Source organism: Amblyraja radiata, chromosome 4 (genome assembly GCF_010909765.2).
Source record: "Amblyraja radiata isolate CabotCenter1 chromosome 4, sAmbRad1.1.pri, whole genome shotgun sequence".
NCBI classification, from domain to species: Eukaryota; Metazoa; Chordata; class Chondrichthyes; order Rajiformes; family Rajidae; genus Amblyraja; species Amblyraja radiata.
Window position 1 is genome coordinate 58,331,796 of NC_045959.1, and position 144,179 is coordinate 58,475,974.

General features: G+C 45.1%; 4 protein-coding genes and 2 pseudogenes across 4 annotated transcripts; all 6 read left to right on the forward strand.

Annotated features, from left to right (window-relative positions):
* Nucleotides 1–2,044: 2,044 nt before the first annotated feature.
* Nucleotides 2,045–3,282, forward strand: LOC116972566 (annotated as a pseudogene).
* An 8,581-nt stretch (nucleotides 3,283–11,863) lies between these two features.
* Nucleotides 11,864–20,967, forward strand: LOC116972159 (actin, non-muscle 6.2-like). The gene is made up of 3 exons (XM_033019551.1): nucleotides 11,864–11,972; nucleotides 12,149–12,297; nucleotides 19,671–20,967. The coding sequence occupies exons 2-3, from the start codon at nucleotides 12,172–12,174 to the stop codon at nucleotides 20,673–20,675; spliced, it is 1,131 nt and encodes a 376-aa protein (XP_032875442.1). The 5' UTR covers nucleotides 11,864–11,972; nucleotides 12,149–12,171; the 3' UTR covers nucleotides 20,676–20,967.
* Nucleotides 20,968–27,559: 6,592 nt separating this feature from the next.
* LOC116972158 (actin, non-muscle 6.2-like) lies at nucleotides 27,560–58,853 on the forward strand. Its single transcript, XM_033019549.1, has 6 exons — nucleotides 27,560–27,743; nucleotides 37,896–38,901; nucleotides 40,526–40,534; nucleotides 41,274–41,279; nucleotides 50,596–50,604; nucleotides 58,842–58,853. The coding sequence occupies exons 1-2, from the start codon at nucleotides 27,618–27,620 to the stop codon at nucleotides 38,898–38,900; spliced, it is 1,131 nt and encodes a 376-aa protein (XP_032875440.1). The 5' UTR covers nucleotides 27,560–27,617; the 3' UTR covers nucleotide 38,901; nucleotides 40,526–40,534; nucleotides 41,274–41,279; nucleotides 50,596–50,604; nucleotides 58,842–58,853.
* LOC116972164 lies at nucleotides 57,397–67,967 on the forward strand (annotated as a pseudogene).
* Nucleotides 67,968–76,450: 8,483 nt separating this feature from the next.
* On the forward strand, nucleotides 76,451–82,776 carry LOC116972155 (actin, non-muscle 6.2-like). The gene is made up of 3 exons (XM_033019545.1): nucleotides 76,451–76,501; nucleotides 76,660–76,808; nucleotides 81,458–82,776. The coding sequence occupies exons 2-3, from the start codon at nucleotides 76,683–76,685 to the stop codon at nucleotides 82,460–82,462; spliced, it is 1,131 nt and encodes a 376-aa protein (XP_032875436.1). The 5' UTR covers nucleotides 76,451–76,501; nucleotides 76,660–76,682; the 3' UTR covers nucleotides 82,463–82,776.
* LOC116972154 (actin, non-muscle 6.2-like) lies at nucleotides 76,451–112,483 on the forward strand. The gene is made up of 3 exons (XM_033019544.1): nucleotides 76,451–76,501; nucleotides 108,634–108,782; nucleotides 111,159–112,483. The coding sequence occupies exons 2-3, from the start codon at nucleotides 108,657–108,659 to the stop codon at nucleotides 112,161–112,163; spliced, it is 1,131 nt and encodes a 376-aa protein (XP_032875435.1). The 5' UTR covers nucleotides 76,451–76,501; nucleotides 108,634–108,656; the 3' UTR covers nucleotides 112,164–112,483.
* The last annotated feature ends 31,696 nt before the right edge of the window (nucleotides 112,484–144,179 follow it).

The window sequence follows — 144,179 nt, forward strand, 5'->3', positions numbered from 1 at the left end:
CACTAGTAATGGGCCTGTCCCACTTAGGCGATTTTTCAGGTGACTGTTAAGTCGCCGCAGTCGCCTGAAAAAACAGCGGCTGGAACGGCGACTGTCAGAGTGGAACACACATACACGCACACACACATTGCTTCCTTCACCAGCCCATTATGCAGGCAGGAGACAGGGCAAGCGGGGGGAGTGCTGTCTGAGTGAAATTCATAGTGCAAAGCCAATGTGATACAGACACACACCGCGATGAACAGGAAGGTTGGCGCTGTAATTAAGAGTGAAAGCACAGTGTACGGGAAGGGTCACGTAAGTCCTTTAATGGAGGGGGGGAGAGGGGAGGGAGAAGGAGTGGAGACAACTTTTAAGAAGCCAGAGATACACGGCTGTGAAGCTCGGCAGACATTAACATTACTGGTCGGCCTTGGTTCTGAAAACTACTGCTTACGTTTTTTTTCCCCAATGTGCCAATAAAATTCACCGGTCAGCACCGGCTACAACCTACGAGAATCTACGACAACCTTCGACCTCCTGGCAACCCACTACCACTGCACCTACGGCACGGGAATTGTCGCTACTCTCCATGGCGGCTTCATTCTGGTTGCCGCTAATTTTTCAACATGTTGAAAAATTCGTGGCGACCATAAAGAGGCCACGACTAGTTCGCAGAATGCGGGAACTCCTCACGAGCATGAAGGCGACTACCTGGCAACCACCCGCGAACACGTGGCGACCATGTGGCGACCATGTGGCGACCGCATCATCTCCTGTAGTCGCCTAAAAAGTCGCCAAAGTGGGTCAGGCCAATTAGGCTGCACTTGGAACACTGTGCAGTTCTGCACACCACATTACAGGAAGGATGTGGTTGTGCTGGAGAGGGTGCAGAGGAGATGTTAAGAAAAATAAATTGCTGGTGCAACTCGATGGGTCGAGCAGTGCCTGTAGAGGCAGAGCGATGGTCAACACTTTTTCCGTTGATGCCCTTCATCGGGACTTTTCAGTTATTTCAGAACGTTGCCTGGGTTGGAGAACTTTAGTTATGGAGAGGCTGGGTTTGTTTCCTTTGGAGACTGAGGGTTGACGGGCCGGTGGGAATGTTACTGACAGGGGTTCTGAGGAACAGGATCAGCCAGCATTTGAAAAGTGAGGACTGATTAGCGGTAGTCAATGGCTTTGTGCGTGGATGATTGTTCTTACCAATTTAATTACATTTTTATTTCAAAAAGGGTGATGGAGGAAAATGTTGACATTGTCACATGATTGGTGAGTCTCAAAGGTCAGATCACGTTGGATCTAGGGTGAGATAGCCAATTGGATACAAAAATGACTTGCTTGAAGGAGAAGGAAGGTGGTAGTGGAGAATTGCTTCTCATATTGAAGGCCCTATGACCCAGGGAAGCAGCTGTTTCTGTCTGGTGGTGCGCACTTTCAAGCTTCTGTACCTTTTGCTGGACGGAAGCGGGGAGAAGAAGGAATGACCGGGTGAGACGTTTTTGACTGGGATGGGGTATTTCTGTCATGAGGGGCTGTGTTTGTTTTCCTTGGAGCACAGTAGGATGAGGAGGAACATGAGAAGTATTGAGAATTGGATGGCCAAAATGGGGTAGATGGTCGATGTTTTCCCCAGAGCCAAATGGCCAAAATTCTGTTCTGGGTCAGCAGTATGGTTTGGAGGGGAACTTTCAGCTAGAGAGCAATTGGAGTTGGGAATGCACTGAAGCTCCAAAGGAGGAAGAGACTCTGAACATGTTAGAATCCTGAGAAGTGCAGAATAATCAGTGCATAGAAGACTATAGATGGGATGAACTGGATTGTATAGATGTGGACTAGATGTTTGGCATGGACACGGTACCCTGTCAGGCCTGATTCTGTGTTGTACACCTCTAATTCTATGACCCGTAGACAGCAAGGTGTGGTTGTTGACTTGGCAAGGTTGGTGTGAAGATATCCCCAGATGCTGCATCAGTAATAAGTGAATTTCTATTGTTCCAAGCGTCCAGAGTTTTAAGTGATCATTTTAACCTAATCTAATTCATCTTTTGTCCAATTTCTCAATTCCAGGGTGTGATGGTGGGAATGGGTCAGAAAGACAGCTATGCTGGGGATGAAGCCCAGAGCAAGAGGGGCATCCTGACCCTGAAATACCCAATTGAACACGTGATTGTGACCAACTTGGATGACATGGAGAAGATCTGGCATCACACCTTCTACAACGAGCTGCGAGTGGCCCCAGAGGAGCACCCTGTCCTCCTCACAGAGGCTCCACTCAATCCCAAAGCCAACCGGGAGAAGATGACCCAGATCATGTTTGAGACCTTCAACACCCCAGCCATGTACGTTGCCATTCAAGCTGTGCTGTCCTTGTATGCCTCTGGCCGCACCACTGGCATTGTGATGGACTCTGGGGACGGTGTGAGTCACACTGTGCCCATCTACGAAGGCTACGCCTTGCCACACGCCATCCTGCGTCTGGACCTGGCTGGCCGGGATCTCACTGACTACTTGATGAAGATCCTGACCGAGCGTGGGTTCTCCTTCACAACCACGGCCGAGAGGGAGATTGTCCGTGACGTCAAGGAGAAGCTCTCCTATGTGGCCCTAGATTTTGAATCTGAGATGCAGACAGCCAGCTCCTCCTCATCCTTGGAGAAAAGCTACGAGCTCCATGGTGGCCAAGTCATCACCATCGGCATGAGCGTTTCAGGTGTCAAAGGTATCAAAGGTATTTTATTGGTCACATTTACATACACCGAGGTGTAATGAAGTGAAATGCTTTTTGCCATTTTGCAGCACACAAAAAAATAATACAGACATAACACCAATGAGAGTCTTAAACACAAAGAACATCACCCTACAATGGCTCCCACCATGAGGGAAGGCACAAAGTCCAGTCTTGGGGTATGTACCCCTTGGGGTATTTCTGTCCAGAAACCCTCTTCCAACCCTCCTTCATTGGGATGGAATCTGATGTTATAACAGCATCATGAAGTGTGATGTGGACATCAGGAAGGATCTGTACGCCAACATAGTCCTGTCTGGTGGAACCACCATATTCCCATGGATCGGTGAACGGATGCAGAAGGAAATCACAGCCTTGGCTCCAAGCACCATGAAGATTAAGGTCATTGCTCCACCAGAGAGGAAGTATTCAGTGTGGATCGGAGGTTCCATCCTGGCTTCTCTCTCCACCTTCCAGCAAATGTGGATCAGTAAGCAGGAGTATGATGAGTCTGGTCCCTCCATTGTCCATCGCAAGTGCTTCTAATGGCCCTAGGTCATGTGCAGTCTTCACTCACCTGTCACTTCTTCCAACCCTGCCTTTGATCTATTGCACATTCCATAACTTCCCCAACCTCTGATGCCACTGGAAATTGTGACACCATGTTGAAACAATTGTCTATGAGTGTGTTTAAAGTATTATTCCTGTAATGGGTAAATATGCCTTCTTGGTTGAATTATCAATGTCTTGGAGGGGAGGGGGGGGGGCAACAGATCCTAAAGCTTCAATTGAGCAGTATGTTTATACTTTGTTGTTTATCAGATTATATACATTTTGAATAAAAGTTCTCTGCTAATAATTCTCCCCTGTGCAGTATTTGAGTTTCTATATTGAAGCTGGAAGTCTGATCCATCTATATATAGGATCTTCACCATGGATGCAATTGCCAACTCCGGCTGTGAAACAATGGGAGTGGACAGTTCCCACGTGTCCAACATTCCAGTTGCTGTGTCCACGGTATAGCCATTGAGCCTGGCTTCTATCTACACTTTTAGCTGCACATGGGTGAGCCTTGGGGTATTTCTGCTGTTGCTCCATGGATAGGAAGGTTTAACTGCTGCTGCTGCGGCCACATGGGGACTTAGAGGGAAATACATCAAGGGATGTCAGCAGACGTGAGAGTAATTTTAGTTTAGAGATACAGCGCAGAAACAGGCCCTTCGGCCCATCGTGTCTGCCCCGACCAGCAATCCCCGCACATCCCCTGATCTTTATTTATCTAAGTCTAATCTCCTACTCCCACTAGTGACAATTTTTACATTTACCTAGCCAATTAATCTACAAACCTGTACATCTTTAGAGTGTGGGAGGAAACCAAAGATCTCGGAGAAAACCCACACGGGTCACGGGGAGAGCGTACAAACTCCGTACAGACAACAACCGTAGTCGGGATCGAACCCGGGTCTCCGTCGGTGCCTTCGCTGTAAGGCAGCAACTCTACCGCTGCGCCACCATGAGTGCCCTATTGGGCCAATTGGTCTCTGATTGTTACGGCATGCAGGTTACCTCTGTACAAGATTGATTTGGTTTATCCATCCAGTCCTGTGCATGCATCAGTATTAATATTAGAAAGGAAACATTGGTCACAATTCACTATTCACGAGGAACCCAGTGAATGGTTAGGAGATGCTAGTTCTGAATGCACTCAAAGGTCCTGAGTGATGGCTTGTTCAACTGGGGCATCTCACCAAAGCACTCCTCCAAACTTTTTAACATCCTCCACCACCACACCTGGCAACGTTTTCCAGGCACCCGTCGCTCTCACTGCATTAAAAAAAAACTTGCCACACACATCTCCTTTAAACTTTCCCTCTCTCACCTTAAAGCTCTCTAGTTTGACTTTTCTACCCTGCAGAAAAGGTTCTGAATGTCTACCAGATCTATGCCTTTCATTATTTATCTACTTCTAAACGGGTCTCCTCTCAACCCCTGAGCTGAGAGAGGAAACAATCCAAGTTTGTCCAACCTCCTTATAGCTAATATTCTCTAATCCAAATATCCTTTCAATATTCAGTATTTACTTTAATGTCATTTTAACTGAGTACTTACATACACAGATGAAATGAAAACATTGTTTCTCAATCAGTTCCCATCAGTGCGGTTATTAAAAACAGAATAAATACATATAGCTTTAAAAATTAAAATTACCATATCTAAAATAGGCCTAAAAATTGAAATAAAAACCGACATTCAGACCGAACAGTGGCTTTGCTTTGACAGGTGCCTAGCTGTCAAAGTATGGGCGAGGTTAGATGTGTTGGTGTATGATGTATGGGGAGGGGACACAGTCCATTACCCAGTCTTATTGCCTGTGGAAAAAATCCTGCTCTGCACCTTCCAGTCTCCACTTCCTTCCTCTAATGGGGTGACCAGAATTGCACATAACACTCCAAATAGGGCCTAACCAAAGCTCTGCAAAGCTGCAACATTATTTCCTGACCCTTATATTCAAGGCCCCGAACTATGAAAGCAAGCATACCACCTGCCTTCTTTATCACTCCATCCACTTGTTTTGCTGCAAGGAGCTGTGGACTTTAATCATGATCCCCCTCTGTACATCAATGCTGTAAAGGCTCCTGCCATTAATTGTATACTTTCCCCTTACTTTTGACCTCCCAAAGTGCAACACCACACAATTACCTGGATTAAATGTCACCTGCCATTTCCCACCCATTTCTGTAACTGATCTGTATCCTTTAACAGCCTCCTTCATTGTCCACAACTTTTTTGTCTTTTTTTGTGTCATCTGCAAGCTTACTAACCAACCCATCTACATTTGCATCCAAGTTATTTAAATATAACCCAAAACAAGAGATCCCAGCACTGATCCTATGAAACTCTGGCCCTCCAGCCAGAATAACATCCTTCCAACACAAGCTTGTGCCTCCTATGGGTAAGCCAGTTCTGATTCCAAATGACACGTGACCGTGGATCTCCTGTTTCCTGATCTGATGAATCAGCATTTCATCAGGGACCTTGTCGAACGCCTTAAATTCCCAGTAGGCTACATCCACTGTCCTAACCTTAATCAACCACTTTTGTCACCTCCTCAAAACAGCTCTCATAGAAACATAGAAACATAGAAAATAGGTGCAGGAGTAGGCCATTCGGCCCTTCGAGCCTGCACCGCCCTACAATATGATCATGGCTGATCATCCAACTCAGTATCCTGTACCTGCCTTCTCTCCATACCCCCTGATCCCTTTAGCCACAAGGGCCACATCTAACTCCCTCTTAAATATAGCCAATGAACTGGCCTCAACTACCTTCTGTGGCAGAGAATTCCAGAGAATTCCAGAGATTCACTCTCTGTGTGAAAAATGTTTTCCTCATCTCGGTCCTAAAAGATTTCCCCCTTATCCTTAAACTATGACCCCTTGTTCTGGACTTCCCCAACATCGGGAACAATCTTCCTGCATCTAGCCTGTCCAACCCCTTAAGAATTTTGTACGTTTCTATAAGATCCCCCCTCAATCTTCTAAATTCTAGCGAGTACTTTCTTCATATGAAAGTCCTGACATCCCAGGAATCAGTCTGGTGAACCTTCTCTGTACTCCCTCTATGGCAAGAATGTATTTCCTCAGATTAGGAGACCAAAACTGTACGCAATACTCCAGGTGTGGTCTCACCAAGACCCTGTACAACTGCAGTAGAACCTCCCTGCTCCTATACTCAAATCCTTTTGCTATGACATGGTCAGGTTTGCATGACATGATCTACCACAGAAAAAGCCATGCTGATTGTCCCTAATTGGCTCATTCATTTCTGAATGTAAGTAAATCCTATTCCCAAAAATCCTCTCCAATAGCTTCAACACTTCTTATCACTTGCCAGGCTTTATCCTGCCCTTCCTCTCCTCCAGCTTCTCCCCCCCCCCCCCCCCCCCCCACTACCTCAATCAGTCTGAAGAAGGGTGCCTATCAGAAATGTTGCCTATCCATGATCACCAGAGATGTTACCTGACCCACTGAGTTACTCTAGCACTTTATATGTTTTTGTAAACTAGCATCTGCAGTTCCTTGTTTCTACACTTCCCTACCATTGATGTGAGGCTTACCATCTTCATCCAGGCCCCTGCAATCTCCTCCCTTGCCCCTCTAAATGATCCGGGATGGATCCTATTGGGCTCTGTGGGTTTATCCACCTTAATGCTCTTCAGTGAATCCGACACCCAGATCCCAAACTGCCCTCGTAAATGAGTATACCCCACACTAATCTCATCATGCTCCATGTCCTTCTCCTTGATGAACATCAATGCAAAGTAATCATTAAGAACATTGCCTGCATCCTCTGAATCTAAGCATAAATTTCCTCTCTTATTCTTGAATGGTTCTATCTTTTCCCTAGTTACTGTATTCATTTCAATGGACATTTCAAAAGCCTTGGGATTCTCTATAATCCAACATTTCATGGCACCTTCTGGTCCTACTAACTCCCTGCTTGAGTTCTTTCCTGTTTTTTTCCATATGTATTCCTCAAAGGCCCTGTCTGATTTCACCTTCCCAAACCTTACATATGCTTCCTTGTCTTTTTTTTAACAAACCTCTCTCTGCATTCAAGTGTTAGGCATTACGCAATACAGAGAAAGATTTTCTACCAAATTTGTCCAGTTTCTCCTCCCTCTTCCCCAAAGTTCTGCAGATCACTCTTTTAACTAGGGGGAAATGGAATAAATGTTTAATGAACCCACTTCCGTTGTGCTTCAGTTTGCAGTGAGGTGCTGAAAAATGAAACCTACTGATTGGTTGTTTTTAGTCTCCTGTCAGTCTGCTGAAACCGTAGCCTGCAAAGCTTAACGTCACAGAGCCTAAACTTGCAGAAACCACAGTAACCAGAGGCAGCTCTGGCCTGCGGAAATAATAATTTACACTTCCTGAGGGGGAGGTGAGGGCAAGCACTCCCACATCAGTGGATGAGCATTTGAAACCCCTCAGTATAGGAAGAATATAGACTGAGTATTGGTAAATGGGATTAATGTGGATGGCTTCACGATGACCAGCATGGATGAGATGGGCTGAAAGACCTGCTTTTCAGCTGCACGATTCTAGTGTATAGTTATTTCTCAAAGAATCATTGATGATGAAGATTTTGAGTCTAGCGTCAGGACAGCATCTAGCAGAGAATCCAAGTGGTACCTCCATCCCACATCCCACAGTGCAGTTTTTGTGTAAAACATTACCATTAATCTTTGATCTAGATATTGTGGGCCGTAGCGCCTGTTCCTGTGCTGTACTGTTCTATATTAATTGTAGGATGTAGATTAAGATCAAGAGTGTCTATGCACCGGATATTAACCAGAACAATGAAATTCTTACTAGCTGCAGCTTTACAGGCACATGTAGGATGCTAAGTGGGGGGTTTAACACATTTTCTCATCCTTTAAACCAATATTATGGATCAAGGAACAACAGGGACAACTAAGAGCTGCAGCAAGTAGAACTGCTGTCTCATAGCTCTGGCAATCCTGGATCATCCTGATCCCTGATGCTGACTGTGAGGAGTTTGCAGGTTCCCAAAGGCAGGCCACAAAATCTTTCTAAACCTTCCCAATCCATCTATCTGTCTTGTTAATAAATAAAACACAAAAAGCACACCCTCCATCAGTTGTGTGGCCCTACAACTGTACTAAATGGGATAGTGTCAAGACAGATCAGGCAGTCAAACCTGGGCACCCAAGAGGAAGTGCGGGCCATCGGCAGTAGCAGATATGTTCACCCTTACAGTCTGTAACCTCATGGCTCAGTATATAATAATAATAATAAATACTTTATTGATCCCCTCAGGGAAATTCAGATTTTCAGAGATTGAGTATATCCTCACGCCACCATTACTGTTGGATCATAGACTGAGCCTGGTTCAATGAGGAGTGCAGACGGGCATGCTGGGAGTGCCAACCTGATGGAGCTGAAATGAAGGGCAGTGTGCATGAGAAACAACAAATGACAGAAGGTAACAAAGATAATCTGAGTCTATGGTATTATGTTTGACTTGAATGTATTTATGTGCAATATTATCTGACCTGATTGGATAGCATGCAAAACAAAGCTTTTCGCTGTACCTCGGTACATGTGACAATAATAATCTAAAACCAAGCGATTTAAGTGGTGGATGAGATCAGCCACTGTGAGTGGAGACAAACAATGAAAGAGCTAGAAGAGAGAGGTGGCTCCAGGAGCAATCCTGTCCTCAGTGGATTTGCGGTCTCGATATGAAACGTCATCCAATCCTTCTATCCAGAGATCCAGGGATGCTGCCTGTCTCACTGAGTTCCTCCAGTATTTTGTGTTTATCTATGAATTTGCAGCCAAGTTTGGCCAGTATTGTTGAGAACATCTCCACTTCCTCCCACCATTCCCAATCTCCAGCTGATTCACCATCATCATCATCGTTGAAAACATCAACGGGCCTTACAATGCTACGTACGACAGTGATCACAACTTCTACTGAAGTGTGGATGGCCGTTGGCTCGTTAGGAGCTCATCTGCCCTTTGACAGGTCTTGTTTTTGGTCCTGCTGGGAGTCCACAGCCCCCTCGTCACCTGGCAAACCAGATGGGGGAGACGGTTTAGTCACCGACTATCAGACCATGGAGCAGGTAGGACGGGATTACACGGTACCCGTGGCGGGGGGAACCATGTAGACCAATTCACGCTGCAGGCCAATACCTTCTTTTTTGTCATTCATATCTGATCTAAGACATCACACCTCCTATGCCTCAATTCTTCAACTTCCATAACCTTCTCCTCAGTAAAATAAAGGGTCTGTCCCACTGTACGAGCTAATTCAAGAGCTCTCCCGAGTTTATTAAAAAAATCAAACTTGTGGAAGCACGTAGAATGTACGTAGCGGGTACATCAGAGCTCGGGACGTCTCTTAGCGGCTCGTAAAGCTAACGGCAGGTACTCGGGAAACGCGGTAAGCTCGGGAAGACTCGTGGAGATTTTTCAACATGTTGAAAAATCTCCACGAGAGCCCCGAGGACCTATGAGCGGCTATTACCGTAATTCTCCGAGTTCGAATCAGGGGAAACTCGGGAGAACTCTTGAATTAGCTCGTACAGTGGGACAGCCCCATTAGATGAGAGGTATTTATTTAATATCTCCCCCGTCTCTTGTTTTAAATAAAGACAGCAATGCTGATCTTTAAAGGGACCTATTCTTTCCCAAGCCACCCAATTGCTCATAATGTACCTATCAAATCTCTCAGGATTTTCCTTTACATTGCCTGCCAGCTTCATTTCATTCATATTTTGACCCTCCTGATTGCTTTTTTAACCCATCGGCTGAAGATTGGTAAAAGTGAGAGGAAATGTAGAAGATGTGGATTGCATTATAGACCATGGTTTAATGAGGTTAGGCACAAAAATCTGGAGTAACTCAGCGGGACAGGCCAGCATCTCTGGAGAGAATGAATGGGCGACGTTTTGCTTCGAGACCCTTCTTCCTGAGTCTGAAGAAGGGTCTCGACCCGAAACGTCACCCATTCCTTCTCTTCAGAGATGCTGGCCTGTCCCGCTGAGTGACTCCAGCATTTTGTGTCTACCTTCGATTTAAACCAGCGTCTGCAGTTCTTTCCTACACATGGTTTGATGAGGAATGTGGACAGGCATGCCAACCTGCTGGAGCTGAAATGAAGGACAGTGTGCATGAGAAGCAGAAGGTAACAAAGATAATCAGAGGCGCAAGCAGTGAATGAGATGGGGTTGGGAGGGGGAATAGGGGGCATTACTATTTTGTGGTAGGAGAGGAGAAAGCAGGAAAAAAGGTGGAGGCAACCCCCCTCCCCCCCTTCCTCTTCCACCTATATTCCTCCCTCTGGCTTCACATTTCAAGGGTCTCGACCCAAAACGTCACCCATCCTTTCTATCCAGAGATGCTGCCTGTCCTGCTGAGTTACTCCATCATTTTGTGCCTATCTTTGGTGTAAACCAGCATCTGCAGTTCCCTCCTTTACATTTCACTACTACTTTTTCCTTCCTTGACACCCTGTGGTGTGAGTGGTGTCAGATAAAAACTAGGAGCATTTCATCTACAAACGTCTCTGAAAGCAGAGTGTGTGTGCTATCAGTGTGTACCGGCAGTGAGGAGGAAGCATTACGAATCTGCAATGAGCTGTGTGTGTGTGTGTGTGTGTGTGTGTGTGTGTGTGTGTGTGTGTGTGTGTGTGTGTGTGTGTGTGTGTGTGTGTGTGTGTGTGTGTGTGTGTGTGTGTGTGTGTGTGTGTGTGTGTGTGTGTGTGTGTGCGTGTGTCTGTGCCTGTGTCTGTGCCTGTGCCTGTGCCTGTGCCTGTGCCTGTGCCTGTGCCTGTGCCTGTAATGGAATGTAAATGCTGTGTTCAGACTGGTGGCTTTGTCAAATCCCACCTGGAGAGTGGGCAGAAGTTGAAGTCTGAGGAATGGCAGCAATGACTAGGACAGGGGCCTGAGGTGGAGAGAAACACAGTTGGAGGGAAGAAAACCTGAAAACTGCAATCTGCAGGTTTAACGGCTTCTTCCCAGCAACCAACAGGCTCTTGAACACCGCACAACACTAACCACAGCAACGTTCTATGAACTTATATGGGCAGGTCCTAGTTGCCTTACAGACTTCTGTTTTTTTTTTTTGCAACAGTATTATTTTTACTAATTTATTGAATTTTCTGCTGCAAGTTAAAAATTAATTGTTCCGTTGTCAGTACATATGACAATTAAATACTCTTGACTCTCGTCTCTTGGTGTGTGAAGGAGAAGGAGGTTAATAATGAGAGACATGCATTTTCATTGTGAAATTGGTCATTAAAAACTGAAAAGAAAGTGGAAAAAGCATTTGTCAGAAAGTCACTTCTTCCTGCGTATGGCGTGTACAGCCTCAAGTTGAAGGTCAACTTGTTCTATTTGATCTATATGTTTGTGCATGTCGGGGTGATTGCATTAGTCGAAACAGGGTTGACCATGTGAAGGTTGCAATCTCCCACCCCTGAAAGTCATCGGTGGTGAAATGAATCAATAAATGATCAACATTATCAGCTCTACCCCTGAAAGATAATTGGTTGTTCTTTCACCCCCCCCCCCTCCCTCTTCTTTTGATTCTCATTGGCTGTCAATCCTATGGTGGGTTAGAGAAGGGTTGGGCACTATATAAAGAAAGTCGGAATAGGCAGTTGTGCTGCAGAGTTCCTCTTTTGCAGAAGGAGTGAGATTAAGTCAGCTCTTTGTGACAGGCAGTGAGTGTGGGCTACTTAATGGTTCTGGGCTAACTCTGGGGCAGCATCTTTAGTGGGATTCTGTAACTGGCAGTTTACGCCAGGAAATTAGACTGGCTTTAGTTTTCTGTACGATGATGTGGTTTGGGTTTGTGCTCTGAGTTTGTGTCTTGGTGTTAACGGGTTTTCTTTCCGTTTCAGTCACTCCCCACTCGCTGTAAACCATGGCAGAAGATGATGTTGCCGCGCTGGTAGTGGACAATGGCTCCGGGATGTGCAAGGCTGGCTTTGCAGGGGATGATGCCCCAAGAGCAGTGTTCCCCTCCATCGTGGGACGACCTCGACACCAGGTGAGTCCTCCAGCTGTTGTCTGCTTGACATCCTTCACTGTACTTGTGTCCTGAGTATGAATTTAGCTCGTTCTCCTGACTGAACTGATCTTTTGATCAATTTGAGCTGCATCCTGTCTCTGTGGGGTTTGTGCGGCATGGGTGTTCAATAGTGTGTGCTATCATCTGATCAACCTCCTTGTTGGTTCCTCTCCCTGGTTTGTAAGCATGCCTTTGGATGTCTGGGACACTTGGGCTAATGGAGGGATCCAGTGAAACTTAGTATGTCCTTCTCTATTCTTGCCTTTCTTAAGTGGAGCTTTGGGCTTAGTGTTAAGGTCTTTGCTTCTGATGGGGTCTCTAACTTGTGTTCGAATGTATTCCCTTGTCCAGTCTGCTCTTGGCTGATTGATGTGTTGATCCTCTTGCTTTTAAGATGTCAATTGATGTTGAGCGCAAACAAATTTTTGAGCTGGGCTTGGTTCTTTCTGAAGACCAAGTTGCACTAAAGTCACTTAAAGTATTAAGGAGTGTGTAGGAAGGTACTGCAGTTGCTGGTTTAAACCAAAGATAGACACAAAGTGCTGGTCTCCAGTCTGAAGAAGGGTCTCGATCCGAAACATCACCCATTCATCCACAGACACCCATTCCTTCTTTCCAGAGATGCTATGCTGCCTGTCCCGCTGAGTTTCCAACACTTTGTGCTTATCTAAAGTATTAAGGAGATTAATTGATGACTTTTTAACTTGCTCTTCTTGCTTGATGCTCTTTGCAAGAAATCCTGCCACTTGTGGCCCAATTCTGGGTGCTGAGCGGGAGGTGTATTGACTGTGCCTGTAATCTGGTGCTGAACTAGGCACTCCTGCAATGGTGGGTCCTGCCTTGTGGTTGCCCATGTGCTCAGTTTCCTCTTTGGGCTTTCTCTTGCTCATTTCGAACGTACAGGCCCCTTGCATCTCGAGCAAGCCAATCAGAGGGCGAAGACACAGTTACTTCCATATATGGAATAGTTCTGCCGACTTGCCAGGCGGTTTTCTTGCATTTCCCTTATCTCGTGCTGACTTGCAATCACTATCTCGCTATGACTGCCTTCCTCTCTCTCAAGCTGTGGATACACAAAGTGGCCCTCATCAATGGCTGGAGGCACAATGTTTCGGGTTACACAACTCCCCACATCAGACCCAGTACATTCAGAATCTTTTGAGATTTATTTAAGAGTAATTTTCTGAACATTTCTCAAAGTAGGAATTTTCATTCTTCTGTTCCCTGTACATTTGACAATTAGACTTTCTTGACCAATGGAGACATACTCCATTGTCTCATTTGAGCTTAATTTAATCCCAATTTTTGTGACCACAACTTGCACGGCACTTAAACACTCAACGCAAACTAGAGGAACAGTACCTCGTATTTTGCTTGGGTAACTTACAACTCAACATTATCTACATTGAATTCTCCAATTTTAGTTAACTAACCTACAAACACACCCTTCCCCTTTATCCACTGCCACTTTTCCCTGTATCTTATCTGGATGCGCACCCATTTCTCCCCATCCCCTTCCTCCTATATTCCTTCCTTTACCTTCACATTTCACGTGTCTTCTCCCCGCATCTAACCACTCTTTTGTCTTTTGATCTCTAGCCTTTGTTCAACCATCAATACCCTGTTCATATGCACCCACATATATAACTTGCCAGACTTAGTCTCATCCCCACCTCTCTTCCCGCTTTCTCCCCCTACTATAATCAGTCTGAAGAAGGATCCCAACCGGAAACGTTACCTTTCCATGTTCTCCAGAGCAGAGATACTGCTTGACCCACTGAGTTAGTCTAGCAATTTGACTTCTTTGTGTCTACACAACACTGGCATTCTTCTGTTAAATCAGTCATCCAATTGCACTTAATTTTCACTGTAAAATATTCCCATTTTGCTTCGTGGACATTTAACGACAGCCACATGGCTCGCGTTTTTATCCCATTCACTTTCCTTGGTTGTGTAACCCATCAACAACACGTTACCTGATTAAAACTGATTGCAGCCTCTCAGCTTTTTACAGAACATCCGAATTTGTACCCAAGAGATTTTCTAATCTTTTCCCTACACAGCCTGGCCCCAGGTTTTGGGGCGGTGCCTCTTATTTTCCGGATTTCATCCCCTTCTCCATTTCTCATCACTTTTGAAAATCTGGTGGAGTCCAAAAGTTCACAAATTCCAAGAACCTGAAACGCTCTCTAAATTTCGAGAGTTTCAAGAATGAATCCTTTTGTTAAAAAAACAAAGTGGTGGAGGAACTAATCAAGTCAGGAAGTATCTATGGAGGAAATGGAGAGACAACGTTACATGCCAGGACCCTTGTTCAGACTGATGGAGTCAACAGCCTGTCCCACTTACGCGACTTTTTCGGCGACTACCGGCACCCCATCATAGGTCGCCGAAAATTTTCAACATGTTGAAAATTTAGCGACGACCAGAAAGTCACTACGACTCTTTGGGTGACTAGACTACTCAATACCATACAGGCGACACCTGGCGACATGTCGCGGGGTGAAGCCTGTATGGTCGTGAGTAGTCGCCCAAAGAGTCGTACCTTGTTCTGGTCTCCGCTGGTTTTTCAACATTTTTGGCGATCTGTAATGACCTATGATGGGTGCCGGCAGTCGCGTAAGAGGGACAGGCCCTTCAGGAAGAGACGTCTGCAAAAAAAGAGGGGGTGCAGCAAAGCCAGGCAAGTGATAGGTGGATACTTGTGAGGGAGGGAGGAGGGTGACTGGCAGATGGATGGAGTAAGTGACCAAGGCTATAGGGGAAAGGGTGAGTGATATGAAGAGGAGTGAAATGTAAAATCAGAAGAGATATGGGTGAAAGGGATCAGGGTGGAGGGGAAAGAAGGAGGATAAATGGGAAATGTGGGATGCAGGATGGGAGATGAGCGTACAGAGGAGGGAAAAGGAACAAGGTGAGCAGAGTGTTGGGAGAAATGCACCGGTGTGAGGGGGTCAGGGGAAAGGGAGGAGGATAGGGAATATTTCTTGAAATTGGTGAATTCAGTGTTCATACCATTAGGTTGTATGCAACAAAAGCAGAATCTGAGGTGCTCTTCCTGCAGTGTGCATGTGGTTGTACTTGTGTTATCATCTTCTGCTGTGCAGGTGGTGCTGCTGCCCTGATGCCTACAGGGAGCCAGGTGTAAGTCTAACTTGGGCTAGAACATTCTTCCCATGAATTACTGGGCTCCCTTGGCTCCTTTGCTTTCCTCCACCATACCAGTGGATCTGGATACCCCTTGGTGTGGAAACAATTAACTGCAAGGTACACAAAAATGCTGGAGAAACTCAGCGGGTGCAGCAGCATCTATGGAGCGAAGGAGATAGGCAACGTTTCGGGCCAAAATCCTTCTATAAAAGAAAGTGTTGGAGTAATTCAGTGGGTCAGGCAGCATTGTTGATTTCTCTAATGTCAAGTAACTCCTGCATTCCTTTCATCCCCTCTATACTCCCCACACCCCACCCTAGTTGTTCTATCAGTTCCACTGTTCGCATCCTTGTATCCCTGACGTCAGCACATCTTCCTCAGCCAACAATGGGCTCCACCCTTCCTGAGCGTATTTTGTTCTGACCTGCTCCATTGTTTAGTCTGAAGAAGGATTCCATCCCCAATTGTCACCTACTCCCTTTCTCCAGAGATGCTGCCTGAACCGCTGAGTTACTCCGGAATTTTGTGTCTATTTTTGGTACAAACCAGGGTCTGCAGTTCATTTCCCCTGAAATGTAGGGATGGGGGGTGTATAATGGAAATGTATAAAATCATGAGTGCCATGGATAAGGTGAGCAGTAATAGTCTTTTCCCTGGGACAGGAGTGTCTAAAATTAAAGGTAATAGGTTTAAGATGAGAGGCGTTTCATAGGGACATGAGGGGCAATTTTGTTTCACACTGAATAAGCTGCCTGAGGAAGTGGTTGTAGTAGTAATAACAAGTTCTACTTTTCAACTGGTTTCCCCCTCTGACTCACTTCTAACTCTCCTCCCACTCGGGCAAGAGCCAATCAGAGCCAATATTACCCACAATTAAACGTATGTTACATGGATAGGAAAGGTTTGGAGGGCTGTGGACCAGGGCAGTGTACTAGCTTAGCTGGGCACTCGGTCAGCAAGGATGAGTTGGGCAAAGGAGCCTGTTTCCATGCAGTATAATCTACAGCTACTGAGGAGCAATCCCAACGGTCTCATTTCTGTTTTTACTTCACTCTACCACTACAACCCGTTCTCTCTCGCATGTCTATCAACTCCCTTTTGATTCCTTCCCCATTAATCTACACTGAGGAAATTTAACAATTATTGGTATTGGTTTATTATTATTATGTGCTCCGAGATGCGGTGAAATGTTTTTATTCGCGTACTATCCAGTCAAATTATACTGCACATGAGTACAATCAAGCTGTACACAAATACAACAGGTAGTGCAGTTGGAACAATACCAGCGTGCAGAATTTAGTGTTATACAGTTAGAGTTCCGGAGAAAAGGACCAAGCTCCACATGAGGTATATTTGAAGATCGAGACTACACCCATTAACTGATGGGATGACTGTTATTATCTGCCTCACAGGAGAGGGGGGAAGAGGGAATGACCAGGGTGTGAGTGGTCCCTTATTATGTTGGCTGCTCTCCTGAGGCAGCGTAAAGTGTAGATGGAGTTGATGGTGGGGAGTTTGGCCTGTGTGATAGACTGGGGTACATCTGCAACTTCTTACAAATAACCCAGCAGCACAGCTCCAGGATGTAAGGGGTCAGAAATTCTACCTGGCACTCATTGAGGGGGAGGGGGGGGGGGGGGGGGGGGGGGGGGGTGGACAGTGGGGCAACATGCTAACACACTACAGACAGCACTGCAAGTCAGGATTGAACTGGTATCCTGGAGTTGTGAAACAGAAACATACAAACATAGAAAATAGGTGCAGGAGTAGGCCATTCGGCCCTTCGAGCCGGTGAAGCAACAGTACCATCTACTACACCAGGGAACCAACCGCCTGTGCCTCATATGGAATCAGAGGTAATGATGTGGGTTCAGTTGGAGAATGGGTACGAATAAACAAAATAGAACATGCCGGAAACTCAGCAGGTCTGATGACAAATGTAGCAAGAGAGGCAGAGTTAATGATTCAGAAGCTGACCATTTGTCAGAAGTGAGAGAGAAAACCTTTCCTTCTTCCATCCCCCCCCCCCCCCCCCCCCCCCACCCCACCATTCTGATGAAGGTTCATGAATCTGAAACATCAGCTCCAGTCTCTCCCCCACAGACGCTGAACACTTGCAGCATTCTTTCGACAAAACACAAAGTGGGCAGGCTGCATCCGTGGAAGGAATGAACAGGCTCGAGTCGGGACCCTGCTTCAGAGGAGGAGTAGGGGGGATCCCTCCCTTCATCTCCCTCTGACTTTAACTTTTCATTTCTCTTCTTTCCTTATCTGACATTGTGTTGTCTCTTTTTCACCTCGAGCCTTTATCATTCATCTGCCAATCAACATATTCCCACCCCTCCCTTTGCCTGTATCTACACCAACACTAGCCAGGCTTTGCCCCACCTCTATCTCTTTTCCAACATTCTCTCCCACTCTATCAGACTGAAGAAGGGTCTCAACCTGAAATATAATCTATCTATTCCCTCCACAGATTCTGCTTGATCCGCTGAGTTCCTCCAGCACTTTGTGTTTTCATCAAGATTCCAGTATCTGCAGTTCCTTGTGTCGCCTTTTTTTTAAATTTTGGATTTCCATTAGCTGCAGTTTTTAGCTTTCATTGTTGGGGAATAAACAGTTCTGCCTTTAGATAGAAAGCTGTGACTTCTGTAATGCTGCAGGGATTGGTGCTTATTTATGTTATTCACTAACAACTTGGTGGGAAAAACAAATGTACCACTTCTGGGCCGAAGGACCAGAGGTGCTGCCTGACCCGCTGAGTTCCTCCAGCACTTTGTGTTTTGCTCACGATTCCAGTATATGCAGTTACTTGTGCATTCCCTTCATTACTCGCCACAGATTGCCTCTGTTGCTGTGCCATTGTGACTGGTCTTCACAGAAAATCAACTCTGATAGCCATTGTGGTACAGCACAGATATGGGCAATTCAGCCCAACTCATCCATGCCAACCAAGAAGCTTCCTGAGCTTATCCCATTTGCCCCATATCACTGAACCTTTCCCAGCCATGAATTGGTCCAAATATCTTTTAAATATTGTAAGTGTACCTGCCTCCACAACACCCTTTGGCAGATTGAGGCATGTACCTTCTATCCTCCGTGGCAGAAAAAAAACTGCCCTTCACACACCTCAAAGATTCTTCCACTTGAATCTACGCCCTCTAGGTTTTAGACCCCCCCCCTTACTCTGGAAGAGAGACCATCAACATCCAACTTTATCTATGTCCCTCATTGTATTATAAACCTCTCAAAGCACTCCTGAGCTCTCTTTCCTTCAGCCTCTCCTCATGACTCAAGTTTTCCAGTCCAAGTAACATTCATGTTAATCTTTTCTGCATCCTCTAGCTTGATCACATCTTATAGTATGGTGACCGGAACTAAACACAATTCTCCGGGTGTGGTGTTGCCAATGTTTTATACACAGTAATGTGACATCCCAACTCCTACACTCAGTGCCCTGACCCCGAGTCTCGAAGACAAGCGTGCCAAATGCCACCTTTACTAACTTGTATACCTGTATCTTCACTTGATAGGATAGGGTTCTGTGCACTTGCACTCCAAGGTCTCTCTGTTCAATTGGTAATTACATTAGTTTAATATTATCCCATGTACCAGTGAAAAACGTTTTGAGTGCTATCCTATCAAATCCTACTATACACGAGTACTGCATAACCGTACACAAGTAAAAGTGCAAAGAGAAAAATACCAGAGTACAGAATAAAGCATTACAAAATTATAGCATTACAGTTGCAGTGAAAAAATCCAAGGTTTGCAATGAGGGAGGTTGGAAGATCGTTACTACGCCCTAACTTGTTGGAGGACTGTTCAGTAGCCTGGTAACAGCAGGGAAGAATCTGTTCATGTATCTGATGGTTCCACAACACTCCCCTGGGCATTTTCATTTACTAAGTCCTGTGCAGGTTTAACTTTCCACAATGCAACTCCTCACACTTGTCTGAATCTTTGATAATGAATATTTTTGATGTGTATTTTGGAATGATACAGGGGCTTGGTATACAATATCAAACACTCCAACACATCATTGATGCAAACTTAAGGGAAATGGACATCCTGTTTGTTCTCGGTTCTATGTTCAAAGGTCTGTTGGAGATGAGATACAAAGTTATCTCAAGATGAGATACAAACATCTTTACTATGTTTTTAATTTTTACTTTATCTACTGTCCAATTTCTCCACTCCAGGGTGTGATGGTGGGAATGGGTCAGAAAGACAGCTACGTTGGGGATGAAGCCCAGAGCAAGAGGGGCATCCTGACCCTGAAATACCCAATTGAACACGGGATTGTGACCAACTGGGATGACATGGAGAAGATCTGGCACCACACCTTCTACAACGAGCTGCGAGTGGCCCCAGAGGAGCACCCTGTCCTCCTCACAGAGGCTCCACTCAATCCCAAAGCCAACCGGGAGAAGATGACCCAGATCATGTTTGAGACCTTCAACACCCCAGCCATGTACGTTGCCATTCAAGCTGTGCTGTCCTTGTATGCCTCTGGCCGCACCACTGGCATTGTGATGGACTCTGGGGATGGTGTAAGTCACACTGTGCCCATCTACGAAGGCTACGCCTTGCCACACGCCATCCTGCGTCTGGACCTGGCTGGCCGGGATCTCACTGACTACCTGATGAAGATCCTGACCGAGCGTGGGTACTCCTTCACAACCACGGCCGAGAGGGAGATTGTCCGTGACATCAAGGAGAAGCTCTCCTATGTGGCCCTAGATTTTGAATCTGAGATGCAGACAGCCAACTCCTCCTCATCCTTGGAGAAAAGCTACGAGCTCCCTGACGGCCAAGTTATCACCATCGGCAATGAGCGTTTCAGGTGTCCAGAAACCCTCTTCCAACCCTCCTTCATTGGGATGGAATCTTCTGGGATCCATGAGACCTGTTATAACAGCATCATGAAGTGTGATGTGGACATCAGGAAGGATCTGTACGCCAACGTAGTCCTGTCTGGTGGAACCACCATGTTCCCAGGGATCGCTGACCGGATGCAGAAGGAAATCACAGCCTTGGCTCCAAGCACCATGAAGATTAAGATCATTGCTCCACCAGAGAGGAAGTATTCAGTGTGGATCGGAGGTTCCATCCTGGCTTCTCTCTCCACCTTCCAGCAAATGTGGATCAGTAAGCAGGAGTATGATGAGTCTGGTCCCTCCATTGTCCATCGCAAGTGCTTCTAATGGCCCTGGGTCATGTGCACTCGTTGTGACCATCAGTCTTCACCCATTTGCAGATCCTGCCAAACCTGCCTTTTGATTTATTGCACATTCCATAACTTCTCCAACCCCTGATGCCGCAGGACACTGAACCACATTTAAGAAAAAAATCCCTGGGAGTGTTTAGAGCATCACTCCTGAAATGAGTAAATGGGCATTGTTGTTTGAGCTGTCAATGTCTGTCAAAATCTAGCTGCATCTTACCTTGCAATTGTCAAATTGACTAACATTTTGAATAAAAGTGCTTTACAATGTTTATCTGGTGTACTATTTGAGTTTCTATGCGTGGAACAAAATGCTTTCTCTCCCCCCATCCCTCTCTCTCTCCCCCCCCCCCCCCCCCCCTCCTCCTCTCTCTCCCCCTCCTCCCCCCCCCCCTCTCCCTCTCTCCCTCTCTCTCCCCCCTCTCTCTCCCCCTCTCTCTCTCTCCCCCTCTCTCTCTCTGGCCCCCTCTCTCTCCTCCCCTCCTCTCTCTCCCCCCACCCCCTCAGTCCCTCTCTCTCCATTTCTTAGTTTAGTTTACAGATACAGTACGGAAACAGGTGCTTCAACCCACCGAGACCGCACTGACCAGCAATCCCCGCACTTCATAATAATACTTTATTAGCCAAGTATGTTTTGCAACATGCGAGGAATTTGATTTGCCATATAGTCATATCAATAAAAAGCAACAGAACACACAAAATGCATTTTAATATGAACATCCACCACAGTGACTCCAATGTATTCCTCACTGTGATGGAATGCGATGATGACATCGGTTGGAAGCTGCATACTAAATCTCGTTGCGCTTATGTGCAATGACAATAAAATATATTATTATTATTATTATTATTATTAAAAAAGTTCAATCTCTCCCTTCTTTGTCCAGTGGTCGGGGGCCTCCAACCCTCCGTTGACGGGACAATTATCACTATCCGACACACACTATCCGACACACACTAGGACAATTTTAAATTTACACAAGCCAATTAACCTACAAACATGTACGTCTTTGGAGTGTGGGTGGTAACTGAAGATCTCGGAGAAAATCCACACAGGTCACGGGGAGAACGTACAAACTCCATACAGACATCATCCGTAGTCAGGATCGAACCCATTTCCCCGGCGCTGTAAGGCAGTAACTACCGCTGTGCCACAGTGTCCCTCTTTCCCTCTGACATTTGACGTGTAGGGTCTTCACCACAGATCCGATTTGCCAAATCCGCCTGTGAAGCGATGGGAACAGCCACTTCGCATGTGTCCAAACTTCCAGTTGCTGCGTTGGAAGCCAGCTATAGACCATCCTGCCTACACGTACGGCCATTGAACCCGACTCCTGTCCGCACTTTCAGCTGGAGATGGATTTGCCGTGGGTATTTCTGGTATCGTAGCAGAATCTTTTTACTGAACACTAGACCTGGCAACTCAGGGAGGACAGCACCTTGCATTCCACTGGGTAGCTTGCAACCCAACTGCATGTACATTGAATTCTCTGATTTTAAGGAACACCCCCTCTCCATTTCCTTTGCCCCTCCCCCCCTACCCTGCTGCTCACTCATTTCTCCCTCTACCCTGCCACTCCTTACCCCCTGCCCTCAGTTTTCTAGCGTTCTCTCTCCTCTCCCTTACTATAATAAATCTGAAGAAGAGTCTCAACCCAAAACTTTGCCCATCCATTCCCTCTGCAAATGCTACCTGACCCCTTAGTTACTCAACATTTTGTGTTTTGCTCAAGATTCCAGCTTCTGAGTTCACTTGGGTCTCCAGTGTTTTAATCCATCTGACAATGACACAGCTCTGGTTTGGAATGAAGGATACAATATCCACCAGAGCACTGTGGCCTTGTGAGCAAAGGGGATATCTGACGCTAACCTTTCGGCACCGTTTTAACTTTCCTTTTCTTCTAAACCTCTCTTGGTGCTGAAGTAATGCCATTGCAGACTCTGACACCAAGTTAGAACAATTGCCTGAGAGTTTTCAAAGCATCACACTTGTGTGGAGTTATGGTCGCTCAGCTATAGGACTAATGTCTTTAAGCTGAAAATGGTCCAGAAAAGATTCATGAGGATGTTACTGTGACTGGAGGGCTCGAATTATAAAGAGTGGCTGGTACCTTTTTCTGGAGAGCCGAGATTGAAGGTGAGCAGGCAGGGCCGGATTTAGATGAAAAGAGGCCCTAAGCTGTTCCACTTGTGAGGCCCCCTCCGCGTTGGTTTTCAGCGCTGGCGGCGAGGCAGCGACCGGACAGCCATGGCGGCCAAATCTCCCACAATTCAAAGCGAGGGAGAAAGTGCCCAGCGCCGACCAGTTGCCGTTGCAGTGCGCGTGCGCAGGGCGAACCGACGATGTGCTGGCCGTGGTTGTGCGCATGTGCAGGGGGAGGACGTGCAGGCCGCAGCATTGCGCATGTGCAAGGCGGCCTACCGTGCCGGCGGATGAGGAGCGAGCGGAGCCCGGCGGCCTGGACACGGATAGTGGGGGGAGATGGAGAGAGAGAGAGATAGATAGAGAGGGGGGCCCGCCCAGAGTTGAACTGTACGTGTCCTGCCTTGGCCGGAGCCCCCCCCCCCCCCCCTAGACCTCGAGGCCCTAAGCTTAAGCTTGTCTAGTTTATAGGTAAATCCGGCCCTGTGAGCAGGGGGCTCCTTTCCCACACAAATGGGTGCGGCCATATGGGATAAGCTGCCAGAGGAGGTGGTTGAGGAAGGTTTAATAACAGTGCTTAAAAGACATTTAGATGGGTACATGGACAAGAAAGGTTTGGAGGGATTTGAGCCAAACACAGGCAAATGGGACTAGCTCAGGTAGATTCTTGGTCGGCATGGATGAGTTGGATGAAATGGCCTGTCTCCGTGCTGTACATCGCTGATGACCATCTTTTCTGAACCACATGACAATGGGTTCCAAAGGTGAGATTCTACCCAATGAGTAGAGTTTCCCTCTCTTTCTCCAGAGCTCTGCCGATCATTCTTTTAACTGGAGACGTAAGTGAAATACATAGTTAACAAGCATAAAACAAATGACTGGAGGAACTCGGTGAGACAGACGGCATCTGTGGAGGCAACTGGACAGTTTGGGGTCAAGCTCTTTCTTCCCCACTGCATTTCATGCACCTGCTTCTGCTGAGCTTTCTCACCAGGCGTTCCAGCTCACAGTATGGTGATGAGAACTGAACCTTGCTCACTTGCTCGTTGGGTCTTCTGTCAGTCGCTTCGAGAGCTGTCACCAGTAATGTTGCCTAAATTAGATTAGATTAGATTAGATAGCCTTTATTGTCATTCAGACCGAAGTCTGAACGAAATTGAAGCAGTCATACATACAATACAATACAATAAAAAACAACAATAAACACATATTAACATCCACCACAGTGAGTCCACCCAACATCTCCTCACTGTGATGGAGGCAAAAGTCTTAGGTCTCCAGTCTCTTCACTCCTCTTCTCCTTCTGCGCTGAGGCGATACCCCCCGGGCGATGTTACAACTGTCCCGCGGCTCAAACACCGCGGCCCGGGGTGGTCGAAGCTGCCGCTCACCAGTCCTGCTGACGCAGCCGCTGGCCCGCGGCCGAACCCCGGACTCAGGCCACCGCCGCCAGAACACCGTGCAAGCCACCGGAGCATCGTTCCAGCCCCGAGCCGGATCGCCCTCGTAACTTGGTACTCTGACATCTTCTTGTATTCTATTCTGACTAATGAAGGTAAGTAGAATATTCTTCATCACGATATCTACATGAACTGCCACCAGAATCTTAGATTTGTAATGAGGTCCCTCCATTGTTCCTACCGTTCATTATTTATGTCCTACCCTTGTTAGTCTTTCCAAACTGAAATACCTTGCACTTATCAGGATACATTTTTATCTGCCATTGCAGTGCTCATCTTAGCAACTGACTAATATCATCCATGGCTATTGTCCACACTGTAAAGTACCCCCACATGTTAACGATTTAGTCTGAAAATGGGTCTCGACGTAGCAAAGATGAGCGGGAAGCAAGAGGATTGGGTAATGTTTAAAGAACAACAGAAGATAACCAAAAAGACAATACGGGGAGAGAAGATGAGGTACGAAGGTAAGCTGGCCAAGAATATAAAGCAGGATAGTAAAAGCTTCTTTAGGTATGTGAAGAGGAAAAAATTAGTTGGACCCTTGAAGACCGAAAAAGGTGAATTTATTATGGGGAACAAGGAAATGGCAGATGAGCTGAATAGGTACTTTGGATCTGTCTTCACTAAGGAGGACACAAACAATCTTCCTGATATAGTAGTGGCCAGAGGATCTGGGGTGACAGAGGAACTGAAGGAAATCCACATTAGGCAGGAAATGGTGTTGGATAGACTGATGGGACTGAAGGCTGATAAATCCCCAGGGCCTGAAGGTCTGTATCCCAGGGTACTTAAGGAAGTGGCTCTAGAAATCGTGGATGCATTGGTGATCATTTTCCAATGTTCTATAGATTCAGGATCAGTTCCTGTGGATTGGAGGGTAGCTAATGTTATCCCACTGTTTAAGAAAGGCGGGAGAGAGAAAACAGGGAATTATAGACCAGTTAGCCTGACATCGGTGGTGTGGAAGATGCTGGAGTTAATTACAAAAGATGAGATAACCAAACATTTGGATAGCAGTAACAGGATCAGTCCGAGTCAGCATGGATTTACGAAGGGGAAATCATGCTTGACTAATCTGGAATATTTTGAAGATGTAACTAGGAAAATGGACAAGGGAGAGCCAGTGGATGTAGTGTACCTGGACTTTCAGAAAGCATTTGATAAGGTCCCACAGGAGATTAGTGAGCAAAGTTAGGGCCCATGGTATTGGGGGTAGAGTGCGGACATGGATAGAGACATGGTTGGCAGACAGGAAACAAAGAGTAGGGATTAACGGGTTCCTTTCAGAATGGCAAGCAGTGACTAGTGGGGTACCGCAAGGCTCGGTGCTGGGAACACAGCTATTTACAATATACATTAATGATTTAGATGAAGGGATTAAAAGTAACATTAGCAAATTTGCAGATAACACAAAGCTGGGTGGCAATGTGAACTGTGAGGAGGATGCTATGAGGATGCTGGGTGACTTGGACAGGTTGACTGAGTGGGCAGATGCATGGCAGACGCAGTTTAATGTGGATAAATCGGAAGGCAGAATGGTGAATGGTGTCAAGTTCGGAAAAGGGGAAGTACAACGAGATCTGAGTGTCCTTGTCCATCAGTCACTGAGAGTAAGCATGCAGTTACAGCAGGCAGTGAAGAAAGCTAATGGTATGTTGACCTTCATAACAAGAGGAGTTGTGTATAGGAGCAAAGAAGTCCTTCTGCAGTTGTTCAGGGCCCTAGTGCGACCACACCTGGAGTATTGTGTGCAGTTTTGGTCTCCAAAGTTGTGGAAGGAGAATCTTGTTATTGAGGAAGTGCAGCGTAGGTTCACAAAGTTAATTCTCGGGATGATCAAAGATGGACCAATGGGGCTTGTATACACTGGAATTTAAAAGGATGAGAGGGAATCGTATTGAAACATATAAGATTATTAAGGGATTGGACACACTAGAGGCAGGAAACATGTTCCTGATGTTGGGGAGTCCAGAACCAGGGGCCACAATTTAGGGAGCATTCCATTTAGAATGGAGATGAGGAAAAACGTTTTCACCCAGAGAGTTGTGAATCTGTGGAATTCTCTGCCTCAGCAGGCGGTGGAGGCCAATTCTCTGGATGCTTTCAAGAGAGAGTTAGATAGATCTCTTAAAGATAGCGGAGTCAAGGGATATGATGAGAAGGCAGGAACGGGGTACTGATTGTGGATGATCAGCCATGATCACAGTGAGCTGGCTCGAAGGGTTGAATGGCCTACTCCTGCACCTATTGTCTATTGATCGCAAGTAATTGTTATCACACATAGCAGCCTTACCCGTGAAGAGCATTTTCATGCTGTTTCTTATCCTCTTCTCCCCCTCTCCGGTTGAGCAGAAGATTCAAAAACTTGAAAGCACGTACCACCATATTCGAGTATAGCTTTTCCCTGTTGTTGTCAGACTACTGAATGGTCCTCCCATAAACTTGAGTGTAGTGCCGATCTCCCAATCTACCTCATTGTGGACATTAGACTTTTTCTCTGTAACTATAATGCTGTAACTCTGTAACTACATTGTGTACTCAGATATTTTTCTCAGTGTGTGTGTGCTGTCAGTGTGTGTAGCATGTGGGAAGTGAGGAGGCAGCAGTCAGTATCTGCAATAAGCAGTGTGTGTGTGTGTGTCTGTCTGTGCCTGCAGTGGAATGTGAACCGTACTTTGTCAAATTGCACCTGGGTAACAGGGAGAAATTGGAGTCTGAGGAATGGTGGCAACGCCTGGGACAGGGGTTTCAAGTGGAGGCAAATAGAGGGAGAGAGATAAAACGAGAGGGATAATGAGATGTACACACTTCCATTGTTAAATTGAATAATAATTTTGAATCATGCATTATCATTAAAATACACTATAGAGTGGAAAATTGTTAGAAAGTTATCTTTGGAAAAAGGAACTTATAAATGACCGACTTCTCAGATGCAGCCCCGGATGTTTGTAGTCCCGCCTGCTGATCCTCAATGGCTGGCAATCCTAAAATGGTACAGAGCAAAGATCATAGAGCGGAGCTGATCTTTGGTACAGGGAAGGGTTGGGCACCATATAAAGGAAGTCGGAGTTTGTGCTGCTGAGTTTCTCTTTTGAAGAAGGAGTGAGACAGACTTCATCGGCAGTGAGTGGGGCATAATGGGCAAGGAATGGTTCTGGACTAATTTGTGAGCAGCAGCTTTAGTGGGATTCTGTAACTAGGAAATGAGAATTTAGTTTTCTGTGCGCTGGTTTGGTTTGGGTTTGTGCTCTGAGTTTGTGTCTTGGTGTTGACGGATTTTCTTTCCATTTCAGTCACTCCCCACTCGCTGTAAACCATGGCTGATGATGAGATTGCCGCGCTGGTGGTGGACAATGGCTCCGGGATGTGCAAGGCTGGCTTTGCAGGGGATGATGCCCCGAGAGCTGTGTTCCCCTCCATCGTGGGACGGCCTCGACACCAGGTGAGTCCTCCAGCTGTTGTCTGTTGCAAACCCCCCTTTCCTCATGTCCTGGTTTATTCTGTTAAATTGCAGCCGATCGCTTGATGTTCGTGTCGTGTAGGTGTCAATCAGTGTATGCTGTCATCTGAGTCGGATTCCCCTTTCTCTCCCCCTTGTAGAAGTGGGAGATCAGCTCAGAGCCGCTGCAGAGCTGCGCTAGACATGTTCTGGGAGGCTGGAGGGAAGCCTGGCTTTCCTGCTTTCTCTTGCCGTGACCTCCGTGTTAACTCATCTCTGCTTCCATAGACTACCATCCTCACCCGCCCCTCCCTTAAAATCCGTTCTGAACTGATTGATGTCTTAATCCCATTCACCCTGCTGTATATAAATCTTGCTTGGCCTGGTTGCGTAATTTGCGGCAGGCAATTCTCCTTTCTAGCTAATTGGCAAAAACAATTAAATTGTACTTGATGTGCATGGAAGAGAATCAATTGCTGGGATTTGGGGAATAAAAGGGCGAATGGGACAAATAGGATTACTTCCTGGGAGCTAGCATCGCCTGGATGCAGGGTTGCCAGATTGAGATTTTAATTTAAAGGCAAGCAATACTAGAAAAACACCAGAAAAAAAGCCAAACACGTTTTAATATGATTTTCATACATCATCACATGAAAAGCTCCCGATCCAGGTCATTACTATCCTCCCCACTGGAATGAGTGGAACATACGGCATAAACCTTGTCTGATGTGAAGTTTTTCAGCATTACTGGAGATGCAGTGAATTCTTTGCAACATTTGTTTGAAAGCAATATTCCTGCCCTGGTTCTCAGAATAGCATCAAAAAGATGCAGCTGCATTCTGTTTCTTGACTTCGTTTTAACGGAGGATACAAGAGAAAATATCCTCTCAACTCCAGCATTGCTGACAGGGTTTATTAGGCAAGTAAGGGCAAAGGTGGACACACCCAAGGAATTACATACGCTTTTATACCCCTTAACGGAGGCGGGACACTTATGTCACGAGAGGCCACTCCCTGTATGCCAATCACTTACATAATTTACTTACAGATAAGATTCACATTAAGAGTCACAAGAAATTATATTAAGAGGCACTTACTTTGCTTACTTACAAACAATGTACACAAAACCCTTTTAACAGCCATATATTAAGTATAAACTCAAAATCCTCTATCCAATCACAGGCTTAGGCTCTGCAGCTGTTTCGACTTGATGTCTTCAGAGATGCTACAAACATAGAATCCTTGCAGAAACCAAGTCTCCATGCCACCAAGGTGTCACAAAAAGCAGAAGTTACTTCGAGCTTCTCTCGAAATCCAAACTCTAAGGCACCAGCTAGGAAACTTGGGTCTCTTCAACCTGGTGTGTTATCATATTGTCACCTCAGCAAAGCAGCTTGACCTCCACACAGACACTGTCATCTCTTTTTAAAGCTCTTAAAGGTTTAAGAAGGAACTGCAGATGCTGGAAAATCAAAGGTAGACGAAAATGCTGGAGAAACTCAGCGGGTGAGGCAGCATCTATGGAGCAAAGGAAATAGGTGACGTTTCGGGTCGAGACCCTTCATCAGACTGATTTGGGAGTGGGGGGGGGGGCGGGAAGAAGAAAGGAAGAGGCGGAGAGTGGGCTGTGGGAGAGCTGGGAAGGGGAGGAGAAAGCAGGGACTACCTAAAATTGGAGACGTCAATGTTCATACCGCTGGGGTGTAAACTACCTGTAGATTGGTTATTTCCTACTAACCAATTGTAGTGCTTGTTAGTAGTTGCTCCACCTATATGCAATTTATATTACCAAGAGCTTGCCTACGTATTTCCGTCTGTGAAGCCGCTAGTTACTGCAGTGTCCTGCAGACCAATGCTGTAAGTGGACTTTAATAAACATGTGTTGTATCTTGATGTGTGTCCGACATGGTCATTACATGGTGTCAGAAGTGGGATTTGAACCCACACCTCCAGTTGCAACTGGCCAGCGCACCTACCCTCGCCTATTTCGCTTTGGAGTTACCAGTAACACTCACATGGCATGCGTCCCAGTACGGACTTGGTGCTGCTTGCCTGCAGACCGCTGCCGATGGCGACTGCAAGCCTGTTTCTTATGCCTCTCGCACACTAACTGATACTGAACAACGTTACGCCCAGATTGAAAAATAATTACTTGCAGTGGTTTTCGCCTGCACAAAATTATTTTTGGAAAGTCTGTGATTATAGAAACCGACCACCATCTTGGTCACCATCTTGAATAAACCCATTCACACTGCTCCGGCTCGCCTACAATGGATGATGATGCAGCTGCAGCGATTTGATTTCAACTTTGTCTATAAAAAAGACAAGGACATACACATAGCTGACACGCTATCAAGGGCCCCATGCGAAACCAGCGAACAACAACTCCCTGAACAGGACCAGTTCTCAGTAATGAAGGTATCGTATGTCCCCACTGCCTAAGAAGCCTGGCAGAACACATGGCTGCTGACGAGACTTTACAATTGCTGTCCAACGTGCCTGGCAGGATAAACAACACAACACCCCGCTCGCAATCCGCCCATACTTCCTGGTTCACGACAAACTGGTGTTACAGGACGGGATTGTAGTCAAGGGCCACAAGGCAGTTGTCCCAGCTGTCCTCCGGGACAAGTACTTCGACGCTGTCCACAGGGGCCACCCCGGTGTGGAGGCAACCTTACAAGGGGTGCAGAGCATGTTTACTGGCCTGGTATGACCAAGTACATACGTAACAAAACTGAAGTCTGCGGCATCTGCAAAAGCCTGACACCACACCAGCAGAATCAGCCCTTATTGCCGCTTTCTGGTTCCTCCTCTACCATGGTCCACAGTAGCCACTGGCATATTCAAATGGCATGGGAAACACTATCTGGTTCTTGTCGACTCTTATTCGGGCTGGTTTGACATCGATCTACTCCAAACCATCACATCTGAAGCAGTTATCCAGAAGTTGCAACGCCATTTCTCCATGCACGGCTACCCTGCACGTCTTCTATCCGACAATGGCAGTCAGTTCACCAGCCTGCTTTTCAAAAAATTTGCACAACGATGGGACTTTCGACATATCACTACAGCCCTGAGTTCCCGCAGTCCAACTGCTCAATTTAAGGAACATTGCTAGGGATCCCATACTGAGTTCCCCAGCCCTGCAACTGATGCCTCACCAAACCCGTGCTCCCCTGCCTGTGTCCCAGCAGCTTTTGCAGCCACAGGTTCGTTCTCCGCCTGCGGTCCAGAAACAACAACAATTCAAGCGCGACGCACAAAAACATTTTTTTGACAAGTCCAGTAAGCCACTTAAACCTCTCTCCAGTGAGCAGGTTGTTCGCCTCCAGACCAACAAGGGCTATGGCTGTCTGGGTCACATCCAGAGCCCTGCCAAAGAACCGCGCTCCTACCTGGTCAGCGTAGACGGGGCCATTTACAGACGCAACCGTCAACATCTCCTTCTAGTGAAGGAACCGTGTCCTGCGACTCCGCATACATCCTCCAAAAGCCAAATGAATTTTCTGACACCAATCAAATTGGGAAAAAGCCAGATTTCTGGAATTTGGCGTTCAAAAAGTAAATCCAGCAACCCTTTCTGGATGAATGAAATGGCCTTCCCATTTATAGGAGGGTTACATTTTGTGGAGGAAATTAGTAGAACTCAGTAGATAAACCTGAAATATTAACAGGCGGCGCTGAACATTTTAAAAATCAGCATGAGGATTGCCACCAACGGAAACATAACATTCCAAGGCGACAACATTCGTATTTTCAGAGATTATCCTGCTGAGGTTGTTAAGAGAAGAGCACTTTTCAATGACACAAGAGCAATTCTCAGGAAGATACCAAACCTAAGATTTGGACTGCTGTACCCTGCCAAGTTGCGAGTCACCTACAAGAACACAGAAACCTTCTTTACTGATCACAAGAAAGCACTCGAATTCGCTCGGAAGACTCAAGAATCCTTGGGGGCGTGAATATCGTCCTATGGCTTTAATAGCCGGCGGAGAACAGATTGGACTTTAACCTGTTATAACTTAAGATTTAACTTGGCTGAACAAGTCAATTTGCTATTAATTATTGCTAATCATTACTAACTATTACTAGTAAAAAATTATCATAAATTACTATATAAGAAATTTAAGCAATATTAGATTTATGTTTATCTTTAACATTTAACTAACATTTTTTAGGGGAGAAAAAAATGTCCTACTGTTGGATTAATTTCCCTTGGTCCTGTTTGCCTCCCTTTTATTAATATCATTTTATATTGGGAATTTTTTTTTTTTTTTAATCCGGAGCTAGTGCTATTTTTTACAAAAGCTACGGAAGTCATTAGATTTTTTGTCACATTAGTGTGGCTCACACTAACTACACCAACTGTAGATGTAGTTTTACTTGTTTTTTTCTTTTCCTGCACCCTTTTAATTCTGTACTCACTTTTCTTATTTCTAAACTCTACAATACTATTTAGAATTTTTTTTTTTTTAAGGATACACTCTCGGGAGAAAGATCAAATAGATCCAAAACCCATCCATCCTACAGTCAGGTGGAACACTGTGTTTAATGTGTTAAACCATTCACTTTCCTACAGACTATTTAATCCATTAGATGCAAGAAACTACTATGAAAATTGGGGGTAAAGGAATTACATTCTGTAGTTAGAATGTTAACGAACCAATTAAAAGAGGTAAAGTACTTACACATTTAAAACTACTTAAGGCTGATATAATGTTTCTTCAGGAAACCCATCTTAAAAACGAGGCACATAATAGATTGAAAGCTAAATGGATTGACAAATCATACCATTCATTATTCCCTTATAAGTCAAGAGGGGTAGCTATTTTAATTCGTAATGGTTTACCATTCAAACATATCTCATCTATCATGGATACCGAAGGTAGATATATATTAGTGGGTGAATTGCACTCAACAAGATTGATATTGGTTAATATCTATGCACCAAACTTTGATAACCCCTAATTTTTTAAGAAAATATTTAATACTATCCCAGAATTCGGACAGTATAATTTGATAATTGGCGGAGATTTAAACTGCACATTAGATCCCTATTTGGATAGATCGTCAAATCAAAATAAAATAAAATCCAAGACGTGTGAATTATTAAATTCATACATAAACACTGTCAATATTAAAGATGTTTGGAGAATTGAAAATCCCTCAGGGCGAGGGTATTTATTTTATTCTCCAGTGCACAAAACTTACTCAAGAATTGATTATTTCTTAGTGGATTCCAAACTTATTCCCTATTCATATAATTCAAAATATCACAACATTATTATTTCAGATCACTCTCCCTTAACTGTTATGGTAAAAGTACAAGGAATATCAGAGAAGCAGACACACTGGAAATTCAATCCACAAATTTTAAATGACAGGGCATGTTATTACTATCTCAACACGCAGATTAAAATGTCTTTTCAGATGAACGACTTTCCAGAAACATCTGCTTCCCTTTTATGGGAAGCTTTTAAAGCATTTGTCAGAGGGTGTCTTATTTCATTTCAAGCTTCTCAAAACAAGAAGAATCGCACTAAACAACATGAACTAGAAAGAGAGATAAGGCAGTTAGATGAGAAAATGCGATCACTCCTTCTATGATAAAACATAACAAAATTGCTGCGCTCAAATATAGGTTAAATCATGTACTTTCAGCTCAAATTTTAAGGCTATTCCAGCATACGAAACAAATACACTTTGAATTTGGTGATAAACCACAGAAATTGTTAGCTCGTCAACTCCGTAAATTAGAGGACGAACGAACAATCTACAAAATCAGATCAATAAGGGAGATTTGCTCACACTACCTAAGGACATTAATGATAGATTCCTGCAATATTACCAGACACTATACTCAGCAAAAACAACAGATAGCTCAGTGAACATGCAAATTTTTTTGCAGAAATGCAACCTCTCAGGTTTAAATGAGAGAGAGACTTACTGGGCGCAGAAATAACACTAACAGATATTGAAGAAACTATCAGATCTCTGAAAAATGGGAAGACCCCTGGTTCCGATGGTTTGAACAATGAATTTTATTTAAAAAAATTAGTGACCTGGTCTCCCCACGTTTACAGACTATATAGTTACGCTTTTAAGCAACAGATATTGCCACAAACTTTGACTGAATCAACAATAACACTAATTCCCAAAAAAATAAGGATCGTGAAGTCTCAGGCTCATATAGAGCCATAGCCCTTATAGACACTGATCAGAAGATACTAGCCAAAATTTTAGCTCACAAATTAAGTTTGGTGATCCACAAGTTAATACATCCCGATCAATCAGGTTTTATCCCAAAACGATATTCATTCTATAATCTAAGACGTTTGTTTAATATAATATATTCAAATAGAATATTAAATGAAGATTTATCAATCATTTCGTTAGACGCTGAAAAAGCATTTGATCAGGTGGAATGGCCCTACCTCTTTTCTGTGATGGAAACATTTCATCTCGGTGAAAACTTCTGCTCATGCGTGAAACTCCTATATACAAACCCAACAGCTAGAATATTGACAAATCAAATGTTGTCACCTAAATTTAACTTATGCAGAGGGTGTAGACAAAGATGTCCACTTTCGCCGCTTTTATTTGTCCTTGTTATAGAACCACTCGCAGAGAATATTACATCCCACTCAGAAATACATGGGTATAATACTAAAGATACAGTTAATAAAATTTCTTTATATGCAGACGATGTATCACAAACCCAGAAATTAGCATTCCGAGTTTATTAAATCTCATAACTCAATTTGGTTCATTCTCGGGATATAGAATTGATTGGAATCAAAGCAAAATTCTGCCAATAATGGAACAAAACCCGCTTGTACTTCAACAGTATCCTTTTAAAATTGCCTATGAAAAGTTAAAATACCTTGGAATCTATGTGACCAAGAAATATACTTCTTTATTCAATTCAAATTTTCCTCCTTTACTTACTAAATTACACAGAAATATCCAATATTGGAAAACACTTCCCATCTATTTAGTTGGTAGAATTAATGCTATAAAGATGATTTTTCTCCCACAATTATTATACTTATTCCAATCAATTCCGATATCTCTTCAAAAAAATTGATTCAATTGTTACAAATTTTATCTGGGACTATAAGAACCACAGAATAAATAGAAAACATTTATGCAAGTCCAAAGTTAATGGAGGATTAGCTTTACCAAACTTTCTATTATATTACTGGGCAGTTAATATTAAAAATATTACCTTCTGGCTGGATGACATTGATCAACAGCCTGACTGGCTAAAAATGGAGAAGGAGGATTGTTTACCTTTTGAAACAGGCTCGATTCTATTAGCTCCGATTAATTTGAATAAAAAAACATAGAGGAAATCCGGTTATACACAGTGCTACTGGTATGTGGAAACAATTAAAACCCACTCTAAAATTGGGTAATTTATCGCTTTTTCTCCCGATTGCAAATAACCCTTGTTTTAAACCGTCTGTTTTAGATAGAGGATTTGTTGAATGGAAAACCCATGGAATTAAAACGGTGGGAGACCTTTACCAAAAGGGCATTTTGCTCTCATTTCAGGAACTACAGCAGAAATACGAATTACACGCTAATAATTTTTTTAGATATCTGCAACTCAGAGACTATGTAAAACTACATTCGCAAGACTATAGATTTAGGTGTCCAGAAACCCTTGATGAATGTTTGAATAGACATCCCAATACAAATAAATTAATATCTTATATTTATAATATCCTCTTAGATACCGAGGTCACGTCTTCAGAATCATACAGACGAGCATGGGAGGACGAGTTGTCTCAACCCATAATAAAATACACATGGGATGAAAGCTTACAATATATAAATCACTGATCGTTAAATGCTAGACACTCCTTGATACAATTCAAAATACTCTATAGACTACATTATTCGAAGGCAAAATTAAATAGGATTTTTCCAAATATTTCCCCTCTCTGTGATAGATGTCAATTTAAAGAAGCCAACTTAACGCATACCTTTGTAACTTGTATAAAAATTCAACATTTTTGGGTGGACATTTTTTAAATTATTTCTGAAGTTATCAATATCCAACTGGACCCAGAGCCAAAATTAATAATATTAGGATTTTCAGAGCATAGCACAAACTACGATGTCAGAGACAATTTCTTGATTACTGTCTAATAACTGCGAAACATTTAATACTAGTTTTGGAAAAAACCATCAGCCCCCACAATTAAAATGTGGATTACGGAAATGACTGAGACCTGGCATTTGGAAAAAATAAGATTTGTCTTAATTGACAAACCAGAATTTTTTGTTAGAATATGGTCTCAATTTATTGAATTTTTGAAAAAGTGAATTGGTTTAACACAAAATCAGGGTTGAAACCTGAGTTTGGGATTGGATGAATAGTTATACTCAACATTTCCTGGATCTATCTCCATAATCTTGTTATTGGTAGTTTCCTTTTGCGTCTCCTTTGTTTCTCTATTACTTTCTCTCATCTTTTTCTCCCTTTATCTTTATTCTTTAAAAAAAAACCTGAAGCTATGTAAGAAATCTGTAATTAAATTGTCGCTTACTATTATTTGTATACATGCTTCTAATAAAAATAATTATTTTTTAAAAAAACAGCGTGAGGATGAGCAATTTTGATGGACCTGAGAGTCCTTGTCTTATTCAGGGAAATCTCGTCTGCACGCGCAGCAGGTAAATGAGAAATGCCGCTGGCATGTTGCTGCTACTTCAAGAAGGTTTTTAGAGGTTTAATGCAAGGGGAATGTATATAGTTAATAACAAAACACTTAACAGCATTGATGTGCAAATGTATCTTGGGGTCCAATGGGTCCAATCCAGTTCCCTGAAAGTGGCAACACAAGTAGTTTGTATGTTCAAGTAGGCATATGGTATGCTTGCCTTCATCAGTTGGAGCACCGAGTATAAGAGTCAGGAAATCATGATACAGCTTTGTGGGACTGATTAGGCTGTATCTGGAATATTGTGTGCAATTCTGGTTGCTCCATTACAGGAAAGATGTGGGGACTCTGGAGAGAGTGCAGAAGAGGTTTAACATGTTACTGAACATGTCTGAAGAAGGGTTTCGGCCCGAAATGTTACCTATCTCCTTCGCTCCATAGATGCTGCTGCACCCGCTGAGTTTCTCCAGCATTTTTGTGTACCTTTAACATGTTACTGCCTGAATAAGGGTATTAGCTGTAAGGGGAGGTTGGAAAAACTTGGATAGTTTTCTTCGGAGCATTGGAGATTGAGGGGAGACCTGATAGAAGTATATAAAATTATGAGAGGCATTAATTGGGTAGATAGTCAGCACTTTTTTTCCCCAGGGTAGAAATGTCAAGAGGACCTAGCTTTAAAGTGAGAGGGGCCAAGTTTAAAGATCTGTGGGACAAACGATTTACACAGACTGGATACCGGTAATACACTGCCATGGGTGGTGCTGGAGGCATTGTATTCTTTGGATGAAATTAGTGCTGAACATTTTTTTAAATGGTGTGAGAGTGGGCAATGTTGATGTTCAAATGGACCTGGGAGTCCTGGTCTTGTTCACTCGAAGCTCGTCTGATCGTGACGTTTAAGAAGCTTTTGGATGGGCACATTTGACATGTAGGGAATGGAAGAATATTGATCATGTTCTATATACCTCTTCTCACAATCTCCAAAGCCTCCACATCATATTGAGTGATCCTGCAAGATGTGAGGAAAGTGTAACCCCTTCATCAAAGCCTTCATCATTGGTGGCTGGGTTATGCCAATCCACTTTGACAAAGAAGATCTTACACTATGATTCATATTACATTATTGATGTTAGTCACACTTGAAGGAGTTGAATATAACATCTAAGTTATTGCGACTGGTGTAAATTGGAGTGGTTTAGATGACAATTAGAATGTGATTCCTAAAAATGGCAATTGGCAGAAATTTAACTGCGATTCAGCAACTGCTGAGTCATCTGGCACTCTGACTTTATGGGAAGGGAGTGGGAATAAAAGGGGTCGGATAGTGGTATAGTGGATTGGCAATTATTGTATGTAATGTAGTAGGTTTAACCTCTTCACTGTTGTTGTCCAAGAGCATTAGTTGAACCATTGGTCATCTGGCTTTTAGTAAACATCTATGTCCTGTTTTAATAGTAACCATCCAATTTCTCCATTCCAGGGTGTGATGGTGGGAATGGGTCAGAAAGACAGCTACGTTGGGGATGAAGCCCAGAGCAAGAGGGGCATCCTGACCCTGAAATACCCAATTGAACATGGGATTGTGACCAACTGGGATGACATGGAGAAGATCTGGCACCACACCTTCTACAATGAGCTGCGAGTGGCCCCAGAGGAGCACCCTGTCCTCCTCACAGAGGCTCCACTCAATCCCAAAGCCAACCGGGAGAAGATGACCCAGATCATGTTTGAGACCTTCAACACCCCAGCCATGTACGTTGCCATTCAAGCTGTGCTGTCCTTGTATGCCTCTGGCCGCACCACTGGCATTGTGATGGACTCTGGGGATGGTGTGAGTCACACTGTGCCCATCTACGAAGGCTATGCCTTGCCACACGCCATCCTGCGTCTGGACCTGGCTGGCCGGGATCTCACTGACTACCTGATGAAGATCATGACCGAGCGTGGGTTCTCCTTCACAACCACGGCCGAGAGGGAGATTGTCCGTGACGTCAAGGAGAAGCTCTCCTATGTGGCCCTAGATTTTGAATCTGAGATGCAGACAGCCAGCTCCTCCTCATCCTTGGAGAAAAGCTACGAGCTCCCTGACGGTCAAGTTATCACCATCGGCAATGAGCGTTTCAGGTGTCCAGAAACCCTCTTCCAACCCTCCTTCATTGGGATGGAATCTGCTGGGATCCATGAGACCTGTTTCAACAGCATCATGAAGTGTGACGTGGACATCAGGAAGGATCTGTACGCCAACATAGTCATGTCTGGTGGATCCACCATGTTCCCAGGTATCGCTGACCGGATGCAGAAGGAAATCACAGCCTTGGCTCCAAGCACCATGAAGATTAAGATCATTGCTCCACCAGAGAGGAAGTATTCAGTGTGGATCGGAGGTTCAATCCTGGCTTCTCTCTCCACCTTCCAGCAAATGTGGATCAGTAAGCAGGAGTATGATGAGTCTGGTCCCTCCATTGTCCATCGCAAGTGCTTCTAATGGCCCTTCATCAGTGTGACCATCAGTCTTCACCCATTTGTCCTTCTTGCCAACTCTGCCTTTTTGATTTATTGCAAATCCATAACTTTCTTAGTCACTGATGCTCCCGAAGGCTGTGAACCATGTTATAACACATGCCTGAAGTTATTTCGAACATTACTCCTCAAATGTGTAAATGGGCATTGTTGATTGAGCTGTCAATGTCTCTGGCCAAATCTCAGCTGTAGTTGACCAGTTACCTTGAACCTTGTCATTGTCAAGTTGATTAACATTTTAAATAAAAGTGCTTTCCAATCTTTACCTCACTGTGCTATTTGTTTCTATGCTATGACAGAAGTTGGTTACCTCTCCTTTTCGCTCTCTCTCAAAAAAGGTTTATCTTGCAGGGTCAGGACCACAGGTCCCATTGCTAAACCTGGTTGTGAAGTAATGGGAGCAGACACTTCCTGTGTGTCAAACCTTCCAGTTGCTGCAATGGAACAGCTTGACCAAAGCTAACTTTAAGGTCCAAGAGAGAAAGTTTATAAAAGTTTAAGTGCAGGGCACGTTTTTACACAGAATGTGGTGGGTGCCTGGAACATATTCCTGGGGTGGTGGTGGAAGTAGATACGATAATGACATTTAAGAGCATTTTGGATAGGCATGTGGATATGCAGGGTATGGCTGAATATGATCACGTGCATGCAGATGAGATTAGTTTAACTTGGTATTAACTTGAATGAATTGAATGAATGAATTAAAATGTTTATTGGCCAAGTATTCACATACAAGGAATTTGCCCAGGTGCTCCGCCCGCAAGTGACAACATGACATGCAGTGACAGTTAGGAATGATACATAAAACATTAAACATTAATAATAAAACATTATTGGTTAAACATGTGCATTAAATAAAATACCAGAGCAAAAGGAGGCTATAGATTTTTGGTTATTGAGTAAAGCTACTACTCGTGGAAAAAAAAATGTTTTTATTTCTGGCTGTGGCAGCTTTGACAGTCCGGAGCCGCCTTCCAGAGAGAAGTGATTCAAAGAGTTTGTGGCCAGAGTGAGAGGGGTCAGAGATGATCTTACCCGCTCGCTTCCTGGCCCTTGCAGTGTACAGTTCATCAATGGAGGGAGAATTGCAGCCAATAACCTTCTCAGCTGATCGGCCAATTCGCTGCAGCCTCCGGATGTCGTGCTTGGTGGCTGAGCCAAACCAGACCATGATGGAGAAGGTGAGGACAGACTCTATGATGGCCGTATAGAATTGGACCATCATTGCCTGTGGTAGATTGTGCTTCCTGAGCTGCCGCAGGAAGTACATGCTCTAATGTGCCTTTTTGACTGTGGAGTCTATGGTAGCCCCCCACTTAAGGACCTTGGAGATGATGGTTCCCAGGAACTTAGAAGACTCCACAGGTGTGACTGTGGTATTGTTGATGGTGAGTGGGGTCAGGGGAGGGGGAGCTCTCCTAAAGTCTACTATCAATTCCACGGTCTTAAGAGCATTGAGCTTCAGATTGTTGCGATGGCAGCAGGACGCCAGCTGTAACACTTTCTATCCGTAGGCAGATTCCTCCCAATCCTGGATCAGTCCAATCAGGGTTGTGATAATCCGCAAACTTGACAAGCTTCACAGTGGAGTCACTGGAGGTGCAATCATTGGTGTAGAGAGAGTAGAGGAGAGGGGAGAGTACACAGCCTTGCGGTGCTCCTATGCTGAGGGTTTGCGGGTCCGAGATGTGCTTTCCCAGCCTCACATGCTGCTTCCTGTCTGTCAGGTAGCTGGTGATCCACCGACAGAGGGGTACAGGCACAGTCAACTCGGAAAGTTTGGAGTGTAGTAGCTCTGGCAAAATGGTATTGAATGCAGAGCTAAAATCAACAAACAAAATCCTCGCATAGGTCCCCTGGCGGACTAGGTGCTGGAGGTTGAAGTGAAGGCCCAGGTTGAATGCGTCATCTATTGGCCCACTATGCAAACTATAGAAGGTCCAGCAGGGGGTTTGTGATATTTTTCAGCTTGGCCAGCACAAGTCTTTCAAGGGTCTTCATGACTACAGAGGTCAGTGCGACAGGCTTGTAGTCATTAATCCTTGCCTTTTTGGGTAAAGGGACAATAGTGGAGACTTTGAAACAGGCAGAGACAGTACAGGTTTGCAGGGACTGGTTGAAAATGTGTGTGTAGTTATTCAGCAGAGTGTAGTGCCAGTTATTCGGCACAGAGCTTGAGTGTAGAGGGGGAAACAATGTCCAGTCCTGGAGATTTCTGGCTTTTCTGTCTTCTGAACAGCCTCTGATGGAGAAGTGATGTTGTGCAGCACGGTGGGGATGGGTAATTGGGTGTAAAGTGGTAATTGGCTGGGGGTGGGAAAGGGTCCAGGCTTTTCAGATTGGAGTTTTGCTTTAAATATGTGTGAAGTGGTTAATTGGGAGGAGTGGATGTAGAAGGGTCCAGTCTTTGCAGACTGAGGTCCAGCTGTGAGTGGGTGTGAAGTGTTGGTTGGGGTGTTAAAGTATCCAGTCTTTTCAGACTGGAGTCTTGCTTTTAGGTGTGAAGTGGTGATTGGGGAGGAGTGGGTGTAGAAGACTGGGATCAGGCTGTGTTTGTTGGGGAGGGGGGGAGGGGGTACCAGGGTTACGTTTCTGATTGTCAAACCTGCAGTAGAACTCATTCAGACAGCCAGTAGGATCATTGGTGCTCCACTCCCTTTCCTGTTGGAGATCTATCAGAAGCGGAGCATCCGCAGAGCCATCTCCATTATTAAGGACCCCATATGACCCATCACACCACATCTTCTCCATTCTGCCATCTGGGAAGAGGTACAGGAGCATCAGCTGCAGAACCAGCAGGATGGTACACAGCTTCTTTCCACAGGCAATAAGACTGGTTAACGGACAGTGTCCCCTCCCCATACATCATACACCAACACATCTAACCTCGCCCATACTTTGACAGCAGGTATTCGCCCATACCTGTCAAAGCAAAGCCACTGTTCGGTCTGAATGTCTGGTTTTAGTTCAATTTTTAGGCCTATTTTAGATATGTTAATTTAAATTTTAAAGCAGTATGTATTCTGTTTTTATTAACTGCACTGACGGGAACTGATTGAGAAACAATTTTTCTCCGACAGAGGGGTTCAGAACCCCTCTGTCGGTGGTGTAAGTACTCAGTTAAAATGACATTAAAGTAAATACTGAATACTGAATTCAGGTCGTTGGTCAGCTGACGATTGTCCAAAGAGCGGGGAGCTTTCCTCTTATAGCTTGTGATTTCTTGCAAGCCCTTCCAAACTGAAGAAGAGTCACTAGCTGAGAACCTGCTCCTCAATTGATTCCATCTACATTTCATACTGCCTCGGAAAAACAGCCAACATACTCAAAGACTTGTCCCACCCTGGTCATTCCATCTTCTCCCCGCTCCCATCCGGCATAAGTTTGAAAGCGTGCATCACCGGACGCAGGAACAGCTTATTCTGCGCCCCACCCCTCCTGTTATCAGGCTCTCACAGTTCTGCCATAAATGAGGGTACTGTCCGATTCACCTCTACCCCATTGAGGACATTGGACTTTAAGTCTGAAGAAGGGCCTCGACCCGAAACGTCACCCATTCCTTCTATCCAGAGATGCTGCCTGTCCTGCTGAGTTACTCCAGCATTTTGTGTCCATCTTCAGTGTAAATCAGGATAGACTCGGCTTGTACTCGCTAGAATTTGGAAGATTGAGGGGGGATCTTATAGAAACTTACAAAATTCTTAAGGGGTTGGGCAGGCTAGATGCAGAAAGATTGTTCCCGATGTTGGGGAAGCCCAGAACAAGGGGTCACAGTTTAAGGATAAGGGGGAAATCTTTTAGGACCGAGATGAGGAAAACATTTTTCACACAGAGAGTGGTGAATCTCTGGAATTTTACTTCGGAGTCACGTGAGTGACTACGTGAAGAACCCCGCCAGGACGCATGCGTGTCATATCGCTACACGCATTGCAACGAGTCACAGCAGGGGTTCCCCTTAGCGGCAGAATTTAAAAGCCGGGAACAGCAGGTAAGGAGACTCTGCGTTCTTTCCACTTACTATTATCACAGGTGGAGGCATGGAATGATCCAAGAAAAACAAGAAGGTTGCGAAAAAGCTGGCGGGGGAGAACCGCGGAGTTGCGGGCAGCCAGCAGCGGCCAACAGCACACCAATCTCCCGTAATGGGAACAGCTGTGCCCGACTTCGCCCCCGCACCGGCCAAATCAACACCGCGGCCGGACGGTAAAGCGAAGCAAAAAACTGACAGAGTCATTGACCCCGATGAGTCCGACTTTGAACAGCCGCGAGCGGCCAGTGCCTGTGAGCATTGGGGCCGGTTGGAGCGGCTTGAGGAGCAGCCGCGAGCGGCCAGTGCCCGAGAGCATTGGAGCCAGTTGGAGCGGCTTGAGGAACAGGAGCAGCCGCGAGCGGCCAGTGCCCGAGAGCATTGGAGCCGGTTGGAGCGGCTGATGGAGCAAATGCTCCAAAGTGACAGGCTCCGGGAGATGGAGACTAGTCACAGTGGGCAGCTAGTAAGTCCTACAGCAGTATCTCTTGTAGGGCTGCACAGTGCTTCTCCCTCATCAGAGGGGAGTACGAGGGGTCAATTCTGGGCTGACCCTGAAGAGGGGTGTGCAGAACATACTCCTAGTGTGCATGGGGTGCAAGAAAACAAAAACCTATTGGATATGGTGTCCCAGTTCATTCAAACTGACCAAACTGGCCAAAACCTGGAACCTAAAATAGCTGCAAGTATCGACTACATGTCATTCAATCAGCTACAAGGACAGGCATTATTGGACACCACAGCAAGACACTTACCACCAGGGAACTGCAAATCACTGAATGTTCCCAGTGTCAACCAGTGTATTTGGAAACATGTCGGAGCATCAATCAGAGCCAGGGACTTGAAACTACAAAAAGTTCTGAAAGTCCTAACAGCGGGAATTACGGCTTTCGCCCGCACAATAAACGAAAAAGACATGACACAAGATCAGCAGGATGCACTGGCTTTATTTTGGAAGAGTGCCATCCAACCGGCTTTAGACCCCAAATTTGCAGGCCTGTGCAAACCCGGAACCTCCAAACCACCAATATTACTATTTGGAGGTGACTTATCCAAACAGGTCAAAGAACTTGACGAAGAGGCTAAAACCCTGGGGCTCATTAAAGCAACGTCTAAAAACTACTTCGGCCAGAAACAGCACCCCTACGCACCCACCAGTCGGACAAGACAAACTGGTGAAAGCTCGAAGGCCAGGTACACTCAACATCGGTCTTTTTTAGGCCATGGCCCAGACCGGCCTTCCTGGAAAATGCGCAAACCCCCAACACCAACCCAACTACAGACTCAGACACCGGCACCTCAACGTCCACGGAGGATACCGAAAAAGTAATAAACCTACCACTGGTAACCATGGAGGTAGGTGGGTCTGGTTCCTTACGAATTGAAGGGAGCATGGAGGTTGGTGGGAGATTACACTTCTATCTGGATGCATGGAATGTTAACTACCGACACTTATATTTTAAGCAGTATCCAGGGATATACCATAGAATTTATACAAAAACATAACCCTCCAGTTCAGCATGTACCGAACCGAATGTTCGTGCTTACAGGCAAAGAAAAATCAAAAGCACACGCTAAACTACAGCGGCTTTATAAAAAAGGAGTAATTGAGAAAACCCAACACGAATCACAGGAATTCGTGTCCAATATCTTTATCAAAAACAAGAAAGATGGTGGTTGCCGCATCATCATAGATTTGACTAATTTGAATACTTTCGCACAATATATTCATTTCAAGATGGAAACCTTTGTTACTGCTAAGCAATTGATTTCCAAAGGTTACTACATGGCAAGCATCGATTTAAAAGATGCTTACTATACAGTACCCATAAGAGGTGACCACAGATGTTATTTAAAATTCAACTGGATGGGTCAGCACTGACAGTACAGGGCACTACCTAATGGGCTAACATCAGCCCCCAGGCTGTTCACTAAAATTTTGAAACCAGCCCTAGCGTTTCTGCGGAAACAAAAACACATGGTAATGGCATATCTAGATGACATACTTATTGTGGGCAAAACTTTGGAATTGGCTAAACAAACGGTAACAGCCACAAAACAATTATTTGAAAAACTGGGGTTTATCATCCATCCAGTTAAATCTAAATTAACGCCTTCAACCACAATGGATTATCTGGGGTTCACCATTAACTCAGTTCACATGTCAGTGACTTTGCCGAAAGAAAAGGTTACAGCCTTATTAGAGGCTTGCAGCAAAATCATTGACATCAGTAAACCATCCATCAGACTGGTAGCAAGAATAATTGGCAAAATAGTGGCTGCGTTTCCAGCCACACAATTCGGACCTTTACATTATCAAAATTTACAGAGGGCTAAAATACGAGCACTCAAAATTAATGGTGGTCATTTTGACAGACCAATGAAGCTACCAACAGAGGCCATAATGGAACTAAAATGGTGGAAAGATAACATCGGGCATTGTTCCAATCCAATCATTATCAGCAACCCGTCTATGGTACTACAAACTGATGCCAGTGCACTTGGTTGGGGTGCTACCAATTCCATCTCCAGCTGTGGAGGGAGATGGAATGCACAGGAGGCATCATTATTACAAACACTGGGCATAAACTACCTGGAAATGTTTGGTGCATTCCATGGCCTTAAGTCATATTGTTCTGGGTTATATCACCAGCATGTTAGACTACAAATTGACAACACCACCGTGGTAGCATATATCAACCATATGGGTGGAAACAAATCGACATCATGTGACAATCTGGCCAACACAATTTGGCAATGGTGTATCCAGAGAAATATTTGGATATCAGCTACCTACTTACCAGGTAAACTAAATTTAGTGGCAGACACCAGGTCACGCAAATTCAATGAAAACACCGAATGGATGTTGGATAAAAAAGTATTTGCTGAAATTACAGCATGGTATGGAACACCAGATATCGATCTATTCGCATCCAGGCTCAATCACCAGTTATCGAACTATGTTTCATGGGAACCAGACCCTGGGGCAGTGGCAACAGATGCATTTTCGCTGCATTGGAGGAAATTGTTTATTTATGCATTCCCTCCTTTCTGCTTCATCAGTCGGGTATTAAGGAAAATACAGCAAGACTCTGCGTCTGGTATTTTGATAGTACCCGATTGGCCTACTCAACCATGGTTCCCGGTGATACTCGACATGGTATTAGAACCATGCATCACCATCCATCATAGACCTAATTTACTGGTTCATCCCGTAACAAGGGAAAGTCACCCATGTCATAATTATATAAACCTATTACTTTGTAGAGTTTGAAAGCACCTCTACTACACCTGGGACTGACGGACCGAATAGTGGATATTATTTCAGCGGCCCACAGACATGCCACCAAAAAACAGTACTTGGTGTACATCAAAAAATGGGAAATGTACTGTCACAACAATAACATCACCCACAGATCTATGAACATGCCGTCTGTTCTGGAATTCCTGGCAAGCCTCCATTACGATGAGGCCCTCAGTTATAGTGCCATCAACTGCGCCAGAAGTGCTCTGTCAACATACCTTTGGCAAGGAACAGAGCGGCATTCTGTTGGGACACACCTCCTGGTAACTAAACTCATGAGGGGCATTTTTAATGTTAATCCCCCAAGAACCAGGTACTCCCAAATATGGGATGTGAGCATTGTACTGACCATGTTAAGAAATTGGTCTCCAGCTACAGCTCTGTCCCTACAGAAACTGACTATGAAAACAGTCATGCTGATGGCCTTGGTCACGGCACAAAGGGTCCAGTCACTACAGAAACTAAGGCTGGACAACATGACTACTTCATCTGGAAATTTAACTTTTCACATCAATGAATTAGTCAAACAGAACAGACAGGGGTCAGCAGGCCTAAAAATAGAATTCAGGGCCTACCCGACAGATGATCGTCTTTGTTTGTAACACACTTGCTATTATATATGGAGTATACTAAGATCATCAGAGGCAAAGAAATGGCACTTTTAATCAGCTACAAACAGCCACACAAAAAAGTGACAGTCCAGACCATCTCGAGATGGCAGACAGAACTATGTATGTAAGCCTTGCTGGTTTTGAATCCTCCTCCGCTCCTCTGTCATATGGGGTTCCACAGGGCTCAATTTTAGGGCCCCTGCTTTTCTCACTGTACTTACTTCCTCTGGGTTCCATTCTTAGAAAGCATGGCATCTCTTTTCATTGTTATGCTGATGATAGCCAACTATATATGCCGCTGAGGAAGGAAGATGCTTTCTCTGTCAAATCACTTCTGTTATGTCTTGATGACATTAAATCCTGGATGGCCCTAAACTTTTTAGGTTTTAATGAAAAGAAGACAGAGGTGATAGTGTTTGGTCCCAATGGCTGCCGTGAACCTCCCCCTGTTGACTTGGGTCCCCTGGCACTGTATGTGAAGCCAACAGTTTTGAACTTGGGTTTTAAGATGGACAGTGATTTTAAATTAGATCATCAAATAGGCGCGGTAGTTAAGTCCAGCTTCTTTCATTTAAGGCAGCTGGCAAAGGTGAAGCCCATTCTTGAGCGGCAGCATTTTGAAACAGTAATCCATGCCTTTATCACGTCTAGGCTGGATTACTGTAACGCACTCTATTTTGGAGTTACTCGATCTTCCCTGGCTCGTCTCCAGTTGGTTCAGAATGCTGCTGCTCGCCTTTTAACTGGAACTCGAAAGAGGGAGCACATAACGCCAATTCTGGCCTCCCTCCACTGGCTGCCGGTGTACTTTCGAGTTCATTTTAAGATTCTTTTATTTGTTTTTAAATCATTAAATGGTCTCGCCCCGCCTTACCTCTCTGAGCTGCTTCATCCCTACGCTCCTGCCCGGTGCCTCAGGTCAGCTGATCAGCTGCTCCTGGAGGTACCGAGGTCTAAGCGAAAGCTCAGAGGGGATAGAGCCTTCTCTGTTGCTGCTCCGACATTATGGAACACTCTGCCGTTGCACATCAGACAGGCCCCCTCACTGTCCATCTTCAAAACCAGTCTTAAAACCCTTTTCTATTCCTTGGCTTTTGACCCTGCATGAGACTTTGCTCCTGTTTTAGTGTTTTTAATGTTTTTTATTGTTTTTACTCTCTTTTTCAATGTTTTTATTGTCTTGTAATAATTTTTTGTTCATGATTAGTCATGTACAGCACTTTGTTGCAACAGTGGTTGTTTTTAAAGTGCTCTATAAATAAAGTTATTAAGTTATTATTATTAAAACAGGTCCTAATAAAGGCTGGAGTAGACACTAACATTTTTAAATCTCACTCCACCAGGGCTGCAGCTACATCGGCAGCTATGAAGTTGGATGTTCCTATGGACCAAATCCTCAAGACAGCAGGATGGTCAACGGAGAAAACTTTCCAACGATTTTATAACAAACCAGTAATTGAACCTGGAACATTTGCAGAAACAATTTTAAGTTCTGTAATATAATTTTACCCCATAAATAGGGGCTATAATTTGGTGTTAATAAATTTATCGTTGTTTTTCAATATCGTATTGATGTCTAATAATGTTAACACTATTCTCCCCATAATCAAGGCAGATGTGATGCATGGACTCGTTTACACGGCATGGAATCACAGAGCTTTAAAATCTTCACGTAGTCACTCACGTGACTCCGAAGTAAAATAGTAAGATTAAATGAGAACTTACCAGTTCGAAGTTTGATCATTATTTTATGAGGAGTACGTTGAGGGAATACGTGCCCTCCGCTCCCACCCTTGATCATATACTCAACTGGTATCTTCTTCTCTAATCTTACTATGTTTAGTCATTACAGTTATCTGTGATTTCACACCGCTGCTTTGAAGAATGACACGCATGCGTCCTGGTGGGGTTCTTCACGTATTCCCTCAACGTACTCCTCATAAACTAATGATCAAACTTCGAACTGGTAAGTTCTCGTTTAATCTTACTATTCTCTGCCACAGAAGGTAGTTGAGGCCAATTCATTGGCTATATTTAAGAGGGAGTTCGATGTGGCCCTTGTGGCTAAAGGGATCAGGGGGTATGGAGAGAAGGCAGGTACAGGATACTGAGTTTGATGATCAGCCATGATCATATTGAATGGTGGTCGAAGGGCCGAATAGCCTACTCCTGCACCTATTTTCTATGTTTCTATTTTCTATGTTTCTATGTTTCTATCTGCAGTTCTTTCCTGCACATTTCATCTGCCACAATGCACGACAATGCTGGGACTATAATTTTCACTCTGTACCTTTCCCTTTGTTTTATTGTACTTGAGTTTGAACGGATTGTATCTATGTGTGGTATATCTGATCTGTTTGGATAGCATGCAAAACACAGCTTTTCACAGTATATCAGTACACATGACAATAATAAACCTATAGCTATATGGTAGAGCTTCTGCCATACAGCGCCAGAGACCCGGGTTCGATCCTAACTATGGGTGCCTGTCTGTACAGAGTTTGTAGGTTCTCCCCGTGACCTGCTTGGGTTTTCTCCAAGATCTTCGGTTTCCTCCCACACTCCAAAGATGTACAGGTTTGTAGGTTAATTGGCTTGGTATACATGCAAATTGTCTCTAGTGTGTGTAGGATAGTGTTAGTATGTGGAGATCGCTGGTCGGTGCGGACTCAGTGGGCTGAAGGGTCTGTATTTCTAAACTAAACTAAACTAAATCTAGCATAGAACAGTACAGCACAGGGACAGGCCCTGCGGCCCACAATGTTTATGCCGAAAATGATGCAAAGTTACTATCTGCCTGTAAATGATGCATATCCCTCTATTCCCTGCACTTCCATGTGCCTATCTAAAAGCCTCTTAAACACAGCCGTCATATCTGCCTCCACCATCACCTCTGGCACTGCATTCCAGACTCCCACCACTTTCTGTGTAAAAAAACCTTACATCTCCACTAAACTTTATCCCTCTCAACTTATAGCTATGTCTTCTAATGTTGGGCATTTCCATCCTGGGGAAAAGGTTCTGACTGTCTACCCTATCTATGCCTCTCATAAATGTATATACTATTATCAAGTCTGCCCTCAACCTCCGATGTTCCAGAGAAAAAACTCAAGTTTATCCAACCTCTCCCTGCAGCTGAAATCCTCTAATCCAGGCAGCATTCTGGTAGCTTCTATTGCACCCTCTCCAAATCCTCCACATCTTTCCTGTAATGGGGCAACAAGGACTGCATACAATATTCTAAACGTGGTCTAACCTAAGTCCCCTGGAGCTGCTTCATGACTTCCTGATTCTTATATTCAATGGCCCTAGCAATGAAGGCAAGCACACCATATGTCTAAGATAGGCAAGGCAAGGCAACTTTATTTATATAGCACATTTCATACACGAGGCAGACTCAAAGTGCTTCACATAAAAACATGTCATACCATAAAATGAAATAATAAAATGAAATAAAATAGAAGAATTAAAAGAAAACAAAAGCAAAATTAAAAATGCATTATAAAAAGTGCAAAAGTTAAAAGTGCAATGTAGTTAAGATTTAGCTGAAAGCTAAAGTAAACAAAAGTTTTCAGTCTTGTTTTAAAAGTGGTCAAAGTTGAGGCAAGTCTTAAATCTTCAGGAAGTTTATTCCAGCTATTTGTTGCATAGTAACTAAATCCTGCTTTCCCATGTTTTGTATTTACTCTGGGAATCACTAACAGATTGGTTTCAGAAGGCTTATATAGTGGAAGCATGTCAGTAATATACTTTGGCCCTCAACCATGTAGTGGTTTAGAATAGAATAGAATAGAATGCTATTTATTGTCATTCAAACCTGGGTTTGAACGAAATTCAATTTTTACAGTTTTTTTACATTACAAACACAATCCAAGACCCAAACTTAACATAGTTTACATAAACATCCATCACAGTGAGTCTCCAACATCTCCTCACTGTGATGGAAGGCAAAGTCTTTATCTCTTCCCTTTGTTCCTTCTCCCGTGGTCCAGCAGTCCAACTGCAGTGTCGAGGCGAACTGGGGCTCCGATGTTAAAGCCCCCGGCGGGCGATGGTAAGTCCTGAGGCCGTTTAAGCCACGCCGGGCGATGTTAGGCCCCGGCTCCATGTCCTTCAAACTCGCTATTCCAGCGGGAGAAGTCGCCATTGCGGAGCTCGGAAAAGCGGTCTCCCACCAGGGACCTGCGAGCTCCCGATGTTCCCGTCCACCGGGTCTGCGGCCGGTGCCTCCGAACTCCAAAAGTCGGGTCGCAGCCGCACGCCACCACAGCTCTTCCCGCTCCGAAGTTGGCCAGCTCCGCGATGTCAGTTCCGCAGGCTCTGCAACTGGAGCCCTCAGGTTAGTCCCGGCCGGAGGTCGCCGCCGGCTCCACGATGTTAGGCCCAACGACATCCGAGACCCGACAGGGAATAGTCGGGTCCCCGCACAGGGAAGGGATTAACGGTTTCCCCCACAGCCCCCCCCCACCACCCCCCACATATACACATCTAAAATGTTTAAATAAAAACTGACTCAAAGACATACATTTAACAAGACAAAAATAAAAAAAGACAGACGACTGTAGTCGAGCCGCTGCCGTTAGGCGCCGCCACTCCCAATTTATAGGTGAGCAGCAGGATTTTGAAATCAATTCTCTGACATACAGGGAGCCAATGTAAGGATTTAAGAATTTGTGTAATGTGTTCAAATCTTTTGGTCTTTGTTAGAACTCTAGCAACAGCGTTCCGAACAAGCTGTAGCTGCCTGACAATTTTTTTCGGAAGACCTGCAAGGAGACCGTTACAATAATCTAGCCTACTAGTAATAAAGGCATGTACAAGTTTTTCTAAGTCTTGAGCTGACATGAGTCCTCTTAATCTTACTACGTTTTTGAGGTGATAGTAGGCCGATTTTGTTACTGATTTGATGTGACTGTTGAAATGTAAATGAATCCATAATAACCCCAAGATTTCTGGCTTTGTTTGAAGTTTTCAGGGACAGAGAGTGAAGGTGTTGGGTTACTTTAAGCCTTTCTTTTTTAGCACCAAAAACAATTATCTCCGTTTTGTCCTTATTTAGTTGGAGGAAATTTTGGCACATCCAGTCTTTGACTTGCTCAATGCACTGGCACAGCAGATCTATGGGGCGATAGCCATTTGGTGATAGCGCTACATAGATTTGAGTGTCATTGGCATAGCAGTGGTGGTCAATATTATTATTTGACCAATATTATTATTAAGATAGACACAAAAAGCTGGAGTAACTCAGCAGGGCAGGCAGCATCTCTGGAGAGAATGAATGGGTGATGTTTTGGGTCGAGACCCATCTTCAGACTGAAAGTTATGGGAAAAGGAAACGAGAGATGTAGAGAGATAAAGTACAATGAATGAAAGATATGCAATAAAGTAACAATGATAAACGAAAAAGGCCACTGTCAGCTGTTTGTTGGGTGAAAATGAGAAGCCGGTGCAACTTGGGTGAGGGAGGGATAGAGAGAGAGAGAATGCTGGGGCTACCAGAAGTGAGAGAAATCAATATTCATACCACTGGGCTGTAAGCTGCCCAAGTGAAATATGAGATGCTGTTTCTCCAATTTGCATTTAGCCTCAATCTGACAATGGAGGAGGCCTAATTCAGAAAGGTCAGTGTGGGAATGGGAAGAGGAATTAAAATGTTTAGCAACTGGGAGATCAGGTTGGTTCAAAGGTTCAAAGTTTCATTTATTGTCACATACACCAGTTGATGTAGTGAAATTCGAGTTGCCATTGCAGCACATTAATAAGAATACAACATAATATTATAAAGAAATTTAATATAAAACATAAAAGCATTCCCCCACAATGGTTCCCACTGAGGGAAGGCACAATGTCCAGTCCCCATCCCCTTGTCCACTCATAGTCGGGCCTATTGAGACCTCCGCAGTCGCCGCTACGGGGCCCGATGTTTCAGGCCCTTCTCGCCGGGTGATGGTGGTCTGGCGTCGGGAGAACCCTCTCAGCGACTTGGGATACATAGAACGGCCGCTTCCTTACTGGAGATCGTGGCTTCCGAAGCTGGACGGAGCTCCACCACTGGCGATCTCGGCGAAAGATCCCAGGCTACGCGATGTTTAAGGTCAGCGCCACCGCCCGCGGCTGGCCGCTCCACAGTCTCGCAGCTCTGTGATGTTCCATCAGCGGACCCATCACACGCTCCAGCGAGGCGACCCGGGCAAGGCATCGCCCACTCCGCTCCGCGATAGCGCTCCAGTGCTGTGCCACCGCCGACGCCGTGGTTCTGGCCGGTCCCCTCAGGAACCGCCGCTCCAGACCCGATGGTAGGCCGCGAGGACGGGTCGAAGATGCTGCTCGGAGGAAAGCCGCCTCTCCGCCCAGGTAGGGACTGGGAAAATCAGTTTCCCTCTTCCCCCCCACCCATCCCCCACCTAAAAAGTCTAGTCCTTCAAAACAAAACACTATTTAACATACTAAAAATAAAAAAAGAAGCAAAAAGATGGACAGCTGCAGGCAGGGCAGCCATACCCAACTGGACGGTGCCCCCTACAGCGCCTCTACTTCCTGAGAAGATTACGGAGAGTCAGTTTGTCAAGGAGGACTCTCTCTAACTTCTATGGGTGCACAGTAGAGAGCATGCTGACTGGTTGCATCGTGGCTTGGTTCGGCAACTTGAGCGCCTTGGAGCGAAAAAGACTACAAAAAGTAGTAAACACTGTCCAGTCCATCATCGGCTCTGACCTTCCTTCCATCGAGGGGATCTATCGCAGTCGCTACCTCAAAAAGGCTGGCAGTATCATCAAGGACCCACGCCATCCTGGCCACACACTCATCTCCCCGCTACCTTCAGGTAGAAGGTACAGAAGCCTGAAGACTGCAACGACCAGGTTCAGGAATAGCTACTTCCCCGCAGCCATCAGGCTATTAAACTTGGCTCGGACAAAACTCTGAACATTAATAGCCCATTATCTGTTAATTTGCACTTTTTCAGTTTATTTATTCATGTGTGTATATATTTCTATAATGGTATATGGACACACTGATCTGTTCTGTGGTCATGCCTACTATGTTCTGTTGTGCTGAAGCAAAGCAAGAATTTCATTGTCCTATCAGGGACACATGACAATAAACTCTCCTGAATCTTGAATCTTGAGGTTCAGATGGACTGAGCAAAGGTGTTCAGCGACACGATCGCCCAGTCTACATTTGGTCTCACCGATGTATTAGAGTCCACATCTTGAACAACGGATACAGTAGATGAGGTTGCAGGAGGTGCAAGTGAACCTCTGCCTAACCTCAACGGACTGTTGAGGTCCCTGGACAGAGTCGAGGGAGGAGGTATAGGGACAGGTGTTGCATTTTCTGTGGTTGCAGGGGAAGGTACTTGGAGAAGGGGTAATTTGGGTGGGAAGGGATGAGTTAACCAAGGAGTTGTGGAGAAATAGTCTCTGTGGAAGGCGGCAAGGGGTGGAGATGGGAAGATGTGATTAGTGTTGGGATTCTGTTCGAGGTGGCAAACATTATGGAGGATTATGGGTTGTATGCGACGGTTGATGGGGTGAAATATAAGGACTAGGCGGACTCTGTCTCTGTTGCGACTAGGGGAAGGGGAACAAGGGCGGAACTGCGGGTACCGAGGAGACATGAGTCAGGGCCTCATCTATGATGGGAGAGGGGAACCCCCATTCCCTAAAGAATGAGGACATCTCGGATGTCCTGGTATGGAACACCTCATCTCAGGTGCAGATGCGGTGTAGACAGAGGAACTGGGACTAGGGGATAGAGTCTTTGCAGAAAGCAAGGTGGGAAGAAGTGTAGTCAAGATAAAGGAAACAGATCTATCCCTGCCCCATCCACGTCACACTAACCTCGTTTGCACCCTACAGACAGATAACAATGGCGTGTTACCTTCATCATTGTTACTTTTTTGCATATCTTTTATTCGTTGTTCTTTATCTCTCCACATCATCGTCTAAATCTCTCATTTCCCTTATCCCTAACCAGTCTGAAGAAGGGTCTCGACCCGAACCGTCACCCATTCCTTCTCTCCAGAGATGCTGCCTGTCCCGCTGAGTTACTCCAGCTTTTTGTGTCTATCTTTGGTTTAAACCAGCATCTGCAGTTCCTTCCTACACATGTAGTCAAGATAGTTGTGGGAGTCAGTGGGTTTGTAATAGACGTCAGTCGATACCATATGCCTTCTTAACCACTCTATCTACTTGTGCTGCCACCTTCATATGCACTATAACCAACCTCTCAAAGCACTTCATTTTAATCGAATGCCTCTACTTCTTTATGTAACTGAGGAAATTCAGTAGGTCTCCAATGACTCTTACACATTTCTACAAATGCACCACAGAAAGCAAACTGTTTGGTTGCATCACAGCTCGGTTTGGGAACAGTTCAGCCCAAGACCTTAAGAAATTGCAGAGTTGTAGATGTAACCCAGTCCATCACATAGAGCAAGCTTCCCACCATTGACTACATCGACATTTCTCCCAGTCTTGGAAAAACAGCCAACATAATCAAAGACTTTGTCCCACCCTGGTTATTTCTCCCTCTCCCTGCTGCCGTCCAGCAGAAGGTTCTGAAGCTTGAAAGTACGCGCCACCAAACTCAGGAACAGCCTCTTCCCCTCTGTATTTAGGCTTCTGAAAGACCCTTCCATAAGCTAGGATACAGTCCAATACTCCTCTACACCACTGCGGACATTGGACTTTATCTCTGGAACTGATGTACTACATTGCTGAGAACTATATTCTGCACTCTGTTTCTTCCCCTTTGCTCTACCTGATGTACTTGAGTTTGAATTGATTGTATTTATGTACGGTATTATCTGATCTGTTTGGTTAGCATGCAAAACAATGCTTCAACTGTACCTCTGTATACGTGACAATAATAAACCTAAATCTAGACCCTGGTTCAATGTGTAGTGTGGACAGACATGCTGGGAGTGCCAATCTGATGGAGCTGACAGTGTGCATCAAAGGTCCTACAGCGGAGCAAGATAGATCACTCCTGCTAAATGCAATGGGCTGACGTGTAGTATGCAACGGAACGGAACGTGGGCCTTTTTTTCATTCATTTCAGTAACCAGACCCGACCCGACCCAACTCGCAGTGTAATCAACATTGCGGGTAACACTTTGTGTTAATATATTACATTTCTGAAAATGAGGAGAAGATTTTTACCAATTAACTTTTATTTTCATGAGGATGTTTCCGTAACTGGCTTCTGTCTCCGCACTAGTTATCTTTGCTCCGTTATGGGATCTTTGGTGCGGAGACGGAGCCGGTTACGGATATGGGGCCTAAAATTACCCATGAATCTGCCCACAACCGTACTACGTCTTTTTCGTTGTGATCTATCTTGCTTTGCTATAGGATCTTTAGTGTGCATGAGAAACAACAAAGGACAGAAGGCAACAGACAAGATAATCGGAGATGAAAGCGGTGAATGAGATCAATCTCTGTCACCCGGTCACTGTTTGCGAGTGGAGGCGAACAATGAAATAGATAACAGGAAGAGAAAGAGTCAGGAGCAATCCTGTCCTCAGTGGATTTGCAGCCATGTTTGGCCGGGAGTATTGAGGATCAACTCCTCCAGACATTCTCAATCTCCAGCCAAATTATTATTCACACCACAAAATAAATTTGATACACATCGAGGAAGAGCTGAGCGCATTTAATCTACAAAAGGCTCTGTGAGCAGAGGCTGTGTGTGCCGTTAGGGTGTTCAGTGTGCAGTGAGCATGTGCAGGCAGTGAGGAGGAACCAGTGCGTGCGTATCTGCAATGAGCAGTGTGTACTGCAGTGGAATGTGAATGCAATGTTCAGACTGGTGGCTTTGTCAAATTCCAGCCGCAGAACGGGACGAAGCTGGAATCTGACCAATGGCGGCATAGCCTGGGATAGGGCCTCAGGTGGAGAGAAACAGTTGGAGGAAAGTGGAGGGAGAGAGATAGAGAGAAAGAAAGAATGAACGAGAGAAAGATAGGCATACACTTCCATAGTTAAATTGAATAGTAGTTTTGGAACAGGCATTATCATTAAAATCAGAATGGAAAGTGGAAAAATGTGTTAGTCAGAGAGTTGCTGTTGGATAAAAGAACTAATAAATGACTGACATTCCCGGTGCAGCCCTGGTTGATGGCCCTCGTGTATTGTCTTTCTGCTGACTGGTTGGCACGGATTAAAGCTTTTCTCTGCACCTCGGCACACATGACAATAAACGAAACTGAACCGAACTGAATCCTGCTGATCCTCATTGGCTGGCAGTCCTAAGGTAGTACAGAGAAGGGTTGGGTCAGCAGAGTTTGTCTCTTGCAGAAGGAATGGAATTGAGTCAGCTCTCTGTGACTGGCAGTGATTGTGGCTTAATATGCAAGCAATGGTTCTGGGCTAACTCTTGAGCAACAGGTTTAGTCGGAATCTCTAATTAGGAATTTACACAAACAAATGAGGCTTAATTTGAATTGCGCTGACATGGTTTGTGTCTGTACTCTGAGTTTGTGTTAATGGGTTTTCTTTCCATTTCAGTCACTCCCCACTCACTGTAACCCATGTCTGAAGATGATGAGATTGCCACACTGTTGGTGGACAATTGCTCCGGGATGTGCAAGGCTGGCTTTGCAGGGGATGACGCCCCCAGAGCTGTGTTCCCCTCCATCGTGGAGCAGCCTCGACACCAGTTGAGTCCTCCGGCTGTTTTCTGCTGGACGCCCTCCTTCCTCATTTCCTGGTTTGTTCTGCTCAGTTGCAGCCGATCTCTTGATGTTTGTGCTGTGTATGTGCCAATCAGTGTGTGCTGTCATCTGAGTCAGTATCCCCTTTCTCTCCTGCTTGTGGAAGTTGGAGATCAGAGTCTCTGGAGAGTTGAACTGGTCGCGTTCAGGGAGGCTGGAGGGAAACCTGACCACACCTGAGTCTTTCTGCAGAAGGGTTTCGGCCCGAAACGTCGCCTATTTCCTTCGCTCCATAGATGCTGCTGCACCCGCTGAGTTTCCCCAGCAATTTTTTGCACACCTGAGTCCTGCCTTCTCTTACTGGAAGATAGAAACATAGAAACATAGAAATTAGGTGCAGGAGTAGGCCATTCGGCCCTTCGAGCCTGCACCGCCATTCAATATGATCATGGCTGATCATCCAACTCAGTATCCCGTACCTGTCTTCTCTCCATACTCTCTGATCCCCTTAGCCACAAGGGCCACATCTAACTCCCTCTTAAATATAGCCAATGAACTGGCCTCGACTACCCTCTGTGGCAGGGAGTTCCAGAGATTCACCACTCTCTGTGTGAAAAAAGTTCTTCTCATCTCGGTTTTAAAGGATTTCCCCCTTATCCTTAAGCTGTGACCCCTTGTCCTGGACTTCCCCAACATCGGGAGCAATCTTCCTGCATCTAGCCTGTCCAACCCCTTAAGAATTTTGTAAGTTTCTATAAGATCCCCTCTCAATCTCCTAAATTCTAGAGAGTATAAACCAAGTCTATCCAGTCTTTCTTCATAAGACAGTCCTGACATCCCAGGAATCAGTCTGGTGAACCTTCTCTGCACTCCCTATGGCAATAATGTCCTTCCTCAGATTTGGAGACCAAAACTGTACGCAATACTCCAGGTGTGGTCTCACCAAGACCCTGTACAACTGCAGTAGAACCTCCCTGCTCCTATACTCAAATCCTTTTGCTATGAAAGCTAACATACCATTCGCTTTCTTCACTGCCTGCTGCACCTGCATGCCCACTTTCAATGACTGGTGTACCATGACACCCAGGTCTCGCTGCATCTCCCTTCCTAGTCGGCCACCATTTAGATAATAGTCTGCTTTCCTGTTTTTGCCACCAAAATGGATAACCTCACATTTATCCACATTATACTGCATCTGCCAAACATTTGCCCACTCACCCAGCCTATCCAAGTCACCTTGCAGTCTCCTAGCATCCTCCTCACAGCTAACACTGTCCCCCAGCTTAGTGTCATCCGCAAACTTGGAGATATTGCCTTCAATTCCCTCATCCAGATCATTAATATATATTGTAAATAGCTGGGGTCCCAGCACTGAGCCTTGCGGTACCCCACTAGTCACTGCCTGCCATTGTGAAAAGGACCCGTTTACTCCTACTCTTTGCTTCCTGTTTGCCAGCCAGTTCTCTATCCACATCAATACTGAACCCCCAATGCCGTGTGCTTTAAGTTTGTAAGCTAATCTCTTATGTGGGACCTTGTCGAAAGCCTTCTGGAAGTCCAGATACACCACATCCACTGGTTCTCCCCTATCCACGCTACTAGTTACATCCTCGAAAAATTCTATAAGATTCGTCAGACATGATTTACCTTTTGTAAATCCATGCTGACTTTGTCCAATGATTTCACCACTTTCCAAATGTGCTGCTATCCCATCTTTAATAACTGACTCTAGCAGTTTCCCCACTACCGATGTTAGACTAACTGGTCTGTAATTCCCCGTTTTCTCTCTCCCTCCCTTCTTAAAAAGTGGGGTTACGTTTGCTACCCGCCAATCCTCAGGAACTACTCCAGAATCTAAAGAGTTTTGAAAGATTATTACTAATGCATCCACTATTTCTGGAGCTACTTCCTTAAGTACTCTGGGATGCAGCCTATCTGGCCCTGGGGATTTATCGGCCTTTAATCCATTTAATTTACCCAACACCACTTCCCGGCTAACCTGGATTTCACTCAATTCCTCCAACTCCTTTGACCCGCGGTCCCCTGCTATTTCCGGCAGATTATTTATGTCTTCCTTAGTGAAGACAGAACCAAAGTAGTTATTCAATTGGTCCGCCATATCCTTGTTCCCCATGATCAACTCACCTGTTTCTGACTGCAAGGGACCTACATTTGTTTTCACTAATCTCTTTCTTTTCACATATCTATAAAAACTTTTGTAGTCAGTTTTTATGTTCCCTGCCAGTTTTCTTTCATAATCTATTTTTCCTTTCCTAATTAAGCCCTTTGTCCTCCTCTGCTGGTCTCTGAATTTCTCCCAGTCCTCCGGTATGCTGCTTTTTCTGGCTAATTTGTACGCATCATCCTTCGCTTTGATACTATCCCTGATTTCCCTTGTTATCCACGGATGCACTACCTTCCCTGATTTATTATTTTGCCAAACTGGGATGAACAATTTTTGTAGTTCATCCATGCAGTCTTTAAATGTCTTCCATTGCATATCCACCGTCAACCCTTTTAGAATTAATTGCTAGTCAATCTTGGCCAATTCACGTCTCATACCCTCAAAGTTACCTTTCTTTAAGTTCAGAACCATTGTTTCTGAATTAACAATGTCACTCTCCATCCTAATGAAGAACTCAACCATATTATGGTCACTCTTGCCCAAGGGGGCACGTACAACAAGACTGCTAACTAACCCTTCCTCATTACTCAATACCCAGTCTAAAATAGCCTGCTCTCTCGTTGGTTCCTCTACATGTTGATTTAGATAACTATCCCGCATACATTCCAAAAAATCCTCTTCCTCAGCACCCCTGCCAATTTGATTCACCCAATCTATATGTAGATTGAAGTCACCCATTATAACGGTTTTGCCTTTGTCGCACGCATTTCTAATTTCCTGTTTGATACCATCTCCAACTTCACTACTACTGTTAGGTAGCCTGTACACAACACCCACCAGCGTTTTCTGCCCCTTAGTGTTTCGCAGCTCTACCCATACCGATTCCACATCCTGCAAACTAATGTCCTTCCTTTCCATTGCGTTAATCTCCTCTCTAATCAGCAACGCTACCCCACCTCCTTTTCCTTTCTCTCTATCCCTCCTGAATATTGAATATCCCTGGATGTTCAGCTCCCAGCCTTGGTCACCCTGGAGCCATGTCTCCGTGATCCCAACTATATCATAGTCATTAATAGCTATCTGCACATTCAACTCATCCACCTTATTACGAATGCTCCTTGCATTGAGACACAAAGCCTTCAGGCTTGTTTTTACAACACACTTACCCCTTATACAATTTTGTTGAAAAGTGGCCCTTTTTGATTTTTGCCCTGGATTTTCCGGCCTGCCACTTTTACTTTTCACCTTGCTACCTATTGCTTCTACCCTCATTTTACACCCCTCTGTCTCTACGCTCACACATTTAAGAAACCCTTTCCCTTTAACTCCATCCTCCACTAGCCCATTCGACACCCCACCCCCCTTATTCAGTTTAAAACCACCCGTGTAGCAGTGGCAAACCTGCCTGCCAGAATGCTGGTCCCACACCTGTTAAGATGCAATCCGTCCCTTTTGTACAGTTCCCCCTTACCCCAAAACAGATCCCAGTGATCTAAGAATCTAAATCCCTGCCCCGTGCACCAGTTCCTCAGCCACACGTTCAGGTCCCATATCTCCCTGTTCCTGCTCTCGCCAGCACGTTCCATGCTTTGTGCTAATTCATCTCTGCTGCAGCAACCACTGTGCCCAAACTTGTCTGTTTTTCTTCTCTGCCACTCCCATTGAGCCTGCCTTGCACTTATTATTCTCCCTGCTGTCTCTAATTCATGCTGGGCACTTCCCTTCCTGCATCGCAACGATTTTGAAACTCTGAAAGGAATGAGACTGCGAGTTGATACCTGCCATGGGCTTCAACAGAAATCCCAGGTATTTGACAGTGAATGGTTTGGTCTTGCACAAGTGCTGAGATTCCTGTTGTTAACTCCGCACCTGCACATTTTTTCAAACATCCTGCTTTCCAGCTTTCCTTTTCCTTCAAATAACTTTCTCCAATCAACTTAGAAACATAGAAACATAGAAATTAGGTGCAGGAGTAGGCCATTCGGCCCTTCGAGCCTGCACCGCCATTCAATATGATCATGGCTTATCATCCAACTCAGTATCCTGTACCTGCCTTCTCTCCATACCCTCTGATCCCCTTAGCCACAAGGGCCACATCTAACTCCCTCTTAAATATAGCCAATGAACTGGCCTCGACTACCCTCTGTGGCAGGGAGTTCCAGAGATTCACCACTCTCTGTGTGAAAAAAGTTCTTCTCATCTCGGTTTTAAAGGATTTCCCCCTTATCCTTAAGCTGTGACCCCTTGTCCTGGACTTCCCCAACATCGGGAGCAATCTTCCTGCATCTAGCCTGTCCAACCCCTTAAGAATTTTGTAAGTTTCTATAAGATCCCCTCTCAATCTCCTAAATTCTAGAGAGTATAAACCAAGTCCATCCAGTCTTTCTTCATAAGACAGTCCTGACATCCCAGGAATCAGTCTGGTGAACCTTCTCTGCACTCCCTCTATGGCAATAATGTCCTTCCTCAGATTTGGAGACCAAAACTGTACGCAATACTCCAGGTGTGGTCTCACCAAGACCCTGTACAACTGCAGTAGAACCTCCCTGCTCCTATACTCAAATCCTTTTGCTATGAAAGCTGACATACCATTCGCTTTCTTCACTGCCTGCTGCACCTGCATGCCCACTTTCAATGACTGGTGTACCATGACACCCAGGTCTCGCTGCATCTCCCCTTTTCCTAGTCGGCCACCATTTAAATAATAGTCTGCTTTCCTGTTTTTGCCACCAAAATGGATAACCTCACATTTATCCACATTATACTGCATCTGCCAAACATTTGCCCACTCACCCAGCCTATCCAAGTCACCTTGCACTCCTAGCATCCTCCTCACAGCTAACACTGCCCCCCAGCTTAGTGTCATCCGCAAACTTGGAGATATTGCCTTCAATTCCCTCATCCAGATCATTAATATATATTGTAAATAGCTGGGGTCCCAGCACTGAGCCTTGCGGTACCCCACTAGTCACTGCCTGCCATTGTGAAAAGGACCCGTTTACTCCTACTCTTTGCTTCCTGTTTGCCAGCCAGTTCTCTATCCACATCAATACTGAACCCCCAATGCCGTGTGCTTTAAGTTTGTAAGCTAATCTCTTATGTGGGACCTTGTCGAAAGCCTTCTGGAAGTCCAGATACACCACATCCACTGGTTCTCCCCTATCCACGCTACTAGTTACATCCTCGAAAAATTCTATAAGATTCGTCAGACATGATTTACCTTTTGTAAATCCATGCTGACTTTGTCCAATGATTTCACCACTTTCCAAATGTGCTGCTATCCCATCTTTAATAACTGACTCTAGCAGTTTCCCCACTACCGATGTTAGACTAACTGGTCTGTAATTCCCCGTTTTCTCTCTCCCTCCCTTCTTAAAAAGTGGGGTTACGTTTGCTACCCGCCAATCCTCAGGAACTACTCCAGAATCTAAAGAGTTTTGAAAGATTATTACTAATGCATCCACTATTTCTGGAGCTACTTCCTTAAGTACTCTGGGATGCAGCCTATCTGGCCCTGGGGATTTATCGGCCTTTAATCCATTTAATTTACCCAACACCACTTCCCGGCTAACCTGGATTTCACTCAATTCCTCCAACTCCTTTGACCCGCGGTCCCCTGCTATTTCCGGCAGATTATTTATGTCTTCCTTAGTGAAGACGGAACCAAAGTAGTTATTCAATTGGTCCGCCATATCCTTGTTCCCCATGGTCAACTCACCTGTTTCTGACTGCAAGGGACCTACATTTGTTTTAACTAATCTCTTTCTTTTCACATATCTATAAAAACTTTTGCAGTCAGTTTTTATGTTCCCTGCCAGTTTTCTTTCATAATCTATTTTTCCTTTCCTAATTAAGCCCTTTGTCCTCCTCTGCTGGTCTCTGAATTTCTCCCAGTCCTCCGGTATGCTGCTTTTTCTGGCTAATTTGTACGCATCATCCTTCGCTTTGATACTATCCCTGATTTCCCTTGTTATCCACGGATGCACTACCTTCCCTGATTTATTCTTTTGCCAAACTGGGATGAACAATTTTTGTAGTTCATCCATGCAGTCTTTAAATGTCTTCCATTGCATATCCACCGTCAACCCTTTTAGAATTAATTGCCAGTCAATCTTGGCCAATTCACGTCTCATACCCTCAAAGTTACCTTTCTTTAAGATCAGAACCATTGTTTCTGAATTAACAATGTCACTCTCCATCCTAATGAAGAACTCAACCATATTATGGTCACTCTTGCCCAAGGGGGCACGTACAACAAGACTGCTAACTAACCCTTCCTCATTACTCAATACCCAGTCTAAAATAGCCTGCTCTCTCGTTGGTTCCACTAAATGTTGATTTAGATAACTATCCCGCATACATTCCAAAAAATCCTCTTCCTCAACTTAAACGAGTCCCTGTCCAATACCCTTCAAAGTTGGCCTTGCCAAATTCAGAATTGTGACGTGGGCCAGCCCTGCCTCTATCCATATAATTATTACCATATAACAATTACAGCATGGAAACAGGCCATCTCGGCCCTTCTAGTCCAAGCCAAACACTTATTTTCCCCTAGTCCCATCTACCTGCACTCAGACCATAACCCTCCATTCCTTTCCCGTCCATATACCTATCCAATTTATTTTAAATGATAAAATCGAACCTGCCTCCACCACTTCCACTGGAAGCTCATTCCACACAGCTACCACTCTCTGAGTAAAGAAGTCCCCTTCATGTTACCCCTAAACTTCTGTCCCTTAATTCTCAAATCATGTCCTCTTGTTTGAATCTTCCCTACTCTCAATGGAAAAAGCTTATCCACGTCAACTCTGTCTATCCCTCTCATCATTTTAAAGACCTCTATCAAGTCCCCCCTTAACCTTCTGCGCTCCAAAGAATAAAGACCTATCTTGTTCAACCTTTCTCTGTAACTTAGGTGCTGAAACCCAGGCAACATTCTAGTAAATCTCCTCTGTACTCTCTCTATTTTGTTGACATCCTTCCTATAATTATGCAACTAAAATTGTACACCATACTCCAGAATTGGCTTCACCAATGCCTTGTACAATTTTAACATTACATCCCAACTTCTATACTCAATGCTCTGATTTATAAAGGCCAGCACACCAAAAGCTTTCTTTACCACCCTATCTATATGAGATTCCACCTTCAGGGAACTATGCACAATTATTCCTAGATCCCTCTGTTCAACTGCATTCCTCAATTTGCTACCATTTACCATGTACGTCCTATTTTGATTTGTCCTGCCAAGATGTAGCACCTCACATTTATCAGCATTAAACTCCATCTGCCATCTTTCAGCCCACTCTTCCACATGGCCTAAATCTCTCTGCAGACTTTGAAAATCTACTTCATTATCCACAACACCACCTATCTTAGTATCATCTGCATACTTTCTAATCCAATTTACCACATCATCATCCAGATCATTGATGTATATGACAAACAACAGTGAACCCAACACAGATCCCTGTGGCACCCCACTAGTCACCGACCTCCAACCTGACAAACAGTTATCCACCATTACTCTCTGGTATCTCCCAATCAGCCACTGTTGAATCCATCTTGCTACTCCACTATTAATACCCAACAATTGAACCTTCTTAACCAACCTTCCATGTGGAACCTTGTCAAAGGCCTTACTGAAGTCCATATAGACAACATCCACCGCTTTACCCTCATCAATTTCCCTAGTAACCTCTTCAAAAAATTCAAGAAGATTAGTCAAACATGACCTTCCAGGCACAAATCCATGTTGACTGTTCCTAATCAGACCCTGTTTTTCCAGATGATTGTATATATTATCTCTAAGTATCCTTTCCATTAATTTGCCCACCACTGACGTCAAACTAACAGGTCTATAATTGCTAGGTTTACTCTTAGAACCCTTTTTAAACAATGGAACAACATGCGCAGTACGGCAATCCTCCGGCACCATTCCCATTTCTAATGACATTTGAAATATTTCTGTCATAGCCCCTGCTATTTCTACACTAACTTCCCTCAATGTCCTCGGGAATATCCTGTCAGGACATGGAGACTTATCCACTTTTGCATTTTTTTAAAGTGTCAGTACTTCCTCTTCTTTGATCCTCATAGTTTCCATAGCTACTCTACTTGTTTCCCTTACCTCACATAATTCAATATCCTTCTCCTTGGAGAATACCGAAGAAAAGAAATTGTTCAATATCTCCCCCATCTCTTTTGACTCTGCAGATAGCTGTCCACTCTGACTCTCTAATGGACCAATTTTATCCTTCATTATCCTTTTGCTATTAATATAGCTGTAGAAACCCTTTGGATTTACTTTCACCTTACTTGCCAAAGCAACCTCATATCTTCTTTTAGCCTTGCTAATTTCTTTCTTAAGATTCTTTTTACATTCTTTATACTCCTCAAGCACCTCATTTACTCCATGCTGCCATAACTATCTTAAACCTCACAGAACAATGGTCACTGATCCAAAAGGCTCATTCACGAATGCTTCATCCATTTGTCCCTCCCAATTCCCTAAGAGAAGATCAAGCATCTCCCTCTCCCATTTAGGGGCCTCCACATATTGCCTGAGCAAACTTTCCTGAACACATTGACAAATTCTGCTCCATCTAAACTATTTCCACTGTGACATTCACAGTCAATATTGGGAAAGTTAAAATCCCTTATTATAGCAACCTTAGTAGTCCTGCAGCTGCCTACAATCTCCTGGCATATTTGCTCTTCTAATTCCTGTTGACTATTTGGGGGCCTGTATGATCCAACAATGTGATCATTCCTTTTTTTGTTCCTCAGCTCCACATGTGTAGCCTCAATGGAAAAAAAATCAGTAATGTCATCTCCGACCACTGCAGTGACATCCTCAATCAATAAAGCAACATCTCCTTCTCTTTTAACCCCACCTCTATCTCTCCCGAAGCATCTGTACCCTGGAACGTTAAGTTGCCAATGTTAACCAGGTTTCTGGAATGGCTACACCATCTTAGTCGCACGTATATATCTACAGCTTTTCCCCCACTGTTATCAGGTTTCTGAATGACCCTTCCACAATCTATGGTAATGCCCAATTCACCTCTAACCCATTGTAGACATTCATTGCCTATAAAACTGATGCACAGCAATGCTGAGAATTATATACTGCACTCTCTCTTCCCCTTTGCTCTATCTATTGTACTTGAGATGCACTTGATTGTATTTATGTATAGTATATCTGATATGTTTAGATCGCAAGCAAAATAAAGTTTTTCACTGTACATAGAACATTAAACAGAACAGCACAAGAACAGGTCCTTCGGCCCATAATGTCTGTGCCGAATGTGATGCCAAGACCAATCCTTTATGAGCCTGCATGTGATCCATATCCCTCTAGTCCCTATGATTCCATGTCTCTTCAACGTCACTGTCGTATCTGCCTCCACCACCACCCCCGGCAGCATGATTCAGGCACTCATCACAAATGTAGCAGGTTTGGTTTACTAACTGTTGCTATGCAAGGGCAATGGGAGTGGGAGCACAAGGTCATCTGGTCTTTAAAAAACATGCTTACCTGATTCTTCATTGTAAATTCATCCAATTTCTCCACTCCAGGGTGTGATGGTGGGAATGGGTCAGAAAGACAGCTACGTTGGGGATGAAGCCCAGAGCAAGAGGGGCATCCTGACCCTGAAATACCCAATTGAACACGGGATTGTGACCAACTGGGATGACATGGAGAAGATCTGGCACCACACCTTCTACAATGAGCTGCGAGTGGCCCCAGAGGAGCACCCTGTCCTCCTCACAGAGGCTCCACTCAATCCCAAAGCCAACCGGGAGAAGATGACCCAGATCATGTTTGAGACCTTCAACACCCCAGCCATGTACATTGCCATTCAAGCTGTGCTGTCCTTGTATGCCTCTGGCCGCACCACTGGCATTGTGATGGACTCTGGGGATGGTGTGAGTCACACTGTGCCCATCTACGAAGGCTACGCCTTGCCACACGCCATCCTGCGTCTGGACCTGGCTGGCCGGGATCTCACTGACTACCTGATGAAGATCCTGACCGAGCGTGGGTACTCCTTCACAACCACGGCCGAGAGGGAGATTCTGTGACATCAAAGAGAAGCTCTCCCATGTGGCCCTATATTTTGAATCTGAAATGCAGACAGCCAGCTCCTCCTCATCCTTGGAGAAAAGCTACGAGCTTTCTGATGGTCAAGTCTTCACCATCGGCAATGAGCGTTTCAGGTGTCCAGAAACCCTCTTCCAACCCACCTTCATTGGGATGGAATCTGCTGGGATCCATGGGACCTGACTCTCAATGACCTGACCTATGAAGGCAAGCAAACCATATGCTTTCTTTACCACTTTGACTTGTGTTGCACATTCAGGGAATTATGGACTTGGAACCCAAGATCCGTCTGAACATCAATGCTGTTAAGGGTTATGGCATTAATTTGATATTTTCTCCTCATATTTGACCTCCCAATGTGCAACACCTCACACTTGCTCACATTAGACTCCATCCGCCATTTCACTGCCTCTTTTTGTAGCTGATCTATATCCCATCGTATGCTTTGAAAGCCTTTCTCCCAGTCCGCGATCCCCAAAATCATGGACAGTCTTAAAGCCCTCAGTTTCTACTGATACTCTCCTCCACCTAGTGGAGCTGGTCCTTACCCTCACCAACTTTTCGTGTGACTCCTCCCATTTCTTCCAAATCCAAGGCCTAGCTATGGGCACACACATGGGCCCCAGCTATGCCTGCCTCTTTGTAGGGTACATTGAACAATCTTGTTCGAGGCGTACCGTGGCCCTATCCCTGAATTCTACCTCCGCTACATCGATAACTGCATTGGTGCTACCTCCCACACCCATGCAGAACTCACTGACCATCCATTTCACCATGAACTTCCATCCGGCACTCAAATTCACCTGAACCATTTCCGACATCTCCCTACCGTTTCTAGACCTCACTTTCTCCATCGCAGGCGACAGACTACTGACCGACATCTACTATAAACCCATTGACTCCCACGGCTATCTGGACTACACTTCTTCCCACCCTGCTCTATCCCGTATCCCCCAATTCTTCCATCTACTCCGCACCTGCACCCAGGATGAGGTGTTCCTAGATCCCTCAGGGAATGGGGGTTCCCTCTTCGACTATAGATGAGGCTCTCACCAGGGTCTATTCTATACCCTGTAAAGGGGCTGTCCCACTGCGGCGACCTAATACGCAAGTTCAGGCGAGTTTATCCATGACTCAAACTCGCAGCATGGTCGACACATGGTCCTAGGAGGTCCTATGGGGTCACTGGAACTCTCCTTCATGATCGAGAGAAGTTCCCGAATACTCGCGGCCTCAGCTAGGTCGCGGAAAAATTTTCAGCGTGTTGGATTTGGTCGGCATGGTTCTTTTAAACTCGTAGTTGGGTCGCTATTTAGTTACAGGCAGTGGAGGGCAACCGTAGGCAATCTCCTTCACCATCCGGGCATTTTGATTGGTTCATTGGAGTTTTCAGGACCAAGGAAAAGCAACCTGTAGGTAAAATGCCCGCTAAACGTTATTAAGATAGATAGATAGATAGATAGATAGATATAATTTATTGCCACACAGCCAGGCTGGTGGAAATTTGGGTTGTCTGCAGCGATACAATAATAAAGAACACACAACCACAATAAAACTGTAACACAAACATCCACCACAGCATTCATCACTGTGGTGGAAGGCACAAAATTTGGCCAGTCCTCCTCCATTTCCCCCCCGTGGTCAGGACCAGAGTCCAGAGTCAGTCCAGGATCGGCTCTTCCTCACCGGAGACCGCGGCTTTAAGTTGTTGTAGGCCGCAGGCCGGCGGTCAAGATTTAAAGTCCCCGCCGCAGCCAGAAGCACCGTAGACTGCAGGGCCGGCGGTCGAAGCTCCCTTCCAGGGGTGATGGTAAGCCCATGCCGGACCCGCGGTAGAAGTCGGCCACGGGCCGGCAGTGATGGCTTCTTCTTCCCCCGGGTCCCCAACGTGAGATCCTGGGCTGTAGACGCCGCACCAGCTGGAGCTCTGCAGACCGCTTCAGGCTGCGACTTCAGGCTGCCGGCTGCCCCGGGTCAGCGAAACGGAGCCTGGCTTCTTAAAAGTGTCTCCACTCCTTCTCCCTTCCCCCCTCTTCTCCCCCCCCTTCTCACCACTCCTCTCCACGCTCTCTAAAGGACTTACCGTTACTGTGCAGCCGTCTTTCTCTTCGCGGGTATGAATTTCTGACAGCGCTTCCCCACTTTCCCTGGCCCCCACCTTTGCGATGTGCTTGTGTTTGTGTGTGTGTGCGGTCGGTCGATCCAGCTCGAGGTTTTCCAGGCAAATGCCCTCGAGCTTCAAGGTCGAAGACACTCTTCTTAACTCGCGGATTAGGTCGCCACAGTGGGACAGCCCCTTAACTCTGCTCTCACTCCCCACCCCCCCACTCGTAACTCCCACCGTAAATTGGAGGAGCAGCACCTCATATTTTGCTTGGGTAGTTTATACCCCAGCAGTATGAACATTGGCTTCTCCAATTTCAGGTAGTCCTTCCTTTCTCCCTCTTTCCCCTCCCCTTCCCAGCTCTCCCACAGCCCACTGCACTGTCTCCTCTTCTTCCTTTCTTCTTCCCCCACGCCCCCCCCCCCCCCCCCATCCCCTCATCAGTCTGAAGAAGGGTCTCGACGTCACCCATTCCTTCGCTCCATAGATGCTGCCTCCCGCTGAGTTTCTCCAGCATTTTTGTCTACCTTCGATTGTTCCAGCATCAGCAGTTCCTTCTTACAGCAACCAGATTGCTGGTGTAATCTGCAAATTTACTAACCAACCCGTATATGTTTACATCCAAGTCATTTATATATATCACCAACAGCAGAGGTCCCAGCACAGATCCCTGCCGAACCCCACTGGTCACAGACCTCCAGCCTGAATATTTTCCTTCCACCACAACTCTCTGTCTTCTTTCACTATGTTGGTACTGAACCCATATGGTAGCTCACTATTAACCCCGTGCATCTTCATCTTCTGGATCAGCCTACAATGTGGGATTTTATCAAACTTTATTTTTGGAGGCAAATGGTCGGCCATTTTTTCTATGTTTAAGAAGGAACTGCAGACGCTGGAAAAATCGAAGGTAGAAAAAAATGCTGGAGAAATTCAGCGGGTTAGGCAGCATCTATGAAGAGAAGGAATAGGTGATGTTTTGGGTCGAGACTCGATACTTCAGTCTGAAGATGGGGCTTAACCCGAAACGGCGACTATTCCTTCTCTCCATAGATGCTGCCTCACCCGCTGAGTTTTTGTCTAACTGTCATTTTTTTATGGTTCATTTAATGGACCTGCTTCTGCCAAGGTTTTAAGCCATGTGTTCCAGTTTTCAGTGCGTTGCTGAGGAAAGGATGTTGCTTGTTGTGCCTTCTCAGTCTGCTCCCAGAGCTGTCGCCAGTAATGCTGCCAATCTTGGACAAACCACGAGCCAGCACTAAGCTGCTGAAATTGTGTTGCATTTCCTGTGGAGGCTGTTGGGGGAAGGCACTTGCGCTTCTTAATTTGATGTGTGAAACACCACAACATACAAGGCTACGGGCTGAGTGTTGAGCAAATAGTGTAGATGGGTGTCTGATAACTAGTATAGACTGGGCGTCATGGAACAGGGAAACAGGCCTTTTCTGGAGTGACAGAGGCTGAGGGGTGATCTGATGGAAGTATATCCGATTATGAGAGGCACACATGGGGTAGACAAATCAGAATCTTTTCACCCAGGGTGAAAATGTTAAATACTAGATGGCCTAGTTTTTAAGTCAGAGGGAAAAAGTTTAAAGGAGATGTGCAGGGCAATTGTTATACTGGTGGTGGGTGCCTGGAAGGCATACTAAGGGTGGGGGTGGAGACAGATAAGATAGTGATGTTTAACAGACTTGTAGATAGGCACATGGATATTCAGCGTATGGATATGGATTATATGCAGGCAGAGGAGATTAGTTTAACTTGGCATAATTCTCGGCCCAGACATTTTTGTGTGCTGGGCTGGTCTGGTTTATTCATGCTGACTGAGCCGGCACAGGCATTGTAGGCTGAATGGCCTGTTCTGTGATGGTCTGCTCTATGTTTATCTATGCTGACTGAGTTGGCATTTTAGGCTAGTCCCATTTTCCTACATTTGGCCCACAGCCCATTAAACACTTCCTATCCATATATCTGTCCAAACAACTTTTGAAATTGTATTTGCTTCTGTAGTCAAAGCCTCCAATTGAAAAACAACCCTTCACAACTACATTTTGAGTCCTTCTTCCATGTCAAGTTTCAGTCAGTTGGCTAGCTTGCCTTGGATTACATGTGATATAACCTTCTCTACCGGTTTACAATGCAGGACAACCTAATCTGAGGAAAGACATTCTTGCCATAGAGGGAGTACAGAGAAGGTTCACCAGACTAATTCCTGGGATGTCAGGACTTTCATATGAAGAAAGACTGGATAGACTTGGCTTGTACTCGCTAGAATTTAGAAGATTGAGGGGGGATCTTATAGAAACTTACAACATTCTTAAGGGGTTGGACAGGCTAGATGCAGGAAGATTGTTCCCGATGTTGGAGAAGTCCAGAACAAGGGGTCACAGTTTAAGGATAAGGGGGAAATCTTTTAGGACCGAGATGAGGAAAACATTTTTCACACAGAGAGTAGTGAGTCTCTGGAATTCTCTGCCACAGAAGGTGTTGAGGCCAGTTCATTGGCTATATTTAAGAGGGAGTCAGATATGGCCCTTGTGGCTAAAGGGATCAGGGGGTATGGAGAGAAGGCAGGTACAGGATACCGAGTTGGATGATCAGCCATGATCATATTGAATAGTGGTGCAGGCTCGAAGGGCCGAATGGCCTACTCCTGCACCTATTTTCTATGTTTCTATTTTCTATGACATCATCAAAGGCTTTGCTACGGCAATCCTCTTGGTGACCTCTTCAAAAAACTATCAGATTTGTGAGATATGATTTTCCATACACAAAGCCAAGTTAATTAACTCTAGTCAGTCCATGCCTATGCCAAGTGCTTGTAGATCCTTTCTCACAGAATTCCCTCTAAAATCTTATCCACCATTGATGCCAGGCTCACCGGCCTGTAGTCCCCTAGCTTATCCTTACTGCCATTCTTAAATAATGGTACAGCATCAGCCTCTAATTTTCCAGAACTACACCTGTGGGTAACGATGATGCAAATATCTATACAGGGGCCTCCACTATTTCCACCCTAACTTCCCCAAGGTCCGAAGATGTACTTGGTCAGGCTCTGGGGAAATGTTCACCTTAATATGTTTGAAAACCGTCAATATTTCCTCACAGATAATCCATATCTGATCGAAGACATCACAACTCATATGCCTCAATTTATCTTCAATAATCTTCTCAGTAAAATCGGAGAAGTATTTATTTATTCCCCCCCATCTCTTGTTCTACATAACGACAGCCATGCTGATCTTTAAGGGGACCTATTCATTCCCACCCATTTTCTCAATATACCTGTCAAATCTCTCAGGATTTTCCTTTACATTGCATGCCCGCTACATTTCATTGTGTAGGAAGGGACTGCAGAAGGTCCCTTGTCTGAAGAAGGGTCAAGATTCGAAAAGTCACCCATTCCTTCTCTCCAGAGATGTTACCTGTCCCGCTGAGTTACTCCAGCATTTTGTGTCTATCTTCAGCTGCATTTCATTCCTATTTTTTCCCTCCTGATTGCTTTCTTGACCTATTGTCAGAAGATTGACTCAAGTGATACTGAGGAAGTTTAGAGGGGGATGGATTGCTTAAAAGACCGTGGTTCAACGAGGAGTGCGGACAGACACGCTGGGAGTGCCAACCTGATAGATAACATGCATGAGAAACAGCAAAGGACAGAAGGTAATATACAAAGATAATCAGAGACCCAAGTGGTGAATGAGATCGACCTCTGTCACCCGGCCACTGGTTGTGAGTGGAGGCGAAGCATGAAAGAGCAAATAGGAAGAGGTGGCTCCAGGAGCAATCCAGTCCTCAGTGGATTTGTAGGCAAGTTTGGCCAGGTATGTTGAGAAAATGTTCAAAAGGGAACTGCAGATGCTGGAATATCGAAGGTACACAAAATTGCTGGGGAAACTCAGCGGGTGCATCAGCATCTATGGAGCGAAGGAAATAGGCGACGTTTCGGGCCGAAACCCTTCTTCAGACTGTTGAGAGAATGCTTCACTTCCTCCCAATTTCCCTAATCTTCATTCCCAATCTGATTCACACCGCAGAGTGTCAAGGAAGAGCTGAGAGCATTTCATCTGCAAAAGGCTCTGAGAGCAGAGAGTGTGTGTGCAGCAGGGCCAGATTTACGTATAAACTAGACAAGCTTAAGCTTAGGGCCTCGAGATCTAGGGGGAGCCTACTCACCTCGCTACCTCACCGACCATCCGCGGTCCAGGCCACCCGCTGACCCTGGCCACTCCACCGCCTTTCAGCAGCCCGCAGCAGTCGCCTTACCTGCAGCCTGGGCCTGAGGTTTCCACGCTGCAGACTCCCACTCACCTGGGTTTGGCTGCGCTGGGTCCAAGTGCTAGGCCTCCCCCAACACTGGTAATCTCAGTGGCTGTTCCACTGGGTCTTCCCCATTCCCCTCAAACCATGTGACCCCAGCTCTTCCCCACCCACACCACAGTCCTCATACCCCCCTACCCCCTGACCACCCACCACCCCTCCACCAGACATCGCCTCGGCCTCAGTCCACTCACCTGCCTTTCTCCAGCCCCAACCCCCATCCCTGCCACAGGCCCAACACACCAGAGCTTCAAACAGTGACATCACCCGCTCCGTGGTGAATCCAATATGTATTTTAAAACCAACTGTTTAATGACTACATACAGTAACCATATATAACCATATAACAATTACAGCACGGAAACAGGCCATCTCGACCCTTCTAGTCCGTGCCGAACACGTATTCTCCCCTAGTCCCATATACCTGCGCTCAGACCATAACCCTCCATTCCTTTCCCGTCCATATAACTATCCAATTTATTTTTAAATGATAAAAACGAACCTGCCTCCACCACCTTCACTGGAAGCTCATTCCACACAGCCACCACTCTCTGAGTAAAGAAGTTCCCCCTCATGTTACCCCTAAACTTCTGTCCCTTAATTCTCAAGTCATGTACCCTTGTTTGAATCTTCCCTATTCTCAGTGGGAAAAGCTTATCCACGTCAACTCTGTCTATCCCTCTCATCATTTTAAAGACCTCTATGAAGTCCCCCCTTAACCTTCTGCGCTCCAAAGAATAAAGCCCTAACTTGTTCAACCTTTCTCTGTAACTTAGTTGCTGAAACCCAGGCAACATTCTAGTAAATCTCCTCTGTACGCTCTCTATTTTGTTGACATCCTTCCTATAATTAGGCGACCAAAATTGTACACCATACTCCAGAATTGGCCTCACCAATGCTTTGTACAATTTTAACATTACATCCCAACTTCTATACTCAATGCTCTGATTTATAAAGGCCAGCACACCAAAAGCTTTCTTTACCACCCTATCTACATAAGATTCCACTTTCAGGGAACTGTGCACAGTTATTCCCAGATCCCTCTGTTCACCTGCATTCTTCAATTCCCTACCATTTACCATGTACGTCCTATTTTGATTTGTCCTGCCAAGATGTAGCACCTCACACTTATCAGCATTAAACTCCATCTGCCATCTTTCAGCCCACTCTTCAACTGGCATAAATCTCTCTGTAGACTTTGAAAATCTACTTCATTATCCACAACCCCGCCTATCTTAGTATCATCTGCATACTTACTAATCCAATTTACCACACCATCATCTAGATCATTGATGTATATGACAAACAACAGTGGACCCAACACAGATCCCTGTGGCACCCCACTAGTCACTTGCCTCCAACCTGACAAACAACCATCCACCATTACTCTCTGGCATCTCCCATTCAGCCACTGTTGAATCCATCTTGCTACTCCACCCCATCTCCATCTAAAAGTGTCACCTTGTCACTATCGGGTAGTCATGATCTTGTAGTCGTGGTGTGGGGGATTGGGAGGAGGAGCCTCACAAGTGAAATAGCTTAGGGCCTCTCTTCATCTGAATCCGGCCCTGGTGTGCAGTGAGTATGTACAGTGTGTTTTTCACACTGTGTTTTTGATTTTCTGTTTTTGGATTGAATTCTGTTTTTAATTTGTGTCTCTGTGATGTCTTTATTACTTGTTATATTCCGATTATATGTTATTCCGATTACTATGTAAGGTGTCCTTGAGATGTCTGAAAGGCGCCCATTAAATAAAATGTATTATTATTATTATAGTGTGCAGTGAGGAGGAAGCAGTATGTATCTGCAATGAGCAGTGTGCGTGTGTCTGTGCCTGCCATGCTATGTTCAGATTCAATGCTATGTTCAGTTATCAAATTCTACCCGTAGAATGGGGAGAAGTTGTTCTGGGGAATGGCAGTAACGCCTGGGATGTTAGGGAAACAGAGTTGGAGGGAAGTAGGGAAAGCGAGATAGAAAACAGGAGAGAGAGCAAATGAGAGAGATAGGCAAGGCACACACCTCCTTAGTTAAATTAAACAGTGGTCTTGAAACATACATGATCATGAAAAACAAAATGGAATGTGGTAAAATGTATTTGTCAGTGAGTCACTGTTGGAACAAGGAACTAATAAATGACTGACATTCTCAGATCCAGCCCCCATTGGTCTTAATCCTTCCTCCTGATCCACATTGGCTGGCAATCCTACAGTGGTACAAGGAAGGGTTGGGCACTACATAAAGGAAGTCGGAGTAGGCAGTTCACCTTTTGCAGGAGTGGAATTGAGTCAGCTCGCTGTGACAGGCAGTGAGTGCTTTAATGTGCATCTAATGGTTCGGGTGTAACTCTTAAGCAACAGGTTTAGTGAGATTCTGTAACAGGCAGTTTACGCAAGGAAATGATGTGGTTTGGGTTTGTGCTCTGAGTTTGTATCTTGATGTTAATGGGTTTTCTTTCCGTTTCAGTCACTCCCCGCTCGCTGTAAACCATGGCTGATGATGAGATTGCCGCGCTGGTAGTGGACAATGGCTCCGGGATGTGCAAGGCTGGCTTTGCAGGGGATGATGCTCCCAGAGCTGTGTTCCCCTCCATCGTGGGGCGGCCTCGACACCAGGTGAGTCCTCCAGCTGTTTGTTGGACGCCCTCCTTCCTCATGTCCTGGTTTATTCTGCTGTTGCAGCCGATCGCGCTGTGTAGGTGTCAATCAGTGTGTGCTGTCAGATTTCCCCCTTTCTCTCCCTCTTGTTGAAGTGGGAGATCAGAGCTGCTGTAGAGCTGAGGTGGATGTGTTCAGGAAGGCTGGACACGGGAAAGGTGGCCACTACTGAGTCTTGCCTTCTCTTCCTACGAGCCCCGTGCGTTGTTAGCTGTAGGAGTCTCTGTGCTCAAACTTGTCCATTCACCCTCGCCCCATTTAAATCTGTTCTGGGCCGACTGATATCTTAACCCTTTACGCCGTGGTCTGTTTCTTTACTTAACAGCATTTGATTAGATTAAACCCACAGCTGTGTAAGTTTTCGTGGAGTTTGGGGATAAGTGTGCAGAATGCTTTTTGAAGCAGAATAAAATGATTGATCAGAGTTGCCATGAGCTGTGAAAATGGGATTTGACTAATTTAACAGAGTTTGTTTGTGGATGATTGGAGAGGAGCAATTGGGGGGCACAGCCAGTGGATTTGGATGATGGAAAGCTTTCAGTCAGATCCCACATAGGAGGATGGTAAAGAAAGTTATTGTGATCCATGCCAGCTTCCAATGGAACAATGCCATTTAATCCCGTTCTCTCCCCTAATGGCCCTTGAGTTTATTCTTTCACCTGCCCATCAATGGAATTTTGAGTCTCTCCTCCTTCTGATGTAGAGCTGACAAAGATTCTGCTTGAACCAGGACATTCCCTCCTTCTGCATCTGCACAGCCTGCTGCACCAGTATTGGTATTGTTTATTATTGTCATGTGTACTGAGATACAGCGGAAAAGGTTTGTTTGTGTGCTATCCAGTCAAATCATTATATAGGCCAGTACAATCAAGCCCTACGCAAGTATAATTGGTAGTGCAAAGAGAAAAATAGACAATAGACAACAGGTGCAGGAGTAGGCCATTCAGCCCTTCGAGCCAGCACCGCCATTCAATGTGATCATGGCTCGAATTAGTCGATTATGGTTGTGAAAATGCCAGAGAGCACAATATAGTTTTGGAGAGTTACAATTATCGAGACACTTATGCAGTAAGCCACCTATGCAGCACATGGAAACGGATGTACCGGTAATAAAAAAATGTTGATTCAGTGGGTTAAAACACAAACGGCAGAGGTAAAGAAAGTTCTTCCTCGAGTAGGCAGGCTGTGGCCACTGCAGGGATAGGTGCTTGGGCTCCACCTATTCAAATTGTATCAACAATTGGGTTGAGGAGAACAAATGTACTGTTTTCCAAATTTGAAGTTTAGGGAGAGACTGGATAGACCATGTCTTTTCACTGGAGCATAAGAGGTTTTGGGGTGACCTTGTGGATGTCTATGAAATAATGAGCAGCATAGAAAAAGTGAATGGTCAGTCTTTTCCCTGGGTTGGGGAATTACGAATTAGAGAGCATAGATTTAAGTGAAAGGGGAAAGATAGAATCCTGAGGGGCGACTTTTGGTGGAGGGTCTATGAAATGAACTGCCAGAGGAAGTAGTTGAGGCAGGTACAATAACAACATTTAAAATAAATTTGTTCAGGTACAAATCACCCTCTCATCCTCCTGTGCTCCATGGAATAGAGACCCAACCTACTCAACCTCTCCCTAGAGCTCAAACCCTCTAGTATTGGCAACATCCTTGTACTGTAAATCTTTTCTGAACCCTTTCAAGCTTGACAATATCTTTCCTAAAACATGGTGCCCAGAACTGAACACAATATTCTAAATGCGGTCTCACCAACGTCTTATACAATTGCAACATGACCTCCCAGTCAGTAAACTAAATGCTCAACATTTTTAAAAACAATGTGAGAATCGGCAATGCTGATGTTCAAAGGTACCTGGATGTATTTGTCTTGGTCACTGAAACCTCATCTGCAAATGCAGCTGGCAAATTAGAAATGCAACTGTTATTGCGTACAGTTTTGGTCTCCTAATCTGAGGAAAGACATTCTTGCCATAGAGGGAGTACAGAGAAGGTTCACCAGACTGATTCCTGGGATGGCAGGACTTTCATATGAAGAAAGACTGGATAGATTCGGCTTGTACACGCTGGAATTCAGAAGATTGAGGGGGGATCTTATAGAAACTTACAAAATTCTTAAGTGGTTGGACAGGCCAGATGCAGGAAGATTATTCCCGATGTTGGGGAAGTCCAGAACTAGGGGTCACAGTTTAAGGATAAGAGGGAAGTCTTTTAGGACCGAGATGAGAAAATCATTTTTTTACACAGAGAGTGGTGAATCTGTGGAATTCTCTGCCACAGAAGGTAGTTGAGGCCGGTTCATTGGCTATATTTAAGAGGGTGTTAGATGTGGCCCTTGTGGCTAAAGGGATCAGGGGGTATGGGGAGAAGGCAGGGATGGGATACTGAGTTGGATGATCAGCCATGATCATATCGAATGGCGGTGCAGGCTCGAAGGGCCGAATGGCCTACTCCTGCACCTATTTTCTATGTTTCTATGTTATGCTGTCATTATTGCCAGAAGGTTTTAATTCAAGATGTCGCCCCACTGTTTGTATGTGGCCTTCAGGAACCACACCCAGAGTACTGTGGTACGAAACACAAAGTGTCGGAGGAACTCAACGGCTCAGGCAGCATTGCAGGAGGGGATGGACAGGCAACGATTATGCAGGGATCCTTCTCCTAAATCAAGAAGGATCCTGACCCGTAAAACGTTGCCTGTCCATTTCCTCCTTGGATGTTGCCTGACCCACCGAGTTTCTCCTTGCTTTCTCCCTCCTTCCCCTCCCCTTCCCAGTTATCCCACAGCCTACAGTCTCCGTCGCTTCCATTCCTCTTCCCACCCCAGACTTCAACCCCAGAGCATCCTTACCAACTGCATCACAGTATGGTATGGCAACTGCTCTGTCTCCGACCGGAAGGCATTGCAGAGGGTGGTGAAAATTGCCCAACGCATCACCGGTTCCTCGCTCCCCTCCATTGAGTCTGTCCAAAGCAAGCGTTGTCTGCGGAGGGCGCTCAGTATCGCCAAGGACTGCTCTCACCCCAACCATGGACTGTTTACCCTCCTACCATCCGGGAGGCGCTACAGGTCTCTCCGTTGCCGAACCAGCAGGTCCAGGAACAGCTTCTTCCCGGCAGCTGTCACTCTACTCAACAACGTACCTCGGTGACTGCCAATCACCCCCACCCCCCCCCCCCCCCCCCCGGACACTTATTATTATTTATTCAAATCATTTGCTATGTCGCTCTTCCAGGGAGATGCTAAATGCATTTTGTTGTCTCTGTACTGTACAATGACAATTAAAATTGAATCTGAATCTGAATCTGATTAGTCTGAAGAAGGGCCTCGACCCGAAACGTCACCTATTCCTTCGCTCCATAGATGCTGCCTCACCCGCTGAGTTTCTCCAACAATTTGGTACCTTTAAGTTTCTCCAACAGGTTGTTTTGCTCAAGATTCTGGCATTTACAGTCTCTTGTGTCTCCATTGTACTGTGGTATAATTTCCCTCCTGCATAAGAGGATCAATTTCATCCAGAGGAATTCCAGCAATGATTTGCTAGACTGTTCCTGGGATGACAAGCCTATTATATAAGGAAACATTTGGAATCTTTTGCCTCTCGTCGCCAGGTTAGAAGAATAGTAACATCACAGAGACAAAAATACTTGCTTTCTTAACAGGATAGATGTGAGGAGGGTGTTTCCTATTGGCTAAGGAGACAAGAGTTGTTTTGGGTTCCCATAATGATAAGCTATCAAAACACAATCAAATTACCCATTTGGAATTCTCTACCAAGATAGTTGTGAAGGTTCAGTCACCAATCAAATCTGAGATTGATCAGACCCGGATATTACAGTGCAGGATCATGGTTTTGACAGAAAATTAGTTAAGATGATGTTGCATTGTGTCGTGGGGTATTTGGCTGTCACATAATGAGAGATTCAATAGCTTTAGCCTCTGGTTCTTTTTCCTTCAATATTTTATGTGTGCGCAGAAAATGATGTCATGTTGATGCCATGATGAATATTATAAGCTCCTCTGCCTGCATGTTGTCCATATCCCACCATTCCCTGCATTTCCATATGCCCACTATCATATCTGCTTGCATCACCACCTCTGGAGTGCTTTCTTGCCGTTCTCTGTGTGTAAATAAAAAACACTTGCCCTGCATATCTCCATTAAACTCCACACCCAAACCCATTATCCCATGACCTGAAAGCTATGCCCTCGTGTCTTTGATATTTATGTCCTGGGAAAGGGTCAGATTGTTTACCCTATCTATGCCTCTCATACCTCGGTGCACTTCTATCTGGTCTCTTCTCAACCAACTCACCAAAAAATAATCCAAGTTTGTGCAACCTCTAATCCCTTGTAGCCTCCAATACCCTCTAATCCAAGCAGCATTCTGGTAAACCACATGCACCCTGTGACTTGGATAGGGCAGGTGAGAGGGGATCAAGAGGGCAGGATGGTAATATTGTGGATTAGCAATGAATGGATGGAATGTAACAGGTTTAGCCTATTAACTGTTGCTATGCAAGGGCACAGGGCCCTCTACCCTTTACTTTACTGTACATATTTACCCTGTTTGTAAATTCATCCAATTTCTCTGTTTCAGGGTGTGATGGTGGGAATGGGTCAGAAAGACAGCTACGTTGGGGATGAAGCCCAGAGCAAGAGGGGCATCCTGACCCTGAAATACCCAATTGAACACGGGATTGTGACCAACTGGGATGACATGGAGAAGATCTGGCACCACACCTTCTACAATGAGCTGCGAGTGGCCCCAGAGGAGCACCCTGTCCTCCTCACAGAGGCTCCACTCAATCCCAAAGCCAACCGGGAGAAGATGACCCAGATCATGTTTGAGACCTTCAACACCCCAGCCATGTACGTTGCCATTCAAGCTGTGCTGTCCTTGTATGCCTCTGGCCGCACCACTGGCATTGTGATGGACTCTGGGGATGGTGTAAGTCACACTGTACCCATCTACGAAGGCTACGCCTTGCCACACGCCATCCAGCGTCTGGACCTGGCTGGCCGGGATCTCACTGACTACTTGATGAAGATCCTGACCGAGCGTGGGTACTCCTTCACAACCACGGCCGAGAGGGAGATTGTCCGTGACGTCAAGGAGAAGCTCTCCTATGTGGCCCTAGATTTTGAATCTGAGATGCAGACAGCCAGCTCCTCCTCGTCCTTGGAGAAAAGCTACGAGCTCCCTGACGGCCAAGTTATCACCATCGGCAATGAGCGTTTCAGGTGTCCAGAAACCCTCTTCCAACCCTCCTTCATTGGGATGGAATCTTCTGGGATCCATGAGACCACTTTCAACAGCATCATGAAATGTGATGTGGACATCAGGAAGGATCTGTACGCCAACATAGTCCTGTCTGGTGGAACCACCATGTTCCCAGGGATCGCTGACCGTGTGCAGAAGGAAATCACAGCCTTGGCTCCAAGCACCATGAAGATTAAGGTCATTGCTCCACCAGAGAGGAAGTATTCAGTGTGGATCGGAGGATCCATCCTGGCTTCTCTCTCCACCTTCCAGCAAATGTGGATCAGTAAGCAGGAGTATGATGAGTCTGGTCCCTCCATTGTCCATCGCAAGTGCTTCTAATGGCCCTGGGTCATGTGCACTCGTTGTGACCATCAGTCCTCGCCTATTTGGAGCTTCTGCCAACCCTTCAATTTGATTTATTGCACACTTTACCTCTCCCAATTTCTTCCTTACCATTGAATGGATTCAAGTAGGCCATGCACCTGTCTGTATACATTGTGATGGTACTGCAGCCATGTTTTGGGTGGGACTGAGGGGGGAGTCAATACAATAAACCAATTCTGGGAGTGGGATTGGAAGGGGTTAGTAACGTCTGATTTTGTTACCACAATGGATTTGCCTTTTATTGCAAAATAAAGATTTTTTGTTGTCAACAATCTTCTTGTTTAATATTTTGTTATCTGCAGCAAATTTACATTTAACCAAATCTGATTTAATAATCGGAGTTTTACTGAATAGAAACTAATCATAGCTGCCTGGATTAATTCTATATCCCTCTATAACCTAAAAAAACCCCCACACATAGTGCTGGAGTAGCTCAGCAGGTCAGGCAGCAGAACATGGATAGATAATGTTTTGGGTCGGATCTCTTGTTCAGACAGATTGTGGTAGCGTAGAGGAGAGGGAGGACAAAGCCTGGCAAGTAATAGGTAGATACAGATAAGGGAGACTTTGATAGACAGATGGTTGCATGGCCGTCCGAAGGGGGGGGGGGGGGCGTTGGGTGCGACCGCACCCTCCCTTTTTTTCCCTCTAAGAAAAAATCACCAAAAAAAATAAAAAATAAAAATCGGGGGGGAAAAAAAAATCAGAAAAATCAACGTTTCCACTTTGGAAACGGCCAGTTCCCTGTTCTCCCGTCGCCGGGCAAGAGTGGCTGAATCTGAACCCAATGGCTGTAACCCCCACACCATCCCCGCTGGGCCCACGCCACCCCCGCTGACCTCCGATGGGTCCATGCAAACCTCGCTGACCCCCGCTGGGTACACACCACCCCTGCTGGGCCCACGCCACCTTCATCCCCCCCGCCCGCTGGGCCCACGCCACCCCCGCTGACCTCCGATGGGTCCATGTAAACCTCGCTGACCCCCGCTAGGTCCAGCCACCCCTGCTGGGCCCACGCCACCCCCGCTGGGTCCACGCCACCCCTGCTGGGCCCACGCTACCCCCGCTGTGCCCCCGTCACCCCCGCTGGGCTCACGCCACCTTCATCCCCCCCCACCCGCTGGGCCCGTTCCAGCTTCATCTTCGACCCCCCCCGCATGAAAGAGGGAAGATGTGGGAGGGGGAGAGAGAGAGGGGAAGGGAAGGGAGAGAGAGATGGGGGAGGGGAGAGGGAAAGGGGGTTTCTCTTTAGTGAGATTGCAAAATTAAGGTAGGTTTTTGAGCTATTATATATTCTCCATATGAATAATATTAAACAATATCAAATAATATCAAACAATTGGAACTGCTTTCTTTTCCTTGATAACAATACTGAAAAATATGAATTCCATAGTTTGTGACATAAATACACATTTTAATGGGTTCATTATATACAAATGTAACATTTCAATTTCGGGATCGGGGGGAGGGGGGGGGGGGGGTGTTAGGGGCAAATATGCGTCAAGCCAATAGCCTAATCGTTAAAGAGTTAAAAGATAGCCTAATCGATAAAGAGCTGAGAAGAGGAATCAGAGCTGCCAAGGAAAGGTACTCTGAGTTGAGGAGCAAGTTCTCAGCTAATGACACTTCTTCAGTTTGGAAGGGCATGCACGAAATCACCAGCTATAGAGGAAAGCCCCCCCGCTCTTTGGGCAATCGTCAGCTGACGAATGACCTGAATGAGTTTTACTGCAGGTTTGAAAATCAGAAACGTAACCCTGAAATTCCCTCCCCAACAAACCCTGAAATTCCCTCCCCAACAAACACAGCCAGACCCCAGTCTGCAAAGAATGGACCCTGCACCCTCTCCTTCCCATTAACCACTTCACACCTACTTAAGGCAAGACTCCAGTATGAAAAGCGAGGACCCTTTCCCATCCCACCCAACACTTCACACCTACTCACACCTGACCTCAGTCTGCAAAGACTGGGCCCTTCTAACCCATCCCACTCCAATCACCACTTCACACCCAATTACTAATTTTTAACCAGTCCCTGCCTGCTTCAAAGTCTCCACTGTTGTCCTTGTACCCAGAAAGGTAAGCAATCTTTCACAACCATCTTCACTATCTGCAAAACCACTCACTTCTGTATCATCAGCAAACTTGTTAATCTTGCCCTGTTCTGTGACGTTTCACAGAGTGCTGGAGTAACTCAGCGGGCCAGGCTGAGTATAGAAGTTGGGAGGTATGTTGCAGTTGCATAAGAAGTTGGTGAGGCCGCATTCAGAGTATTGTTTTCAGTTCTGGGCACCATGTTATAGGAAATATGTCATCAAACTGGAAAGGGTACAGAGAAGATTTATGAGGATGTTGCCAGGACTAGAGAGCCAGAGCTATAGGGAGAGGTTGAGTATGAGGGATGATCTAATAGAGGTGTATAAAATCATGATTTGAATAGATATGGTTGAGTCTTTTGCCCAGAGTAAGTGAATCGAGGAGCAGAGGACATAAGTTTAAGGTGAAGGGCAAAATATTTAATAGGAATCTGGGATTTTAATTTTTTTTTAATTTTTTTTAATTTGTTTATTTTATTAGAAGTTAATACAGTACAAAACAGTACAGTGGAACCTAATTTTAGGTGCCAACTATGTCATACCGTAATCCATTCCATGTACAACCTCTAGTTTTATGTTATGAGACGGAAGTAAGCAAGACAAGAAAAAGAAAACAATAGAAAGGGGAAAAAGTGGAAAAATAGATGGTAGAGAGTAGAAAAACATGAAGTGTGTATATAAAAAATAAAAAAAAATAAAAAAAGAAAAAAGAAAAAGTGGAAAGTAGAAATAGAAGAGAAGGCCCCTTAAAAGAGAAATTTTCAAATCTGTATTCGGAGATGTAGATCTATCCACGTCATGAATTGAAATCAGCAATCCTTATGGTACCGCTGCATCACATGATTCCAAAAAGTCGATGAAAGGAGACCAACTCCTTAAGAATTGGTCATATTTATCTATTAGTCGGAGTCTCATTTCTTCAAGGCGTGCTATGTCCATCATATTCCTAATCCACATTTTAACAGTTGGTATGGTTGTATTTTTCCAAAATTTAAGTATCAATTTCTTTCCAATTATTAACCCATAATTAAAAAAAACATTTTGGTCTTTATTTAAATTGGTATCTTCTCCTATTATTCCAAATATAATCCATTCCATTTTGGGTTCTATTCTTGACTTGAAGAGCTTTGTAAATATATCAAATATATCACTCCAAAATTTATTCAACTTTGTACATCCTACAAATGAATGTGTTATATTAGCGTTTTGAAACAAACATTTATCGCATCTGGGAGAGACGTTTGGATAAAATTTATTCAACCTCGTTTTTGAATAATATAGTCTATGTAATAATTTGAATTGAATTAAATTATGTCTTGCATTAATAGAACAGTTATGTGTATTCATCAAATACTTTTCCCATCTATCCTTCGAGATCTTTATCATTAGCTCATGTTCCCAATCTTCCCTTAGTGCTTCTGTTGAGGGTGATTCTCTATTTAATATATTATTATAAAAGTATGATATTAATTTTTGTGAATTAGCCTTAATATTCATTGCTTCTTCTAAAGGGTCTAAAAATATAGTTTGAAATCTATGTGTATATTTCTTCATAAAGTCACATACCTGTATATATTTAAAATATTGATTATCCTTCAATTTAAATTTTAATTTTAATTGTTGAAATGATAACAGTTTGCCCAATTCATACATATCCCCTACTTTCCTAATCCCCAGTCTATCCCATTGTTGATATGTGTTGTCGATGAGAGAAGGTTTGAATGCGGGGTTGTTCAATAGTGGGGTTAGTACTGATAAATTATTTAATTTCAAGGATACTTTTATTTGTTTCCAAATTCTTATTATATTGTGAATAATTGGGTTCTTCTTATATATTATACTATTCAATTTTATCGGTGAGAGCAGGATCGTTCCTATATCGTGCGGATAGCACTCCTCTTTCTCCATTCTTATCCACTCCAACTGCTGAGTGGAACTATCCAGCCAGTACATTATGTTCTTAATATGCACTGCCCAGTAGTAATACATAAAGTTAGGTAATGATAAATCCCCAACTTCTTTAGATTTGCACAAATGCTTTCGTTGAATTCTATGTGTTCTGTAATCCCATATAAAATTAGTGATAGTGGAATCTAGTTTTTTGAAAAAATATTTTGGAATATATATTGGGATCGCTTGAAACAAATATATTAATTGTGGTAAGAAAGTCATTTTTATAGCGTTAATTCTACCTATCAATGAGAGCGGAAGCGTTTTCCAAAATTTAATCATATCATTCAGTTTATTTAATAGTGGTATAAAATTGGCACTAAATAATGATTTGTGTCTTCTCGTAATTTGAATACCCAGATACTTGAATTTTTCTGTTGCAATTTTGAAGGGGAATTTTAGTAAGTGTCTCGAATCCTGTGGTTTTAAAGACATAATTTCGCTTTTATTCCAATTTATTCTATATCCTGAAAAAGAGCCGAATTCCTCAATTAGTGTTAATAAGGTGGGTATACTCATTTGTGTATTAGTAATATATAAAAGGATATCATCAGCATATAGTGAAATTTTATTCTTTGAGTCCTTAGTGTTATATCCGTGAATATTCGGGTGATTTCTAAACCTTTCGGCTAACGGTTCTATCATAAGGGCAAATAGCAATGGTGATAAGGCACACCCTTGCCTATTACCCCTTGATAAGTAAAATTTTGGAGATAGCGTATTGTTAGTTAGTATTCTTGCCGTAGGTCTATCGTAAAGTAGTTTAACCCATCTAATAAAATTCTCTCCCATATTGAATTTTTGGAGTACCTTGTATAAATACTGCCATTCTACTTGATCAAATGCCTTCTCTGCATCCAGCGTGACAACTGAAATATCTTCATTGTCCTCATTATGAGAGTACATTATATTGAAAAGCCTTCTCAAATTATTAAATGATTGTCTTTTGGGTATAAATCCCGTTTGATCCGTATTTATTAAATTGTTAATATAATTATTTAGCCTTCTAGCTAGAATCTTTGCTAAAATTTTCTGATCCGTATTTAGAAGTGAAATAGCTCTATAAGAACCCGGTTCATCTAAATCTTTATATTTTTTTGGTATAAGTGTTATTGTTGCTTCTGCTAGGGTTTCTGGTAGTTTATTTTCAGTATAAGCCTGCGTGTATAAATTGAATAATCTTGGTACAATTGACTCCTGAAATCTTTTATAAAATTCATTACTAAAACCGTCTGGTCCTGGGGTCTTCCCATTTTTCAGTGAGTTTATTATTTGTTTTATTTCTTCATTAGTAATCCTTGCTCCTAATTGCTCTTGTTCTAAACTATCCAATTTTGGGAGCTTGCAATTATCTAAAAAATTTGTAATTTTACTTACATCTGTATTTATTTTAGATGTATATAAATTGTGATAAAATTGGGCAAACCTCTTATTAATATCCTTAGGCAGTGTTAAAAACTCACCCTTATCCGATTTAATTTTAGTAATAGTTTTTTCCTTTTCTCGTTGCTTCAGTTGCCTCGCAAGTAGTTTATGTGGCTTATCCCCAAATTCGAAGTGTGCTTGTTTTGTAATTTGGAATAATCTTATTACTCTAGCCGATAGTATTCTATTGACTTTATATTTCAATAAAGTTATCTTATTATGTTTATTTATGGTTGGGTCAGTTGCATTGTCCAGTTCTAGTAATTTTATTTTCTGTTCTATCCGCTGAAGTTCTCTTTTATTTTCCTTATTTTGAAAACTTTGGTAAGAAATTATGACACCGCGAATATATGCCTTGAAGGTTTCCCATAATAGCGGTGCAGAAAAACACAGCGTGTCATTTATTTTGAAAAAAAGTTTTATTTGTTCTTTTATATACTCATAACCCTGCGGGTTATTTAATATGTGTACATTGAATCTCCAAAAAGGTTTTATACTCGGCATTCCCTCAATTTTAAGTATAAAAGTCAATGGTGAATGATCAGAAATAATACTATTATGATATGATGGTTTATTCGTATACGGGATTAATTTTGTGTCCAATAAAAAATAGTCAATTCGCGAATAAGTTTTGTGAACTGATAAATAAAATGAGTATTCCCTACCACTTGGATTTGCTATTCTCCAAACATCAGCTATGTTATTATTTTTTATATAAGTATTTAAAAATTCACAGGTCTTAGTTTTAACAAGACGCTTCCCTAGCTTTATTGATTTATCTAAGTATGGATCTATAACACAGTTAAAATCTCCCCCCATTATTATATTTTGATAATTATGCTCTGCGATTAAATCTATTATTTTCCTAAAAAATTGTGGGTTATCAAAATTAGGCGCGTAAATATTTATCATAGTTAATGGTGTATTGTAAATTTCTCCCGTGACTATAACATATCTTCCCTCTTTATCAGATATAGATTTCTTTAATTTAAAAGGTATACCCTTCCGAATTATAATGGCCGTGCCTCTTACTTTAGAGGTGAATGAGGAGTAATAGGTTTGACCTATCCAATTTGCCCTTAATCTGATCTGAGTTTGTTGTTTCAAATGTGTCTCTTGTAGGAAAGCAATATCCATATTTAATGATTTTAATTGTGCCAGAATTTTACCCCTCTTAATTGGCTCATTCGCACCTCTGATGTTCCAACTACAGAAGGTGAGACCTCCGATATTTATTCGACTATTATCTTGCATTGGCTATTATTACCAGACTGTATGATTCATGTGATGCAGCCAAGTACCTCGGAATCCCGAATCCAGAGTTGTCCTTCATAATTTCTACAGTAGTTTTACATCTCCTGACACTATTAAACATAATTAAGGGAAAGAGAAAAACATAAAATAAAGTGTACATAAAAATTATTAAATCATACAACACATAATTGTGAATAAATAAAAAAAGTGAATGTAATTTATCAAAAAAGCGATAAATTACAAAAAAGCCACCTAAGGTAGCTAGGTTTGTTTTTAAATTGACCTCCGTCGATGATTATGCACTGGGCCTTATCCCCCTATTAGAATTTGACCCATCGTTAGTCGGTTCCCTCTAATTGTTACCAAAATTATCATATCAGGTCAATTAATCGCTGAACAGTTTAAAATAGAATAAAATAAAAGGGAAGGTAGAAGATTTGGATTAAAATAAAAGAAATTATGGGTTAAAGTACCTCGTCAATAAATACACTTTTCATTTACCTGTATGTTAATTAATTCATAATTAGTATTTAGTATTTAAAATATATGTCTAACCTCCCCCATCCTTCCTGCTATATAGTTAGTCGTGTTAGTATAGTCCATTACGCCTTTAACGTTAGTTGAGTTTATTGCGCTAAGTGGTTAATTAGTTAGTTAGTTATATGTATAAATAATAGGTCATATAGTGTGGAACAGATGCCTCATATCATGGCCATTTCAAAAGGAGACGGTCTCATAGTTCTCCGTGCTGAGGGGTTTGGTGTTTCGGGTCGGATCTCTTGTTCAGACAGATTGTGGTAGCGTAGAGGAGAGGGAGGACAAAGCCTGGCAAGTAATAGGTAGATACAGATAAGGGAGACTTTGATAGACAGATGGTTGCATGGCCGTACGAAGGAGGGGGGGGGGGGGGGGGGTGCGTTGGGTGCGACCGCACCCTCCCTTTTTTTCCCCCTAAGAGAAAATCACCCAAAAAATTTTTTTTTTAAAAAACATAAAAAATCAACGTTTCCACTTTGGAAACGGCCAGTTCCCTGTTCTCCTGTCGCCGGGCAAGAGTGGCTGAATCTGAACCCAATGGCTGTAACCCCCACACCACCCCCGCTGGGCCCACACCACCCCTGCTGGGCTCATGCCACCTTCATCCCCCCCCCCCCCCCGCCCGCTGGGCCCACGCCACCCCCGCTGACCTCCAATGGGTCCAAGCAAACCTCGCTGACCCCCGCTGGGTCCACGCACCCCCGCTGGGCCCAGCTGACGAACGACCTGAATGAGTTTTACTGCAGGTTTGAAAATCAGAAACGTAACCATGAAATCCCCTCCCCAACAAACCCTGAAATCCCCTCCCCAACAAACACAGCCAGACCCCAGTCTGCAAAGAATGGACCCTGCACCCTCTCCTTCCCATTAACCACTTCACACCTACTTAAGGCAAGACTCCAGTATGAAAAGAGAGGACCCTTTCCCATCCCACCCAACACTTCACACCTACTCACACCTGACCTCAGTCTGCAAAGACTGGGCCCTTCTAACCCATCCCACTCCAATCACCACTTCACACCCTATTACTCATTTTTAACCAGTCCCTGCCTGCTTCAAAGTCTCCACTGTTGTCCTTGTACCCAGAAAGGTAAGCAATCTTTCACAACCATATTCACTATCTGCAAAACCACTCACTTCTGTATCATAGAAACATAGAAACATAGAAATTAGGTGCAGGAGTAGGCCATTCGGCCCTTCGAGCCTGCACCGCCATTCAATATGATCATGGCTGATCATCCAACTCAGTATCCCGTACCTGCCTTCTCTCCATACCCTCTGATCCCCTTAGCCACCAGGGCCACATCTAACTCCCTCTTAAATATAGCCAATGAACTGGCCTCGACTACCCTCTGTGGCAGGGAGTTCCAGAGATTCACCACACTCTGTGTGAAAAAGGTTCTTCTCATCTCGGTTTTAAAGGATTTCCCCCTTATCCTTAAGCTGTGACCCCTTGTCCTGGACTCCCCCAACATCGGGAGCAATCTTCCTGCATCTAGCCTGTCCAACCCCTTAAGAATTTTGTAAGTTTCTATAAGATCCCCTCTGAATCTCCTAAATTCTAGAGAGTATAAACCAAGTCTATCCAGTCTTTCTTCATAAGACAGTCCTGACATCCCAGGAATCAGTCTGGTGAACCTTCTCTGCACTCCCTCTATGGCAATAATGTCCTTCCTCAGATTTGGAGACCAAAACTGTACGCAATACTCCAGGTGTGGTCTCACCAGGACCCTGTACAACTGCAGTAGAACCGCCCTGCTCCTATACTCAAATCCTTTTGCTATGAAAGCTAACATACCATTCGCTTTCTTCACTGCCTGCTACACCTGCATGCCCACTTTCAATGACTGGTGTACCATGACACCCAGGTCTCGCTGCATCTCCCCTTTTCCTAGTCGGCCACCATTTAGATAATAGTCTGCTTTCCTGTTTTTGCCACCAAAATGGATAACCTCACATTTATCCACATTATACTGCATCTGCCAAACATTTGCCCACTCACCAGCCTATCCAAGTCACCTTGCAGTCTCCTAGCATCCTCCTCACAGCTAACACTGCGCCCCAGCTTAGTGTCATCCGCAAACTTGGAGATATTGCCTTCAATTCCCTCATCCAGATCATTAATATATATTGTAAATAGCTGGGGTCCCAGCACTGAGCCTTGCGGTACCCCACTAGTCACTGCCTGCCATTGTGAAAAGGACCCGTTTACTCCTGCTCTTTGCTTCCTGTTTGCCAGCCAGTTCTCTATCCACATCAATACTGAACCCTCAATGCCGTGTGCTTTAAGTTTGTAAACTAATCTCTTATGTGGGACCTTGTCGAAAGCCTTCTGGAAGTCCAGATACACCACATCCACTGGTTCTCCCCTATCCACGCTACTAGTTACATCCTCGAAAAATTCTATAAGATTCGTCAGACATGATTTACCTTTTGTAAATCCATGCTGACTTTGTCCAATGATTTCACCACTTTCCAAATGTGCTGCTATCCCATCTTTAATAACTGACTCTAGCAGTTTCCCCACTACCGATGTTAGACTAACTGGTCTGTAATTCCCCGTTTTCTCTCTCCCTTCTTAAAAAGTGGGGTTACGTTTGCTACCCGCCAATCCTCAGGAACTACTCCAGAATCTAAAGAGTTTTGAAAGATTATTACTAATGCATCCACTATTTCTGGAGCTACTTCCTTAAGTACTCTGGGATGCAGCCTATCTGGCCTTGGGGATTTATCGGCCTTTAATCCATTCAATTTACCCAACACCACTTCCCGGCTAACCTGGATTTCACTCAATTCCTCCAACTCCTTTGACCCGCGGTCCCCTGCTATTTCCGGCAGATTATTTATGTCTTCCTTAGTGAAGACGGAACCAAAGTAGTTATTCAATTGGTCCGCCATATCCTTGTTCCCCATGATCAACTCACCCGTTTCTGACTGCAAGGGACCTACATTTGTTTTAACTAATCTCTTTCTTTTCACATATCTATAAAAACTTTTGCAGTCAGTTTTTATGTTCCCTGCCAGTTTTCTTTCATAATCTATTTTTCCTTTCCTAATTAAGCCCTTTGTCCTCCTCTGCTGGTCTCTGAATTTCTCCCAGTCCTCCGGTATGCTGCTTTTTCTGGCTAATTTGTACGCATCATCCTTCGCTTTGATACTATCCCTGATTTCCCTTGTTATCCACGGATGCACCACCTTCCCTGATTTATTCTTTTGCCAAACTGGGATGAACAATTTTTGTAGTTCATCCATGCAGTCTTTAAATGTCTTCCATTGCATATCCACCGTCAACCCTTTTAGAATTAATTGCCAGTCAATCTTGGCCAATTCACGTCTCATACCCTCAAAGTTACCTTTCTTTAAGTTCAGAACCATTGTTTCTGAATTAACAATGTCACTCTCCATCCTAATGAAGAACTCAACCATATTATGGTCACTCTTGCCCAAGGGGGCACGTACAACAAGACTGCTAACTAACCCTTCCTCATTACTCAATACCCAGTCTAAAATAGCCTGCTCTCTCGTTGGTTCCTCTACATGTTGATTTAGATAACTATCCCGCATACATTCCAAAAAATCCTCTTCCTCAGCACCCCTGCCAATTTGATTCACCCAATCTATATGTAGATTGAAGTCACCCATTATAACGGTTTTGCCTTTGTCGCACACATTTCTAATTTCCTGTTTGATACCATCTCCAACTTCACTACTACTGTTAGGTGGCCTGTACACAACACCCACCAGCGTTTTCTGCCCCTTAGTGTTTCGCAGCTCTACCCATACCGATTCCACATCCTGCAAACTAATGTCCTTCCTTTCCATTGCGTTAATCTCCTCTCTAATCAGCAACGCTACCCCACCTCCTTTTCCTTTTTCTCTATCCTTCCTGAATATTGAATATCCCTGGATGTTCAGCTCCCAGCCTTGGTCACCCTGGAGCCATGTCTCCGTGATCCCAACTATATCATAGTCATTAATAGCTATCTGCACATTCAACTCATCCACCTTATTACGAATGCTCCTTGCATTGAGACACAAAGCCTTCAGGCTTGTTTTTACAACACTCTTACCCCTTATACAATTTTGTTGAAAAGTGGCCCTTTTTGATTTTTGCCCTGGTTTTTCCGGCCTACCACTTTTACTTTTCACCTTGCTACCTATTGCTTCTACCCTCATTTTACACCCCTCTGTCTCTACGCTCACACATTTAAGAAACCCTTTCCCTTTAACTCCATCCTCCACTAGCCCATTCGACACCCCACCCCCCTTATTCAGTTTAAAACCACCCGTGTAGCAGTGGCAAACCTGCCTGCCAGAATGCTGGTCCCACACCTGTTAAGATGCAATCCGTCCCTTTTGTACAGTTTCCCCTTACCCCAAAACAGATCCCAGTGATCTAAGAATCTAAATCCCTGCCCCGTGCACCAGTTCCTCAGCCACACGTTCAGGTCCCGTATCTCCCTGTTCCTGCTCTCGCCAGCACGAGGAACTGGAAGCAAACCGGAGATAACAACCCTGGAGGTCCTGCTTTTCAGCATTTTTCCGAGCTCTCTAAAGTCACGCTGCAGAATATTCATCCCCTTCTTTCCGACATCGTTTGTGCCGACATGCACTACCACTTCCGGATGTTCACCTTCGCCCTTGAGGATTTTCTGCACTCTGTCCGTGACATCCTGGATCCTGGCACCAGGAAGGCAGCACACCATCCTCGCATCCCGCCTGTTGCCGCAGAAACCCCTGTCCGTACCTCTCACAATGGAGTCTCCTACTACAATGGCGTTGCCTGCCTTAGGCCTTTTTGGTTTTGGCTCAACAGCCCTATTCGCATCACAAGCCAGTCCGCCACCCAGTGTAAACACCTCTTCTGTCCCGACAGCTTCTAAGTGGGTGAACCTGTTCACAAGAGGTACAACACCCGGGGACGTTGGCATTCCATGCTTCCCTCCCGTTCTCACTGTCTCCCACCTTCTCTCTTCCAGTACCTTAGGTGTAACAATCGTACTGTCGGACTTGTCGAGGAACGACTCCGTTTCTCGGACGAACCGGAAGTCATCCACTTGCTTCTCCAGTTCCCCAACACGGCCCTTCAGGAGCTCTACCTGGATGCACTTTTCGCATTTGTAGCAGCCAGAGGCACCAGCGATGTCCTCGACCTCCCACATACTGCAAGCATCACACTGAATCAGCTTGCCTGACATCTCCTTCTTTCGTCTCTACCTCTGCAGTGTTTTGCGTAATCTCCTCTCCTCAGCCTCCTCTCCGAAGACTCTCGAGCCAAAGACTCACACTTTTCTCACAGGGCACTCACATTTTTCTCACAAGGGTGGCGGCGGCGGCTCCCTAAGAGCAGTCTTACTTAAATTGACTGATAAATTGCCTGATTTACCAATTTACAAACCAAATTCCTCAGTTTTCAGCTGTTTTCCCAGCACTTGGGCTAGAGCCAATCAGTCGTATCTCTTGCTAATCTCCTGCTGCTGCTGCTGTTGTTGTTGCTCCCAAAGCTACAGCAGTTCTGAGTCATCAGCAAACTTGTTAATCTTGCCCTGTTCTGTGACGTTTCACAGAGTGCTGGAGTAACTCAGCGGGCCAGGCTGAGTATAGAAGTTGGGAGGTTATGTTGCAGTTGCATAAGAAGTTGGTGAGGCTGCATTCAGAGTATTGTTTTCAGTTCTGGGCACCATGTTATAGGAAATATGTCATCAAACTGGAAAGGGTACAGAGAAGATTTATGAGGATGTTGCCAGGACTAGAGAGCCAGAGCTATAGGGAGAGGTTGAGTATGAGGGATGATCTAATAGAGGTGTATAAAATCATGATTTGAATAGATATGGTTGAGTCTTTTGCCCAGAGTAAGTGAATCGAGGAGCAGAGGACATAAGTTTGAGGTGAAGGGCAAAATATTTAATAGGAATCGGTGGGGTTTTTCACGCAGAGGGTGGTAGGTGCATGGAACAAGCTGCCAGAGGAGGTAGTTGAGGCAGGGACTATCGCAACATTTAAGAAACAGTTAGAAAGGTACATGGATAGGACAGGTTCGGAGGAATATGGATCAAACATGGGCAGGTGGGACTAGTGCAGATGGGGCATGCTGGGCCGAAGGGCCTGTTTCCACACTATCACTATGCCTCTATCTTTCCCTCTCAAACCCATTCTCCTGCCTTCTCCCCATTACCTCTGACACCCGTATCAATCAAGAATCTATCAATCTCCTCCTGAAAAATGTCCATTAACTTGACCTCCACAGCTGTCTGTGGCAATGAATTCCACAGTTCACCACCCTCGGACTTAAGAAATTCCTGCTCATCTCCTTCCTAAAGGAATGTCTTTTAATTCTGAGGCTGTGGCTGTGGCCACTGGTCCTAGACTCTCCCACTAGTGGAAACATCCTCTCCAAATCCACTCCATCCAGGTTTTTACCAGGCTGGGACAGACGGCAACAGCTTCACACCGTGTCCCAAAGCTTGTGTCCTGTCCTGCATCACCCAAGGCAGCAGAGATGTTAGAGGAGAGGGCAACCACCGTAACAAAGTAGCTCACGATGGTTTGGGTAACATTCAGAAATGTCTACACATGTCACATCATGAATATTACTGAAGAACGGTCTTGACCCGAAATATAATCTATACCATTTCTCCAGAGATGCTGCCTGACCCACTGAGTTACTCCAGCACTCTGTGAAACGTCACCTATTCATATTCTCCGCAGATGCTGCCTGACCCACTGACTTACTCCAGCACTTTGTGACTATTTTCCCTTCACCCATCTGCCCAAGCCCACTCTCCCCACTCCTTTCCTATGTTCCTTTCCACCCTTAAACCTCTCTCTGCCTTTACATTTCACTCCTCTTTCAAATCTGCTTTACTTATCTACATGCATTTTTCGTCTTCACTTTTTAGTCATAGAATGATGCAGTGTGGAAACAGGCCCTTCAGCCCAACTTGCCCACACCGACCGACATGTCCCATCTACACATAGTCCCACTCACACGCGTCTGGCCCATATCGATCTAAATATGTACGTGTCCAAATGTCTCTTAAACAGTAGGATAGTCCCAGCCTTAACTACATCCTCTGGCAGCTCGTTACATACACCCAGCACCCTTTGTGTGAAAAAGCTGCCTCTCAAGTTCCTGTTAATTTCTGAAATATTGGTCATAAATTTGGTTCAAAAATGCTCCAAAATAAGGCTCAGAATGAATCAGAGAGCATCTAAAAACCCTGGCATCGAGGGACTTCACGCTTCACGCACGTGATGTGCGCAGCGTGCACATTATTTCACATTAAGTTTTTTGTAATCCTGTCATGCCACCCCCCCTTTTTGAAAAGCTTCGTATGGGCCTGGGTTGGACAAAAGGATTGAACAGTTGCAAATTGTGAAGCTGGAGAAAGAAATATAGGGGGAAGGATGAATAGGTGTGACTTCATTGGGGTACAGGGGAGAAGGGGGAGGGGAAATAGGGTGGGGAAGAAAGGGGGAATGTGTTTAGTTACCGAAATTGGAGAATTTAATGTTCATACTGCTGGGTTGTAAGATTCCCAAGTGGAATCCCTGGGATGGCGGGATTGTCATATGAGGAAAGATTGAAAAGACTAGGCTTGTATTCACTGGAGTTTAGAAGGATGAGGGGGATCTTATAGAAACATATAAAATTATAAAAGAACTGGACAAGCTAGATGCAGGAAAAATGTTCCCAATGTTGGGCGAGTCGAGAACCAGGGGCCACAGTCTTAGAATAAAGGGGAGGTCATTTAGGACTGAAGTGAGAAGAAACTTTTTCACCCAGAGAGTTGTGAATTTATGGAATTCCCTGCCACAGAGGGCAGTGGAGGCCAAGTCACTGGATGGATTTAAGAGAGTTAGATAGAGTTCTAGGGGCTAGTGGAGTCAAGGGATATGGGGAGAAGGCAGGCACGGGTTATTGATAGGGGACGATCAGCCATGATCACAATGAATGGCGGTGCTGGCTCGAAGGGCCAAATGGCCTCCTCCTCCACCTATTTTCTATGTTTCTATGAATATGAGGTGCTATTCCGCCAGTTTGCTTGTGGCCTCACCTTGGCAATGGAGGAGGCCCAGCACAGAAAGGTCAATGTTGGAATGGGAAAAGGAATTTAAATGTTTAACAACTGGGTGTAAATCCAGTAGGGTTTGGGGGACCGAGCGCAAGTGTTCGGATGTACAGAAGTTTGCATCCGGTGCAGTAGATGAGGTTAGAGGATACACATGTGAACCCCTGTCTCACCTGGAAGGACTGCTGGGGTCCCTAGATGGAGGTGAGGATCAGATGTTACATCTCCTGTGGTTGCAGGGGAAAGTACCTGTGGAGCGGTTGGTTTGCATGGGCAGGGATGAGTAGGTAAGTAAATGTTATTTATATACCACGTTTAAATCAACTCGCGTTGAAACCAAAGTGCTTTACATAGAAGAAATAATTAAGTTTCCGTACATCCATAGAAAAATAAAAAAAATAAACATGACACAACACATTATAGAATTTAACATGAAAGTCCCCCCACAGCAGAATCAAAATTTCCACTGTGGGGAAAGGCACTAGAAAGTACAGTCCTCTTCCTCTGTGATCACCCGAGGTTGGGGCCTATTTGTGGCCTCCGCAGCCAGTCCGATGTTTTCAGGCCCTCTTGCCGGATGATGGAGCTCTGGCGTCGGGAGAATAATAATAATAATAATATATCTTTTATTGTCATTGCACGTCAGTGCAACGAGATTTAGTGTGCAGCTCCACTGATGTACAAGAAAGGTAAATAAATACAATTCCTCAGCGGCTTGGAGTGTCTGGAATGGCCGCTCCCTCCCCAGAGACCGCGGCTCCCGATGTCCACAGGCCGCGCTGGTCGGAGCTCCTACTCTGGCGATCTCGATGTTTTAAATCCAGCACCGCCCGCGGCTGGACGCTCCACAGATCGCAGCTCCTCGATGTTTGAATGAACCAATGATTTGTGGAGGGAACAGTGGCAGGTGGAAAGGAGTGGGATGGGAAGATGTGGCTGGTGGTGGGATCACATTGAAGGTGGCGGATCTGTCAGTCGATGATGTGTTCGATGCAAAGGCTCGTGAGGTGAGAGGTGAGGACCTGCGGAACTCTATCCTTCCTTCCTGGGGGAGGAGGAGCAATACCAGAACTTCAGGGCACAGAAGAGACACTGGTGAAGAATCTATCATGGGGGCATCATCCCCACGACAGCAGGGAAATGATGTCGCATTTCCTGTGGAGGCTGTTGGGGGAAGGCACTTGCACTTCTTAATCTGATGTGTGAAACACTACAACATACAAGGCTACGGGCTGAGTTTTGAGCAAATAGTGTAGATGGGTGCCTGATAACTAGTATAGACTGGGCGTGCTGAAAAGACGCGTAAGAGGGAACAGGGAAACAGGCCCTTTCTGGAGTGACAGAGGCTGAGGGGTGATCTGATGGAAGTATATACGATTATGAGAGGCACACATGGGGTATCCAAATCAGAATCTTTTTACCCAGGGTGAAAATATCAAATACTAGATGGCCTAGTTTTTAAGTTAGAGGTAAAATTTTTAAAGATGTGCAGGGCAATTTTTATACTGATGGTGGGTGCCTGGAACGCGTGCCGAGGGTGAGGGTGAATACAGATAAGCTAGTAATGTTTTAGAGGCTTGTAGATAGGCACATGGATATTCAGGGTCTGGAGGGATATGGATTATATGCAGGCAGAGGAGATTAGTTTAACTTGGCATCATGTTCGGCCCAGGCATTGTAAGCTGAATGGCCTGTTCTGTGATGGTCTGTTCCAGGGCCGGCCTTCGGAGGTGCGGGGCCCAACGGGAAAAATTTTCGTAGATAGATAAATAAATAAATAATTATAAATGAGTCACGTGTTGTGAGTAACATGACAATTCGGGGGAGAGTTCCTTTCACAGCGTATGGGGAGTCTAGCCAGGGGTAAAGTTGCGAGGAGGGAAGGAGCGTTGAGAAGGAGAGGGTCGTCTTCATGCCAGTAACACTCACTCACCGCTGCCACGGCGCTCCGGGCGCGGAACCACCGCATTGTGGTCGGGGAGGGAAGCAGCTCGTGTGGCTACGAGCGGCCTCCATCAGCGGACAGCGGAACCGACTGCCATCTCAGCGCCTTCTGTCGGCCCGCTCACCTCTGGCAGTGCTCTCCATCTGAACAGTGAGTGGGTCAGCGGGTGATGGATAAAATCACAGCGGGCGGTGGAGATTACTCCTGTGTCAGCGCGAACACGGGATCAATTGAGGTTACTCGCACTGACATATGGAGTAACCTCCACCGCCCGCTGTCCTATTATCTATCGCCTTCTGACCCGCTCTTGAGCTGGATGATCCCCAGCCGACCCCCTCCTTCTCAACCCACCTGCCCGTGGTGTGGAATGATAATCCATCTCAGTACTCATTTAGGCAAGTCCCAAGCTATAGATACTTTTTCCCCACCCCCAATCCCCCTCGCCCGATCTTCATTGAACCTACCATTTGACCGATCTTTTACTCAGCTGCTGTAATGTTTCCTTCCTATCAAAATCTCTGTGTAACATCTCTGTCCCTATCTTCCAATTCCCACTTTGAAATAAAATACAACTTTCGACTTAAACATTTCGCAGCAGGATCGCTATATAAATGCAAATATATGGTATTTTATCCTAGCGTCTCTCCCCCACATTCCCCCTTACCACCACACAAGAAGCTTAACTTGAAGCGTTTGCATTTGGAGAAGTTCGATACGGACCTTAATGGAATAGAAATTAATAGCTATGAATTGATTAACAGCGAGCTACGTGTGAGATTGAAACACCTGTCAGAGGGCTAAGAAACAATCCTGAGTTGACGGCATATTGTTTTAAGTGAACATTTTGCAGCGACCTCACCATATTCTGGTTAAATATTCTTTCCACGGAAATCTCCTATTTCACTTTGAAATTATATTCATTTATAACCGTTTGTAACATCAGTAACCACCGTTTATGCGTTTAGTACTGGGTATGCCCAAAACTATTTATTGTAATGTACTGTATATTAAAAAAAAACTATATCAACCAGGTGTGAAAAAAATACAGAATCGAACGATGATTGAAAATGCATGTGAATCGACTAATCGCGAACCTGCTGTGAAAATGTTAAGTCGAAAATTGTATTTTATTTAAAAGTGGGAATTTGAAGATAGGGACAGAGATGCTACACTGAGATTTTAAATTCGGGAGAGCTCTTGGGTGAACTCGCACAGTGGGACAGGGCTTGAGGCAGCATCTATGGAGCGAAGGAAATAACCAACGTTTCGGGCCGGGTCTGAAGAAGGGTTACGACCCAAAACGTTGCATATTTCCTTCGCTCCATGGAAGGGGGGGGGGAGATGCAGGGAGTCAGATAGACTGCGCAATGACAGGGAGGGGATGCCAGTGTGAGAGTGAGTCACGAACTGCATACAGCGTTCCCAAATCCCTTTTCTCCACCAAGCAAGGCACACTCCCCTCCGCCCTCTCCCCCTTCCTTCCCTCTCCCTCTCTAAAGAAGGAGGGAGAGGGAGGAGGAGGGAGGTAGTGAGAGGGAGATCTAAAGGGTAACTGGTTTTGGTCTCCAATCACCTCACAAAGGGCAGCCATGAGTGGTGGTGAAGCAGGAGAACTCTCTCTCTCAAATTCTCTCTCTCGCTCTCTCTCTATCCCCCCCTTCTCTCCCCCTTTCTCTCTCTCTCCCCTTCTCTCTCCCTCTCTCTCCCCCCTCTCTCTCTCCCCCTCTCTCTCCACCTCTCCCCCTTCTCTCTCTCTCTCCCCTCTCCAATTTCCTCTCTCTCTATCTCCCCCCTTCCTCTCTCAAATTCTCTCTCTCTCTCCCTCCCCTCCTCTACCCCCAGCCACGTTTATATCTACAGTTCACTCCACGAGTGTGTTTGTGAGAGCCGAGCAGTGTTTCTCATTCTGACTCTGCTCCGTGAGCTGCTCGTATTGACAGTACTCGTGTCCAACTCTTAACTGAAAACGTGTGGTTTGCAACTGAAAATCCCCCCTCTGTCTCTCCATGCCCCTCAACCACCCCCCCCACCACCACACACAGAAACACACACACACAGAAACACACACACACACACAGAAACGCACGCAGATAGAGAAACACAAACACAGCCACAGAGACAGAAACACAGACACACACACACACACACACAGACAGACACACACACACAGGGTTAAATCCCACCCGTACCCCGGCCCCGACACCAATATTAACACAGAATCAAACCTCCAACCTGGCCTGCTGTTGTACCGGCACCGAACGGGTTAACACAACCCCCAGATCAGTTTATCCACAGATTGTCTCCCTATCGAACTTATCCGGCTTGTTGTCTTTTGTTTCTGCTTCAGGTCTTTTAACTCTATCCCCCCCCGACCATGAGCGGGCCGGCACGCCGCCGATTTCATACAAATCTGACCCTTTCCCGCCCTCCCCCCTCTCACGCACACACCGCCCGCCTGCCCGCTCCCCGCCTTTAGCGTTGAGTTCGCTGCGGTGCTGTGGCTTGCTGCCCTGTAGACTCCCCCACCCCCACCCCAGGTCCAGACCAGAGTCTCGGCCGCTCCAGCGGCAGCGAGTGACACAATTTAACGCATTTACTGAGGAATGTGTGGACCGATATGCATTGATGACCCATTGTATAACTACTTGTTAGCTACTGGCTGTTAACTGCTACAGTTAACACATCATTTATTATTCACAGCGGTTGTTATCCATGTTTGTTTTGTAAAAAAATCAGTTTGGCGAATGTTTTTTTAAAAAATCTATATTTAACAAAGCGAATTTGTATTTCCATATGAAATACAGAAAATTGACTCGGGACCCCCTTTGGGCGCGGGGCCCAATTTGGAAAAATCGGTCCAATCGGCCTAAGGCCGGCCCTGGTCTGTTCTATGTTTATCCGTGCTGACTGAGTTGGCATTCTGGGCTAGTCCCATTTTCCTACATTTGACCCACAGCCCACTAAACTTGTATTCACTGAAGTTCAGAATGATGAGGGGGTATCTTATAGAAACATATAAAATTATAAAAGGACTGGACAAGCTATATGTAGGAAAAATGATCCCAACGTTGGGCGAGTCCAGAACCAGGAGCCACAGTCTTAGAATAAAGGCGAGGCTATTTAAGACTGAGGTGAGAAAAAACGTTTTCATCCAGAGAGTTGTGAATTTATGGAATTCCCTGCCACAGAGGCCAAATCACTGGATGGATTTAAGAGAAAGTTAGATAGAGCTCTAGGGGTTAGTGGAATCAAGGGATATGGAGAGAAGGCAGGCACGGGTTATTGATTGGGGACGATCAGCCATGATCACAATGAATGGCGGTGCTGGCTCGAAGAGCCGAATGGCCTCCTCCTGCACCTATTTTCTCTGTTTCTATGTTTCTAAACCAAGCAAGTTTGGCCAGGAATGTTGAGATAATGCATCACTTCCTCCCAATTTCCCTAATCTTAATTCCCAATCTGATTCGTACTGCAGGGTGTCAAGGAAGAGCTGAGAGCATTTCATCTACAAAAAGCTCTGAGAGCAGAGAGTGTGTGTGCAGTCAGTGTGTACAGTGTGCAGTGAGGAGGAAGCAGTATGTATCTGCAATGAGCAGTGTGTGTCTCACTGTGCCTGCCATGGAGTGTGAATGCTATGTTCAGACTGGTGGCTTTATCAAATTCTACCCAGAGAACGGGGAGAAATTGGTCTGGGGAATGACAGTAACACATGGGATGTTAGGGAAAGATTTGGAGGGAAGCAGGGGAGAGAGATAGAAAATAGGAGACAGAGAAAGAGAGAGAGAGAGAGAGAGAGAGAATGAGAGATAGGCAAGGCACACACCTCCTTAGTTAAATGGAACAGTGGTCTTGAAACATACATTATCATGAAAAACAAAATAGAATGTGGTAAAATATATTTGTCAGTGAGTCACTGTTGGAACACGGAACTAATAAATGACTGACATTCTCAGTTTCAGCCCCCATTGGTCTTGGTCCCTTCTCCTGATCCACATTGGCTGGCAATCCTACAGTGGTACAAGGCAGGGTTGCCTCTCATATATACGATGATGAGAGACACACATGGGGTAGACAAATCAGAACCTTTTTACCCAGGGTGAAAATGTCAAACATTAGATGGCCTGGATTTTAAGTCAGAGGGAAAACGTTTAAAGGAGATGTGCAAGGCAATTGTTATACTGGTGGTGGGTGCCTGGAAGGCATACTAAGGGTGGGGGTGAATACAGATAAGATAGTGATGTTTAAGAGGCTTGTAGATAGGCACATGGATATTCAGGGTCTGGAGGGATATGGAATATTCGGGGATATAATACCAAAGACTCAAATAATAAAATTTCACTATACGCATACGACGTATTATTATACATTACAAACTCGCAACTCAGTATACCAAATATACTAAATTTAATAGAGGAATTTGGCTCCTTTTCAGGATACAGAATAAATTGGAATAAAAGTGAAATTATGACGTTAAAACCCCAAAATTCGACACACCTGTTAAAATTTACATTTAAAATTGCAACAGAAAAATTTAAGTATTTGGGTATCCAAATTACTAGAAAATATAAATCACTATTTAATGCAAATTTTATGCCTTTACTGACTAAATTAAATGCGGCGATTAAATTCTGGACAACCTTACCGATGTCTTTAATAGGTAGAATAAATGCTATAAAAATGATTTTTCTACCACAATATTATATCTATTTCTATCAATACCAATATACTTACCAAAAAACGTCTTAAAAACATTAGACTCCAATATAACAAACTTCATATGGGACTACAAATCGCACAGAATTCAAAGAAAACACCTGTGTAAGCCTAAAGAATTAGGGGGACTGACACTTCCAAACTTTTTATACTACTACTGGGCAGTACATATCAAAAATATAATTTTTTGGTTGGACAATTTTGCCCAACAGGCAGAATGGATAAGAATGGAGAAAGAGGATTGTTCTCCTTTTAATATAGGAGCGATCCTCTTCTCCCCGATAAAATTAAACAACACTGTAAAAGAAGAATCCAATTATCCACAATACAAATCGAATCTGGAAACAAATAAAACAAACATTGAAATTAGGAAACTTATCGCTTCTATCTCCAATAGTAAATAATCCCTCATTTAAACCATCTCTCACTGACAGAACGTATATCTATTGGGAAAGATTAGGAATTAAAAGGATTGGAGACTTGTATGAAATGGGAATTTTTTTATCATTTCAACAATTACAATTAAAATACAATACTTTAAATACCTTCAAATTAGAGATTATCTGAAAAAACATATACAAGGATATCAAAGTCAAACCCTAGATTTATTAGATGAAGTAATGAATATTAAGGCAGATTCATGCAATTTAATATCATACGTATATAATATAATTTTAAATATAGAATCACCATCGACAGAGGCAATTAGAGCAGATTGGGAACGAGAACTACAGATAAAAATTTCAAAAGAAACATGGGAAAAACACCTGATATATATACATAAATGTTCGATTAATGTAAAACATAATTTAATTCAATTTAAGATTTTACATAGATTATATTATTTGAAAACAAGATTGAATAAAATCTATTAAAATATCTTTCCCATCTGTGATAAATGCTTATCTGAGAATGCCACTATAACACACTCTTTTGTCTCCTGTACAAAACCTTACACATTTTGGAATGAAAATGTTGAAATGTTTACAAAACTATTCGAACCTAATACAGAAATGATTATCTTTGGATCAATGGAAGAAGGGAATAAGCTAAACACGTTTCAAAAATCTCTACTTAATTATGGTTTAATAACGGCAAATAAACGTATACTTACATTTTGGAAAAATGCGCCAACACCAACGCTCAAAATATGGATTTCAAATATGTCGGAAATGGCATATCTGGAAGAAATGCGACTCCTTCTGAGCTCTTATTGATTTGGTCTTTTATCGATTTCTTACAAGCATTTGGTGCAACACAACCATAGAAATAAAATATTTTAGAATCAGGTGGCGAGTGGCCTGGAACATAAATTAGGTATATAGCTTTCAATCTCCTTTTTCCTTTCCTTTTCTCCTTCCTTTTTTCGTCTCTTTCTCCTTCTACTTCTTCTTCTTTCTTCTTCCTTCTTTTGGACTATTTTTCTATCTCACGCACCACTTATGTCAATCTCTTTTTTTCTACTCTTTTCTTCCTCATTCCTGTTTTGCTATTAAATTAAAAAATAAGAAGTTGTATATGAAATGTAATGTGTCAACAAGTATTAGGTACTGAGGTACCATGGACAGATTCCGCTTCAGCATCGAAGGGACAGCAATCCCAACTGTCTCCGAAAGGCCAGTGAAGAGTCCTGGCAAGGTGTTTAACAGCAGCCTGAAGGATACAGCATCTGTCCAGGCAACCTGTCAGGAGCTGGAAAGCTGGTTGAGGGGAGTAGACCGGTCGGGGCTTCCCGGCAAGATCAAGGCATGGATTTACCAGCATGGTATCCTGCCAAGGATACTCTGGCCACTGCTTGTCTACGAAGTCCCAATATCCATTGTAAAGAGATTGGAGATGAAAGTCAGCAGCTTTCTCAGGAGGTGGCTGGGACTGCCCAGGAGCCTTAGCAGCATCGCCCTTTATGGAAATAACACCAAGCTCCAGCTGCCCCTGAAGGAGGAGTTTAAGGTGACTCGGGCCAGAGAGGTGATGCTGTACAGGGACACCAGCGACCCCAAGGTGGCTTAGGCAGGGTGGAGGTGAAAACTAGGAGGACTTGGAGAGCCGGCGAAGCCGTGCTGCAAGCAGAGTCCCGGATACGCCACAGAGTCCTGGTGGGAGCAGTGACTCGGGGAAGAGCTGGCCTGGGAATCTTCCCAACTCCCCAGTTTGACCAGGCCAAGGGGAAGGAGAGGTGCGGGCTGGTCCAGGAGGATGTGAGGGCAGTGGTGGAGGAGGAGAGGTGTACCAGAACAGTTGGATTGAGGCAGCAGGGAGCCTGGACAAGGTGGGAGCAGGCCATGGATCGAAAAGTCACATGGACTGAGCTCTGGCAGGCTGAACCACAGCGCATCAAGTTCCTGGTCCAGGCAGTGTATGATGTCCTGCCCAGCCCATCGAACATCTTCATCTGGGGCAAAGCGTAATCTCCAGATTGCCCGCAATGCTCAGGCAAGGGGATGTTGCACCACATCCTGAGCTGCTGCCCAAAGGCTCTTGGGCAGAGCCGGTACACCTGGCGTCAGAAGCCATCAGCATGGGAATCAGCAGCTGCAGACGAGCAACAAAGATCCACAAGATCCGGCAGGAGCTGAAGTCCCTCAAGACGCAGTATAAAGAGGCTAGCGAAGTATGAAGAGCTGGTCATAGACTGCCGCAAGCAGGGCTGGAAGGCAAGGTGTATGCCCGTCGAGGTTGGCTGCAGAGGTTTTGCAGGACAATCGCTCTACAAAGCCTTGAGTGCACTGGGCATCAACGGAGTGGCAAGGAGAAGGGCCATCAAGAACACCACAGAGGCAGCGGAGAAGGCCCCGAGATGGCTCTGGATCAGGAGAGGAGGTCCATGGGGAGGAGCGAATACCACCTGAACACAAGTTGTGGTCTGACCAACCACGGCTGGGTCGCCTGGGCGACGGTGTCTGATGTTGAAAGACCCGAAACACCCAATGACCCCAGATTACATCACTGATGATGTGTTCAGGAGAATCAATAGATGTATTTTTAGCAAAAAAAGAGGGAGTGGATTGCTTAAAAGACCGTGGTTCAACGAGAAGTGCGGACAGGCACGCTGGGAGTGCCAACCTGATAGATAACATGCATGAGAAACAGCAAAGGCCAGAAGGTAATATACAAAGATAATCAGAGACCCAAGTGGTGAATGAGATCGACCTCTGTCACCCAGCCACTGGTTGTGAGTGGAGGCGAAGAATGAAAGAGATAATGGGAATGGGTGGCTCCAGGAGCAATCCAGTCCTCAGTGGATTTGTAGGCAAGTTTGGCCAGGAATGATGAGAGAAAGCTTCACTTCCTCCCAATTTCCCTAATCTTCATTCCCAATCTGATTCACTCCGCAGTGTGTCAAGGAAGAGCTGAGAGCATTTCATCTACAAAGGCTCTGAGAGCAGAGAGTGTGTTTGCAGCCAGTGTGTACAGTGTGCAGTGAGGAGGAAGCAGTACGTATCTGCAATGAGCAGTGTGTGTCTGACTGTGCCTGCCATGGAGTGTGAATGCTATGTTCAGACTGATGGCTTTATCAAATTCTACCCGGAGAATGGGGAGAAGTTGGTCTGGGGAATGGTAGTAACGCCTGGGATGTTAGGGAAACATAGTTGGAGGGAAGTAGGGAAAGAGAGATTAAAAAAAAAACTGGAGAAAGAGAGAGGGAGAGAAAGCGAATGCGAGAGATAGGCAAGGCACACACCACCTTAGTTAAATTAAACAGTGGTCTTGAAACATACATTGTATTTGTCAGTGAGTTCCTGTTGGAACAAGGAACTAATAAATGACTGACATTCTCAGATCCAGCCCCCATTGGTCTTGGTCCCATCTCCTGATCAACATTGGCTGGCAATTCTACAGTGGTACAAGGAAGGGTTGGGCACTACATAAAGGAAGCCGGAGTAGGCGCTTACGCTGCAGTTCATCTTTTGCAGAAGGAGTGGAATTGAGTCAGTTCGCTGTGACAGGCAGTGAGTGCTTTAATGTGCATCTAATGGTTCGGGTGTAACTCTTGAGCAACAGGTTTAGTGAGATTCTGTTACTGGCAGTTTACGCCAGGAAATGAGACTGGGTTTAGGTTTATGTGCGCAGATGTGGTTTGGGTTTGTGCTCTGAGTTTGTATCTTGATGTTAATGGGTTTTCTTTCCGTTTCAGTCACTCCCCGCTCGTCGTAAACCATGGCTGAAGATGATGTTGCCGCGCTGGTGGTGGACAATGGCTCCGGGATGTGCAAGGCTGGCTTTGCAGGGGATGATGCCCCCAGAGCTGTGTTCCCCTCCATCGTGGGGCGGCCTCGACACCAGGTGAGTCCTCCAGCTGTTGTCTGTTGGACGCCCTCCTTCCTCATGTCCTGGTTTATTCTGTTGGGTTGCAGCCGATCTCTTGATGTTCGCGCTGTGTGGGTGTCAATCAGTGTGTGCTGTCATCTGTGTCAGATTTTCCCTTTTCTCTCCCCCTTGTAGAAGTGGGAGATTAGGGCTGCTGTAGAGCTGAGCTGGATGTGTTCAGGGAGGCTGGAGGGAAAGCTGGCCACTACTGAGTCTTGCCTTCTCTTCCTGGGTGCCCCGTGCTTTGTGTTAACTCATCTCCTCGGAGATTCCGTTTAAATCTTTTCCCCTTCACCTTGAACCTATGTCCTCTGATCCTCGATTCCCCTACTCTGGGCAAAAGACTCTGTGCATCTACCTGATCTATTCCTCTCGTGGTTTTGTACACCTCTATAAGGTTTCCCCCTCATCCACCTGCCTCCATGGAATAGAGACGCAACCTCTCCCGTCACACCCTCTGGTCCTGGCAACATCCTTGTACTGTAAATCTTTTCTGAACCCTTTCAAGCTTGACAATATCTTTCCTAAAACATGGTGCCCAGAACTGAACACAATATTCTAAATGCGGTCTCACCAACGTCTTATACAATTGCAACATGACCTCCCTGTCAGTAAACTAAATGCTCAACATTTTAAAAAATAATGTGAGAATCAGCAATGCTGATGTTCAAAGGGACCTGGATGTATTTGTCTTGGTCACTGAAAGCTCATCTGCAAATGCAACCATTATGTTGTCGTTATTATCAGAAGGTTTTAATTCAAGATGTTGCCCCACTGTTTGTATGTGGCCTTCAGGAACCACACCCAGAGTACTGTGGTACGAAACACAAAGTGTCAGAGGAACTCAGCGGCTCAGGCAGCATTGCAGGAGGGAATGGACAGGCAACGATTTGTGCAGGGATCCTTCTCCTAAATCAAGAAGGTTCCTGACCCGAAACTTTGCCTGTCCATTTCCTCCTCGGATGTTGCCTGACCCACTGAGTTTCTCCAGCAGGTTGTTTTGCTCAAGATTCTGGCATTTGCAGTCTCCTGTGTCTCCATAGACAATAGACAATAGGTGCAGGAGTAGGCCATTCGGCCCTTTGAACCAGCACCGCCATTCAATGTGATCATGCATAATCGTCCACAATCAGTACCCTGTTCCTGCCTTCTCTCCATATCCCTTAACTCCGCTAACCCTAAGAACTCTATCTAACTATCTTGAAAGCATCCAGAGAACCAGCCTCCACCGCTCTCTGAGGCAGAGAATTCCACATACTCACAACTCACTGTGTGAAAAACCATTGTATTGTGGTATAATTTCCCACTTGCATAAGAGGATTTATTTCATCCAGAGGAAGTGCAGCAAAGATGTTCCTGGGATGATAAGCCTATCACACAAGGAGCGATATGCAATCTTTGGCCTCTCGTCGCCAGGTTAGAAGAATAGTAACCTCAAAGAGACAAAAATACTTGCTGTCTAAGGAGACAAGAGTTGTTTTGGGTTCCCATAAAGACAATCAAATTACCCATTTTGAATTCTCTACCAAGATAGTTGTGAAGGTTCAGTCACCAATCAAATCTGAAATTGATCAGACCCGGATATTACAGTGCAGGATCATGGTTTTGACAGAAAATTAGTTAAGATGATGTTGCATTGTGTCCTGGGGTATTTGGCTGTCACATAATGAGAGATTCAATAGCTTTAGCCTCTGGTTCTTTTTCCTTTAATATTTTATGTGTGTGCTGAAAATGATGTCATGTTGATGCCATGATGAATATTATAAACTCCTCTGCCTGCATGTTATCCATATCCGCTATAATATCTGCTTGCATCACCACCTCTGGAGTACTTTCTCGCTGTTCTCTGTGTGTAAATAAAAAACACTTGCCCTGCATATCTCCATTAAACTCCACACCCAAACCAACTCCATCCCCCACGCCCCATCCCCCCGTGACCTGAAAGCTTTGCCCTCGTGTCTTTGATATTTATGTCCTGGGAAAAGGTTCAGATTGTTCACCCTATCTATGCCTCTCATACCTCGGTGCACTTCTATCTGGTCTCTTCTCAACCTACTTACCAAAAAAATAATCCACGTTTGTGCAACCTCTAATCCCTTGTAGCCTCCAATACCCTCGAATCCAGGCAGCATTCTGGTAAACCACATGCACCCTGTGACCTGGATAGGGCAGGTGAGAGGGGATCAAGAGGGCAGGATGGTAATATTGTGGATTAGCAATGAATGGATGGAATGTAGCAGGTTTAGGCTATTAACTGTTGCTATGCAAGGGCACAGGGCCCTCTACCCTTTACTTTACTGTACATATTTACCCTGGTTTTAATTGTAAATTCATCCAATTTCTCCACTACAGGGTGTGATGGTGGGAATGGGTCAGAAAGACAGCTACGTTGGGGATGAAGCCCAGAGCAAGAGGGGCATCCTGACCCTGAAATACCCAATTGAACACGGGATTGTGACCAACTGGGATGACATGGAGAAGATCTGGCACCACACCTTCTACAACGAGCTGCGAGTGGCCCCAGAGGAGCACCCTGTCCTCCTCACAGAGGCTCCACTCAATCCCAAAGCCAACCGGGAGAAGATGACCCAGATCATGTTTGAGACCTTCAACACCCCAGCCATGTACGTTGCCATTCAAGCTGTGCTGTCCTTGTATGCCTCTGGCCGCACCACTGGCATTGTGATGGACTCTGGGGACGGTGTGAGTCACACTGTGCCCATCTACGAAGGCTACGCCTTGCCACACGCCATCCTGCGTCTGGACCTGGCTGGCCGGGATCTCACTGACTACTTGATGAAGATCATGACCGAGCGTGGGTACTCCTTCACAACCACGGCCGAAAGGGAGATTGTCCGTGACATCAAGGAGAAGCTCTCCTATGTGGCCCTAGATTTTGAATCTGAGATGCAGACAGCCAGCTCCTCCTCATCCTTGGAGAAAAGCTACGAGCTCCCTGACGGCCAAGTTATCACCATCGGCAATGAGCGTTTCAGGTGTCCAGAAACCCTCTTCCAACCCTCCTTCATTGGGATGGAATCTAATGGAATCCATGAGACCTGTTTCAACAGCATCATGAAGTGTGATGTGGACATCAGGAAGGATCTGTACGCCAACATAGTCATGTCTGGTGGAACCACCATGTTCCCAGGTATCGCTGACCGGATGCAGAAGGAAATCACAGCCTTGGCTCCAAGCACCATGAAGATTAAGGTCATTGCTCCACCAGAGAGGAAGTATTCAGTGTGGATCGGAGGTTCCATCCTGGCTTCTCTCTCCACCTTCCAGCAAATGTGGATCAGTAAGCAGGAGTATGATGAGTCTGGTCCCTCCATTGTCCATCGCAAGTGCTTCTAATGGCCCTGGGTCATGTGCACTCGTTGTGACCATCAGTCTTCACCTATTTGGAGCTCCTGCCAACCCTTCAATTTGATTTATTGCACATTTTACCTCTCCCAATTTCTTCCTGCTCATTGAATGGATTAAAGTCGGCTATGCACCTGTCTGTATACATTGTGATGGTACTGCAGCCATGTTTTGGGTGGGACTGAGGAGAGAGTTAATACAATAAACAAAAAAAACTGGGAGTGGGATTGGAAGGGGTTAGTAACGTCTGATTTTGTTACCACAATGGATTTGCCTTGTATTGCAAAATAAAGATTTTTTGTTGTCAATAATCTTCTTGTTTAATATTTTGTTATCTGCAGCAAATTTACATTTAACCAAATCTGATTTAGTAATCGGAGTTTTACTGAATAGAAACTAATCATAGCTGCCTGGATTAATTCTATATCCCTCTATAACCTAAAAAAACCCACACATAGTGCTGGAGTAGCTCAGCAGGTTAGGCAGCAGAACATGGATAGATAATGTTTCGAGTCGGATCTCTTCTTCAGACAGATTGTGGTAGCGTAGAGGAGAGGGATGACAAAGCCTGGCAAGTAATAGGTAGATACAGATAAGGGAGACTTTGATAGACAGATGGTTGGACAAAGGCCAGAGGTGAAAAGACAAGAGGTGTGATACAAAAGGATTGAACTGTTGCAATTTGTGAAGCTGGAGAAAGAAATATAGGGGGAAGGAAGAATAGGTGTGACTTCATTGGGGCACAGGGGAGAAGGGGGAGGGGAAATAGGGTGGGGAAGAAAGGGAGAATGTATTTAGTTACCGAAATTGGAGAATTTAATGTTCATACTGCTGGGTTGTAAGATTCCCATGTGGAATATGAAGTACTATTCCTCCAGTTTGCTTGTGGCCTCACCTTGGCATTGGAGGAGGCCCAGCACAGAAAGGTCAGTGTTGGAATGGGAAAAGGAACTAAAATGTTTAGCAACTGGGTGTAAATCCAGTAGGGTTTGGGGGACCGAGCGCAAGTGTTCAGATGTACAGGAGTTTGCATCCGGTGCAGCAGATGAGGTTGGAGGATACACATGTGAACCCCTGTCTCACCTGGAAGGACTGCAGGGGTCCCTAGATGGAGGTGAGGGAGGAGTTATAGGGACAGATGTTACATCTCCTGTGGTTGCAGGGGAATGTACCTGTGGAGCGGTTGGTTTGCATTGGCAGGGATGAGTGAACCAATGAATTGTGGAGGGAACAGTGGAAGGTGGAAAGGAGTGGGGATGGGAAGATGTGACTGGTGGTGGGATCACATTGAAGGTGGCGGATCTGTCAGTCGATGATGTGTTCGATGCAAAGGCTCGTGAGGTGAGAGGTGAGGACCTGCGGAACTCTATCCTTCCTTCCGGGGGGAGGAGGAGCAATACCAGAACTTCAGGGCACAGAAGAGACACTGGTGAAGGATCTATCATGGGGGCATCATCCCCACGACAGCAGGAAAATGATGTCGCATTTCCTGTGGAGGCTGTTGGGGGGAATGCACTTGCACTTCTTAATTTGATTTTTGAAACACCACAACATACAAGGCTACGGGCTGAGTGCTGAGCAAATAGTGTAGATGGGTGCCTGATAACTAGTATGGACTGGGCGTGCTGAAGAGATGCTTAAGATTCATAGTCATGGAACAGGGAAACAGGCCCTTTCTCGAGTGACAGAGGCTGAGGGGTGACCTGATGGAAGTATATACGATTATGAGAGGCACACATGGGGTAGACAAATCAGAACCTTTTCACCCAGGGTGAAAATGTCAAATACTAGAAGGCCTAGTTTTTAAGTCGGAGGGAAAAAGTTTAAAGGAGATGTGCAGGGCAATTTTTATACTGGTGGTGGGTGCCTGGAACGCATGCCAAGGGTGGGGATGAATACAGATAAGATAGTGATGTTTTAGAGGCTTGTAGATGGGCACATGGATATTCAGGGTCTGGAGGGATATGGATTATATGCAGGCAGAGGAGATTAGTTTAACTTGGAATCATGTTCGGCCCAGACATTTTTCTGTGCTGGGCTGGTCTGGTTTATTCATGGTGACTGAGTCGGCACAGGCATTGTAGGCTGAATGGCCTGTTCTATGTTTATCTATGCTAACTGAATTGGCATTCTGGGCTAGTCCCATTTTCCTACATTTTGCCCACAGCCGACTAAACACTTCCTATCCATATATCTGTCCAAATAACTTTTGAAATTGGTAATTGTATTTGCTTCAGTAGTCAAAGCCTCCAATTGATAAACAACCCTTCACAACTACATTTTCAGTCCTTCTTCCAAATTAAATTTCAGTCAATTGGCTAATTTGCCTTAGATTACATGTGATATAACATTCTCTACCGGCTTACAATGCAGGACATAATCAAAGATCTGTGAGAGATTTCCAGAACTTCACCTGTGGGTAACGATGATGCAAATATCTATACAGGGGCCTCCACTATTTCCACCCTAACTTCCCCAAGGTCCGAAGATGTACTTGGTCAGGCTCTGGGGAAATGTTCACCTTAATATGATTGAAAACCGTCAATATTTCCTCGCAGATAATCCATATCTGATCGAAGACATCACAACTCATATGCCTCAATTTATCTTCAATGATCTTCTCAGTAAAATCGGAAAAATATTTATTTATGCCCCCCATCTCTTGTTCTACATAACGACAGCCATGCTGATCTTTAAGGGGACCTATTCTTTCCTAAGCCGCCCATTTTCTCAATATACCTGTCAAATCTCTCAGGATTTTCCTTTATATTGCCTGCCAACTACATTTCATTGTGTAGGAAGGGACTGCAGAAGGTGCCTTGTCTGAAGAAGGGGCAAGATTCGTAACGTCACCCATTCCTTCTCTCCAGAGATGTTGCCTGTCCCGCTGAGTTACTCCAGCATTTTGTGTCTATCTTCAGCTGCATTTCATTCCTATTTTTTCCCTCCTGATTGCTTTCTTGACCTTTTGTCAGAAGATTGACTCAAGTGATACTGAGGAAGTTTAGAGGGAGTGGATTGCTTAAAAGACCGTGGTTCAACGAGGAGTGCGGACAGGCACGCTGGTAGATAACATGCATGAGAAACAGCAAAGGACAGAAGGTAATATACAAAGATAATCAGAGACCCAAGTGGTGAATGAGATCGACCTCTGTCACCCGGCCACTGGTTGTGAGTGGAGGCGAAGAATGAAAGAGCTAATGGGAAGAGGTGGCTCCAGGAGCAATCCAGTCCTCAGTGGATTTGTAGGCAAGTTTGGCCAGGAATGTTGAGAGAAAGCTTCACTTCCTCCCAATTTCCCTAATCTTCATTCCCAATCTGATTCACACCGCAGGGTGTCAAGGAAGAGCTGAGAGCATTTCATCTACAAAAGGCTCTGAGAGCAGAGAGTGTGTGAGCAGCCAGTGTGTACAGTGTGCAGTGAGGAGGAAGCAGTACGTATCTGCAATGAGCAGTGTGTGTCTGACTGTGCCTGCCATGGAGTGTGAATGCTATGTTCAGACTGATGGCTTTATCAAATTCTACCCGGAGAATGGGGAGGTTGGTCTGGGGAATGGTTGTAACGCCTTGGATGTTAGGGAAACATAGTTGGCGGGATGTAGGGGAAGAGAGATAGAAAACAGGAGAGAGAGAAAGAGAGTGAGTGAATGAGAGAGATAGGCAAGGCACACACCTCCTTTGTTAAATTAAACAGTGGTCTTGAAACATATATTATCTTGAAAAACAAAATAGAATGTAGTTAAGTGTATTTGTCAGTGAGTCCCTGTTGGAACAAGGAACTATTAAATAACTGGTAGACAAAAATGCTGGAGAAACTCAGCTGGTGCGGCAGCAGCTATGGAGCGAAGGAAATAGGCAACTTTTCGGGCCGAAACCCTTCTTTAGACTGATGTAGGGTGGAGGGGCGGGGGGGCCGGGAAGAAGAAAGGAAGAGGAGGAGCCAGATGGCTGAAGGAGAGCTGAGAAGGGGAGGAGACAGTAAGGGCTACCTGAAATTGGAGAAGTCAATGTTCATGCTGCTGGGGTACAAGCCCAGGCGAAATATGAGGTGCTGCTCCTCCAATTTCCGGTGGTCCTCACTCTGGCCATGGAGGAGGCCCAGGACAGAAAGGTCGGATTCGGAATGGGAGGTGGAGTTGAAGTGCTGAGCCACAGGGAGATCAGGTTGGTTATTGCGGACCGAGCGGAGGTGTTCTGCGAAAGACCCAAGCATTTGTTCCAGGTGCGACAGAGGTTCACCTGCACCTCCTCCAACCTCATCTATTGCATCCGCTGCTCTAGATGTCAGCTGATCTACATCGGTGAGACCAAGCATAGGCTTGGCGATCTTTTCACAGCTCTCCCTCAGCCCTCTGGCTCCGCCTCTTCCTTTCTTCTTCCCTACACCACTCTGAAGAAGGGTTTCGGCCCGAAACGTTGCCTATTTCCTTCGCTCCATAGATGCTGCCGCACCCGCTGAGTTTCTCCAGCATTTTTGTCTACCTTCGATTTTCCAGCATCTGCAGTTCCTTCTTAAACTAATAAATGATTGACATTCTCAGATCCAGCCCCCATTGGTCTTGGTCTCTTCTCCTGATCCATATTGGCTGGCAATCCTACAGTGGTACAAGGAAGGGTTGGGCAGTACATAAAGGAAGTCGGAGTAGGCAGTTCATCTTTTGCAGAAGGAGTGGAATTGAGTCAGCTCACTGTGACAGGCAGTGAGTGCGTTTAAAAAAAAAAAATGATTTAAATTTAAATATTTTTATTAGAAGCAGTGTACAAAAGTATAAACTGCGGCATATGACATAATACATTTATTGTACAGCTTCCATTTTAATTTTAACAAAGATGAAATAGAAAAAGAGACACAGAGCAAGAAAGAAAGAAAGTTAAAGAGAAAGTGAATATGTAAGAATAGAATCCATAAACTACCAAATGAGTGTAATCAAAGAGTGAATAAGTAAAAACTTAAAAAATAAATAAAAAGACAAAAAGGAAAAAAAACAAAACAAAAAAAAACCGTGTTGATATACCTGCTTCATTTCTCACCACACCCATCACCAGTCCGTAATATGGTTTAATTCCGAAGTTGTGTTGCACCATACTATCCTTGTAATGAATGAATGAAAGGAGACCATATCTTTGAAAATTGCTCTGATTTTCCTGCTAAGACAAGTCTCATATCTTCAAGATGTAGCGTCTCAGACATGTTTGTAATCCACATTTTAAGAGTTGGGGGAGATGTATTTTTCCAAAATTTAAGTACAGGGTATAAGTTTATTCGCCATTATCAGGCCATAATTAAGGAAACGTCTTTGAAATATTGATAGCTCCTGCTGTTCCGAAAATAATCAGTTCTAAATGGGGATCCAGTTTTGTTTTTAATAATTTTGAGAAAATTTCAAAGATTTCATTCCAAAAGTTATGGAGTTTTATGCAAGAGGCAAAGGAGTGTGTTATAGTTGCTTCTTGAGAGAGACATTTGTTGCAAATAGGAGATACATTTGAAAAAATCTTATTCGGTTTAGTCTTTGAGTAGTAGAGTCTGTGGAGTATTTTGAATTGGATTAAAATGTGTCTAACATTAATCGAACAATTATGTATATATAAGAGATATTTTTCCCATCTGTCTTTGGAGATTTTTAGGCCTAATTCCTCTTCCCATTCTCTTCTAATTACGTCTGACGATGGGATTTCTATATTTAGAAGGATATTGTACAAGTATGATATTAGATTGTTTGTGTCAGAGTTTCTATTCATACCTTCGTCTAATATATCTGGCAGCAGAGTTTGATAATCGTGGGTATATGTTTTCAAATAATCTCGAATTTGAAGATAACTAAAATATTGATTACCTTTCAGACTGTATTTCGACTGTAATTTCTGGAATGATAGAAGGTTTCCCATCTCGTACAAATCTCCAACCTTTTTAATTCCTAGTCTTTCCCAATAAATAAAAGTTTTATCTATAATAGATGGCTTGAACGACGGGTTATTAGCTATTGGTGAAAAAAGAGATAGGTTTCTTAGTTTAAAAGTAGATTTTACATGTCTCCAAATTCGTAAAGTGCTGTGAATAATCGGATTTTTCTCTTATAGTGTGTTCTTCAACTTTATTGGGGAGAGAAGGATCGCGCCCATATTAAAAGGCAAGCAATCCTCTATCTCCATTACTAACCAGTCTACCTGTCGACATGCGTTATCCAACCAGCAAATTACATTTTTAATATTCGCTGCCCAATAGTAGTATAAGAAATTGGGGAGCGCCAATCCGCCCATTTCTTTGGGTTTACATAGATGTTGTTTATGAATTCTATGTGATTTATAATCCCAAATAAAGTCTGTAATCCGGGAATCAAGATTTAAAAAAAAATATTTAGGTAGATATATCGGTATTGATTGAAATAAATAGAGAATTTCATCATTTGCAGAAGGAGTGGAATTGAGTCAGCTCGCTGTGACAGGCAGTGAGTGCTTTAATGTGCATCTAATGGTTCGGGTGTAACTTTTAAGCAACAGGTTTAGTGAGATTCTGTAACTGGCAGTTTACGCCAGGAAATGAGACTGGGTTTAGTTTTATGTGCGCAGATGTGGTTTGGGTTTGGGTTTGTGCTCTGAGTTTGTATCTTGATGTTAATGGGTTTTTTTCCCGTTTCAGTCACTCCCCACTCGCTGTAAACCATGGCTGATGATGAGATTGCCGCGCTGGTGGTGGACAATGGCTCCGGGATGTGCAAGGCTGGCTTTGCAGGGGATGATGCCCCCCAGAGCTGTGTTCCCCTCCATTGTGGGGCGGCCTCGACACCAGGTGAGTCCTCCAGCTGTTGTCTGTTGGACGCCCTCCTTCCTCATGTCCTGGTTTATTCTGTTGAGTTGCAGCCGATCTCTTGATGTTCGCGCTGTGTGGGTGTCAATCAGTGTGTGCTGTCATCGGAGTCAGATTTTCCCCTTTCTCTCCCCCTTGTAGAAGTGGGAGATTAGGCCTGCTGTAGAGCTGAGCTGGATGTGTTCAGGGAGGCTGGAGGGAAAGCTGGCCACTACTGAGTCTTGCCTTCTCTTCCTGGGTGCCCCGTGCTTTGTGTTAACTCATCTCCTCGGAGATTCCGATTAAATCTTTTCCCCTTCACCTTGAACCTATGTCCTCTGATCCTCGATTCCCCTACTCTGGGCAAAAGACTCTGTGCATCTACCTGATCTATTCCTCTCATGGTTTTGTAAACCTCTATAAGGTTCCCCCCTCATCCACCTGCCTCCATGGAATGGAGACGCAACCTCTCCCTATAGCTCACACCCTCTGGTCCTGGAAAAATCCTTGTACTGTAAATCTTTTCTAAACCCTTTCAAGCTTGATAATATCTTTCCTAAAACATGGTGCCCAGAACTGAACACAATATTCTAAATGCGGTCTCACCAACGTCTTATACAATTGCAACATGACCACCCAGTCAATAAACTAAATGCTTAACATTTTTAAAAACAATGTGAGTATCCGCAATGCTGATGTTCAAAGGGACCTGGATGTATTTGTCTTGGTCACTGAAAGCTCATCTGCAAATGCAACCGTTATGCTGTCATTATTACCAGAAGGTTTTAATTGAATGTTAATTGAATGTTTAATTCAATGGCCCCACTGTTTGTACGTGGCCTTCAGGAACCACACACAGAGTACTGTGATACAAAACACAAAGTGTCGGAGGAACTCAGCGGCTCAGGCAGCATTGCAGGAGGGAATGGACAGGCAATGATTTGTGCAGGGATCCTTCTCCTAAATCAAGAAGGTTCCCAACCCGAAACTTTGCCTGTCCATTTGCTCCTCGGATGTTGCCTGGCCCACTGAGTTTCTCCAACAGGTTGGTTTGCTCAAGATTCTAGCATTTGCAGTTTCTTGTGTCTCAATAGACAATAGAAAATAGGTGCAGGAGTAGGCCATTCGGCGCTTTGAGCCACTCAATGTGATCATGGATAATCAGTACCCCATTCCTGCCTTAGCTCCTTTTCCCTAACTGTGCTAACCCTAAGAACTCTATCTAACTGTATCTTAAAAGCATCCAGAGTACCAGCCTCCACTGCCCTCTGAGGCAGAGAATTCCACACAATCACAACTCACTGTGTGAAAAACCATTGTACTGTGGTATAATTTCCAACTTGCATAAGAGGATCTATTTCATCCAAAGATTTGCTGGACTGTTCCTGGGATGATAAGCCCATCACACAAGGAGAGATATCCAATCTTTGGCATCTCATCACCAGGTTAGAAGAATAGTAACATCACAGAGACAAGATAGATGTGAGGAGGGTGTTTCCTGTTGGCTAAGGAGACAAGAGTTGTTTTGGGTTCCCATAATGTCAAGCTATTTAAGACAATCAAATTACCCATTTGGAATTCTCTACCAAGATAGTTGTGAAGGTTCAGTCACCAATCAAATCTGAGATTGATCAAACCCGGATATTACAGTGCAGGATCATGGTTTTGACAGAACATTAGTTAAGATGATGTTGCATTGTGTCCTGGGGTATTTGGCTGTCACACAATGAGAGATTCAATAGCTTTGGCCTCTGGTTCTTTTTCCTTCAATATTTTATGGGTGCGCTGAAAATGATGTCATGTTGATGCCATGACGAACATGATAAGCTCCTCGGTACACAAAAATGCTGGAGAAACTCAGCGGGTGCAGCAGCATCTATAGAGCTCCTCTGCCTGCATGTTATCCATATCCCACCTATCCCTGCATTTCCATATGCCCACTATCATATCTTTTTAATAACGGCATCACATCAGCTATTCTTCATTTTTCTGATACCTTACCTGTGGCCTATTCCTCCGCTCCATAGATGCGGCTTCACCCACTGAGTTTCTCCAGCATTTTTATCTACCTTCGATTTCTCCAGTATCTGCAGTTCTTTCTCAAACACTGATCCTTTACATCATTACTCTCAGACCCTTAACATCCTCATCAACCACTCCTACTCCTTCCCCTTCACTCTAATAGGAAAAGCTGGCACTGAACTCTTCCCATCTCATTTTCAAAAGCTTCCCACTTGCCAGATATCCCCTACCTACCTGTACATGTTCCATATCCTCCATTCCTTACATGGGCATGTGTCTGTCTAAATGCTAAATGTAAACATTGAATTCTACAACTTTTGGTAACACCCACCCATTTTCCCCCACTTCCCGTTCTTTACCCCCTCCACTCTACACTGTGTCCCACCAGGACTCCCACCCATTTCATAAGTTCATAAGTTATAGGAGCATAAGTAGCCCATTCGGCCCATCAAGTCAACTCCGACATTCAATTATGGCTGATATATCTTCTCTTCTCAATACCATTCTCCTGCTTTCTCCTCAAAACCCGTGACACCCTTACAAATTAAGAATCTGTCATATCCTGCTTAAAAATACCCACTGATATACAATACCCCAAAATATGCAATGATTTCACACAAAAGGAGGTGGGTGTATGGAACAATCTGCCAGAGGAGCTAGTTGAGGCAGGGACTATCACAACGTTTAAGAAACAGTACATGGATAGGAAGGGTTTGGAGGATGTGGGCCAAATGCAGGCAGGTGGGATTAGTGTAGCTGGGACATGTTGGCCGGTGTGGGCAAGTTGGGCTGATGATTCTATGACTTGGCCTCCACTGTGGCAATGAATTCCACAGATTCACCAGCCTCTGACTAAATACATTATTTCTCCTCTCCCCCTACTTTTCCACCTCGATTTCTTCTGCTATGGTAATAGTCATAGAAGCAGAAAGTAATTTAGCATGGAAACAGGCCCTTCAGCCCAAATTACCCATGCCGACCAAGCTGTCCCATCTAAACTAGCCCCACCTGCTGCATTTGTTATTATAGTACGTGCCTCAACTACCTCGTCTAGCAGCTCATTCCATATACACACCACCCTTTGTGTGGGGCTTTAGCTTCACAATTCACAACTCAATCCTCTTGCCTCATACCTCCTGGCTTTTCAACTCTGGCCTTTGTCCAACCATCTGTCTTTAAAAGCCCCCACTCTTACCTGTATCCACTAATACCTGCCCGGCTTTGTTCTGCCCATTCTCTATTCCAGCATTCTATTCCATCCCCTACATATTACCTGTCATGCTTTATCCATCCTCTCCTCACTTCCAGCTCCCTTTCCCTCTCCCATAATCAGACTGAAGAAGGATCTTGACCCAAAACTATGAGAATGCAGGGCGACTTGGGCAGGTTGGGGGAGTGGGCAGATACTTGGCAGATGAAGTTTAATGTGGATAAATGTGAGGTTATCCACTTTGGTAGCAAAAACAGGAAGGCAGATTACTATCTAAATGGCGTCAAGTTGGGAAAAGGGGAAGTACAATGGGATCTGGGGGTCCTTGTTCATCAGTCTATGAAAGTAAGCATGCAGGTACAGCAGGCATTGAAGAAAGCGAATGGCATGTTGGCCTTTATAACAAGAGGAGTCAAGTATAGGAGCAAAGAGGTCCTTCTGCAGTTGTACAGAGCCCTGGTGAGACCACACCTGGAGTATTGTGTGCAGTTTTGGTCCCCTAATTTGAGGAAGGGCATTCTTGCTATTGAAGGAGTGCAGCGTAGGTTTAAAAGGTTAATTCCCGGGATGGCGGGACTGTCATATGCTGAGAGAATGGAGCGGCTGGGCTTGTACACTCAGGGCCGGATTTGAATGAAGAGAGGCCCTAGGCTTTTCCACTTGTGGGGCCCCTCCCAATCCCCCACCCCCACGACTAGAGGAAGATGGTCCACCAGATTGACACCGATTTGCAGCCGAGCGTGGCCAATGAGATAAGGGGCTGGAAAGCTGCACTTTTTATTTATTTATTTCTTGCCAGTGCTAGTGTTGAGTTATCGGCTTAAAACACTATTATTCTGAAATGGAGGGCAAGGAAAATTACTTAAGGGTTGTTTAGAGACTGCAGTGCGTTGTGACAGCATATGTAAGAAAGGCCAATGACAGTGTCAAAAATATTATACACCTTGCAGGGCTCTCACTTCACTTTTTTTCTCTGTTGTCAGCCGGTTAATCTTGGCAGCTTTTTAAGTTGCCAAATGACAGTTTAGGTGGTCATTTAAGACGGCTTGCATGACGCGTGGGATAATGTGCTCTGACGAAGTGCGTAGTTACCAGTCGGAATTATGCTCAATGAAGCATTCACATATTATTTCTGCTTCAAATATAGTCACAAACTAAACATCTTCACCAATCAAGACATTATATATACCACAATGATTTGCAGCAAAATTATAATACAGTATCTCAACTCTTTTTACACGTTGCAATGAATGCAATTTCTATTATTTCTTCCCACTTCCAAACAATAATGTGGTTGGATTATTCAGTTTATGATCAACCTCGGTGAGACCAACCGCAGGCTTGGCGATAACTTCGCACAATACCTCCGCTCGGTTCGCAAAAATCAACCTGATCTCCCGGTGGCTCAACACTTCAACTCCCCCACCCATTCCGACCTTTCTGTCCTAGGCCTCCTCCATGGCAAGAGTGAGGCCCACCGCGTATTGGAGGAGCAGCACCTCATATTTGCTTGTGTAGTTTACACCCCAGCGGTATGAATATTGGCTTCTCTAATTTCAGATAGACCTTGCTTTCTCCCTCCTTCCCCTCCCATTCCCAGCTCTCCCATAGCCTACAGTCTCCGCCTCTTCCTTTCTTTTTCATGTCCCTCCCCCTCCCCCAAAATCAATCTGAAGAAGGGTCTCGACCTGAAACGCCGCCTATTCCTTCGCTCCATAGATGCTGCCTTACCTGCTGATTTTCTCCAGCTTTTTTGTCTACCAATGGGATCCCACCACTGGCCACATCTTCCCATCTCCTCCCCCATGGCCGTCCAAAGGGGGGGTGCGTTGGGGGCGACCGCACCACCCCCCCCCTTTTTTCCCCAGAGTAGGAAAAAATCGTGGCCTGGGCCCAGCGGGGTGACGTGGTCCCAGCGGGGGTGGCGTGGGCCCAGCGGGAGTGGCGTGGGCCCAGCGGGGGTCAACGGGGGTGGCGTGGGCCCAGCGGGTGGCAGCGGGGGTGGCGTTAGCCCAGTGGGGGTGGCCTGGGCCCAGCGGGGGTGGCGTGGGGGGAAGATGGCTTGGGCCCCGGCGGCGGGGGAAGGCAAGGGGTGTCGGCCCCGCCGCCGGGGCCCAAGCCATCTTCCCCCCCCCGCACCACACCCGCTGGGCCACCCCCGCTGGGCCCTCACCACCCCCGCTGGGCCCTAGCCACTCCCACAGGGCCCAAGCCACCCCCACTGGGCCCACACCACCCCCGCTGGGCCCAAGCAACCCCCATTGTGACCCCCAACCCCCAACACAGTGGTTGCAAGCGTTATTTTCTACGCTGTTGTCTGCTGGGGCAACAGCATTAGTGCAAAAAACAATAGGAAGCTGGTCAAACTGGTTAATCGAGCTGGCTCAGTGCTGGAGGGGAGAGTAGACTCTGGGATGGAGGTGCTTGAGAGGCGTATGAGGCACAAGGTGCAGGTCATCCTGAAAAACCCCGGACATCCCCTCCATATAATTCTGGAGAGTCAAAAGAGCACTCGGAACAACAACCGGCTCCTCTCCCTGCCCTGTAGAACGGAGCGGTTCAGGAGATCCTTCACCCCTGCAGCCATTAGATTTTATAATTCGGACCGCTAGGCTGTAGGGGGATGCATTTTTGCAATTATTAATTTTTAACTGTTAATTATTGGTCTTTTTAAGTATTTATTGCTCTCAGGTAGTGTCCACATTGTATTTTATGTATTTTCTGTCTGCGTTCGTTTTGAATCTGTGGGTTTGTTGATTGGGAGCTTCTGGACATCTGAATTTCCCTGAGGGGATCAATAAAGTATTTATTATTATTATTATTATTATTATTGGGCCCAAGCCACTCCCGCTGTGCCCACACCACCCCCGCTGGGCCCACGCCACCCCCGCTGGGCCCACACCACCCCTGCTGGGCCCAAGCCACCCCCACAGGGCCCAAGCCACCCCCACTGGGCCCACACCACCCCCGCTGGGCCCAGGCCACCCCCATTGGGCCCAAGCCACCCCCGCTGTGCCCACACCACCCCCGCTGGGCCCACGCCACCCCTGCTGACCCACCTGGGCCCACGCCACCCCCGCTGGGCCCACGCCACCCCTACTGGGCCCAAGCCACCCCCGCTGGGCCCACACCACCCCCGCTGGGCACACGCCACCCCCGCTGGGCCCAAGCCACCCCCACTGGGCCCAAGCCACCCCCACTGGGCCCAATTCACCCCCGCTGACCCCCACTGGGCCCACATCACCCCCGCTGACCACCACTGGCCCCACGCCACCCCCGCTGGGCCCACGCCACCCCTACTGGGCCCAAGCCACCCCCACTGGGCCCACGCCACCTTTATCTTTGTCCCCCCCCTCCCCACCAGAAAGAGGGGGGGAGTGTGTGAGCGGGAGAGAGAGAGGGGAAGGGAGGGGAGAGAGAGATGGGGGAGGGAAGAGGTAAAGGGGGATTATCTTTAGTGAGATCGCAAAATTAAGGTAGGTTTTAGAGCTATTATATTTTCTCTTCCATATGAATAATTTTAAACAATATCAAATAATATCAAACAATTGGAACTGCTTTCTTTTCCTTGATAAAAATACTGAAAAATATGAATTCCATAGTTTGTGACATAAATATACATTTTAATGGGATCATTATATACAGATGTAACATTTCCATTTCGAGATCGGGGGGGGGCAAATATGCATCAAGCCGACAGCCTAATTGTTATAGAGTTAAAATATATCCTAATCGATAAAGAGGTGAGAAGAGGAATCGGAGCTGCCAAGGAAAGGTGCTCTGAGAAGTTGAGGAGCAAGTTCTCAGCTAGTGACTCTTCTTCAGTTTGGAAGGGCATGCAAGAAATCACCAGCTATAAGAGGAAAGCCCCCCGCTCTTTGGACAATCGTCAGCTGACGAACGACCTGAATGAGATTTACTGCAGGTTTGAAAATCAGAAACGTAACCCTGGTACCCCCTCCCCAAACACAGCCAGACCCCAGTTGATCCAGATCCTGCTGCAATCTTTCACAACCATCTTCACTATCTGCAAAACCACGCACATCTGTATCAACAGCAAATTTGCTAATCTTGCCCTGTTCTGTGACATTTCACAAAGTGCTGGAGTAACTCTGTGGGTCAGGTTGAGTATGGAGGTTGGGAGGTCATGTTGCAGTTCCATAAGAAGGTGGTGAGGCCGCATTCAGAGTATTGTATTCAGTTCTGGGCACCATGTTATAGGAAAGATGTCATCAAACTGGAAAGGGTACAGTGAAGATTTACGAGGATGTTGCCAGCACTAGAGGGCCAGAGCTATAGGGAGAGGTTGAGTAGGCTGGGACTCTATTTCATGGAGCACAGGAGGATGAGGGATGATCTAATAGAGGTGTATAAAATCATGATTTGAATAGATATGGTTGAGTCTTTTGCCCAGAGTAGGTGAATCGAGGAGCAGAGGACATAAGTTTAAGGTGAACGGCAGAAGATTTAATAGGAATCTGAGGGGTTAGTTTTTCACACAAAGGTGTGGTAGGTGTATGGAACAAGCTGCCAGAGGAGGTAGTTGAAGCAGGGACTATCGCAACATTTAAGAAACAGTTAGACAGGTACATGGATAGCACAGGTTCGGAGGGATATGGATCAAACGTGGGCAGGTGGGACTAGTGCAGATGGAACATGCAGAGCCAAAGTGCCTGTTTCCACACTGTATCACTCTATGACTCTATCTAGCTTTCCCTCTCAAACACATTCTCCTGCCTTCTCCCCATTACCTCCAACACCCGTATCAATCAAGAATCTATCAATCTCCTGAAAAATGTCCATTGACTTGACCCCCACAGCTGTCTGTGGCAATGAATTCCACAGTTCACCACCCTCTGACTTAAGAAATTCCTGCTCATCTCCTTCCTAAAGGAATGTTTTTTAATTCCAAGGCTGTGGCCACTGGTCCTGGACTCTCCCACCAGTGGAAACATCCTCTCCACATCCACTCCATCCAGGTTTTTACCAGGCTGGGACAGACTGCAACAGCTTCACACCATGTCCCAAAGCTTGTGTCCTGTCCTGCATCATCCAAGGCAGCAGAGACATTATAGGAGAGGGCAAGCACCGTAACAAAATAGCTCACGATGGTTTGGGAAATATAATCTCCAGAGATGCTGCCTAACTCACTGAGTTACTCCAGCACCCTGTGACATGTCACCTATCCATGTTCTCCAGAGATACTGCCTGACCCGCTGAGTTACTCCAGCACTCTGTGAAACGTTGCCTATTCATATTCTCCGCAGATGCTGCCTGACCCACTGTGTTACTCCAGCACTTTGTGTCTATTTTCCCTTCACCCATCTGCCCAAGCCCACTCTCCCCACTCCTTTCCTATGTTCCTTTCCACCCATAAACCTCTCTCTGCCTTTACATTTCACTCCTCTTTCAAATCTGCTCTACTTATCTACATTCATTTTTCTTCTTAACTTTTTAGTCATAGAATGATGCAGTGTGGAAACAGGCCCTTCAGCCCAACTTGCCCACACCGATCAACATGTCCCATCTAAACTAGTCCCACTCACACGCGTTTGGCTCATATCCATCTAATTCTGTCCTATCCATGTACGTGCCCAAATGTCTCTTAAACATTAGGATTGTCCCAGCCTTAACTACTTCCTCTGGCAGCTCGTTCCATACACCCAGCACCCTTTGTGTGAAAAAGATACCTCTCAAATTCCTGTTAATTTCTGAAATATTGGTCATATATATGGTGCAAAAATGGTCCAAAATAAGGCTCAGAATGCATCAGAGAGCATCTAAAACCCCAGAGCTTCCAGGGCCCTTAAGTGGCCCTGGACCCCGGCATCGAGGGACTTCACGCTTCGCGCTCATTATATGCGCAGCGCAAACACTATTTCACCTTAAAGTTTTTGTAATCCTGTCATGCCACCCCCCTTTTTGGAAAGCTTCGTACGGGCCGGTCCCCTGTTGGCTTTCCGCAGAGACCGCTCCCTCCGTAACTCCCTGGTCAATTCGTCCCTTCCCATCCAAACCACCCACTCTCCTGGCACTTTCCCTTGCAACCGCAGGAAATACTACACTTAGACATAGACATAGAAAATAGATGCAGGAGTAGGCTATTCGGCCCTTCGAGCCTGCACCGCCATTCAATATGATCATGGCTGATCATCCAACTCAGTATCCTGTACTTGCATTCTCTCCATACCCCCTGATCCCTCTAGCCACAAGGGCCACATCTAACTCCCTCTTAAATATAGCCAATGAACTGGCCTCAACTACCTTCTGTGGCAGTGAGTTCCAGAGATTCACCACTCTCTGTGTAAAAAATGTTTTTCTCATCTCGGTTTTAAAGGATTTCCCCTCTATCCTTAAGCTGTGACCCCTTGTCCTGGACTTCCCCAACATTGGGAACAATCTTCCTACATCTAGCCTGTCCAATCCCTTAAGAATGGTGTAAGTTTCTATCAGATCCCCCCTCGATCTCCTAAATTCTAGCGAGTACAATCCGAGTCTATCCAGTCTTTCTTCATAAGAAAGTCCTGACATCCCAGTAATCAGTCGGGTGAACCTTCTCTGTACTCCCTCTATGGCAATAATGTCTTTCCTCAGATTTTGAGACCAAAACTGTACGCAATACTCCAGGTATGGTCTCACCAAGACCCTGTACAACTGCAGCAGAACCTCCCTGCTCCTATACTCAAATCCTTTTGCTATGAATGCCAACATACCATTCGCTTTCTTTACTGCCTGCTGCACTTGCATGCCTATTTTCAATGACTGGTGTACCATGACACCAAGGTCTCATTGCATCTCCCCTTTTGCTAATCGGCCACCATTTAGATAATAGTCAGCTTTCCTGTTTTTGCCACCAAAGTGAATAACCTCACATTTATCCACATTATACTGTATCTGCCATGCATTTGCCCACTCACCCAGCCTATCCAAGTCACCTTGCAGCCTCCTAGCATCCTCCTCACAGCTAACACTGCCCCCCAGCTTCGTGTCATCCGCAAACTTGGAGATGTTGCATTCAATTCCCTCGTCCAAAGCTCCAAGTGATGCTATGTCCCCCTTTACAGCTACTGTAAGTTTTAATTCAGTTCAAGACTATGGGGCAGTACATTGGCCATAAAGTTACTGCCTAAAAGTGCCAGAGACCCAGAATAGATCCTGAATATGGGTGCTGTCTGTATGGAGTTTGCTCCTTTTCCCTTTGATTGCATGGGTTTTCTTCGGGTGCTCTTGTTTCTTTCCACATTCCAAAGGTGTGCAGGAACCTATTTCATACCCAACCCGAAACATAATATTTTCCTTTTGTCCAGAGATTCTATCTGACCTGTTGGGTTACTCCAGCTTTTTGTGTCTATCTTCAGTTTAAACCAGCATCTGCAGTTCCTTCCTACACACATGATACTATACGATAGAACTTTATTAATCCCAGGAGGGAAATTGTGTGTGTGTGTGTGTGTGTGTGTGTGTGTGTTTGTGTGTGTGTGTGTGTGTGTGTGAGTGTGTCTGTGTGTGTGTGTGTGTGTGTGTGAGTGTGTGTGTGTGTGTGTGTGTGTGTGTGTGTGTGTGTGTGTGTGTGTGTGTGTGTGTGTATATGTATATATATTATACAAACACACACACACACTCACATATATATATTTATATAGTTATATAGTTATATATTCATATATAAATATACACCATTTTATAACATTGTTTACAGAGTACAATGTTTACATATTATGTTGTGCTGCTGCAAGTAAGGATTTCATTGTTCTCACTGGGACATGAGAGAATAAAACACTCTTGACTTGACTTACTCCGCTAATGTGTGGGATAGAACTAATGTACGGGTGATTGGTTTCACGCTGTATCTTTAAATTAAACTAAAAACACTAAAACCAGAGGGAGTCTAAAGAAGGGTCTCTACCCGAAACGTCACCCAATTTCTTCTATCCAGAGTTGCTGGCTGCACCACGGAGTTCCCCCGCACAATTAAAGCATGGAATGGTCTTCACCCTACCATAGTTACCCAACCAGACGCAACCAAATTTTGTTCCCAAGAACTCTTTTTTGCTTTAGTCCAAGTCAAGAGTCAAGAGGGTTTTATTGTCATGTGTCCCAGGTAGGACAATGAAATTCTTGCTTGCTGCAGCACAACAGAATTTGTAAAATTAATACAGAACAGAGATAAAAGTTCAGTGTGTTTATATACCATAGACCACATATATACACAATAAATAAACAGATAAAGTGCAATAGGCTGTTATTATTCAGAGTTTGGAGTTTGGTGATGGACCCTCCACTACCTCTAGTTTAAATTCCATTTAGAATATTTTTGGAGGACTAGGAAACCAGAAGAAAGAGGTACTTCAGGGAGTTACTCCAGCTCCAGGGAGTGATTCTGCGTTGGTTTTCAGCGGTAGCGGCGAGGCGGCAACTGGACAGCAATGGTGGCCAGATCTCCCACAATTCAAAGCGAGGGAGAAAGTGCCCAGCGCCGACCAGTTGCCGTGGCATGTGCAGGGCGGCTGATGATGTGCTGGCCATGGTTGTGTGCATGTGCAGGGGGAGGATGTGCTGGCCGTAGCAGTGTTCATGTTCAAAGCGGCCTGCCGTGTGTTGGCGGATGAGGAGCGGGCGGAGACCTGGCGGCCTGGACACGGATATGGATAGCGAGCGGAGACGGAGAGTGACAGAGAGAGAGAGAGAGAGATAGAGAGGGGGGCCCGCTCAGAGTTGAACGGCAGGTGTCCTGCATTGGCCGGAGGCCCCCTAGATTTCGAGGCCCTAGGCTTCAGCCTATGAAACCTAGTGGTAAATCCGGCTCTGTATACACTCTGGAGTTTAGAAGGATGAGAGGAAATCTTATTGAAACATAATAATAATACAATACAAATTTATTGTCATTTGAGCCCCAGTGAGACTCAAACGAAATTTTGTTTCCACAGCCATACAAACAAAAACAATGTCCTACAGACATACACACAATTAAGTTCACACAAACATCCATCACAGTGAACCCACTGTGATGGAAGGCAAAAGTCTTTTCTCTCCCCTGCTCTCCATGTCTCTCCCGATGTCCAAGCCCCAGGCGGGCGATGATAAGTCCCACGGCCATTTTAGGCCGTGCCGGGCGATTTACGGCCCCGCTCCCGGTCTAGAAGTCTCGAAGTTGGAGCCCCCGGCGGGCGCTGTAATGTCCCACGGCCATGAAGCCGTGCCGGGTGATGTACGACCCCGCTCCAGGTCGTTCCAACCCCGCGACACGGGCTGGAGAAGTCGCGTTGCGGGAGCTCCGGGAAGCGGTCTCTCTCTCCCCCCGGACCCGCGAGCTCCCGATGTCCCAGTCCACCGGACCTGCGGCTGCGTTGCTGGAGCCTCCGAGCCCCAGGAGTCGAGTCGCAGCAGCGAGTCACCACCGCTCCCCACGTTCCGAGGCCGGCCAGCCCCACGATGGTGAGTAGTCCGCACCTCCGCAGTCTCCCGAGCCCCCAGGTCGTTCAGGTTGGAGGCCGCTCCACGGTGCTAGGCCCCAACGACAACGGAGACCCGACAGGGAAAAGGTCGGGTCTCAGATATCAGATTGTTAAGGGTTTGGACACGCTAGAGGCAGGCTACAGTTTAAGAATAAGGGGTAAGTCATTTATAATGGAGACGAGGAAACACTTTTTCTCACAGAGAGTTGCGAGTCTGTGGAATTCTCTGCCTCAGAGTGCGGTGGAGGCCAGTTCTCTGGATACTTTCAAGAGAGAGCTAGATAGGGCTGTTAAAGATAGCGGAGTCAGGAGCTATGGGGAGAAGGCAGGAACGGGGTACTGATTGGGGATGATCAGCCATGATCACATTGAATGGCGGTGCTGGCTCGAAGGGCCGAATGGCCTATTCCTGCATCTATTGTCTATTGTCTATTGTCTTTTGTCAAAACGTCACCTATTCATGTTATCCAAAGATGCTGCCTGGCGTGCTGTTATTCCAGCATCTTGTGTCTTTTTTAGGTTGGATTCAAAATCGGCTTAGCCATAAACTACAGAGGTGAGTGGTGAAAGGGTGATCCTCTAACTGGAGGGCTATGACCAATGTTGTTCTACTGGGATCAGTATTGGGTCCTTTTTTGTTAGTGATATATATAAATGACTTGAGCGACAATGGAGGTGACCAGTTTAATAAGTTTGCAGACAGCACAAAAATTGGCCAAGTGGCAGATAGTGAGCAACACTCTCATAAGATAATGCAGGATATAGATCAGTTGGAAATCTGGATGAATGAGTTTAATCCAGATGTGCAAGGTCAAATGTATGCAGAGATTATATGGTAAATAGCAGGGCCCTGAACAGAATTGATGAACAGAGGACTTGGGGTGAAAGTCATAGCTTCCTGAAAGTAGCCAGGTAGTGGGGAGAGGGGAAATGATGATGTTGGAGACAGAGGCTGGCAGGTGATATGTGGCATTTAAGATGCTTGTGGATATGCAAAAAATGGAGGGATAGGAATCACGTTCGAGCAGAGATTAGTTTACCTTGGTATCACATTTTGTGCAGACATTGTGGGCCGACGGCCTATTGCTGTGCAGTCTTGTTCCGTGTCCTAGTGAAAACAAGATGCAGAATCTGATAAGTAAGGAAGGTGATTTGGAAGCAGATAGGGAGGAGCGAGGGCAGATGATACTAATGGGGGGGAATTGGAAAACTGGAAGGTACAATGGATGGGAAATATGCAGATGGGACCAGGTGGGCTGGGGCACATAATTGGGTGATGGTGTGCAGGGGTGTGGGGAACCAAATGGAACGTGAATGGAGCATGGGGAGCGCAGGTTATCTGAATTTGGAGAAATCACTGTTCATACCATGGGGTTGTCGACTACCCAGGCAGAGTATGAAGCGTTGTTTAAAACACATATTGCTGGAGTAACTCAGTGGGTCAGACAGCATCTGTGGAGGATATAGATTGGTGACATTTTGGGTCGGAACCCTTCTTCAAAATGATGGAGTAGGGGGGAAAAGCTGGAAAAGAGCTGGAGGTGGGACAAAGCCTGGCAAATGATAGATGGATACAGGAGAGGGGGTTTGATTGGCAAATGCATGGACACAGGCCAGAGATGGGAAGGAGACAAAAAGGTGTCAGATAAGGAGTGAAGTGGAATGAAATGTTTAGCCAGTGGAAAGAGTATTGGTGCAAGGGAATTTGGAGGTGAAAGGGGGGCGGGGGTGAGTGGAGGATAATGGGAGATATGGGTGTGGGAGGGAGCTCAGGAATGAAAGAGGGGGAAAGGAAGAGTGGGGGTGGGGGAGGGGGAGATTTTAAGCCCCATATCTGAGGAAGAATGTGTTGGCCCTGGAGAGGGTCCAGAGGAGGTTTACAAGAACGATCCCAGGAATGAGTGGGTTAACATTTGATGAGCATTTGGCATGTTATTACTGGAGTTTAGAAGAATGAGGGGGAGACCTCATTGAAATGTACCGAATAGTGAAAGGCCTGGATAGAGTAGATGCGGAGAGGATGTTTCCACTTAGTAGGAGAGACTAGGACTAGAGGTCATAGCCTCAGAATTAGAGGACGGTCCTTTAGGAAGGAGATGAGAAGGAGATGAGAAGGAATTTATTTAGTCAGAGGGTGGTGAATCTGTGGAATTCTTTACTACAGAAGGCTGTGGATGCCAAGTTAATGGATATTTTTTAAACAGAGATATATACTGTTCAAAAGGGGGAGAAAGCTGGAAAAGAAAGGTGGTGGTGGCACTAGCCTGTCAAGAGATGTTGGTACAGGTGAGGCGGTTGGATTGGCAATTGAGTGGAGTAAGCAAGATACAAGGGTGTCGGATAAAGAGATAAGAGTAAAGCCAAAGGGAGGGGTGTAGTTGGAAGTGGACAGGGTGTGTGCTTTTTAAACCCCTTATCTACATGTGCAGACACCTTGAGGGATCCTTGGAATTGTACAATACTCCCTATATTCATTGTGTGTGTTATATTCTAATTCATTCTATTAAAGTATATCTCCTCACATTTATCAAGGATTAAATTCCATCTGCCACTGCTCTGCCCATCTTATCAACTGTTTCTGTTACTTAAGACTACCTCACCATCAACAATGTCACCAATTTTCATATGATCTGCAGTTACTAATCAAGCCGGAAGCTGGTAAAGTGGTGGGGTCAACAAGTGATAGGTGAATTTTGTTATTGGTGTTCATTATTATTGTCATGTGTACCAAGATTCAGTGAAAAGCTTTGTTTACGTGCTATCCAGTTAAATCATACAATGCGTGAGTACAATTAAACCAAACACCAATATAACAGGCAATGAAAAGAGAGTTCAGAATATTGTGTTACAGCATTATCACCTTACAGTTACTTGAGAAAGTGCAGAGTATAAAAAGTGCAATATCGACACCGAGTGGGTCGGAAGATTGGGACTGCACCCTGGTCTATGGGTGGACCATTCAGTAGTCTCTTAACAGCAGGGAAGGAACTGCTCCTGAATCCAGTGGTATATGCTTTCAAGCTTTTGTATTTTCTACCCAATGGGGAGGGGAGAAAGGGGAATGGGCATGGTATGAATGGTCCTTGATTATGTTTTGGCATTGGATCTCATCCTCATTCTGAAGTCCCGCCTTGACCTCTCCCGTCTGAACCCGCATTTCATCCGTTGGGATCGCCTCATTCCCTGGTTCACTCCCTCCCCCACTGATGACTGTATATTTAGCCCATCAGCTCCTGGGTTCTTGGAATTCCCTCTCCAAACCCTTTCTCTCTCTCCTTTAAGATGCCTCTGAAAATCTGCTTCTTTGATTGAAATTCTGGTCAGCTGCCAATATCTCCATAAATGCCCTGCATGTCAAACATAGTGAAAGTGCTTGACCCTGCAAAAGGCATTCTATGGATGCAAGTTGTTTCTGATGATGAAGCTGGCCTGGTTCAGCAGAATATCTTGAGGAGATCAGTTTGATTCCTTTTTGGGTCAAAGCTGCAAGGTAGCTTACAGTAAAAGGAGAACAGGAAAGAGTTTCTCAATGTTTACTGGCTTCAGGCAGTTCACAGAGTGAAGAGGAAGTGATCTTTTGCTGAAATTTTGGTTACAACATTACTTCCTCTTTCACCATCCGAGGCAGCAAGTCATCCCATCCCCCGCTGTGTCCTCAGAGGATGTGAGGGGGTGCTGGTTCCAGGGCAGGGAGAGGCTGACGTGGCACAGATGCAAGGAGTCTCTTGTTCCCAAAATGTGCTGTAAAGCCAAGTATCACATGCTTGAGAAGAATCGAGGAGCAGCTAATCACCCAAACTGACACATCAGCCTATCTCTATCCTGAGCCAACATCAACCAGGCTCCTACTTCTCCTCTGTACAGCTCTACCCTGAGCCAACCCTTAGCCTCTTACCCATCTCCTTGTCCCTAGTGCCATTAATCTTCCCATTATGTAATTTCTCATCCTATTCAACCACAACTCCTCCAGTGTGCCCTCTTCCCCATTCTCCCCATCCCCACAACCCCCAAACCCAGTTATTCCCTTCATTACTGACATCCATTCCTTCGACTATCTGAGCTCCAAACTCTAGAATTCCATCTGTAAACCTCTCCACCTCTCTCTCCTCCTTTTCCAACCAAACCTTTTCATAGATCCATAAAGGTTCATGGCTTGGCCCAACTCATCCATGCCGACCAAGATGCTTATAGAACCTAATCCCATTTGTTTGTGTTTGTTCCATGTCCCTTTGACCCTTCCCTATCCATACATCTGTCTAAATGAATTTTAAATCTTGCTATAAATATATCCACCCCCACCACTTCCTTAGACAAATTTCCCACCACTCTTTGTGTAAAAAACATACTTCTCGTGTCCTTTTTAAACATTTCACCTCTCATCCTAAATCGATGTCCTTTAGTTTTAGACTCTCCAATCCCAGGAAAAAGATCATGAGGTAGTTTATCTATGTCCCTCATAATTTTGCACGTTTCACCTATCCTCTTGCTTCAGGAAAACAGTTTCCACCTATCTAGTATCTCCATACATCTCAAGCCCTCCAGTCCAATCAATATCCTTGTGAATCTTTTCTACACCCTCAAGCTTCCTTCCTTCACATACCACAGTGACCAGAACTGTTCACAAGTCCTATCTAACCCCATGTGATCCAACTATAATATGACATCCAACTTTTGTACTCAGTGCAAGGTTCATGAAGCAAAGGATGCCATATATCCTCTTTACCAACTTGTCTACCTGTGTTGCCATTTTCAGGAAACTATGTACGTACCACTAGGCCTCACAGTTATATCACACTCTCCAGGTCTGCCATTTACTGTTTATATCCTGCCTTTGGCTCGCTACCCAAAATGCATCTCCTTGCTCTTGTCTGAGTTAAATTCCATCCGCCATTCCTTTGCCTGCTTTCCCAGTTGATCTATTACCTGTTTCAACCTTTGCACAACTTTCTTCAGTCTACCACACCAACAATTTTGGTGTTGAATATTAATCACCAATGCCAATGGTTGCTTTGGTGACTCAATATTGAATTTTCATCTGATAATGTTGAGGGACTTCACTATGCAAAGGAGATTAGTAATTCAGGCTGTTCTTTCCTGGACTGAGTCTATTTTTGGGTGCATGTGCTCCATGTTGATGATGTGCTTGTGACGTCCTCCCTTGAGTCTCCGATGGTGGGAAGATTTTGAAGGGTCAGTAGATGTCAGGAGCCAGCCTGCCTTTTCCTCCTGATGCTCTGATGTTCATACAGTTGGTTCAGAAAATCTTTTGATCAATGGCGATCCCCAATATAGTCCTGAGCTTACAGATTGGGGTGGTGTACGTTTCTGCTCCCGCTGATGGTCCATAGAGCCTCATGCCCCTGAGACGAGCTGCCAGATCTGTTCTAAGACTATTGCATTTAACTTGATTATTGTGAAGACAGGACTTTGTCTCCACAAAGACTATGTGGTGGTCACTTCTACTGATTCTATAGTGGATAGATGCATCTGCCACAGGTAATGAGATCAAATAAGTTTTTCCGCTGCTCACAATCTGCCACAGACCCAGTCTGGCAGCTGTGCCCTTCCTAACCCTGCCAGCTCAGTCTGTGGTGGACCTGAAGTCGCACCCAGACAACTTTCTGTGTACTTATACCTTGAGTGCTTCTTCCAAATGTTGTTCCAAATGGAGTAGCACTGATCAGTTGAGAAGGGATGGTGGGTGGGGATCAGGGGGGTGAGGTTTCTTCGCCCATGTTTGATCTAATGCCATGCCATGATCGTCATCTGTCCATTCACTCCACAGATGCCGCTTGACCCTCTGAGATCCACCAGCACTTTGTTTTTGAACAAAGGGGGACATGATCACATGTGGCTTGGTGGGCTGTTGAACAACCATCAGATTGTTCCTTCAACAACAACCGGTTGAGCAGATTCAGTTTCACAATATTGCGTGACGGCTCTTGAGCTCACAGCCTCCCGGCTGCTTGGCTCTGAGGTGACTCCTGTGCTACCATATAAGGTCATGAAACTGAGCTGGTAACTCGGGCTGGTGACGGGAAAGCAGAACCACAAACATTACGCCTCCAGCAACAATACAGATCACAGGATAGTGTGTTGGTGTGTGTTGCGACCCATTAAACACTGGTAGCAGGTTCACTCAGGCAACATCTCAGACATAGGCCCCAGGTGAACAACAACCGCTTGCAGAGATCCAGGAGGGTTTTTGGGTTGTATAGATTAATACAACGTGGACAGACCCTTCACTCCAACTTGTCCATGCTGACAAAATTGCCCAATTGAGATCATCCCCCTTGGCCACATTTGACCTCTCAACCCTTTCCATGCTTGTGCCTGTCCAAATGTATTTTAAACATTGTAATTGTAGCTGCGTCTACCACTTCCTCTGGCAGTTCGTTCCATATATCCACCATATATCCACAACCCTCTGTGTGATAAAATTGCCCATAAGGTTGCTATTAAATCTTCCTCCTCTCACTGCAATCCTATGCCCTTCTAGGTTTAGTCCCCCACCCTGGCAAAAAGACTATGATTCACCCTGTCTATTCCCCTCAATTATTTTATACACCTCTATAAGGTCACCCCTTGGTCTCCTGCGCTCCAGGAATAAAGACCCAATCCAGGTTAAAAGACCCAACGGGCGGGAAGGTTGTGCAGCGGTAAAGCTGCTGCCTTACAGCGCTTGCAGTGCTGGAGACCCCGCTTCGATCCCAGCTACGGGTGCTGTCTGTACGGAGTTTGTACATTCTCCTGATGACCGTGTGTATTTTCACAGAGATCATTGGTTTCTTCCCACACTACAAAGCCGTACAGGTATGTAGGTAAGTTTGCTTGGTATAAGTGTAAATTGTCCCTAGTGTGTGTAGGATAGTTTTAAAGTGCGGGGATCCCTAGTCGGTGTGGACTAGGTGGGCCGAAGGGCCTGTTTCCGCACTGTATCTCTAATCTAAACTTAACTAAATTTAATTAAACTATCCAGCTTCTCTTTATAACTCAATCTCTCCAGTACCAATGACACTTGTGAATCTTTTCCGTCCCTTTTCCCAACTTAACGACATCCTTCCTGGGTGACCAGATCTGCGCACAATGTTCCAAGTGTGGTCTCATCAACCACGTGTACAATTGTAACATGATGTCCAAGCTCTTGAACGCAAGCACCAAAGACAAGCATGCCAAACGCCTTCTTCACCACCCTGAATACGGCACCTCATCAAATAAACCAATGCCAATACTTGCATCGCCACTTTCATGTGACACATACTCACAGAGACAGACAGATGTACAAACATACACAGCAACAAAGACACACACAGATACATGAAAACTCACACTTACACACACAGAAAGACACGCATGCATTCACACACAGACACAATTGCAGAAACACAACATCACACACGCACACGCACACACGCACGCATGCACGCACACACACTACCGACCTGTGCATTGCCATAGCAGATTTCTCAGTAATTACATCAAAGGTTTCCGTGAAATGAAGCAATCTTGCTGGGGCCACCATTTCCTTGTTTTGTTTATGTTGATTAAGGGATAAACATGAGGCAAGAAAACAGTGAAGCTCCTGCTCTTTATCCATGGAGATGAGTCAGGTAGCCAAGATTTATGGAAATGGTATCAAGTTTAAAGAGGATTCTAAGAAGCTTTTGATCACTCAGAGGGTATTTGAATCTGGAACAGACTGGAACAAACTGAGAGGGTTACTGGAAGTAGCGAGTCATCTACATAATTAAAAGTTTCATCTTGACCACTTCCTGTCTGCGCTGTATATTGATTTTAGAAAACGCTATCATATATCACTATGATCTTTGGCTATCCTACTCACAGTCCTCCTCCGCTGAGGCAGCCCCAAGGATTTTTCCGATCGATGAAAACTAAAAAAGTTATGAATGTTTAAAAAATCTTGAGATCAGCTGATTGCATTTGAATTTGGTGGCCTGCACTCTGCTTGAAATGGTATGAATTTGCATTTGAATTTGGTGGCATGCACTCTGCTTGAAATGTAATGAAATCGCATTGGAATTTGGTGGCCTGTACTCTGATTGAAATGGTATGACATTGCATTGGAATTTGGTGGCCTGTACTCTGCTTGAAATGGTATGAAATTGTATTTGAATTTGGTGGCTTGTACTCTGCTTGAAATGGTGTGACATTGCATTGGAATTTGGTGGCCTGTACTCTGCTTGAAATGGTATGGAATTGCATTTGAATTTGGTGGCCTGCACTCTGCTTGAAATGGTATGAAATTGCATTTGAATTTGGTGGCTTGCACTCTGCTTGAAATGGTATGAAATGAATTTGGTGGCCTGCACTCTGCTTGAAATGGTATGAAATGAATTTGGTGGCCTGCACTCTGCTTGAAATGGACTGCCAGCCCACCAGCCATGAGTCAATCAACTGCCAGCCCACCAGCCTTGAGTCAGTCAACTGCCAGCCCAACAGCCGTGAGTCAGTCAACTGCCAGCCCAACAGCCATGAGTCAGTCAACTGCCAGCCCACCAGCCGTGAGTGAGTGAACTGCCAGCCCACCAGCCGTCAGTGAGTGAGTGAACTGCCAGCCCACCTTTGGCCTACCTGAAACCACTCATTTCGGCCCACAAGGCCCCATTAGCCCAGAAACCAGTCCATTTTCCCCAAAATGCCCGTATTAGTCCAGGAGGAGCATTTTGGCCCAAAAGGCACGTGCCAGGTCAGGAAAATGTAGATCAGTGGCTTATGTTATGAGTCATGCTTTTGTAGTTACGCCCACTAGCTTATTTGCTTCGCGATCTACTACACTCTTCAGTATGAAGTTAACTCTCAAGTAAGAGCTTGTAGTTGTTTATTCTAAATAAACAGTGAATAACCTGCCAAGGTGTGAGGTCTTTATTATTACAAGGACTCAAAATCAACAGAAAAGTCCACAAAAAGTGCCTTTCACTGAGACTTCACCTTTTTTTTAGTCCCTTTGGCCCATCAGGCATGTACTAGCCCAGGAGGAGCCCCTTCGGCCTACCAGTAAGTATTCCCCCTGTAAGTATTAAACCTCACCCCAGTAATTTTCTCCCTCCCTGTATTGGCTGCCTGTGAGATCCAGGCCAGGATAGATTTTCCTCCTTCATTGCTGTGATCTGTAGAAAAGGATATAAAATGTCCACCCTCTCCCCCTTCTATCTCACAGAGTCTCTCACCTGTTTTGGTCAGAATTTCTGGCAGTTTCTGAGCTGCCAGCCTGAGTGACTGATCTGCCAGCCCATCAGCCCTGAGTGACTGATCTGCCAGCCCATCAGCCCTGAGTAACTGAGCTGCCAGCCCACCAGCCCTGAGTGACTGAGCTGCCAGCCCAGCAGCCCTGAGTGACTGAGCTGCCAGCCCACTAGGCCTAGGTGACTGTGCTGCCAGCCCACTAGGCCTGAATGACTGAACTGCCAACGGGTCCCACTTAGTCTAGTATCATATAGGAAATGTTGAGAGTACTGGAGTTGAGACAAACACTTGAATTCCCAAGGTTCTGAAAGCCACAGACTGAATGCAGGCAAATGGGATTGGTACAGATCATTACTCCATGGTTTCAGCATGGATACAGTGGGCTGAAGGGCCATTTACTGTGCTGCATGACTTTATGAACAGTTGTGGACTGAGAGACAAAGTATTAAAGTGTCAATAATGTTTCATCACAACTGGTCTGCACCACTCGTGAAACATTAACTCTGCTTCTCTCTCCACATTTGCTGCCTGACCTGCTGAGGATATCCAGCACTCTCTATTTTTAAATCCAAAAAGCTGCAGTTGCAGTAGATCAGAAATAAAAGCAGAAGATACAAGAAATGTCCGGAAGAAGGGTCTCGACCTGAAACATCACCTATTCCTTCGCTCCATAGATGCTGCCTCGCCCGCTGAGTTTCTCCAGATATTTTATCTACCTTCGATTTTTCCAGCATCTGCAGTTCCTTCTTAAACAGAAATGCCCAATAGGTCAGGTAGCATCTGTAGAAAGAGAAACGAAGCAGACTTTTCAGGTTGAAGACTCTTCACCAGATTTTAGGAAAGGGAAAATGGATTTAAACTCGCAGAGGGGCTAGAGGAGGAGTGAGCATGAGGAATGTCTCTGATAGGCTGAGGCTGAGGTTGCTTTGGCAATAAATGGCAGAGATTATCCAGCTGGTTGGTTAATTGGGGTGGTTGGAGAGAGGAACCGAATGAAAGCTGTGAAATGAGCGCAGTTGTAGAGTGAGAACACAAACAAAGGGACTTCGAAGTTGTGAAATGTACAGCTGTAGGGAACACCCAAAAATGATGAGCAAAATACAAAGCGGTTCAGGCAGCAACTGTGGGGAGAAAAACAAAGACATTGTTTTGGGTTGAAACCCTTCTTCTGACTGATTGGAGTAGGGGAGAGATAGTTGGAAAAAAGAGATGGGGGTGGGGCAAAGCTTGGCAAGTGGTAGGTGGGGAAAAATCCTTGCTGGATTTAACCTTAATCAGGCAGCATTTCTACTTGACATGGATGGGCAACATTTCGCGTCAGGACCCTTCAGTAGATTGGACCTGAATCATTGCCAAAATGCTGCCAAACCAGCATTATTCCAGCATCTTGTGGGGTTTTTTGTAAACCAGCATCTGTAGTCTGTAGTGTTCCCAAGTGATGGATGGGTACAGGTGAGATGGGAGTGCGATTGACACAGGCGTGGAGTAAGTGACAAAGGCAAAAGGTGAAAAGGAGATACCTCGAGTCCTGGCTCATCATGAGCTAAGCTAGAAAGAGTGCAGAGCAGATTCATGAGGATGTTGTCAGGACGAGGGCCTGAACTAAAGTCAGAGTTTGGACAGGCTAGGAGTTTATTCCTTGCAGAGCAGGAGGCTGAGGAGTGATCTTGTAGAGATGTATAAAATCATCAGGGAAATGGATAGGGTGAATTATCCAGAGTTGGGGAAATCAATAACCATAAATTTAAGATGAGGGGGGAAAGATTTAATAGGCAAATTTTACACACAGTGGGTATATGAAACCAGCTGTCAGAGGAAGTAGCTGTGTCAGGTTCTAACAACAACATTTAAAAGACATTTGGACTGATGCATGGATAGGAGAGGTTTAGAGGGTTAAGGATCAAACATGGGCAGGCATCACTAGCGTAGATGGGCCTTCTTGGTCGACATACTGTATGACCATGTTCCTATGAGGAAGGTTTGGCAGGCTAGGCTGCTGGAGTTTAGACAAGTGAGAGGTGATTTAATTAATACATAAAAGAATATCTATCTGCTTCCATCACCGCCACACCTGGGAGCGTGTGCCAGCCTCTCGCCACTCCCTGTGTAAAAACATTGCCCTGCACATCTCCTTTAAACTTTACCTCTCTGACCCTAAAGCTATTCCCTCCCAAGTCTTTGACATTTCCAACATGGGAAAAATGGTCTGCCTGCATGGTCCCAATGAGAAAAGGGCATGGTGGGAATCCTTGAAAATAGATGATGCTTCTTGAGGCAGCTCCTCACGTAGATGCTTTCAATGCTAGGGAGGCCCGTGATGGTCCAGCATGGGTCCACCTCTCTCTGCAACTCTCCTGCATTTCTATGAGTTGGAATTGCCATACCAGGTTATGATGCAACCAGTCTGGATACTTTCTACAATGCATTTATGGAAGTTTGTAAGAGTATTCAGCGACAAACCAAATCACTTCAAACTTCCAACAAAGTAGAGGCGCTAATGCGCCTTCTTCATGATTGCATTTGTGTGTTGGGCCCAGGGCAGGTCATCCTAGATGATAATGCCCAGGAATTTAAAGCTGCCAACTGTCTCTACCATTGATCCACCAATAAAAACTGGCACATGGTCTCTTGACTTCCCCTTTCTGAAGTCAACGATTAACTCTTTGGAGATGCAAGGAATTTCAGATGTTGGAATCTTGCATAGAACACTTAGTGCTGGAGTAACTCAGTGGGTCAGGCAGCATCTCTGGAAGACATGGGTAGGCACCTTTTCAGATTGGGACCCTTGGTCAGATTAAAACCTTGACAATGGGCGACATCATGACACTGCTCAACCAGGTGTTATATCGCTCGTGATTTGGCTGATAGCAGTGGTGTCATCGGTGAATTTATAGTTGGCTGTGGCCAAAGGCTCTGTTAATGATGGTAGTCACAGTTCAGGAAGAAGGAAAGCATCTGGGAGGCAACAGTCCCAAAGCCAATGTCATCAAAATAGAAATGATGGAGACGGAGAAACATGGAGAATGGAAGGGAGTACCGACAAGAGGCAGGTGGGGTGAAAGCCAAAGTATCTGTGGGTATCTGCAAGCTTATAATGGATTTCTGTCATGTCTATCCCCTGAGATTAGACCAAGGGGAAAGGGAAGAGGCAGAGATGACCATGCGAAGCTGAGAGTAAGATGGAAAAGTAATGTTATTCCTTCATCTACCCTCTCCCGTCGGGCAGAAGATGCCGAAGTTTGAAATCACACACCACCAGACTCAGGACCAGCTTCTTCTCCACTGTTATGAGGTGACTGATTGGTCTTTCCATAAATTAGGGCACAGTC

What these genes read in the sequence shown, in the direction of transcription:
- LOC116972154 (XM_033019544.1), top strand. Translation starts at nt 108,657, where the DNA reads ATGGCTGAAGATGATGTTGCCGCGCTGGTGGTGGACAATGGCTCCGGG. An exon ending in TGGGGCGGCCTCGACACCAG is followed by an intron (nt 108,783 to 111,158) that starts GTGAGTCCTCCA and finishes TCTCCACTACAG; the next exon opens with GGTGTGATGGTGGGAATGGG.
- LOC116972155 (XM_033019545.1), top strand. Translation starts at nt 76,683, where the DNA reads ATGGCTGATGATGAGATTGCCGCGCTGGTAGTGGACAATGGCTCCGGG. An exon ending in TGGGGCGGCCTCGACACCAG is followed by an intron (nt 76,809 to 81,457) that starts GTGAGTCCTCCA and finishes TCTCTGTTTCAG; the next exon opens with GGTGTGATGGTGGGAATGGG.
- LOC116972158 (XM_033019549.1), top strand. Translation starts at nt 27,618, where the DNA reads ATGGCTGATGATGAGATTGCCGCGCTGGTGGTGGACAATGGCTCCGGG. An exon ending in TGGGACGGCCTCGACACCAG is followed by an intron (nt 27,744 to 37,895) that starts GTGAGTCCTCCA and finishes TCTCCATTCCAG; the next exon opens with GGTGTGATGGTGGGAATGGG.
- LOC116972159 (XM_033019551.1), top strand. Translation starts at nt 12,172, where the DNA reads ATGGCAGAAGATGATGTTGCCGCGCTGGTAGTGGACAATGGCTCCGGG. An exon ending in TGGGACGACCTCGACACCAG is followed by an intron (nt 12,298 to 19,670) that starts GTGAGTCCTCCA and finishes TCTCCACTCCAG; the next exon opens with GGTGTGATGGTGGGAATGGG.